We start from the raw sequence: 124,771 nt of genomic DNA, 5'->3' as shown, positions 1-124,771 counted from the left end.
ATAGCTTTGCTCCTCTAACTGTGCCAGGTAATTACATTCTATCTACCTAAGTGAACTTTCAATTATACAGAGTACTTTTCTCCTCTAAACTGTTTAGAAATAATTTTATGCACTGTTAAATCATTGCCCTCGTCCCACTTCAGAGGTAGCTGAATTTCAGTAGTAGGTAAAGAGATCCAGGTACATATAAGGATACCTGACTGTTGCTCCACAAGCTTTGGCCCTGCCTCTATTCAGCTTCGGAGCTGTGTGTTCTCAGACATGTGCTCCAGCCTCGTTAATTCTATGCAGAGCTGCTGCAAGGAAGAATAGCTACTCAAATCTACTAATCATTTCCCCCTTATAACAGCTGGAATAGTGGTGGAGGCTGTTTTCACCACCAGATAGTACTCTAGTATAGGCAGAAGGTGGCATGTGATAATGGAATTTGGCCTAGCTGAACTGAAGGGTACTAATTTTTACGGCCTCAGATTTGCATTTGATTATTCAGCAATTCATTGCAGGCACAAATGTGTCTATTTGCATTTGTGGAAGAAGGAGGTCATTTTTCAAGAACACAGGCACATCTGAATATAAAATTATGTCCCCCAAGAGCAAACAGTATAGCCATTCATAGCTGAAGAGAAGTATTCATCCTGAGAGCAGCATAATCTACATCTGTCTTATGGAGCTATGTTACCTAACACACTCATGTATTCAGACAGTAAAAAAATCCCATACATACATTTATTTAGGGGGGAACACAGACAAAGGAAGCAAGAAATATGATCTCTTTATTAAAATTCATTGAACGTATTAGGATACGTAAACTTCTACGTTTGCTTACAACTGAAGATTAAGTACATTTTGCAGAGAAATAAATAATTCTGTGTAAAAAAAATGACTACTTCCCCCGACTTAAAAATGCTTCAAGGCCGACATCAAATTGCTAGAGAATCTGAATGCTGTGTTATTCTGTAAGCACAAATCATCCTTACTTCTTCTGCACAACAGCAGTCATCCCTTTTCAGTAGCACTTACTTTCTGCCATGCAATTTTGCTTGCAGATTTAGAACTTCCGTAATTTTTACCTCAAATGACCTCAGCACAGCTTAGAGAGCATCCTCAAGATTTGACCCCAATGCAGATCTCACTGAAGGAAAAGGTCTGCTCAGTGTCACTAGGATAATAAGACAAATACCTTTAAAGCCTGTAGCTCTGATCTGCTGGCTATCTGCTTTCCATAATCAGATTCTGGAAAGCTGTTACTGTAAGTCAAGTCTGTGCTGTTAAGAGTAAGAAGCTTGTTGTTGTGAGGCTAACACACTGAACCGAACTGAAGAGCAGCAGTACTAAATACCCCTCAAGCTGTCATTTTCAATAGACAGATGCTTTACTACCTCAAAGCATATCAGAACTATATAGTCTACAGAACTACACAGAAGAGAGTCATAGGAGGAAAAATCCAAGGCACTTTGAAAACCTTTTTTATTTTGTATTTCTGACACAGTGAAAAGAAACTAAAGGAAGATGTTCAAAGCCATTTGGAGATGTGTGCATGAGGCCAGTTTATTGTATAATTATCTCAAAATTCTGTTGTGCTCTTTCATGCCTGTGAAATTTCACATAATAGAGAAATGATTAATTCCTACAACATACCATTGTTTCTCATTCCATTTTGGTGGATTTGTTTTTAGCAGCTGATATGAAACACTAAAATGGCTGTTCTTCGCTAATTACAACAGAAATTCTGAAGACAAGGACATTGCAGTAATATGAATGTGGTGAGGTCTAAAGGACAAATCTCTTTTCTGGTAGAGTTCATATAATGAGGAAAAATCTATGAGAGTGGGGCAGAAAGAAAAAGACTGATATTGTTACATCTAATTTAATAAAGTGAGAGGACAAAGTGAGGAGATTTTAAAACCAGCACTGCAGAGCACAGTGATGTGCTGTGGAGAAGATTTATGGTTTGATCTAAGGTTAAATAGGGACATAAATAAGCCACGTTTTAGCATCATCGGGAAAATAAATGGTTGGTTATCTTAAATATAAGTACTATCAATTTTACTTACATTATCAGACCAAGGCCCTGTATCCTCTGGGCATGATCCTTCCTATAATCCTAAATCACAAGTTCTGATATGAAAGTACCGACTGATTCTTTTCTTTTCTCTCTGCAACACAAATCAGAAGTATTTGGAAACTGTAAAAATCAATGTGAGAGGAGAATCACACCCACAGTCTTTGCAGAAACGTACCTGGCTATATGCCATATGCACACGCTCTTTGGATTTTCACACTGCCTCTCACTGCTTTATGCTGGGCATAAATTATTTCAAAAATTCATATCATCCTCACTGTGAAAAGGGGTCTTGCTCCCAGAGAGAAAAAACAGAGCTCTGATTTGAGTAGCAGCCGTCTGTGACCAAAAAGAGAAGAAAATACCTACATGCACATTACAGCTAGCTGCAAGATGCCTTCAGTGGTGAACTTGTTACTTATACACACTTACAGACCTGTAAGTACCAGTCCCTACATTTAACCCCTCTCTGATGCCCACTTCCTTCTCAATCTATTGTCCTTGCTTTGCACAGTCCCAACCTGCCTTCCATAGTATCTAGATCTCCCTCTACATATTCTTTCTCTCCTCCTCTCCCTGTTTTCAAAATATTGTTTTTTTACTTTTCTGGGAAGAGTAACAATTAGCAGCCTGACTTCACTACAGAGGAATAAAGGGCAGATTTAGATAGCAAAGAGAAGTCGAGGAAGACAGCAGTGTCAGTGCACGTGTGCCAGCTGGAGAAACAGGGACAAAAGCAAAAGGCAGGGATAGGAACTAGGGGTCAGAGACAATAGCCAAGTGACAACCATGCGGAACAGGGGCCTTGCAAGGACAAGGACAGGAACCGGTGAAAACAACAGCAACAAGGGCAAGAGGAATAGGCTGGGAGAACAAGCGGTTTATATCCTGAATAATACGTTTCACCAAGAACTTTAAACTGAAGCCTGGATCCCCTCAGTATTTCTGTGTTTCTAGCAACTAGTTCTGAATCCCACAGGCAAAGTCTGAGGTGTCTTGCTTGGGTGTCTATGTGGTAGCAGACCCATTTAAACAGGGGAGACCTGTGCTTTGGGTCTAAGGATACCAACCTTGCTGAGAACGTATGTGCAGACCACCGTGATGTTCAATGCGCTAGAATATACCTGCGTTTTGACCTTTTGGGCATAAAAATGGAAACACACATGGAAAAAAGTATCAAAACTAGGTGTCCGACAGTTTTGATTTAAAACTGCTTTTTGATGAAAAATAACACCTAAGAATTGAATGGTCTTTAGCTGAAGACCTAATTTCTGTTTGGATACGCCACTGTGTGGAGTTGTATTCTGGATGCCAGTTATGCCCAGCATCTTCTCAATTCTCCTCAGTCAAAAGGACTGCATTTCCCGGCATTGTCAGAGCATCACAGAACAGCATGATCTCTGCAACCCCAGACCAGGGAGGGAGACCATAGGCCTCATGAGAAGTAATGTGTTTGTGGATTCAGACTACATGAGAAAATGGAAAAGTGAAGCACGTGCCACTAATTATCAAATTGTTTTCCATACATCCAGTTTGTGATATCTGGAATCTGACCTGTCTTTGCTGAGCTATCATGATTGCAAGTTAGCCCAATAAGAGACATCTTGCAAAACAAACAGGACTTAAAAATGCTGATGGCATTGACAGCTGAGCTCTGGTGCACCTTGTTTGGCAAGTTTAAGACATCCCTGCAGCACAGTGGACAAAATGTGACCTTAGCCACATCGCTGTAAAGTCTGGAATTTTAGTTTAAATCACTAACGAAGGTGTCAGAGCAAAAGTGCTGCTCTGTGCGGGGTAGCTTAAACTGCAGGCACGCATCCTTCTGTCAGTTCGGTTGGGGAGAGTAACATTCAATTAAAGGGGCTAAACAGACATTTTGGAGTAGCTACATGTTAGACTACTGCAGTGAGCTTTATGTATGTTCTATGGAAAATCAGTCCTAAGAATCATAAAGCAGGCATTTATCATTAGTAGACTTTTTTTGCCCTGACCAACATTAAGCTCCTAGTGCCTTTGTTCCCTATGTACAGTGGAGATAATAATACTATCTTCCATCACAGGGATGTCATAAAGATGAATTCATTAACATTTCTAGGTAAGTCAGATATTATAGGGGAGAGCGTCACAGAAAAGGTAGCAGGAAATGTTCTTAATTTATCAATTCAAGATATGAATGAATACAGATCACCATGTTTGGAAAGAGGAATAATAGTAAGTGACGTATAAATGACATATAAGCATTGTGTATCCTCTTCATGAATGAGGAAAGGAAAAAATTGCCTATGAATACATAATTAAAAATATATTATAATGTATTTGCATAAGGAAATGGGATGGGACACTTCTATTCTGGCATTACCTAATTATTTATGGCATAAATTATATCTATTTTTAATGTATTTTTAGGTAATGTCCTTAAAGGATAGCTAAGATCAGTAACACGTTTCTGTAGTTCAATTCTAAGAACCAGCGAAGACTGAGGGATTTATACAGTTAAGAGAGCTTACTCCATAACCGAAAGATATAATTGCAAAAGACTTCAGCTTCCATTATCACCATGTCATAACTAGGTCAGACTAAATAAAGCAGTTGATTTAGATTTTAAAGGATAGCTATGAGTTTAATATGAATGAAGGCTAGATAAGGTTGCCAACTGAGAGAAGAGTCACTCAGAACCAAAGTAAACTGTTTGACTTTTCAGTTGGCAAAGTTCTGCAGTAAACCAGCACAAAGGTTTCTACAATAGTAATGATACGGCAGCAAGATATCCAAAGAACCTGAATGTGAAAAAAAAAAAAGGATTATAGTCTAGATTATATGCTAGTCTAGAAAGAAAGAAAATATTCACAAGCTTTTACAAATAGCTGTCATCTGATAATGAGGGGGGTTAGAATGAGAACAAATAAACGTATCCACTAATAAGCAGGATAATACAATGCCTGTATCCTTAGCAAACGGAATCAATATTTTTGCTGTCATGCACTCTTGGCGTAGAAGGAAGAGGGTTTTGTTCATGTTTTTAATTTACAATAGGAATGGTTTTATCTGCATTTAGTTTCATAAAAGCTAACAGCACTATTATCTTTCATAATCAACCTGGGCAGAAGTTGCATCATGATAAATGGCAAGAACAAATCTTCTTGACTCTAATCTACAAAGCATTAAAATACAGATCAGATTGTCTTAAAAATCAGTCCCCAAAGTAGCACGTAAATACAAATTGGCAAAAATTCCTCCACTGTAAGCTCGTTTAAAACAATTGCCACAAAGTTTGATAAGATTTAAATCATGAAAAAGTCATGCGAATCTGGGAGGAAAACTGAAAATAATGAAGAGGCTTAACCCAAATATTAAGAATGGCTATATTTGGCTATTTCCTGAACAGAAAACTTGAAAAACAAACTAGCTTTGTGGCAATAGGAATGCACCTCCACACATCTACTTCTAACAAACTGGATTTGCAATGGCAATGTGCTCCTAGAACTTCAATTGTGTGTGTATGCTTCTTTGAGTTTGACTTTTCAGTCTCCAGCTCTGAGCTGTTATAAAAATACTGAAAGATCTTCAGGATCTTTCTGGCACACTTGGAGAGTGCCAGAAACTGTAACAGTCAATGCTAGGTATATCAATGCTGCAAGGAAGTGCCAGCGCTGCTACATTTGAAATCAAGAAACTTCTTATAGTGAAAAAATTAACTTTTCTCAGTTTTCAAAAGTCCGCTTGCCTTGACATTTTGCGTGCCTTATAAAGACGCAAAGTCAGAGTAATGATCCAAATTTGGCATCACTTGTTCAACAGACTCCAGACATGCAGCCCTGTCAGGAAAAAATAAAATAAAATAAAATAAAAAAGGGCATTTCTTTAGATTGGCAGATTCTAATACTGTTTTGGTGCAGAGACCCTACAAATCAAGCAGTGGCTTTAATTAGCCCCAAACATCATTTGGCATTTACCACAGATGGCACCTGCTGCATACTGCAAGAAGCAACACCGAAAGGGCCCCCAGGCACATGTGGTATTCTGTGCTGGCCAGAAAGATTTCCTACCTGCGACTGAGGTCTCCAGGGGAACAGGTACTTACCGCTCCTTCTGGCCAGCAACCAACCTGTTTACCTTACCATTGACCCTTGGCAAAAATAAGGTAAATAAAAGTGACACGTCACTTTATATCTCTCAGAGGAGACTTTGGGGTGAAATTCGGAAGCGTGGGAGCCGTGCAGCAGACATCTCAGACGGCACACAGTTTTCAAAGAGAGAGGAAAAAAACATCTGCTAGGGAGGTGAGAAATGACAGGTGGCGAGGCAGCACTCACGAAGAGAAGCGACACGCCGAGGCTGTACTTCTCTGACAGGGGCAGTCGGGCCGTGCTGGCACTTCCAGGATTTCCCACGGCGCCCGGCCCCCCGCAAGGCCGCTGGCCCTGCCGCGAAGGTCGGCAGGCGTGTCTGTAAACCGGCCACTTAACCGCTCTGTGACTGAACCGGGAACAAAAAGAGAGCGAGATTTCTAGTGGAGACTGAGCGACAGCGTGGACGCACCGCGGCTTGTGCAGTCGTAAGGCTTTTTAAAGACTTCCGACACGGAACTGACCGGCCCGGCGGCCAGGAGAAACACCGCCGGGAAGAATTTGGGGACGTGACAAGGTTTGACGCCTCCTGCAGGGAAGCCTCTGCGTGTGAGAGGAGGGAAACGACACCGCCGCGGCGGCAGAAGGCGCTCCGGGGGGCGCCCGCCGCCCCCAGGCCGGCCCGGCCCGGCCCGGCCCGGCCCTGCCCCGCCCGCAGCCCGGAGGCGGGGCGGGCTCCGGGCGGCGCCTCCCGCAGCGGGGCGCAGGCGGCTCCTTCCCTCGGTCGCCGCCGCCGCTGCCGCAGCAGCATGAGCGGCTCGGGGCTGCTGGGGCCCGGCGGCGGCTCGGGGTTACCGCCGCTGCCCAAGAGCCTGAGCGGGCTGCTCAACTCCTCGTCCTCCGGCGGCGGCGGCGGCCAGGGCGGGCGCTGGCGGGACCTGGAGCGGCTCTACGCGCAGAAATCCCGCATCCAGGACGAGCTGAGCGGCGGCGGCCGGGGCTCGCCGCGGCCGCCCAAGCCTCCCAACCTGGACGCGGCGCTGGCCCTGCTCCGCAAGGAGATGGTGAGCGGGGCGGGGCGCAGGCCGGCGCCGCGGCCTGGCGGGCGGAGCGGCGGGGCCGCGGCCGGGCGCCGCCTGCCAGGCGGCTTTCGGCGGCCGCGCTGGGCTTTTCCCTTCGCGGCCGGGCGCCCGGCGGGCTGCCCGCTCTCCGCCGGGGCGAGGCGAGGCGCGGGCGGGCGGGCGGCGGCGGGGCCGGGCCCTGCGGCCGGCTGGGGAGGGGCGCGGGCGGCCGCGGCCGCTCAGGGAGCGGGGGCGCTAACGGCCGCGCGGGGGGCGGGGAGGCGGCGCCGTGTAACGGCCGCGCGGTTGGCGGCCGCCATGGCGGAGGGGAGCCCGCCGGCCGTGCCAGCCGCTCGGGCAGTGCAAGGGTTGGGGGACGCACCGGTAAAAACACCGGGCCCAGCTAAGGAAGACTAACTTGTAGTCACGACTAGTGTGTGTGGCTGTTTTTTTCTTTCTTTCTTTCTTTCTTTCTTTTTTTTAATTTCGTGGGTTTTTTTCCCCCCCCCCATCCTCTGAAAATTCAGGTTTGTGTGATGAACGCTTAGTTCGGTGACAGCCATTTGAATGTGACACCCATCTTAAAGCTGCTGGAGTCCAAAAAAATGTTAGCGCCGGTTCATTTGGTTCAAATGAAGTGCACTTAAACATAGTCTTCTGCCGGACTTTGTTTTGATTCTGTAACATGGCATCGTTAGTAAAATTCCTCCCAGGGATTTGGCACAACTTTTGACTAAACGCTGCTGTGGGTGTTGGTGCTCGGCTGATGCCGGGTGCAGCTGTAATGACTAACAGGTAACCTCAGCACTATGCAGGTGATGTTCTGAAGCATACACAATGCGATATTGCGAAAACCTGCCTATTTTAAGGCCTTTCTCTCATGGTAAAAAACAAGCAAATCCAAAACATTTGAAGGCATCTACTGAAAGACCTTTCTGTGGATGTAAAAGGAGTGCGTGCTGCGTGCTGAAATCTTACTGTGCCGCAAGTGTTTCAACAAGTAGTTCAAATATAGTTTGAGGTGATTTTAAGATTGTGTTTATAGGAATAATTGCCAGCTCGCACTGGAATACAGGAAACACGAGTGGCTATCGAATGTAGGCTTTTTTTTCTATAGTGCTCTAAAGGGAAACAAGGATAAGATCATTGTCCATCCTTTCCAAAAAAGCAAAGATAACTCTTGTTATAAAAATCTAATTTATTTTTCCTAATGAAAAATCAGATGAGATGCTTCTTAAAGTCATTTGGCCCTAGGATTCCTCTTTCTGTTATCATTAAGGATAATCTGATAAAAAACACTTCTGAGGAAAATGTTTTACCTCCTAACACATTAAAGACCTGCTCATAAAGAGAGCAAGAGTCTCTTCCGTACCAGATGTAATTTTTTGTGGGCCGTACAAATTGAAGAGACTGTCCAATTAAAGAGACTCTCACATACGAATAGGCTATCTTCCATCAGCTAGATAATAGCACATGATTATTAATATTGAACATTCTTCCTTGCCCTAGTCAGAGATGGAATATCTGTTGAGTAATGAGCTTGCTTTAAAATTTTAATAGTGAATTGGTATGGGGAAGAAGTATGTTGCAGCATCTTTCCATGCGCGATCAAGATCCCCTGCGTTGGTTTCTGAGGATAAGAAAGCAGTGGATTTTAGACCCTTTGTAGGGGAAGGGAGGAAATAAAGGGTCACCTCAGAACTGTGATCTTGAGGAAAAGAGTTGGTAACATGGGAACGAGCATTAGGTTGTCTTGTAGGTGCCATGATAAAACTTCAGAGTCAAATGCAGATTAGCTAGGATTAAGACATTTTTGCTTGTGCTAGCAAGCCTGGACGTTTCTTCCGGCTTTTGCTGTCTCGGGGAGCATGCTCGAGAGTTGCCAAGAGCAAGAGGCCTCATTTTTCTTGATAGATTTACTGTTCTTGTTTGATTGGCGTTAGTGGTGACCACTGGGCACCTTCTGGTTTTGAGACTGCAGAACTGATCTTCACAGAAAGAGCTAAAGTGTTTTTACCTAGCTGAGATAGGAAATTTGTTGTTGAAAATTCTAATGCTTTCCTCAGGAGACAAAGATCTTGCGTCTAGAATCTCGTCTGTCTCCAGCTTGAATGTTTTCTTACTCTCATTCCTGTTACTCTTAATGGCTCTTTGAACAGTTCTTCACCACAGTCTTGTCGTCCTTCAAACATTTAGCTCTGATATAAGTCTGCCTAATCTTCCTCATGTTTTCATGTAATAGTATTAAGTCCAGCCTCACAGAATTCTTTCTTACTTGAGGTAAGCAATCTGTTTAGAGGGGGCAAGCCAAAGTTCATTAACTGCCACCTTTAAAGGTCGATATTCAGACTTTAAATATCCATTAGCTTAACAAGTCCGAAGAAGTTGCTTCAGCAGGACTTGAGTAGATAGAGGGGTTTGGATATAGTACAAATAGCTCCCTACCATATCAAATATGTGTCTATATATATATATATATATACACTTATATATAGAAATTTGTGCCAAAGGGGATTTGCACAAGTGCTAGTTTTTACGGAGAAAGGAAGAGTAGCAGACAGTGTGTGACGTTTACTTGCTTTGCTTACTGCGGAACATGTGCTTGAACAACAAAGGGAGAGAAAGTGGTGGTGTTCATTAAAGAAAAAGATGGAGATGGGGAAGAAAAGCAGCATAGATCTGAGAGTGCTGAATGGCTTGACTGTAATCTGATAGCAGCTAGCATGCGTTTCATACCTTATTCCATATTTTGGCATAAAAAGCAAAAGTATTGATGTTCTGGTCTATGGGAGGCATCATATCTTAGTATCTTCATCTGGCCAGGTAATCTGCATTGCTTCTGAAAATGCTGCATCCTGTTTTTTGAAGTTGGAATGATACTGTGGAGTGTAATAGTCACCTTTTTCCTCCTTCCATGTTTAGAAAAAGGAACTTGTAGGTCTTAGGATAATTCAGGTTGGAGGGGACCTTAGGAATGCCAAAGAACAAACTTCATATTAGCATCTTGTCGTTTTCTTATGTGTTGAATTTATCTGTTCTTAGAATTTAGACATATAAGGAGAGATTTTTGAGGTAAGAGTTCTCATTCTGTGTAAAATGTAGCCTGGCTCAGAGGCTACAACACAGATGAACAGCCCCCCGCCCCCACTGCTGCCCAATCCTCAAGTATGAAATACAGCAACAGCTTTTGTTTTATGCAGCTGAGGCTCACTGGGTACTGCCTGTCAGCTTAACACTTATTGTGAAACCTAGGCAGGAAGAGCTGCTTCTAGAAATTGTTAAATTATGTGGTGGTTTTAATTCGTTGCAAGAGAAAACCTAGATTTGGTTTTATTTCACCTGGACAGGTGAAAACGTCCATGGAATACTCCATTTTGTTGCCAGAGGGGAAACTGCTTTGAATTAAATAACTAGCTTTGTTTTACTTGCCGGCGTAGAGATTTTGTACCTGGCATAAAGATGCAGGCTACAAGGTAACTTTTCAAAAGTTGCTCGAAGGCTTTAATTAGATGCAGAACTCATATTTTAGAAGCTTGGGACCAACCTATTAAGTGCTTATTTACAAAGCAATTAAGTGCTTATTCACATATATCTCTGAGAGTACCAGAGAGACTCTTGACTAGCTCATGAAAATATTCTGGAGATTTTACAGACAATTAGGTATGCCCTTATCGCACTTCTACTTCAGCTGCTTTCAAGTAGTACACTGTGTTGTGTTAGACATACTTAGCCTTGTCAAAGGCAAACAAGTCAGCTGCCTGTATATGTTGATATAGAAAGTTGTAGTAGGAGTATTATAGCTGTGAAGTGGGAAAACAGTCATAGCTGCATCTACAACTTTTTATCCAGGCAATTTTAAACAAAAATGATACAGTGTGATACTGTGTGAAAAAGATATCTAAAAGACACACAGTGATATTGGTAAAGTACGTCTTTTGTGTAATGAGGAATACAGAGTTTGAGTTTATATGTAATGTTCCAGATAGGATTGCACTGCTCGTTAGTAGTTAAGTAGGGCACGGTAATATGACTAAATTTTGAAGAACACTTTGCCAATGTTGTACTGTATAGCATCACTCTGTTCCTTGTTCTTTCCTCTGGTTTATCCAGTGGGGTGTCTGTCATCTTAGAAAATGAATTAAGATTCCACATTTCAGAACTACTCAAGGTAAAAAGGAGGCTGATCCTCTTATTTAGCCCTGAAAAATACATATAAGAGCATCACACTGCCGATTAAAATCATAATTGTAATACAGACATCTGTTTTCTCCCCCTCTACTCCCCCTCCCCTGTCAGGTTGGCCTTCGGCAGCTAGATATGTCATTACTGTGTCAACTGTACTCCCTGTATGAGTCAATTCAAGAATATAAAGGTGCATGCCAAGCTGACTCTAATGCAGACTGCACATATGCTCTGGAAAATGGTTTTTTTGATGAAGAGGAGGAATACTTCTAAGAACAAGAAGATTCTTCTCCAGGCTGATCTGGGTTCTTTTGTCCTTCTCTCCCTGAAATACCCATCGCTAAGAATGACTGGAATCTATATGGATCTCTCTTCTTGTGGAGAACACCCAGCTACTGCAAGTTGTGTTAAATTCTCTTACTTTTTACAGGCTGTCAGTGCAAGTTACGTGTGCAAATAGCACTTGAGGAAAGTGCTGTACTATAACTTTTGAAGAGTCCTCAAACATGTTTGACAAGAGTTTTCAATTTAATTTGCAAGGTGGGTGTTTTCAAATTACAAATGTTGGTAGCTTATAACTGGAATTTTAATCGTAGAATACAGCAGTGACTTCCTAAGTTGTAAGAACTTCTTAAGGGGGGAGGGAAGCCTCCACTGTGGTGTAAATAGCTATAGGTGATTTTTGTTTGTTTGTTTGTCAACAGTACTGGTAAATGCTTTTTGAACAGGTATGTGAATGCACTCACATCCTCAGCTCTACTAAGCTAGTTCTGCTCTTATCAGCTGCATCCAGTTTTGTACTGGGTGGATTGTTTACACAATTTTAAATAATTTTTTTTCCTTAAGCTGATTTTGACTTACTTTTCCTTCTTCCGAGCCTAACAGCTCTACATGTGATAGTGAATGTTATCAGCAGCTTTTTTCTGTTGATCTAATTCACTGTCTTGGTACTGCCACTTGGCATTAACTTTTATACTATTGTCTAGATTGCTCGCATAAACATAGTTCCGTGACCTGCTAAAATCTGTTCTAAAATGGTTTGCTTAGCTTTTACTATGCTGAATAGTAGAAGCACAGATTCAAACATAGTCTGTCTGCCACTGTGTGGCTTGGAATAACACAAACTCTTGTGCAAGTGTTCTCAATCATATGAAGAATAAGGAAAACCTCTCATATGACAAAGTGGGACAAATTGCAATATTTTATACTGGGTGAACTTTGTTTCTGTAAGGTAGACTACAGCTCTTTTTAAAAATGCAAAATAAGTATTTTGAGCACATACTTTGCATATGTTAAAACTTTTTATACTAACTTGTTCTTTGAAGTATAACTTATTTTTGTTTTCCGAACTTATTAAAGCACTCAGTTAAGTTTTTATTATTTTATAATGTGTCTATGTAATGCTTAATTAGCTTGGAATATATGAGTTGCCAACTGTCTTAGTCTTCACCCTTCTATATTTTAAGTAAAATCAGCTCCCAACACATGACTTTAGTTTCTTAAATTTAATACTAAAGGTTGCTGTAAAGCACAGTGCCTGAATCTCAACACAAGCTAATAATTAAGGGCTTAAATCTCAAAGGGTTTTTGCATGGTTCACATCTGGTACCTATTCAGTTTACAGAAGGAAATGGAGATCAAATTCTGGGGTAGCTCCTCTCTTAATTTTCAGCAAAGGCTTAGATGTTGCAGTGATAAAAAGCAAAGAGTTCCAGGATGGTGTTTTTGTGCATTCCCTTTAAAAAACAGCTTATTTTACTGGAATTTAAGGGCAAAAAGAGTAAAGATTCTGTGCTGTAACTATGTAAGTTCTTAAACTAGTCTGTGACAATGTTTGGACTTTCTCATGTTAAATTCTGATCTAATTTCTTCACTCATCTAAAACTAAAATGAATGATAAAGCAAACACAGATAATCCAAATGGCTATACCTATATTTAAATAAGTTGCCTGTGCTTATGTGTATACATACGTACACAACTGTATGCTTTGACTTACGAATGTATCGGCCTTGAATATAATTTGCTGTGCTTTTGGTATTTATAGGAGGCTTTTTCTAGTCTGTTGAAATACTGCTATTTTCTTGCTCTTTCCCAAAAATAAAAAGCATGATGTTTAGCATACCTTGTTGAAGTCGTGTGCATTTTAATTTCCTGTTTTAATTCATTGAAACAATTAAAAACTAGGACTAGTCATGACCTCTGTATTTGAAGCAAGCAATTGTTAAACTACAGTGGAAAAGATTCTACCTGCCTGTATTTGGAAGAGGAATTTCCTACTTCTGTCTTAAGTGGATTTTACTTATTTTTGAATTAAACAGGAAAAAATCCTGTCTCTGCCAGAATTAAAGATTCTGTTCTACAAATCCTTACACAGTGCCATTCATAATAGTCTCAGTGGTGTCCTCATCAGAATGTACATGTGCAAAATTGAAATAGTTTCTTATAGAAATTAAACTTAAAAAGCAAAATGGTTTACAGCGCTAATTCTGGCATGGCATGCTTGTGCATTGGGGAATTTGGAACGTTTGGCTGGTGTTCTCTGTACTGAGAGATGCATAAAAGTCTCAAGGCATTGCTCCGTGACATCACCTGCACTGAAAATAGGATGAAGTTTTCAGCATCTTGTCCCTTTTTAGACCACCTTCTTGCATAGGAGACAAGTTATGGTCCATATTCCTAACCCTAATTCAAACACAGTGCAGACTGGCAAAGTGGACGGACGTTTTAAAATCAATAAATGTGTTAAGTCAATAAACAGGTATTCCAGAGGCATAAATATTTCTGTATCTGGGGTTTCAGTTGCTTAGCTGTATCTCTTCACCATGTAACACCACAAAGTAGGGAAATACCTTTGAGAGAGATGTGCGTGGTGGGAAAGTACAGCTTCAATACTGAGTAATTGTGACATGCAGCTTCAAGTCAGAGTTTGGTTATGTGCATGATAGAACAAGCTGAGTTGCTACACAAGCTTGCTGCTCTTAGTCCAAACCACATACCAACAACAAGGCTTTTCCATTTTCCTCTGTAATCCCAATTTCAGTTACGTGCAACCTTTTAAGGATGTAACAAGAGAAACTTTGAAATTTCTTTAGCGTGTATTGCCCTCTGATACCTTCAGGCCTCTCCGTACCAGGAAGCATGAATAAAGCAGGAATCAACACAGCTGACATCTGTTTGTTTTCCAAAACATCTCTACAACTTTTTTATGAGTCGGTTAGCACTAGGTCAGGCTGAGTCCAGGGCTAGTATACTACCCCAGTTCTGAAAAGGGAACCGTTACTTGTTAAATAATGATGAATCGTATCTTGAGAAATACTTACTAAAGGAGTCTAGGACTGACTCATTTTTGTGGCATGAACGAGTCAACTATGAAGTAGTAAGGCTGTGAGGTACCACAGTGATACTGTAGTACCTCGTAGTAAGGCTGCGAGGTAACTCTGAAAAAGGGGAATAAAAAGGTACCTCTTGCTCCTTTAACCTTTCTACTTCTGCACAGCTGTGCATCTCACCTTGCCCACCAACACTGTAAAACTCCTACTGCCCCCCAGACCGAGGGGTGTTGCAAGCAGGCATCCCTGGTCAGGGGAAGCAAGCTGGAGCAGCGTGGCAGATGGGAGACGTCAGCCCAAGGAAAGCTTCACAGAAGCCTCAGAACACCACAGAAAAGCAGCTAGCGGGCTGTTTTTCAGTCTCGGCTACAATATTTCGTATTGAAGGAATACCAAGCAACTCTCTCAGTCCTGCTGAGCACAGCCAGCTTAGCCAGTACTGAGCTGGAGCTGAAAAAATTTTCAAGAAAACAAGTCTGGACTGTCAACTTTGTGCTGCTCAGAGATTTAAAACTGGTAGTAGAGTGGTTAAGGAGGTAATCTGCCATTGTTAGCTCTTCATTAGTCTTTCTCCAGGGGGCCTATGAATGCGATAAGGAGGTTAGGCATAGGGAATTGCTAGATCTGTGCTAGCTATATATGAAGGTTTCTTTAACAAAATACCACCCTCATTTTATTGCTGTGACACTGCAGCATCCTACAGTCATAATTAAATTACACGCTAGTCTCTTTGAAGTGTTCTTAGTCTACAAATAGAGAAGAATCTTTCTGGAAGGAGTGCTCTGCTCTCCAGAAAGCAGGTGTCACACAGAACGCATGGCTGATGCTCTGACGGCTCCTGCGGGTGGGCGGTTAGGCCCAGCGCCAGCTCCTGCTGAAGTCGCTGTCGGTTCTATTGATTTTAATGGGGCTGGACTTGGAAGCAGGAACCCTTTCCTGAAGTCAGAGTTGCAGCTCGCTCTAGTTTATTTCCAAGACTGTGAAAGAGCGGCGTGTTATCTCTCACAACCTATATTAACCTACAAGAAGTACTCACATAAACACTGCAAATACTTTTCAAAGGTACTGCTTACTTTGTAACAGTGAAGCTGGCAGTAAGCAACTGTTCAAATAACTTGCAAAAAAGATCGGAGTTGCTTCACAGAAAGAGTTTTCCAATAAAGTGGGAGCAAAATTGCACTCTTTCTGTTCAAGGGTAGCTTGGACCCATCTTTCAGATGCTTATTAAAGGTGAGTTTTTAATACAAAATTCAATGTAGTCATGTGAAATGGAAAGCCTGGGAGAAGGATCATGTAAAAATTATTTTAATTATTAAAAAATGTTTTAGAATAATAGTTCAGTTCCTAATCCTAGGTAACTAAATTATTTTGCATAACCTTCTAAAATAAGCTATTTTTTTTCTCTTTTTACATTATGTTTGTATTTTCCAGAAAAGAATTAGGTTTGCCATATTTTAAATACAACAAAGAGAGTAACAAAACCCCAGAATCTATGTACCAAAAGTTGATCCACTTAGTAGCTATTTACTAAACTAAGGTTTTGCCTCATTTTTAGTCTAGTTCCTAAGGAAACAAAGCTTTGTAATGACGCTGTCGAAGCACTTGCTGTCAGTCTGTTGGTTCCCTCTGTAATTACTTCTGCACACAGTTTGCTATAAACCAAATCTGGCAGCATGGAAATTGCAAAGTTACTGTGTTTTTACAAACCTTGCAAAAACTAGCAGCTAGGTAGAGAGACTTACTGCTGCTTCTACCAGTGGAGTCACAGGCAAAACTTCCACCTTTTCTGTTTAGCCCCCCAGCAGCCAGAAAGTAAATAGCCAGCTGGTCAGCTGCCTGCAGGCAGCTGCACAGCAGCTACAGTGCCTGCTGCATCTTTCCCCAATCTGTGTGGGAAGTAAAGGCAGGCAGGTGGTGTGGGAAGGAAGGGTGTGTCTTCAGCCCCTCATTTAGAGAATGAGGATGGAAACCAGAGTATAGAAAAAGCCTAGAGAAGACCTCAGGTATTGCCTTTGGGACTAATGGGAGGGTTGGAAGATGCATGAGAGCTTTTGGAGGGTGTGGGTTAGCATGGGTGGAAAGGAGAGGCTGTGGTTGCAGGACACAAGCTTGTACGATCCCATGTTTTGTTAGTTCTGCTGCTTGTAACTTGGGGGATTTTTCTTACTGTTTTTCAATGTGTTTTAAAGTCTAGGTATGCACTACTTGTCACACATTTTTAATGTTACAGTCAAGTGTTGCAGATAAACAGTTTTGCTTAACTGGAAAGAATGCATTGTAGTAGCCTTGCTGTCTAGCTAAAACCATTAATTTTGCTTAAGAAATCAGATTGTTTTGAGGGCAGGGGGAACTAATTCTTCCTGCTTGTCATTCAGCTGACTGCTAGTGAGGAATGTGAAATGGGTGGATTAAATAGGTGTACATGCCAAAGAGAGCCCTATTAATAGGTCTGTTTTCTTCTCCAATGTGTCCTTGAGCTATTTCTAAATAATTTACTTCTGTTTCCTTGATGTCTGCCTATAGAGGCTATGTTATGGCACTAGCTTGAGGTTCATACTCCCTTCTGTGTGCTATGTTACTTTTCTCAGAAAATAACTCTTCAAATGTATGTTTTCCATCTACAAAACTATAGATAGTTATCTCATTGATTTATGTGAATCTACTGAATTTAATTCTGCATGGCCTAAGGAAATAATTTGTTAGTTTTATTAGTAATCAGATGAAAAGTATTAAGAAGTAAAGCCCTGTATCATATACAAGGTCATCTTATATTAATTTTAACATTTTCTGGGATTTTTAAAGCTTCCTAACTACGTACTCTAACTTTGTAGTTATCTTTGCAAATGTTTACGATCTGCTACAATGCACTAGCTTATTTGGTGTTTTGAGGTTAAAAGAACCTGAGGAATCTATATACAGGGTTTACGCACAGTGGCAAACTATCTCAGGATCAGATTGTCTGGAAGAAGAGACACAGCCCAAAGAATGTGGATGTGCTCAAGGGCAGATGCAATAGATTAAACTGTAGGTGAGTCTTGATTTGTCTTGGCCTGGCGTCTGCAGCTCGCAGGGCAATTAGTGGTAGTATTAGAAAGGAATTTAACTTCAGATCAGCATTATATTTGGCCATTTGCTTTAAAGTGAGAGAATAATTTTGGAGAGGATGATAAAGCAATATTTACTGCTGAAGTCTGTTTCCCTTACTTTTTTGGCTTCCTTTCCTCCTTTCTATTCAGGAAAATTCATTAGATGAATGTGGAAACAACTAGCATTGAGTAATCAAGCCCGCATCTGATTTCAGAGGAATGTGCTTTCAGCTGTAGAATTTACATTTTTCAGATAAGGTTGGTATGTAATTTAAAGAGGCAAAGCCATTTGCTTTTGAAATACACAGGCTTGTGACTATTTATTTCCACTCTTCATTGAACTTTTGCCATGACTTTAAATTCATTCACGCTAAGACATTATTAAAATAAATACTTTTGAGAATTCCTCAATTTAAAATAAGATGTGAAATCGCATGCAAATCCTGGATTGTGAGAGTTTTAAAAATGTCACCAAAGCAGGTTGCATAGGTTGCTGTTTAGAATTGTTAGTTTACAAAGAGTTCACTGTGTGTCAAACCACTGCCTTAAATTCGTGTTACTAGAAGTAGTTCAATCATTCTCACAGTGCTAAACATCCTCTTTCAGAAATCACAAGTATTTCTTACATGGGTCAGAAACTTCTCTGTGATTATCTGGCTAGACACATGAGTAATAGTTTTAGAGTGCATTTTGGCTCAGGGTACCAAGCTCTGTCACAAACAATAAAGTTGCCTGTCTGAGTCCTCCCAGCTATTGCTTTAACCGTTCTGACTTGTCAAACAGCAGAACCTTTTAAATCATTTACAAAAACTTAGTAAGGTCATTACTTCAGTTATAAAAGTACCTAGAAGATACCTACAAATAGTACATTTTGTTATTTTTCCTCTAAACTCAACCTTTTACAGTATTTTCAGTTTAACCGAGTCTGTAATTTAACCACAATCTCTAGCACTAATTATTTGTATTAAAAGCCCCCACAGCCTACAATTTCACAGAACCACAGAATAGTGGAGATGAAAAGGGACCTCTGGAGATCATCTGGTGCAGCATCCACTGCTCTCCCCTCATCCACCAAGCCTGTCATCTCATTGTAGAAGGCTGTCAGGTTGGTTAGCCATGATTTTTGCTTCATAAATCCATGCTGGCTACCAATCACTTTCTTGTCCTTGAAGTGTTTGAAAATGGTTTCCTCCTCCTTGCCATACCAGCGTGTCCTTCTTGAAGAGCCTGTATCCATCCATTGCAGCACTGCGGTCATGTGAGCTACTGCACCACATCTCCGTGGTCCCAATGAGACCGTAGCCCTGACTTCTAATTCCTCCTCTTTGCTCCCCAAGCTGTGTGCTTTAGTGTGCAGGCACTTCAGAGAGGCACCTCTGCATGCTGACTCCCCAGAAAGGGTAGGAGTGCTTTCCCCATAATTCTGTCCTGTAGACGCTTCCTTATTTACGTGCATACACTTCGGGGGACCCCACTTCATCATGCAACACACTTCATCACAACATCATATCATGGCTGCTCACATCATGGAATGAAATATATTTTTATATGTTCCATTACATAAAAGGTAAACCACTTAACTGCTAAAATACTTGTTTGTTATAGAGGAAGGACATCTTATCAGAATCAGCTGAAAGGAAAATAATACATCATATTAGGGTGCAAACTCATTACTCTCAGCACTAGAATATGAACATCCTGTTACTATTTGTTTTTTATCCTTTTTGTCTTCTGAACACAGAATGTCTATATCCTCTCTAATTATTTTAGGAATCTTGATATACCTTTGTTCTTCTGTTTAATGTTGTACAAATCATATGAAATCTTTGCTAATACCTTTGAATTATCCTTGCTCTTTCTGACTGATAATTAGTTATGTTTCTCAAGCAGGAGAAGCACTTCCTCAAATACCTTATATCATATAACTCGCAGAGAGAAATGGAATATATAGCACCCGTTCAGTGTAACATTTATTACTTTGTGTGCATTTTTAAAAGAGGAAAGACATTTATGAACAAAGGTCTAGTATATTTTGAGGACATTCATTGTACAGTCATTACACTTGCATAAAGCATTAACATTTAATGATAAATAAGTGAGCTAGCAATTAGTAGCAATCTCTGTGGGGAAAAAATGAATTTCCTCCTCTGTTTCATGTATTTCTTTTACCCTGTTTCATGTTCCTTTCTGCAGAATCTGATGAAGGTGTAGGTTTTCACATGTAAATAGACCGGTCTTGTCCTCAATGCTTTCTGTGCTTACACAATAGGACTTTTTTCCCCCCCTGCCATTTATCACTAGCCAGTCATTCAGAAAGTCCTTTGTATTTATGTTGCAAATGTGGAATTGTTCTGTACTTTCAATATCACTTCTTCTCACAGAGGATAAAAGTGTTTTATAAGCCTTTAAATGCGGGTATGTACATACAAAATACATCAATCAGTGTTAGAGAACCCAAACATATCTCACTATGGCTGCAGACATTAATTTATAAAAGCATGTATTTGAAAGTGTGCAGAGTGCAGAAATTTACACTACAGTTTCTTTCACAAATTACAAAGGAGTTTGAACAGATGGATTTATTATCCAAGAACAGAGGTCTCAGTTCACCATGCTCATCTTTTCATTCCATTCTGAATGAAATCCCTTAGTTTGTAAGCAGTGGTCATATTTTTATTTAAACTTAACTCTGTGTAACACAACGTGCAAGTCCTTACAAGAAGCCTGCAGCAGACTGAGGAGATACAGCCTGCCTTGTTTATTTTAAAGTCCTATCCACTTTGCAGTTCCAGAGCCATGGACTCTGACTCCCGGATTTCCTTGTTGCTGGCTCAGCAAGGTTGCCGCACTGGCTAGCGGAGAACGGGAAGCACGCAAACTGGACAATAAAAACAGAGGGCTCTAAACTACTAAGAGATCAAGCCACCATCTTCACAATGAATTCCTTAAGTAAAACCTTCTATCTGTCTTCACACAATCAGATTCCTCGATTCAATGGTCGTAGTTTAAAAGCCGGAAAACAACCAGGTATCAAGCTGTCACAGCACACAGCAAAAGCTGAGAGGTTCCCCCTCTTTAGGAAGTACAGCTTGGCTTTGGTCTCTCACAGCCAGGATCTCTGGCTGCCGATCAAAACATCTGTCAGGAATGCCAGTCCAGCCTCATGGCTGGAGGAAGGATCAGATGACCTCCTGAGTTCACTTTTAGACCCCTGTAAATCTGCAAAAACAAAACTGCTCCCATTGACAGTGGCAGAGCCAGCTGCCAAATCAGGACAAAGAGCTAAGCGTTCAGGAGCAGCTGTTGAGAAGAGTTTAGAGGAGCCAGCACTTTGCAGTATAATGGTGTGAAATTACAGATGGCTATCTGCCACTCAGCCCTTCGGACGAAGAGGAAGGATCTGTGCATGAGAACTTCCTGTTTCGCTGTCCTTTATCAGAACTTACTGTAGAGGATTAAAAAACCTCTCTGAACTTTCTATTGAAGAGCTGCTGCAGCTGAATTAGATTAGCATCACCATGTTGGCATTTCTGTAATGAAAGAAGATGAGTAACAATGAGGGAAGGGAGATATGATCTGTATACATTTTTGATGCTGTTTTATTGGATACATGATTTTTTTTTTTAAACTGATATAATCTGTACTGTTGCATAGGCAATCTGTTTCTGAGGAGAAGGTGCCTTTCTCCCAGGTGGCCTGTGCTGTCAGTGTAGATCCTTTACACGGTGCAGCCGAGTTCACATAAGGAAGGTGCCATGGTTAAAAATTAAACAATTTCATATATAGATAAGGCAGAAAACACACAGGCTGGAAGAATAGGGCTGACTCTTCCCTTTCTGTCTCCCTCTCTCCCTCATACCTCATTTACACATGTAGCACAATTCCATTGACCAGGAAAGTTTTGGAGAAAAATGTACTTAAAATGGAAGGAGCACCAAATGAAGTTTTACAAGATATGAGTTTTAATATAAACCAAGTCTCTTCGCGTTGTTATATCTTACATTTGTGTATATCTTACATAGCAAAGTTCATTGTTTTTTTCCATAGCAAAGGTTTTCAATAATCTGTTTAGAGCAAAGCAGCTGCAGCAATTTTCTTTGTTGTGTCTACTATTGCTGAAAAAAATACTTCACAAATCAGTAATGTCTTATTTTCAGTATGCGCTCCCCCATGACAGATACAGCGTGAGATAGATAGGTTGTGTTTTCCTAGCTGTACAACTCATTTGCTATTTCCCCATTGCTAAATAGGAGAAATATGTCCTCATAGGGAAGCAGAAATCCTTGTTATTGAAGAAATGATACGGAGTATGTGCAGAGTATATATATATATATATATATATAACCATTTCTGCTCTGTACCTTGCAAAGTCCAAACCTTTTTTCCTAATGCTGGTCTGTGGCACTTCTTTATGCAGTTGATGCAGAATGTTTTCTTCCTGGTTGTTATTAGGCTATTGTTGGCTTTTGATTTCTGTTGATCAAAAGAATGCTTTAGAGTCCTACTAACCGAGAGAAAGAGATGCTATTGCTGCTCTAGCCAAGCCATGATACATCAGTGACTTTGAAGGTTAGAACCAAAGGCTTACGCTGGAAGTGAACGGAGAGACCAAAAAAGGGATCAAAGTTTAGGAGTGATGTGTTTATGACAGCATCGGGCACGTGTACCCTGACATTGCTATAAAGGTAGTAACCATGGATGCTGAGAAGAGAATGCAAGGTGAGTAGAAGCGCTTCTACGTTCAGATTTTCTTTTCTTATTGTTAAAATTCGTGAAAGGTTTTTGAATTCATTTATTGAATGAAAACTACTGGTTCACGATATTTTTTCAAAAGAGCTTTTATGTAACATCTACCTGTGCTTTATACCTCAAAGCCTCGTAGTGGCAAACGAAATAGGACACCTTAATTTTCTTTTTAGATAGCTGAAAAGAAGATCAGAAAACGTGCCAGCTCCCTCCCCTCCAATTTTTTGAACTAATTTTGGATGTATTTTGGCACATAACATCAATTTTGAACGTTATTACAGCTGCTAAGGGATTCACAGTTTGCTGTATGTGCACCCAAAAGTCTGTATAAACGTATATATATGTTATAAAATTGTATGCTAGTGAGGATCAGAATTACAGCTTCCCATAACGACGAATTCTTTAAACATGTCGAGTTCAATATTGTGTGCTCTCTGGTTCCTAGCATGTCAGGTTTAATATCTGAGGTTCAGAGTGTTAACTGACTCCCAACAACAGGCAGCTAAGAATACTTAAAGCTTTTCATCTTTTTAAGCAGGCATCAACAAATTAATTCTCTCCCTACTCCTGTGAAGGTGGGGTCCAATCGTATTATGGAGATACATAAGTGACTTGTTCAAGGTAACAGCAGAAGTCAGTCTTGTATTCAGGATTCAGATTCTGTCCCCGCTCCTTTGTTCAAATAGCTATGGCATGCATCTCTGCATCTTATGGACAACTCTTATGCCTAAAAATGTATTCAGTATTACAGTTAGAGATTACAAGAAATTATGGGGTCATCTGGACTTATTTCTGCAGCGGCCAGTAAACTGTATGTGTTCACACTCTTAAATGTTATTATGTAAAGGAATTTAAACCAAATTCTTACCCAGAAAAGATACAAACCAACCAACCAAATCTATTTTCCTAAAGAACAACACTTAAAACCTCATTGGTAGTATTTCCCAGCCCCTTTGCAGACTTGCCATTTATTTATATAGTGCTTGAAAGAGCTTTATACCTTTAGGACAGTAGATCATGTTTTGGGAAAGGATTTTACAAAGCTCCTCATTCTCAGGCCTTCTTTCTAGCCACCACAGCAATACAGTATCATTGGAAAGACTAAGAAGGTCAGAACAGTATTATAAAAGCAGCAGAACAGAAAGAGAGATCTTGTTATGTACCCCTTACTGCAAATTCTTACTGTGGCAACCTGGGTGTGATGCTATTTCAAATTAATTCAGTGACAAAATTCCTACTGATTTTTAGCAGTGAAGAAATGTTCACTCTGCCTTTTGCCATATGGATTTTCTCTGAACTCAGCGAGACTACTCAGAATAATCCCAGCTTGCAAGATCTTGCAAGTCTTAAACAAAGAGATGTCCATGATAAAATAATCTGCGTTTCGTAGCTTTCATGGTGAATATATTGAATTGACTTTGATAGTCACCAAAACAATTATTTTCTGGGCTGTTTTTGATCAACCACTTCCCTTTCACGCTTTTCTAAACTGGAAATGAATGTTAATTTTAAAAGCTTGAATTTGTGATTTTAAAAGCATAAATTAATTAAAGAATATATACTTATAGTGGTTATACTTTCCCTCCAGGACTGGAAACAAAAGTACTTTACTTTTGGACTGCAGGTGGCACTGTGGTGCTTAGCGTTACCCCGTTGGAAGGCGACGGCTGGATCGCAAGAGCCTGCAAGCTCCTGAGAAACAATGGCTTTCTTGTTTTAAAAGAAATCAGTTGCTAATAGCTTTCCAGCGCAGATGTGCTATTTTACTTCCAGTTCTGTTAAGACTGGGCTAACAAATGGCAGTTTATATGACTGAGATATGACTCGCTCTGTCTGTGAGAAAGGACTCACTTGTCTATACTTGCAAGAGGTCACGCGAGTTGTAGCAAGACCTAATGCAACACAACTGTCGCTGAATGGAGAAGCTCTGCTGCTGCACAGCCCTTCCTGTCCACAAAGTGATTAACTCTATCTCTGTATGATTGCCAGTTCAGCAGTTTAAGAGTGTGTTTTCACTGACATAGTCCAAACCACTTATATAATGAGGTTATCAGTAACTTTTCTAGGAAAACCCAGGATACAGTAGACTATTTGGAAGACATCCTTTGCCGTTTCACGATACCGCTTAGCCTGTTACAAAAACGTCTGTAATATTCTTTCTTGATGTTCATCCTTTGAAAATTTAAGAGTAGGACGTTCATGTATTTGCTTAACCATACACTCACATACATCTGTAAGAGGAGGTTAATCTTTTCTTATATACTAACTTTTATTCAGACTCCTCTATCCCCTTAGTTTTTATAGTCTTCTCAACTCTCAGTTTTGTAGATCTCTGCCAACACCCCCACTCTTAACTTTTCCTCCCCAGCTTATACTCTAATTTTCCCGTGTTGTACAGAGCAGTTTCCAAACTCGTTACCTTACCTGTGAAGCCAGTTAAAGTTCCCAGTAGTTCTTTTCAACTCGCACTACATAATCGTCTAAACCTTTGCTCAGCTGAAGTTTGAATATCGCTGGTTCTATGCATTTTGTCCAAAAGAATTCTGGAATTCTGCAATTATTTCCTTCCCATAGGCCATAATATCTCATTAGAGTCTGCGCAAAACTCAAGACAGTTTACAGGTGTTCCTTTGCAGGCTTTTATTTTTTTTAACCCAAGTCCTTTACAGTAAGTTAATGAAGCAACTGAAGATACATAAAATCTAGAAGGGCCAGCCATTTGTAATATAACTTCCAGTACAGGGAAGGAAAGAGTTATATTATTAGACTATTTCATTACAAAGAGTTTATGAAAGATGAGGAGATCAAAGGAAAAACGGAACAAACGTGCAGGAGACGGCTATTTAAAACAGGAAGGCTCTCAAAATTATAGCAATCTAGGCTCTTTCTGAAGCACCATAAGGAATACTTTCCGAAAGGCATCAAAAAAGCACACACTAACCTCCCCCCCGCCAGAATCCTCAAGTTCCCCCTCGATTTACAGAATATTAGTGTATTTGTCACGTCAGTTCTTGTTAATTAGTAGCATAAAACCATACAAGGCACAATGTCCTAAGTTACTAGACTCTGAACACTTGTACAAAACCTGCTGTTGCTCCACAGCTGTGTAGTGCTGCTACTTTTTTTTTTTTCTCTCCTCCATAAAGTTGCACAAGAATGGTGCACTACAGAGTGCCCAGCTGTAACGTTACTGGAACCTATGACACAATATATACGCATTTCTTCTTTTTTGGAACGTGTTCATGTCTGTTCTTTCCTCTTTTAAGTGACACTGAGGGAAAGTGTCCTGAGATCAACTTCTTATTCAAAATAAACTTTATGTAAGAAAACTATTCCCAAACATTTCTATATGCTTTATTTTCAACTTTCCTGCTGACTGATGTTTGTGATGCTGTGTGCTGTGCACTAGGAGGAAGATGAGCACTTCTAAAAGCAAGGTGGATTGATTCCTCATATACCTTCCCAACTACGTGCCTGTTCGGGGTAGTGCAGTGTGAAGCTGTCACATAGACTTAAAAGGGGCTGCAATTGCCCCCTCACTCTTTTTTTTTTTTTTTTGCCTTCCTTGGCCGCACTATCACATGCTCATAAAGATACCCATTGCAGCACATGGCACAGCAGCGTGGTCAGCCTCTGCCCTGCTATAACAGAATAGGCAACCATTTGCTTTTCTCTCGAAACAGCTTACTATGGCACGTGCAGTTGCAAGGGTTTTAACATGTCTGATGTCCCCCGTCCTCTGGGCTCATAATCTAGACTTCATCTACTCAGAATTAATTTGAAGATATTGCAAAATGTTTTTTAGTGCATTCTGCAAAAGATGGACAGGAAACTGCAGCTGAGAAAAAACAAAGAATGGAAGTTGTACCTGAGGAGCGTAGTGACAGAGCTACAGCCTTCCAGAATGAGGCAGGAGAATTAAACGTTGGATGGAACATGATGGAAACTGGTCTGCAGAAAAAAAAGTAGGTTCGTGTGCTAACCACTGCCTGTCTTGGGAAAATGATTCTGCCAATTCCTTCTGCTAGTTCCTTTGTGGACCGCCCAGCCCTCCTTCTTTGCCTGCTGGGGTGTAAGATTTGGAACTTCCATAAATGTTTATTCACCGATTTAGTCCAAACCTTGTTTCTTTTTCAATATGTACTACTCTATAAAAGAACACTGCTAGGCAGCCTCATATTTCACTTTGTGCTTCCACTAAACCAGCTGTCCGGGAGGGCTCGTCTAGGGGGAGATGGCTGAATATTAACTACAACAGCAGCACTATCCCAAACAACCTTGTATGTTGGGTATCACAGTCCTTTCCTCTCTTTTCATCTTTCAGAACAGTGCAACAGAATTTATAAGATCATATAAAATTTCAAATGAAGCTGATTAAAACTATAACTCCTAGGGATTACTCTGGAACTAAGTATTTTATTATTTTGGATTGTTCTATAAGCATTCCAGAGAACACAACATAGTTTTTCCACTGTAGTTTTACTCTGCAATACTTGCCTTTTCTCTAATAATCTGTGCATGTTCATCTCTCTCTCTCTCTCTCTTTCTCTTTGAAAAATCAGCTTTTGCAGAGATACCAAATTTTGTTTTGTACGCTTTTTCCACTGACTGCTTTCCTTTCTCTTAAAGGAACAATTCTTCCCCCTCTTTCTGCCAAAATGCAGTGGTTGGTAGCGGTGCTGAAATTTTTTAGGGTACCTTTCTTGTTACAACCGCAGCTATACAGCCAGATTTATAAAGCTCTTAGGATGGTGACACATTCATATTTTTGGTAGGAAAATAAACAAGCTATGGCTGAAGTTTTATGTCTCATCACATTGAACAGCCAAAGTTCTGAAGTTTCTCATTTCAACTTATCCTGAAACTGTTTCCAGCAAACCACTAATGAAAATTTGTTACCTATCATTTTCTTTATCACTATGAAAACAGTGACTTTGGGACTGCTAGAAGAGATCATCCTTAGAAAATAATCAGCATGTTGGTGGTTTTTCTTTAGATCTGGACTGATTTTTCAAACGTTCCATCCCATTTTCCGGAACAAGCAGATCGCACCGTTTTCCAAAACTAATCCAATGAAGATGGCCAACCAAGGACGCATTCGGTTTAAGTTTAACGTAACTGCAAAAGAAAACAGAACAAGCTTATCCATTTCCATTTAAGAAGATCATAAAAGCCATGTGAGAAATATATGCATAAGAAATCACACAAACCTATTAAAGCCTGCATTCCCAAACCACACATAAAATTAACACTCTATTTTCATCTTCCAGACGCACAGAGGATTCTACTTTATGTTTCAATGTTGCTTGCTGAATTGCCTCCAACTACAACTGATGGATACAATACAGCATTTACAGAGAGAGGATTGTGAGATAAACGTTTAATTTTATTTTTTAAAAATGCTTTGTTTCATTCACTTTCCATGAAAATCCAAAGATCACCGTTTTAAACTAGAACTATTCTAATCACATATCTGGTAATAAACAGTGTTTTCTCAAAAGACACTTAAAAATATAGGAACAATAATAATGACATATATAACACCTGCATTCTCTCTCACACATTCTGTACACGTTGTATACTAATAAAGAAGCAAAAACATACCTCTGATAGCCTGAGAGTTTGATGTCAAGACAAATACTTTTATAAGCATGAGGCACAAAGGTGTGTAGTCATGTTCCCAAATAACAGCTGGAATTAGCAAAAGCTTTCCATAGCTAGACAATAGCAGTGCTTTGAGAAGTAAACTGAAGTCCGACTTCGTTTTCAGCATCTCAGGTCTCATCTGCCACAACGCAATAAAAATGCCAACTAAAAATGAAGTTTGTTCTAAGAGGAAAATAAAGAGGAGTTGGAAAGAGCGAATGAAGCACAAACATCAAGTCCTTTCTTGATCAATCTTAGTGAAATGACAGGTCCCAAATGCGACTGAGTCACTGCTATTTAAAAGACATTTTATAAGCAAACACGAACAACACGTCCTCCAACTCCCATTTTCATTTTAATAGGCAAAAATTACTATTACTTATTTAAACTAATTCAGTATAACTCAATTCAAAATAATTCAACCAATTCTATCTGTAGGAGGGTCATGCTTGTAATACCTGACACCATACAGCACAGGAAATTTAGCATATGAAGCTCTTCACTTTTCCTTTTTAACAAAGGAAGAATTTTTTTCAGCTGGTTGTTAGCCTGTAAAACAAGATCATCAATACTTGCCTTTTTTGAAAGGCCAACAACAATAGACCCTGTCCAAACAGCACAAGGAAGAACACCAAGGTGAAAACATTGTTGAGCTACTAGACTTTCTCCAGCACCTCATCCCTGTGTAACGCTGGAACTAAGGCAGATTGTCAGAGCAACTTCTCTCAACAACCGTAAGAGACGAATTACTACTGAAAAATGAGCTCCAACGTTTGTACTGACTGACCTGTTATGAAAACCTACTCAGAGAAACATTAGGCAGTAGATGACTGAAGTTAAACTCTGAATGTCTAAGGGAAACACTTACAATCTTAGTCTGTATGCCTGATTTAAACAGTATCACCAGAAAAAAAAAACTGAGAATAAAAGTCTCAACCAAAATAAAACAAATACTCTCCCCTGCCTTCATAGTTACTCTTACAGCTTAGAAATATGTACTCTTCACCAGAGGTAACACTGTTCTGTTTGACAAATACTGATTATTGCAAATTCATTTTTAAGCAGATAGATACAGTTTTTCCTGACCACTGTTTCCTTCTGCAAGGATCATCCTTAATGTTGTCTCATCTTTATAAGTAATAAACTTTGGAGTACATACAAATAAATTTAGCTCTAGCTGAAACCAAAACCATAAAAAAAAGCAATTGGTCACAATCAGGTAGTAGTCTTTCATTTTTCAATACATTTCAAGCAAGCTTCCTAAGAATATATATAATCTCCCCACATTTTCTAATGATCTTAAGATAAGACAGGTAAGATAACACTGACAGGATCCTTTTAAACAGGTTACTTCTAGAAAGAGGCGCTTACAAATAGCGCATTCTATTTTGCAGAAGACAACTTGCATTAAAGTATCATGCAGGATAATGAGATGCAAAGCAAATTGCAGAGAACGCTTGTTAACTTGTGCTTGAGTCAATTACCTTACATCAAAATGCAGTATAATGACAATATGTAGAGGGGTACTCTGGAATAAGGCAGAGCTCCACTTTGGTCTTTAAACTATGTAAATGCATTCAAACTAAGATTTCTGAATATTGCCATCTTCTGGTGATTTGATATCTAATGCTGACCATACCAGTCTCAATTGCAGTCAGGTGATTTAAATATAAATTTGCATTAAGTGAAGGCAAGTGACAGAGCATGCGCAAAATCAGTTAAGCATGCTGCGCTGAACATAACAACCATTCTGTATTGGTAATTTTTGCGATATGAGGTTGTTGGAAGAATCATGCAGTCATAAAATGCTTAAAGAGTACACTTGATAGTTATATAAAATAATCATAGTTCTTACCTAAAGAAGCTATGCCAAACATTCTATAAAAATCCCATTCCCTGGCATATCTGATTAAGTCATCAGGATCTATATTTTGGCTTGAATCCTGTAGTTGCAGCCACCTGAGATAAGCTTCACAGAGCAAACAAAATATGCAGAGCTTTCCATGAATCTGGTAAATGAAAGAAAAATAAAAGCATTAGTATCAAATGTTTAATTTAAAATACATTTTGACATCTCTACACAAACAAGCTCTGCAGGTTTATCATTTTAGGTATGTTTAGAAATGTTAGCAAATTACTTTGTCGAGCTACTCATTTAGCACATCTTCCTTTTAGCATCAATTAGTTCACTAACATGACAGGCAAATTAGAGGGTGTTGAAAACTGCATGAACAGATCTGTACAGAAGAAAGTATATAATTGTAGTTTGCAAGGTCTGCTCTATACTTTTTAAAATTGGGATAGCTGTTCCAGTTAGGAATATAAAAACAAAATCATGCCCTATCTAGCAGAACCATACTATCAAAAGATTCAGTATGAAGATATCTACTCCTTTCAGAGAACTGTTTTAACTTGCCTTGCTTTTGTTTTTCCCTGAGGAAAATTTGTTTCTCCGTTAGAAGAAGCTGGTACTTTAGTTAGACAAAAAAGGTTCCTGAGTTCAGAGAAGGGTGAGGAAACAGAAGTAAAGACAGCAATACAACCAAACACAAGTTCAAGTATCCGCTGAAGTAACTGCGACAAGAGGTGCCATGAAGATCCATACTTAGCACGTTTCCACATTAAACATAACTTACAAGCCAATGAAGGTGGGTTATTTCAAAGTCTGATTTTATACACATTTAAATAAACCACTGCAATTTCTGCGTGTGGATTCTGATTTTTCTGTTGGAGACTAGTTACGCAGATTTCACTTGCAGGGACAAGGAGACATGCACAAGATTAGCAAAGTTTAACGTTCCTATTCATTTATTTGAATAGTTTCCACAGATGGAAACGTTCTTCCAGAGGCCTCATGGAAAGCACCATTACATGTCTCCAGCAGCACTTAATTTATTAAAAGCCTTTAGCCAGATCTGTGCTTCAAAGACGAGGCCTGTATCCCTATCTACGTGGCTTACACTGGACCGGTCAAGAGATGTCAACATGTACATAGCATACACTCATGCTCGGATAGTTTACTGCAGATTAGCTTCCCTCTTCTGGGAAATCAACTGTTAAAGCAAAAATATGTAACTCTGTCAGAATAGCTACCTCTGCACTTCGGTCAGTCAGACCCTTCGGTCAGCAAGTTGCCCATGTGACTCTGCATCAATAAGGCTTCATGTGAAAGCCAGTATCCTTTGCTGTAGTTTTGAGGACATGGTTAATTTCTCACGAGGAAATTCATGAGACAGTAGTAGAGTAGGTTTAATTAGTATAGTATGGTTAGTATGGTACATTATACTACTATAGTTCATTTCAAAAATAATTATTTCCAGCGAAATTTAAGGTGGAAATGAATTTGAAATTAGACCTTTCTCTTCCAGTAAGTCCAATCAGGACTGTCTGCAATATGTAGTGAAGACAGCTGTATTTGCCAGTGTTACAGAGACAGTAACTTTCTTAATAGCTAGAACTTGGGATTTCATGGGCTCTATTTACCATATTAGACCCTTAATCTCTTTGAGAAAATAACTGCGGTACGGCTTACTGGGACCTGTGGAAGGACAGGAAAAGAACAGCACCTAAATTTTGTAACTATTCTGATCAACTTACAAAGCTAAATATATCTTGAACTAAAAAGCCACAGGGTAGGGGCACAGCAACTTACGTTTATCTTTGTATTGAAAAGAATATGTCTGTATGCTTGCGCTTTACATAAAATAGCATTAATCAAGATGATAACAGGATCATACTCGATGTATTTGTCCACAGGTTTCTGGCAGGATTTCTGAAAAAAAACCCCACAAAATAACGAGAATTAGAAAAAAGGAAGCACAAGCTGATGAAACGTTCCTTAGTTTAGCACAATCACATAATTCCAAGTCGATAATCAATTCATATTAGTCTTTCCCTAATGTAGCCTTTATTTTCAATACTTTTTTCATCCAGCCAGGAAATTTGTTTTTTTTCCCCCCCCCTCGACACTGCAATTTACACAAGGGTTTCCTTTATGAACCAGAAAGATACATTACTGATTTCTACAGACTTCAAATTTACACAGAGCAATAAACTATGCAAGGATGTACATAGTTACCATTTTGTGTCCTACAGATGCAAAAAACCAAATTGCTTTCCAAATACTCAAGAAACGCACCAATACTTTGTTGAAGGTTAATGGAGTATGCTCGTCTGTACAGTGGGGTTTTTCTTTTTGAAAGAAAATGGGTTTCTATTATCTGTATCCTCCTTTTACAAGAGACGCTTTATCTATCTTATGTTTTCCTCCTTTTAGGAAAAAGTTAAGTTTTTTTCCTGTTGGCATTGTCCTTCCCTACCAGTTAGTATTCCAGCCGTTTCTATTCACTGGCAATTGTTAAACAAATACCCTCCCCACCCCCAGCTCACAACATATATTTGGAATACTGAAAATACAGCTTTCACACTAGAGATGTAGCTAAAGCGTCAGAAGTTGCTACTGAATGGTGTGGTAAGACACTAGGGAATTACTTCTCTACTACATCTTCTGGTTCTGGCTGCGCCAGCCAGAGAGGTTATTTCCCCCAGTTCCCTGGGTATTGCTTGTCACCATCTCCTTCAGATCTACTGACCTATCTGCATGGCTCAGCTCTCCTCGAGTCAAAAGAGAAGGGCTTAAAACAGCTACTTAACTGTTTAAGTGAAGAGAGCGGTTAAATAACAGTCTTACAAAAAGCTCAACCAGCAGACCTGAGGGGAAAATAACTTCTGCTGGAGAACTTCTCTCATAGAGAAGCAGGAGCAGTTGACCCCAACAACCACCGCAGCTCACACAGCTGCACTCGCAGAAGGATGCATGCCTGCAGGTCAGATTTCTCCTGCTACCAAACTTCTACTATTTCTTCCCTCTGACTTGTCCTGAGCTATTCCCACCTCCCCAGCTTTCATATTAGCTTCCCGACTTACAGTACAAAAGCCACAGAAACTACCTGCATTTCCATTTTAATGAGGGCCCATACGCTGCCAGAACAGAAACCTCTGCCCAGTTGCTTTCTGAAATGCTCCGTCGGGCACAGTCAAAAACACGGAGCAGTAGGCAAGGCGTATCTACAGACAAACTCTCAGGAAAGAGCAAAAAGTTTCTTCAGTCTGATCGGGATTCCTCATGGCCAAAGTTAACGTTGCTTTGATATTTACCAGAATTACTATCGGAGAATTTGAGAATGCAAAAATTCACAATAAGAACAACTGCATCGTTAATATTAGTTGGACAGAGTCTGTAAGAAACATGGCTTCCAGTAGTCAGCACTTCTTGGTCCAGTTCAGGAAAAATAAAAACAAAACTCATTTGGATCAGAAGAGAAAGCACTATATATGATGACAGAACGCAACAGAGCCAGAGGTAACGAATACAAAGATTGACTCAATTAATCAAAAGTTTGATAGGTCTAAAATTAACGTCAGAGAGATGGAAAGAAGGATGTAATTAATTGAAGACCGCAGCCACAGTGTTTAATAGACTGAAAAACCTATCACAGAAGAGATTGCAGCTATAATTAAAGGCAATGTCTTGCTTCATTTCTTTCTAGAGGAAAATCTTGAAAAAACATTCTTAAAGGTGGTAATTTACATACGTCAAAGCTCTGGGTTGATGTAGCACACGAAAATTCCAATCAATTTTTGTATAAGCTTCTTCCCACAAGCACTGAACAAGCACAAACAAAAGATTATTCTTCAACATAAAGGGTGGTGTAAAGGTTAGATGAAAGATATCCTATATGCCCTACGATTTATACTCTCAAATTTTCTATAACAGAATATTTGTAGACCAGTTATTTTGAAATATTAGCCTGAAAGCAAAAATAATTAAAATTAAAAGATGACAAAATTATCTTTCTGGGAGAATATTCTTTTAAAATGAAGAGGGTCCCAGCCAAACACTGATCAAAACACCTGCAGTTACGAGCTACTGAATAATTCTCACTGCTGACATGATTTTTAGATAATTGAGATATATCAGACCAACCCACCAAGCAAAACCAATGATACAGAAATTCTAGCTCAGATGCGTAAGGAGACTGCTACAAAGCAACAGGCAGACAGCACTGTTGCCTATAAGAACGGCTTTTCTGCTCCACAGCTTCTGGCAGCCATGACCAAATCTTCTGAAGCTGTGAGAATGACATTTAATTCAGTACTTCATCATATCATCAACAAACTTTGTTAAGAATCCTATTTCTCTTGTGTTACTTCAACAGGAAAAGAAAATCTGCCGTACCAGAAAAGAATGGCCATCTTCAAGGACTGTTTACACACAGATACACACATACATTGATATCTGTCTGTCTTCTAGAGTTAGACTGCTGTCTTACTCTTAATATATTTTATTTCCATTTGAGTTGTAACTGTATAAACAAAAAGTCCTTGGTGCTCATCCAGCCAGTGACCCAGCTAGCCTGAGCATTTTCAGCAACTTGGGACATCTATAAAACATGCTACCAAAGAATTGTGTATGCACTGACGTAGACTTGTTGGACAAAACAAACACAGCATTTGTTATATCATAAAGACATTATAGAATTAATAAACCTTCTCGCCATACCTTTTTTTTTTTTGCTTTGTTTTCAGCTATAATACTAAAACATCTGCTACCAACCTTAACCATGTGGGAAGCAAACTTGTGAACAGAGCCCAACTTGAGCAAAATCAATGTAAGCAAGGGTAAATGCAGTCTAAGTACACTTACAGTATTTTAACTCGATAATTTTACTAGTTAGGATGATGTAACTTTATGAACATTAATAACCGCTACCATTATTAGTGAAGATCAGTAGGAGCAATTCAGCCATCTCTTACTGCTTGCGCGCCCATTTTCAAGATTTTAGTCAGGCAGTTTGGAATGAAGTAAAATACTGGAGCTCAAGTCCAAGTGCCCAACTGCAGCTCTACCCAGCTGCAGTCATTGCCTCTTCAGCACACTTGGAAAAGCGACATCCTTTACAAAACTGAGCTTTGTCAATGTGCTTGGGGCTTTCTCCAAGAAACGCACCATTTATCACAACCAGCTCTAAAACGTTAGAAAGGAGTAAGTTTATTTCTGCTTATTTTTAAACATCTTAATTTCTTCCTTAAATATGTAACTGACATCAAAAGCAGGAAATAAGTAGCATCTTTCTTTGAAGAACAGACGTTACTTTGATATCTGCAAGTTTGTTTCAGACCCTGCTGCAGAAGAAAAAACAAAATATTTGACTCTGTAAATTCTATTTATGCCTTTTCTCCCCTAATTTGGTAAAATTAAGTTTATGGAAATCTTTGCTACTGATACACATTAGTCTGATATACTTTAATCCCTGAAAAGTGTGTGTTCAAAGCATTTCAACATTCTAACGAATCTAAATGAATACTAGTTTATGAATTACTATTGGTATTCCTGCTAACGCTGGTCTGCTGCTTCCAAACAAAATGCTTGCGTTGTCATAACTTAGAATTTGCTCAGCTATCCTAAAATATTTTGTTTCAAAAAATGAGTAAAGGCAGCTTTAAGGGGAAAAAGAAAATCTTAAAAAGTCAGTACAAGGATGTTCTTCATAGTTTAGCAGGGTAGGTTCTTCCTGATCCAAACAGTCCAAAACAAAACTTTAGTTAAGGAAAGTAACATTTTAACAGCAGTTTTATTTAACAACACAAAAGAAGTACTGAAACGTTGACTCTAACTGCTTGTTTACCAGCTTCTTACAAAATACCACTCAAAGGCATGCTGCTTCTTTGTTTATGAAAGACACTCAGCTATGAACACAGCCCACAAACATACCTCAAATAAACTACAGCATATAAATATTTGCAGAAACTACCTACGTTCACTGGAAGGGCTCAGTACTTGTAAAAAATAGTCATGCTCCTATAGTTTATTAAGTGGTCTCACCAACATTAAAGCTTAACTGAATTTTTAAGTATACGTATTCGAGGTGTGGGGGGGGAACTCCTTCTTCAAAAGGAAACTATAGCATATTACAGAAAATAAAAATCCAGACTGAACATCCAGTTTCCATCCTGACCTAAAGATAGCATGAAACTACAACACTCCAGAAATAAATCTGCACATCTCCGGCTATCAAAAACACCAGAGAAGCAGTCTTCTCCAGGGACTGGAGCTTGGCAAAATAAAGCTGCAATTTTTTGCTGGTCTACACATACAGCAAATTATAACAACATTTACATAGGTTCAGCTGTGCTGGGAAGGGTAATGAATGATGCTCAGGTGAAGGCAAACTACCATGGACCCACCATCTTGGGAGAATAGCCTTAATCCCAGCTGCACCCTTACGCAATAAAACGTAATTAGCTGTGCTGCTCTCAGAAATGGGTTCTTTATTAGGGATGCAGCTAAATGTCAAAATAAGCTGGAAAACAAAACAGCTCAGTTTGATATGCATTCCATTTCAAAAAGCTAAAATTACAAAACGTGGTTTTATATTTTTTCTAAATCAAATGTTTTACGCTAGTTAGTTGCTCGGCAGATTGAGTTATGTAAGTAAGAATGAAAAATATCATATTATATTTTCCAGGATGATCTTTGTACTCTTGACAGATTCTTTACCTTAACACATAAATGCATTGCATTCAAAGCATTTATATTCTCTCTGCCTTGCTGCAATAAGAGAGCTTTTCAATTATTTTTTTAACAGCAGAAAAGCTAAATGAAGTGTGCACTGCGCAGGCAATTTAGCTTTCTTGTTGCAAAGCACAAGGGGGACCCTGGCTGAGCCCTATGTATTGCAGAGGATAATTTGTTTGCCTTGGTTAGGGTCCAGAACCATTTAACCATGTTCCAGTGTTCTTTTTAAGCGCAAAGTGTATGTGTCATTTAGAACAAAATACAAAAATGTAAATGTTTTTCCTTCAATTTTCAGATAAGTCAAACTTGCTCATTTCTTTTTATGTTCTTTACACTTTGACTATAGAGTTCATTCCTTGTTATGTGAATGGTAGTTTTTGTTACGGTTGTTAATGGCTGGTTCACACCTTATTTAGTAAAGATTCATACACATCATTTCAGTTTTGAGGCTATCAAAATAATTTAAAAATCACTGCTATAAAGAACCACCTACGCCTCCTCTGACCACCACATCTAGTTCAGAACAGGGAAAATGTGAGCATCTTCACAGCGCGGGAGTGGAACCAGATCTACGAGTCACGGGCTACCAGAAGTTACCTTCATCTGAGGCAACTCTAACAGGCCTGCTCCCAAATCATCACGCTGAAGAAAAGACACAGTGAACAAGTCTCACTAAGGAGGTAAATTTCCTCAATAGAAATAAATCAAAACATTTTTTTAATCAGTCTTTTCTTCTACTCTAGATGATTCAGCTATCTGCAGCGTTGGCCAACTCTATAAATGTGAAGAAAAATTTAGGGTAAGTAACTGTAACTTGTTTCTAAGGAGCAACAGACCACCTGTCTTTTGTGATTACACTTCCACAGCAAAATGCATGCAGCATGAGTAAAAGCTTTGTTCTTTAAATGGGAATCTCAAGTAAATACACATGTCTGAGATCCAGGGTAGGCCTGTTCTGAAAGTCGTCCTGGTTCTGTACATGAGACAAACAGAAGTTCCAGAACTTAAAAATTATGACCATTATTAGGCACCTTGCCTAACAGAACTTTTAACAAAAGACATGACCTTGCCACATGGAGTTTTTTGGCACTGAGTGGACTTTCGTATTTGACAGAGGAACAGTGTTTCTTTAGCTTCTTGAGTATCCTTTGCAAATTTATTTCCAGATGGTACATTAACACTTGTGAGGTCTACTTACCTCACAATTAAAATTGCAAGACTAGTACAATGACAAATGCTACAGGAACTAAACCGAAACAGCACCACGCATACTAGACTGAATTTCCAGAATGGCACTCTAATATTGTGGACTGGAAGCAGATGTTGCCTAATGGAAGCTTTTAGTATCTTGCTGTGGAAAAATCTTTCTTTTCTGGAACAGATTAACAGCAGAACACAAAATTTTGGTATTTTGCTAAGGCATTCAAATTGAAATCTTCCACCTGAAAATCAGGGCCCAGATCAGGTTTAACGTACCCTAAAAATGGATGTAGAGCTAGACAGAAGATGCTGCTGGGAGAACTTGGGTTCTTCAACCTCAAGATGGATCACAGGACCATTCTAAGGATGGCAAAGACCTTTCAGATGCTTTTATTAACTTAATAAGGAGGACTTCAAACTATGACTGGGGCAAGTCTGTAGGTCAGTATAAAACAACTGATCACCTTGGCAATGTTCTGCTTGTTCTTAATTTTCTGGGGCCAAAATAAGGAGAACAACCCTTGGTGTTTCATATCATTCTCATAGGAAACAAGTGACATTTTCCTTCATGTGTCAGCATTTTCATGGACGGCTTGAAAATGGGAACGAGACACATTTATCTCAATGATTCTTAACAAAACATCCACATGGACAATCTCCATTGGCCTCACTTTGAGTATTATTATATAACCTTTCCGGATTCTCTTCACTTTTTCTGCCTTATGCTAAAATGGAATAGTGGTATTCAAGGCTCTAGTTCCACAAAGAGTGGGTTAAAACACATGCAAAGCGTTCTCAGGTTAAGTGACTGCACCATCCACTCTCACCTTGGCCCTCCAATTTTTCTTAAATACCATCAGCTTTTCGCAACAGTTTCCACTGTACTTCAGAGGTGTACGTTCTGAGTTACATAAATACCTCATATCAGTGATGAGGATCCTACATATCACTGTGAAACTTTTTAAAGTGGAGAAAACTTCTAAGCTATTATTTGTTTCATGGTTAAGATGACTCATACTTGTAGTACTGACAATCCCATTATAACACTGCTTTTGAAAGTCGGTGGAGAGTGCCAAACAACATGCTGGGCTGACTATTCCTGTTGTTGATGGTGTGACGCTGACCGACTTTTGAGGTCTCAGGCAGGGAGAACAGTACTGCCTTATTGGAGCAGAATGTCTGCAAAGGGTTAGTGCAGTGACAAGACTTCCTTCAGTTTAAAAGGAAAAAGTAAAATAAGAAATACCCTATTAAAAACAATGAGTTCCTGAAAAACGGAGAAGACAGCAGTGCTTTGCTGTAGTACACATATAGAGCTGAATTTGAATCGATGCACACCAAGGAATCTGTTGATTTTCTGTCATTCTGATCTCCACTTTATAAAGAGCGAGCTAACATGTTTCTTATTGCCTGTTCTTCGTATGGACCGCTCCTCCTCTCAGCCCTTCCTTCAGGTGGCCAGAAATGGACAGAAAGAATTAGAGATGGTAGGACAGCACACCATGTAAGAGCACCTATGACGAAGACTGAAACTGAACCACAGTTGAACCGCATGGTGCCCCACAAGGCAGACCTAGGCAACAGACTGATAGGAGTAAGTGAAGAACAGTATATATTTAAACCTATATGAAGAAAGGTAGATAGAACTCCAATTTGCCAGGGCAATGGGGTTCTTTATTCTTCTCTTTTACTCTGTTCTTTACTGTTAAAAAAAAGAAAGAAAAAAAAAGAATAGTTCAGGATTTATGGTGAACACAGTGACTGGGACTTACTTTTTTTACTTTAAATGGGATGCCACAGCACCAATAGACTAGGTCATCAGATAGTTAAATGTTAAGAGGAATGAGTGCCATCTACCGGATCCCAGTTTTCCTCAGAGATTGTCAAAGCCAAATAACCATCATAATTGATATCCTGGGTTTATGAGATGGGCTAAGTCTTCTGTGAAATAGCTGCAGGCATAAACATTACACTCAATCCTTTGTACTCAACTTGTCCCTGATTTCAAGATGAGTTTGAAGCTCCACAGTGCGCTGAAGAGCTCCAAAGTAAACCATCTACATTTCTATCATAAACCAATGACAACAGCTTTTACTACATCTCTAACCAACTGTTTGAAGCAAGTCATACCCATGAAGATGATTATACAAAAAAAAAAAATCTAAAAATCAATTTTTCCTTGCAGTGTGCATGTCTAAAGCCAGCAGAAATCAATGTCTATTACACTGTTTGTCTTTCCTCTGAAAAACTGCTGATCTATCCAGGTCTTAAGATCTCTGCAGAGATTTTTGTGCATGTTTTTTCAACTGTTTTATGTTCTACAGCAACAAGCCATTTAAATTGACTGCTGGGCAGGCAAAAGAGGAGGATGTGAATCAGCTCTTTCCACTTTCATCAATACTCTGTGTATATGCTGTTTTCATGGCTTCTTATTGGCAACAGAAGTTGAGATCTAACTTGTAGATATTTCAGCCTGAGCTAACTGCTATTTTCCCAAATATAAACTAGCTACAGTTTTATATGAACTAATTGTTTGCGGTGTCTATTTAAGAAAAGCTTGAACGCCTCAGTTTTTATACAGCTCTAAAGGAATGCCCCACCCGTGTTGTACAAAGTCAGTTCTGGTCACCTGTTATGTTTAGAGCTTCACAGTTAGTAAATTAACCCATCTTCTTTCAGCATTGTTAAAATGCCAAGGGCTATGTAGTTGGGAGAAGATAAGAACAACAACAAAGAAAGTCTGAATGATACACAACTAATTCTTGTAATATATTACTTTAACATACTCTACAATTTGTTCACATACAAGGTTTCCTGATTTTATAAGGAGCAGACAGGTTGAGGATGTTCTGAAACACAATCACAGACGAAATAAAAGGTTTAGTTGAGATACATTTAAAAATCCCTCAATTTCAAAATTCATCTCATTCCCACACTAAAATATAGGGTGCTAAGTGATCTCATTTTTCCCACATACTACAAGAAATACGTCAAAACTAACCACTGGAGACAACTATATAAATGCCACCAGAATTTAAAGTAAAAATCTAGAACTAACTAAGTTAGAAGTACCTTGAAAACTTGAATAACTTAAAAAATTAAATGCTCTTCTATTGTGATGCTGAAACCTGTAAGAATACACGGGAGAAGATACAACAGGAGGAAGTATTTTAATACTACGAAAAACTGCAGAAAAAACGAACTCTGCCAGAGGCAGAGAGAGAAGGGAGATCATCAGAGAGGTCAGCACACAGAGGTACCGCCTGAGGAAGCACAGCCACTACAGCTGGATACGGAAAAGTAATACAGAAGTCCTTGTAGGCACCCTGAACAATCATCCGTTACAACCTGAAATTTACGTCTGATTGTTTCCCAGCGTCACTGAAGCTGCTTAAATACAGAGCCACTCAGAGCTGGCTTACAAAGAATGAAAGAAACCCCGGACCCACTCCGCAGCACAGCCGTGGATTCTGCCCAGGACTGCACAGCCAAGCAACCGGCAACTTGCTCCTGGAAAGGGCTGATGGCTCCGACAGCCACAGAGCGACTCGGGCAGCCGCCGGGACGCGCTGCGGCCGACGTGCCCCCAAGCGCCTGGAGGAAACGACGGCGGGCAGCGTTAAAAGATGCGGCAGGCCCGCAGGAAACCGGCGAAGCGGCCCGTTCCGGGCACTCGCAGAAGCCTGACAGTACAAGAGCCGCAGGCGCCCTAACGGCGGCAGACAGCGGCGCACAGCCAGCCCCTCACGCAGGTCTGCGCAGGCGCGCGGCCGGCACGAAGGGCGGGGCGGGCGGTGGCCCCGCCCCCAGGCAGCGGCCCCGCCCCGCGAGCCACGGGCGCCGAAGCCTCCCGCTGTCACCCCTCCCCCGCCCCCCCATCCCCAGCCGCTCCAGACCGCACCGCCCAGGACGCGCTCGTGAGTCGTCCCTCCCCCCCCCCACCCGGGACTCACGCAGATAGAGATGCGGAGCACGCCGCGCTGATAGTCCCTGTACAGCTCCGAGGCCTCCCTGCTGCACTCGATGCATCGGTACGCCCCCCGCTCCCCCATAGCCCGCGAGCGCGCGCCCCAGCCGCTCAACGCTTCAAACGGCCTCGCTTCCGCGTTCGGAGGCGGAGCCGGGCCCCGCCCCGAGGTGCATCCTGGGGGCTGTGGTTTTTCGCCGCCCTCCGCTCGCCAGACTGCGCCAGCGCTGAACTCCATGTCCCAGGGGGCAGCGCGGCGGCGCCCACCCGCCTCCCTCCCAATGCCCCGGCGGCCCCGTGGGCGGGGCCGTGGAGACGCCCGCTGTGCCGGGGCCGAGGGGGACGCGTTGCGCATGCGCCCTGGGAAGATGGCAGCGGCGGCGGGCTCCTGGGCTGCGAGGGTGCTGTGGGCGCTGCTGGCGGCGGCGCTGGGGCGGGTTGCGTTGGCTTTGACCGAGCAGTACCCAGCCTTGTCCCTGCTTAAGCAGGAGCTGCACCGGCAGCGCCAGGGCCCGGCGGGAGGCTGCGCCTCGGCGGGGGAGTGGGCAGAGCAGTACTCGGCCGAGTGCGGTGAGTCGGGGGCGGCGCGTTGCCATGGTGCTCGCGGCCCCCTCCCCGCGCCCAGCCCCGGGGCGGGGGGTTGGTGTGACCGTTAGCCCAACGGCTGGGGGGAACCTGCCGGCCGGCCCGCGAGAGCCCCGGGGCCGGCGGCGCTCGGCCTGCGGCGGCGGGAAGGGCGGTGGCGCGGCCGGAGTGCCGCTTCGGGCGCCCGTCTGCCCTCGCTCTTGGGGGTGGCGGCGGGAAGGGGAAGGGGGAAGTGCGGCCCAGCCTCGGCCGCTGGGACGCTGAGGGGCCGTGGTGGCCGCGACGAGTGCGGGCCGAAGGGCGGGATAACGGCGGGCGGCTCGGCAGTAGGCGTCGTAGCCGCTCGTTGGCTCATTGCAGCATCTTCAGTGTAAGCTGCATCCCTAAGTAGCGTTTTGCAGTTGTGTAGTGTGGAGCGGCGGCTGCTGCTGCCGCCGTTACATTTAGCAAAGGAAACGGTCTCACCTCGTAGAGAGGTAAACAGGGGGGATCTCCTGTGCTGTCAGTCAGGAGGATTCCTGTTGTGGCGCAGCGCGTGGGCTGAGCTGGCCGACCTGCCAAGTGTAGCTGCTGGACGCCGCCTGCCTTTGAACCCTGCGTTCTGTAGCACAGACTTGGGAACCCCCCGTGCTCGTTAACGAGCCGCGTGTGGCTTGTTTCGCTTTCCGTTGCACTTAAATATATGTTGCTGGTGAACTGGATGCTTTGCTACCTGAACTTGGCTCTCCCAAAGATCTGCTAGTCCTCTTCAGCTTAACTGATAGCTTGAAATATAAACACAATTAAAACTATATTTTTTTATGCTTAAATATCTATAGCATCAGGATCATGTGGCTTAAGTAATAAATCTACTGGAATCTTTGGTGATGAGAATAGTGTGAGTACGCTACACGAAAATGCTAGTCTGAATCAAACGTGCATGCGCTGCAGATGAAGAAAAAAAATTAAGACAATTCAGTGTACAGACACTCAGTTACTTGTACAAGAACAATGCGATGTGTCATGACCGCTCAGCAGTCTGGGAGGATTATTTTTTCTTTTTTCATAAAGTCTGTACTCATATCAACAATTGTCCAGAGAACAGTATGCAGCTAGTGGATCAACTTAAAATTACAAAATTTCTAAAAATGTCTTGTTATGAGTTTCTGCATCTGTTTCTTTTCCTCTGTATATATGCTTTTGCCATCACAATTTAAAGATCTTTGGTTGGTTTCTGTTTCAGTCAGCTGTGTTAAGTAGATATTTTACGTCAACTGTTTTTCTGGTGGCTGTGGGGGCCAGGAGTCATAGTACACAAACATAGAAACAAATCTTGAAAGCTGTCTCAGCTGACCTCTGCTCTGAATCATTTAAGCTTAAGTATAAAACCAAAAAGACTTTCACCTAGTCTTGAGATAAAATCTCTGTAATGTACAAGTTAATAAATAGCAAAGCATTTTATTATGTTTCTTCTGTTACAAAGGCTTGAATGCTTGGCTCAAGATACCCCTTTGGAGGAGTGTGTTTGGAAGATTAGATTTTGATTTATTGATGGAACAAGACCTTGCAGGGTGAAGGCTGTTTTAGGCAGTGTGATTGGGATTGATATCAGGTATACTGCTTAAATAACTGGGTACCTCTTCTTTTTGGATACACTGATAATAAGATAGCCCTTAATTACGGGACAGCGTGCTTACTCTAAAATGCCTGTATACTGGTTTACTGCTTGCTATTTAAATCTTGTGGTTAAATAAATTGCCAGTTGAAAAATTCCCTTAAGCTGTCAGTCTTTGTTTTAGTTCAGCTTTCCCAGAAGCTGAGAATCTGGTTATCTCCATTAGTTTCTCTTTGTAGAGTAGGTCCAGGATAATTTCTCTGGTTGGTGTTTTACTTTTTCACAGAGCTGCTAATGAGACAGTGTAGGTACAAGTTTGGTTTACCTAACCTGTAGACATAGGTTAATCCATTCTTCCCTGTGAGTGAAGCAGCTTTGTTGTCCTGAGAATCTCAAGGTCTGAGCAAGGTTTTTTTTTTTTTTTTTCTCCACATGCTCTTCACCCAGAAGCTTGTAACAGACATGCTGTGGTTATTCCTTGCCACCTAACTCAAAAACTCCCTCAGTAAATTTTGGCTGTTGTGCTGAAAATGCTTCTGGAGGTAGTCCGTACCTGCACCTTCTTGTTTTTGCTCATTAAGCCAAAGATTTTACTCAGTGTGACTACAGCAATGGCTCCCAACTGTCACTGGCTTATGAGCCCTGATATAGAACAACTAATATTGTGTTAGTGATGCTGCCATGGCACAAGAGGGTAAAGTTTTGGCCAACATGAAGATTTAAAAAGCAGTGTTTAAACCTATTGCTGGCAACACTTTTTCTGGCAACTATGGGTTGTGAATCACTGTTCTTACAGGACTTTAAACTTTGACCTTCTGCTTTTCACTAGTGTTGCTTCTGTTATAAAACTGCTCTCACCAGTTATCATTTATGGCTTAACTTAGTTCCAAGTTTCTATTTACAGGGAATGCTTCTGGATGTTATTCTGACTTCTCTTTGTAAGAAGGCTGTTTCTTTTTCACTTCTAGCCTTGTACTTGTGAGCAATGAGCAGTTAACTGACTGCAGTGCTTTATATAATTAAAATAGAGAAATAGCACAGCCTGTAAAAGCAAATTAGAACTCCCTCACCACAAATCTGTCAAACTTAGCTTCAAATTTAAATTTTGTAATTTCAGCTAATGTTCTGTAAATATGCCATTTGTGATATGGAATCAAGGAGATAATACTGTTTCTTTGCTTTTTCTTGTCGCCTTTTCCAATATTTCAAGTTAGTGAGATAGTAAATTAGTGAGACTGAGTTCTGCAGTCTCACTGTGTGTGTGAAACTGTGTGTGTGTCTCCCTTCTGTGTGTGTGCGTGTGTGTTGGTTTTTGTTGTTGTTTGTTTGTTTGCTTGTTTCCTTAACAATGTTCTTCTCTACTGTGGCAACCAGCTGTCTTTGGCTGTGTCTGATTCCTGGATTTTAATTAGACTTTCTATAATGGCCTTCTTATAAAGTTCCTCACAGGTATATTACTATCTGCTCAGCCAATTATGATTTACAGATCTCTCTACTTCTTATTGTCTTTATACCTCTGTGTCCTCGACTTCCATCAGCAGCTTTTTCTCTACTCTGTGTGATCCCTTCCATTTATTCTCTTCCCTGGGGTCTGAATGGTAATTTGGTCTTTAATTTACTGAGCCAGAATATAGAATCATAGCGTCAAATCAGGACGTGTCTACTTAAAACTTTTCTTACTTCCTTTCAAATTTCCTTCCATTTTCCTTCTTAGGCCTTTTTTTCCTCCCCCATATATTTTAGTCAATAGCATAGGCAGAAGTAGTGATAAAATACGAAAACAGTCATGCCAACAATTGCTTCCCTAGCTGTGTGGATGTAGTGCTGTGTACAGAAAGCATTTCATGAAAATTCTAGCCAGCAGAGTGCCTAATGGGGAAGTTCCTAATTGTTAAAGTGAACATGAGGAAATGTGCAATGTGATAACAGAACATACATATAACTGCTTGAGTTCCTAAAGGCATTAATTTTCTTTTTTTTTTTTCCTCAGACTCATCCTTTTTGCGCTTCCATGAATCCGACTGTGACGTAAGAGGGTCTTCATCTTGTGAATCTGTGCTTTCTCTCAACACTGAAAAAATTCTGGTATGCTATAAAGAATAGAATATATTAAAAAATTAATAGATTGTTGATGGTGACAGATAACTTTACCTGCATAACCAGTTTGAATTAATTTCAAGCAAATAACTTCAAATAGAATCTATTAATTAATAGCCATAGATCCTCAAAAGACTTTGCCAATGAACTGAAGTTGCTCATGAAGGAATGATTTCATGGTACTGCAGCATGAGTCTCTAGGGCTGTCAGCAGTTTAAACTAAATGGAGATTGTGTTTCTACTAAAGGCTAACCTTCACCTGAATTAGCCTTTCAGTTAATATGGGGGTGGGGGATAGGGGATATGGCTGAGGAGGGCAAAAGTAGGTTAGTTTTTACTGAGGTTAATCACTCGGCCACCACAAAATATTTGCGAGGGTGGCAATGGTAACTTGTAATCACTACAAGAGTAACACTGTGTGCAGGTAATAAAGGCTTTACACCATATCTATATTATATTTAATAAAATACAGTAAGTAGAGAATATCCTAATGAAATAAAATTGTCTTTTGGTAGAGAGACTTCAAGAGGATTGTTACAATATTTAGATTTTTTTGCAGCAATACTGTTAGCCAACTGATCTTGAACAAATATAATCTTCGGCCTATATCAGAACGTGCGTTTGATGATCCCTCATAGGATATTAGTATAATTCTTTTGATTGTAGCTTATTTTCCAAATCAAATATTTAATAGAATGCTAATTACACACCCAGCGTGGAATCTTGTTGTATCTTGTTTTTTGTCCGTAGATGAGGAGATGCGTAGGGCTTTTTTGGAACTCCAGCAAGGATGAAGTTGTACTTCAGTAAAAGTGATTTTTTTTTTCCTCCGAGGTTAACTATAAAACAGTTACAGAAGACTAACACTTTGCAGAGTTAAATATTGAAGAACACTTTATGAAGCAAGTTTTCTGGAAATGACTTTACCTTAAAACCATTGATGATATAGAAAGGTAGTTATTGGAGGTGTGTGATTTGTGTATATATATGGTATGCAATGTAGACCTAGTTTCTTATTTGGTGTAACTGTTGAACGCTGTTCATTTTCATGCCTTTTTTTAATTGCTTTTTCCTATTATAAAAAAAATAGTTCTGGCCTGTTACTGTAGCTAAAGAACTAGGGGAACTAATAATGCACAATATTAGATTGTAACGTAGAAACCTCTAACTTCAGGAAAAACAAGGCTTGGAAAATCGGATGTATTTATTGTAGGGTGATAGCAAGTGCAATTTCTGTGCTAATCTTTCTTTCACACGCTCCAAAATATTTGTAAGACTGTAGTTGTTAAGGCAGACCAAACTTTCTTCTCATTCCTGAGACAATAGAATGAATAGGGCAGAAACTGTACAGTGGGATTTGGCCAGTTACTTTTGCAGCTGTGCATCATCGATATGTCTGTGTTGTAGACACAAACACTGGGTCTTCTTTAACTGTAACAAACCAAAAAAAGCAGAAGGGACGAGACGAAGTGGACGAGAGGAGTGAGGAGTCCTCTCGGTAGAGGAAAAGGTGAAGTTAAGATATTCTCTGAAGTTAAAGATGTTCAGATATGCCACGTATCTGAAGCAAAAGAAGAGAACTCAGCAGTGAGAGAGGTTTTGTTCCTTTCTTCTTGCTTCTTAAAACAGTTTGGAAGGCCTGTTAATCAAATGAGCATTTTGTACTTTTTTACATAAGCTGCTCTGGTAGGTTCACAGTTATCTATGGCAAACGCTTCTCAGAGAGAACAGGGTATAGTATTTCTGTATTTCTGAGGGTTTTTTTGTCAGTATTGGTTTTTGTAGATGTATTATAAGGGAACAGAAATCTTATGCTTTTTTCAACAAGTTGCAGTCTGTTTTTTGTATCTCATCTGTAACTGACATGGTTGTCCTTTTCCTAGCAAGGACTTTTTTTCCTTTAGTATGGCAGTGTTAGTTAAGCTTGTATTTATTACTGGAGCTGTTTTCTTTTCAATGGTTTATTCTTCTTTAGTCCCCTTTCCTTCCTAGGGAATGAGGGATAAATAGTGGGGTAAAGAAAATACTTTCCTACGAAGTAGCACTTGTCCTAGGAAGATGTCCAAAACTTGATGTTAAACAGATGTAATCTAGAAAGAGCAACCACTAATAAAACATTCACAATGTCCTTTCACCTGAAATGCTTGGTTAGCCTTATTTTAGAGAGGATAGCAGCAGCATCTGACTGACAATCAACTTTTCTCCCCATGGAAGATTAGGAATGAACTTGTTTTCAGTTAGCTTAGAGCAATCACGTTAGTCTAATTTTTTGATGTAAGGAATTCTCTTAAGTATGTAAGGCAGGGGTTTTCAATTAAATTCTTTACTATTGCATGCTAAACGTTACAAACTGATGTTTTACAGAGCCAAGCGAAGTCGCTTGCAGAACAAAAACGATTTCCATTTGCTACTGATAATGACAACACAAATGAAGAGTTGGGTAAGATGTCTCCTATAAGGTTTGTGCAGGTGACTTACATGCTGACTAGTAGCAGCGAATGCTTTGAAACTAAACTAACAATTCCGTAGTGACACACTAATTTTAAAAGTGGTCCAAAAAAAGGCCAGTGAGCTTTCTTTGCTTAAACAAAGAGAATCTCTTCCTAATAATCCTTTCTGCTTTGCTCACTAGGACTCGTCACCCTATCTGCTTAAGCAAGTATTCAGAAAGCATTTTGGTTAAATCCTGTTAAACGATCTCCACTACTTCCTGCTTCTCTTTTTCTCTCATTGTTGATGACTAAAACCATTCAGACATCCAGAAAAACATACCAAGGAAATAAACTTTCTATCAAGCATAGATCTTGAATTTATTTCCACTCCTGTTGCACTCTTCCTGTCAGATTGCTGTCCTTATTGCTTATAAGCTTATTGCTTATCCTCTGTAGGGAGCAGAGGTATTATGCAGCAGCAAAGAGATGGTGAGGGTGTATTTCAGGGAAGAGTGTGAAGCCTTTTATATAAGGGCAAAAGGGGGCTTTCCTCATAAGTTGTCTGACAAAGTTAAAACCACTGAGTAGTTTTTTTTGGCATGACTTTCTGCTCCAAGGATTTTCTCAGCAAAATTTGACGGCTTAATCTTTTTTTCTGCCGTATTCCTAGCATGCATAGTTATATTGATGGAATCCTGAACTTCCATCCAGTAGAAAATATTTAGAGCTCTTACTATCTTCTGTATGGAGCTCACAAGACTATACCAGAAGGTCCTTATCCTCATATTTGGCTCTGCAGGCTGGCACCTGCCTATGTACTTCAAGTATGTCATCATGTGAAGAGCCTGGGTCCTTCTTGTGTGTGTGTGTGTGTTCCTTCTGGTACCTTTTTTGAGGAAAAGAAATGTTTCACACAAGAATGTGTGAAATGTTGGGGCATTTCTAGGGCGGTAGTGGTTTCCAATATTTGGACTAATAGACCACTGTTAACCCTGGATTTTCATAACAAAATACAAATGTTTGTCACTTTTGTAGTACTTCAAGATGAAAAGGTGAATTTAAGAGATAAAATTTAAGAAGCTACTGTATCAACTACTAGCTGCCAATGACTTCCTGTAGCCTTATAGACATAGTCTGCGGCCTCCTGCGTTTTGCCAAGAGTCCTTTAACTAATCACTCTTCATTAACTCAACCATGCTCGCGTTAAGAAAAAAAAAGGGAGGAAGCAAGGTGATTTATTTTGTTTTGTATGTCAACTGTTTCATGTTCTGAGACCATAAGTCATCAGTGATCTTAAGAACTGTGTAAGTTTGGAAGAGAATGAAATGAAGAAAAGTCCAAGAGCTCTTTAACCTGTCCTTGACTCTCTCAGTTTTCTTTTTGTTTGTAGCAGTGCTACGTGTTTGCAGCAAGCGAAGCTTTCTATGTTGAGAATTTCATTTTCCAGAAATGGTAACTTCAGTCACACAAGTGCAATCACAGCTTTTCAAAGTCTTGTGACTTGACTGTATTTTTCTAGAAACTGGAGGTTACAAGCGCATGTTTCTAAAACAGTGGTCTCTTTCTTTTCCAAATATGTAATCCGTGGTCTGAAGAGGGGATGCCAGAGCTGTTCCAAATAAAGCTTTTCGTATTTTAACAGGAGTAAAGCTTTTGTAGTTCTACAATCTCATTCTTATAAACAGCTGACTCAGTTTAGTTGTAATTTTTTCCAGATAATTGAAGAAAAGGAAAAAATTAGTGTGAGCTAGTGGGGTGTAGCAAAACGTATACAGACAAGTAAAATCAGACACTTTCTAATGGGAGTATCTGAAAAGTGTTAGTCTCATTTACCATTGAGAAAGCATTTAGGGCCAACAAAAGGGATCAAAGTACTTTTTATGGTCTTAAGTACTTCAGAAGCTAACAGGAACCTTTCCTGAAGAACTTGCAAAAACAGGGTGGGGGAGGGGAAGAATAAGGAGGAAAAAAGCAAAACCTGAAAAAGAGCTCTGATGAGTGCAGTATGAATTAATAATTCATGAATGCAAGTTAGTGGTTGAGGAAAGTAATTGCAGTGAAAGTTCAGAAGCCATGAGACTTTAACACTTCAATGCAATGTAGGGACTTTCATTATATACCACAGAATTTTAAAATGTATACAGGTCAGATGTTTTGCACTGTTGTACTTAACGTTTGTAATCTTTTGTTAGCAATTGCCTATGTGTTGATTGGCAACGGCCTGTATGATGAAGCCATACAGCATTTTTCAACAATGCTGCAGGTAAGTTTTCTGTTTGGAGCCCGTATGTTAAATATAGTATTTGAGGGAGCAAATAACTTTATAAAATACATGTTTTGAAATTATCCCTTACAATATGGCTTTTACTAAAATGGATCCAATTTAGGATTTTAAAATGAGAGTATTTATTCTGTTTTCTGTTCATTTTGCATGTAAGTATAAGCACACTCTTAAAATCATGTGATTCAGATAGCCTGATTAGTTGGTTTACGTTTTCCTCATCTATTGGAACAAACTTTTTATGACGTTTTGGCAAAAAAGAGGACTTTTCAGAAACCTGACCTGCACAAAGTTGAAGTTCCATTAATTGTTGTCTTAATGTGTAGACTGAGATCTCTTAATGTGTGTTTTTTTTGGCTACAGTTAGCATGTTGCCAGTAACATAAGGAGAAAACTGACAGAGATCACATATTGCTAGTGGCAAGTACTACATTGCTATCTCAATAATAAATGCTGTTGCATGCCAGGTTAATCCTTCTTCCTCAGTGGTAAGAATTTGAGTTTAATATTTAAGCAAAATTCAACTAACTCTCCAAGATATTTTTTTTGATCAAGAGGTACAGAATTTAGAATTTTCTTCTGCGAAGTAGAAGCTAGCCGCTTAAAAACTTGCAAGCCTCAACTAAAGCTGATTTCTAAATACTGCATTTTTATGGCTAAGAACCTGTGACTGCCAGAAGCGTGAGAATGCATTTCAGTCTGCTCTGGTTGTAAGCACACAAATGCATGCTATAAAGTAATAATGCAAATACTGGCATGTGATTTTTAATTCAAATGTCACATAGCTCATACTTCAATTTATTGAAGGTATACTAATTTAATGAAGTTATTCTAGGGTATTTATCAGGAGGACAGAAAAATGTGAACCAGAATTTTTTCAGATATATGAGAAACCTCTATTGTGAGTTTGTTTCTAATGGGAGGGAATGATTTTTCTGGTGAGAAATGCTGCTTTAAAGATCACTTACAAATTATTCCCTGCCTCCTCTTGAATAAGAAGGAAACTTAATAAAAAAAATGAAGATAAGCAAGATATAGCAACTGTCGAAAGAAATTGTGAAAAGCATGTATATAATACAGTAGAAAATTTACAAAATTTGTAATGCGCACATTTCGGTAGAAAAGAATATTGTGCTTATTGGATGTCTGAAAAGATGTAAAGTGGTGGTAAATGCCCATTTCCTTTTCCATAGAGCAATTACAAGTATACATCTAGTAAGTGTTTTAATACTCACTTTAACAAAAGAGCGCTTATTTAGCTGCTGTATTAAAATAGGAAAGTTACCCAAAGTTGACATTGGTAAGTGTACACTTGGAAATAACTCAAGCCTGGCAAGCTGTCAGCATTGGGTATACCACTTACCTGTTCTTTACTCGATGAAATACTTGTTTCTTGGCAAATATCCTGGTTAAATGAGACCAGGCCTATGCTACAAACTTTTGTAGGACAGCTGTTGCAGATGTGAAGACGTGATCCCTGACTGGCTTTCAGGGGAACCTGTTTGTGTAGACGTAATTGTGCCAAGAAAACTAGTTTTGCAGTTGTGACTCTCTAAATTTGGAGGAAGAATCATGTCTGGAGTAAATTATATTGGAAAATAAGTGGCTTTACTAGTGTAAGATGCATCCATGTAAGTGCTCAAGTTCAGCAAACTGTTTAAGACCTATGTCTTTGGAAGGCTAAGGGCTTAAATCTCAACCAAGGAACATCTACTTGCATTTAGCAGAACTGTTTGGCAGAATGCCTCCAGTTTAGTTTGTTTATTATCACTTCACTGACATTAGACAGTCTTACCAATGTCTTACCTTTACTGATGAGGTTACAAGTAATAAAGTTGTGACAGGAGAGTATACTAATGTGTATGCACCTTCTGGTAGGTGGTAACTGATACTGTAACTGCACTCCGATTACCCTGAGTAGATATACACAGGGCAGCGCTTCAGAAATAGCGCTGTCAATGGGATGGAAAAGCTTTTTGTCAAAAAGCAGCGATAGATGAAGCCGATATGATTACTTTCGTTGTTGATTAAATAAAGTCATTTTGGTGTCTCCGACACTTGGTATCAAAACTTCCTAATTTAATTCTATCCTGTTAATTATTCATGTTTATGTTTAAATAACATATGCCACTTCTATAAAAGGAAGCTTGCACCAGCACCAAAAGTCAAAAAAGCAGAGCTTTGTACTTGAACAGTACTCCTTATTTCTGTTTCCTTTTGAATTATAAAACTAAATCATAGATACAGGCAGAAGGAAAGAATTCAAAAGTATGCATACAGTTTTTGTGTCACCTTTTTAAGTTGGACATTTTTGCTATAAGTCATGGTTAGAAAAAGTGTGAATATGGTTATTTCTTATGTGAAGTCTGTTATCTCCCTTCAAATTTGATGGGAGATGTTTAGCTCGTTTTCCAAACAAATCCTCCAGAACAATTCCAGCAAATTACAGTGAAAGTTGTGAGCATATGAAAGTATGAGCTGTAATAGAGTCTGTTTAATACCTTTGCTTGGCAACTATGTTTGTTTACTATTTAATATCAGCAAGAATTAAATACATGTTGAAGAAAGATACCTTAGACTTTCTTTTTTTTAGTAATGATTATTGTATTTATTTTTAATCTGAACAGGAAGAGCCAGAGTTGGTTAGTGCAATTTATGGACGAGGGATAGCATACGGGAAAAAAGGACTACATGTGAGTAGCTAATTATTTAAATTAATGTCTATCTGAATTATTTGAATATAAACTATAAGGAGGCATTTGACAGTTTGAACTAGATTGATTAGACCTTAATGGGTACGTCTGGGAGTCCTTGTGCTGTCCTACTACAGTGGTGCTGAAGTGTGGCATTTCCTTTCCTCGGTAGATGCCCTCTATAACACAAAGAGAGTCCAGTGGTCCATACTGCTCGGAGCACGGTGCGTGAAAGTAAAGCAACGTAAAGCAAAGATGCCAAAGGAGAGTACAAGCACGTTTTTGAGTGGTAGATTGCCAGGTGGAAACTGGCCTCTTGAAAGAGTTATGTAATAAGATAATGGGCAGCATCTTGCCTCTCTTAAGAGGCAGGTTTCTGAAGTCCCACTGAAGTGACTGCACACTTAGTCTGTACTTGGAAGTGAAGAAGTCTTTTATGGCACTTCAGAAAGATTGCTGGCTCTTGTCAGTCAGTAGGCTTTACATCATCTCTTGATTTGTCTTACCTCTTGACAGTGTATACCTCCTTGGTTTTATACAAAAATATTTGAGGTTAAATTACTTATTTTGAACTCTGTATTGATATTAGCTATGCAGTATGATTCTGCTTTTTTTTCTAAACACGCGGGTAGACTAAACAGCTCTTTCACATTAATACAATTTCACGTAGTTGAACTTTGTTTTTCAAAAAAGAAAAATATCTTAAGTGCCTACAAGGTAAAGAAAAAACTCAAATGTTTTTATCAGTTACAGCTGACTGCTCAATTTCCTGAGCAAACATAGGTTTAAAAGTAGACTGTGGTCCATGTAGTTTTTGTTTCTCTAGCCTGCTGAATCATGATTTGAGTGGTTGCTGGAATTCTAGAAGGCAGATCAGTTGAATAACTCCTTGAAAATGTTCATGGTGCAGAATCTTTAATTCTGTAACAGTTCTGACAGGAGCTTGTCTGTCATATTTGCATGTTTCTTAGCACCAGTAAGAGTTTTTTCTTCTCAGTTTTGGTATACTTTGATACAGCTTCAATTCATGGCTTCTGCAAGCAGCACTTCCGGGACTAAAACGTGTTTATCTCATGCAGAATTTCTTTAACTTCAAAAAGAAGAAAAAGACCAATGAAACCTGATACAGAACTTGCTATATAACCATTTTCTATAGAAAAAGTAACTGCTCCCAACCTACAATGTTTTGAGGGTAGTATAATAGTTTAAAAAGATAGGCAAGATACTGACACCATCAACCCATTCCCCAGCATGCTTGGATTAGGTTATAGACAGTACTGATGAAAATGCTGATGTTGGAGTTCTAGTTCAGTTAACTGCATACATAGTTGCGTTGATACAGTTCAAGAAGGAACTGCGTGAGAACTGGAGCCAGCTTTGCTGCTAAGAGTACCTGTGGAGTTGTAACCTTTATGTTCATTCACAGTTATATTAGTAGAGTAAGTTAGTAGAGGGGTACAGCACGAAGATCAGTACAGAATATTTTTGTTGTTGTTTATAGCAGATAGATTTTTTAAAAAAATTATTGTATGCTGCATCTTAATCTTGTTAGCAAAGATTGAAGAGTGTTTAATGTAAACTGATGTACTTCCAAAATCTTAGCTAAAGTAGCTGTGCTTCAATCTTGAGAGTATACTGCTGTAAATATACTTATTTGTTTAGCTTGTTTGTTTTCTTCTGTTCAGGACATGAAAAATGCTGAACTTGCTCTGTTTGAGCTCAGTAGAGTGATTAGCCTGGAACCAGATCATCCTGAAGTATTTGAACAGCGAGCAGAAGTGAGCAATTTTGTCTCTCTTTTCAGAACTTTGGAAGAGGTTGAAATTCTGAAATGTTTTCAAGTATTTCTTTGCTTATTTAATGACTAAAGCTCTTACCTGGTGTGTTTTTTGTGAACATTCCTCCTTGTTTAAAAAAAAATGCAAATTTGCTCTAAAATAATATGATTTGTGGAATTAGTTTTAGAATAAAACATATACTATATGGAGTTACTGTAGCCAACAGAATAGCATATGTTATGTGTAAGTACTTAGTTTTTGACTGAATGGATGCAACATTATGCTTTTTAAAAAGCATAATGAAATAAAATATCACTTAAGCCTAATGTTTGCACTTAGTGTCACCTCAGTAAATTTATAGTTAGGATGAGTGAGTAAAATGCCAAACAAGGAATGTGTTTTTAATTGAACACTTTGGTATTTCTGTTCACAAATATAACTGGAATATAATTCAGATACAGTTGCTTTTAATTTTAAAAATCAATTTTGCTTGGCCAATTAAATTACAGAAAATCAATTTCAAGAAAATCTTTGTGCTTCCTTTTTTTTTCAATCAAGAGAATAAATATTCATTAACCCCAGAACACTATAATGATGGTAATTGCCCTAACATGAAATTGTAACTCAAAATTTTCTTGTTTTTAATGATTTGGAAATACCATAACTAATCTTGATCTAGAAATGTAGAAGTTGAGCATTCAAATAACTGGAAAATAAACAGTTTTCCATTGGAAAAGTCTATTGTGGCAAAATTAAGATGGCTTATGAGAATATTTTAATTAAGTTTTCAGTTGAATGTCTTGAAACCACTTGAAATGGTTGTTGTATTGCTTGAATTGCTTTGACTGACTTGTTTTTATTTGGACTACTATATTTCTTCAAGTGGTGGTGATGATGTTGAAGTATATTGATATTTAGGGGGGAGGGAAAAATTTTCACGTTTTCTCTTTGATAAGTGATAAAGAAAAATAAATTCTGTTATCAATTTCAGTATTTAAGTTCAGTTGTCCAGTCTGTTCCAGCAAATACCCTCATTCTGTTATAGCTGAACTTAAAAAAGAGTCATCTTCATATTTCTAAAACTAGTGTTTGTTCTATTCAGCCTGTTCTGTCTAAACTAAGTACTTATTTTGGACTCTTAGATATTATCCCCACTAGGCCGAATTAGTGAAGCATTATCTGATCTCACTAGAGCTATTCAGCTGCAACCATCGGCACGACTCTACAGGCACAGAGGTACCCTTTACTTCATATCTGAGGTTAGTGGATTTGGTGCATTCTGGTTTTTTTTTTTTTTTTTTGGTGTGTGAATGGGGAGGAGTGGGGTTGTATGTTTGTTTGTTTTTTTTTTCTTCCCCTCTAAGGATCAGTTGCTACTTTTGTTCAAGAGCACCTTTCCTATTTAAAAACAAAAAATTCATTTTTTGATAGTTGACTTCTCAACAGTTCAGAGGTGTCCTTCAGGCATTTCATCCGCATATCTATTTAATGCGCAGAAGCAAACGGCAAGTACATGTTTTACTTGCAGGCGTGTCTAGGGTTGTTTTGTGTGTTTGAGGAATAGGACATGGATAAATAAATTTGATGTGATTTTTTTTTTAACTTACAGCTGTGTTTAAGGAGTATTGTTAAATGGCTACCTAAAAAGTAAGTGTGTTACAGCCAAGGCATTAACTGCCATATATACTGAAGAAGAAGAAAAAGAAGAAGAAGGGGGAAAAAAAAAAAAACCCTGCAGAAAATGATAATGTCCTATTTTGCTATGGACTCTGTTTACCTTGGTGTTCTTAAAGTTACTTGTTTTACACTAAATTGTATCTTCAAAAACTGTCTGTACACTAAATATCTGATATCCCACTTTATTTTTGTGATTTCACTCTGCTTATTTCCAGCTGTTTTTTCCATTTACTTTACTGTGTTTTATACAGCAGTTGCTGAAAAGAAAGTTGGAAGTGTATTGTGCATTCCTTATTCTTTGCTCTTCTGAGTAGCAGTTGGCAATCACTGCTGCTTACCGCTGACATTAACTTCATATACTAAACAAAACTCTGCGGTTCATTTTTATCAAGATACAAGTATATATTCCTCTTTATTCGTATGGCGTTTCCTCTGTCATCTAAAATCTACTTTTTTTAATCTCAGGATTATGCAACAGCCCATGAAGACTTTCAGCACTCATTGGAACTAAACAAAAATCAGCCCATAGCTATGCTTTATAAAGGCTTAACCTTTTTTCACAGAGGACTTTTGAAGGTAAAATTATGTTTACTAACGGTACATAAAGAAAAATGGCCTCTATTCAAAGTTACTTTGATAAAATACTTGTAGAAATTTGATAGGTATTGATATACGTATTTTCTCTTACATAGGAAAGATTTTTAAAACGAAGGACTGCAAGCAAAATCAAGTGATTTTTTTGGCATGTTAAATCTGTTTGGTTTGCTGAGAATCTAATACTTCATGATATGACATGGAAGTACTGTGGGTCTAGCTGGATCTTTGTGAATCAGTGACAACCGATGATGTATTTTAGGGGGTGGCTTCAAAGGTGTTTGTATTGTGCACGTCCATTAAAATTTGTATAATTATATACAATAGCTATATTCAAAATTTCTTTCCATGAAATGGAAACTGTCTAGTTATTGTGAAAGGAAGAGGGATGAACAGAAAATAATGTTAAATTCCTCCTTGCGTGAGGTAATCAAAGAAACCGTTGATAGGAAACCCTGCTGTATCTCGGTTAAATGTTGGTTCTTAAATATGTAAATTGAGGGAAGGTAGTCGCTCAATGAGAGTAAACTCTCCCCATCTTTTTTTAATGTTTCATGATTTTCTTACTCAAAACTTTCCTATGTTTTAGTTTGAATAATGTACTTGTTTCTTGCTTGTTAAGTATAGGAAGATACTGCTGCTCTTTCTCTGAGGGGAGAGTAATTAGACAAGTTTTCTGAAATCCTCAGTTTGAAAAGTGAGGGAGCAACCATGTGGTTCCTAACTTCCAACAGTGGAGAAGCTTTTGTGAGCTCTGCTGACTCCTGATGCTTAGAGGAACAAAATATTTGCTCTTGGACTCTTCTGGATTCCATCGCAGTATAGAAGCTACAGTTGCCATATAGATATCTTGCTGCATGTCTTCCATGTATCCCTCTTTCCATCTGCAAACTCACCTAGCTTCTTGTTGCACTTGGAGGAAAAAAGAGGAAAACTACCTTGATGGGTCAGACTCTCTTTTGAAAACTGAAGTAGCACAGGAACTCTCAGTCTTGCACGAAAGTCTGATCAGCCTTTGGGGAAGTGTGCCGCTCACCGACTTGCCAGTTTATTTCTTGCAGTGTCCTAGGACAACTGTGGCATGCTCTTATTCTAATTTTTGATATAGCACAACTGAGCTTAAACTGAGTCTTGATGAGATTGCTCTTCGAAGTGGATGCATGCTTCTAATCAGAGCAGTAATTTTTAACGAACAACTGTAACCAAGATAGGGGAGCTTAGCCAGTTCTGGCATTTAGAACTGGAGCTAACTTAATATTCTGAACACTTATTCTCTTGCCTTTATTCCAAATCCTTCACTGCCTCTGGGCAGTGAAGTCTGAATTTCTGATCTTTGGTCTGGACAGTAGAAAGCCCAGAAAGTGATGATGGAAATATAACTCACCAGGATAAACAATGCTTAAATTTGCAAAGTAGAAGCAATGCTTTCTCCTTTCAGATATGCAGATCCATGCATTTCCCCCTCTTTGTCCCCCCATTTTTTTTCTTGAAGGAGGAGTCCTGCCAATTACTGCTCTTTCTTCCCTCTCTAATATATTACTTCTGAGAGATTGTAAGCAAGTGGCTTTGCGTGTCCAGGTATGCCTTGATCTCTAGCTATCCTCTCATAACTCCCCATTAGGTTCAGGCTGCCTCTTAAAGGAAGGTCCTCTGTTGGATTATACTAGACTTACAGAAAATTGTTAAGATTTGGAGTTTTTTTATTTCTGAGTGAAAAGAGGCGGTCAATAATCTGCTAGCGTTTAACACTTATCTAGATGATTTGAGCCAGTCAGTAGGCAATTAGCTTATATTTTTGTTCAAGAAACATTCGTAGTGCTTGTACTGCACAGAATATATTTGATACTTTTTATAATTAGATCTTTCTAGACTCCCTGAAGATACTTATGATGCTTTTCTTACGGCATTTAATCTCTTGTATTATAGTAGACTTCAAGATATCTTTTGGGTGTTCCTTTGTAATATAAAATAGTTGCTTATTTCATCCTCAGTTGTAAGTCTCAATACTGTCTTTGATAACATGGTTAGCCAGTCTAGTTTAAATACCTAAGCTCTTCACTGAATCTTTTGGTGGAAAACGTTTGTTTGAACTTATATGCATATATTATGTTTGGCTGTTTTATTTTTATGCCATTCTGTTTCTAACAACAGCAGTACATAATCTTGTATGGAGATGATCTCTTTAGTCCCTCAACAGAGTTTTTACCAACCCTGTGTAGTTAACACAGAACTCAAAAAACCAATAATGGTAGAATGCAAATGTGAAGGATTTTTTTTGAACTGCAAAATTTAAAAGGTGTGCTACATCAATCAAGCAGGAAGGCTGTAAAGAGAGGCTGTGTTAAAGAACTAGACTGAACTTTAAAAGCAAACACTGAAGGAATTCCATCAGTGAATTCTCCTAAAATGCTGAGAAGAGTTTATTCCCATAGTATGTTATAAAAGAGACAGAAGAATTCCGGCTAATGCTTTAATTAAATTGTAAAGATTGTTACAATATTTTATTTGTGTCACTTGGTGATTTTTACTGTATAGATTTTGTAATAAATTTATGCCTTTTTTGTACCTTCCGAAGACTTTAATGAAAAACTGTAAATCCATGGATAGCATTTACTGAAGATACTGCATCCATTTAATTTTAGCAAGTGACAAATTATTTTGTCTGTTGATGTTTTCCTATAGGAAGCCATTGAATCATTCAAAGAAGCTCTGAAGCAGAAAGCAGACTTCATAGATGCATATAAAAGTTTGGGACAAGCCTACAGGTAATCAGACTTAGAAACTTTTTTTCTGAATGTGTTTTCCATCTGGTCATGTTCTTTAAAGCACAATCTGTTTTACACATTTGTTACAAAACCGTGCAGAATCGTGTATATTTGGTAGCTCTTACAGCCGGTATAGCTATGTCAGGATGTGCTCAATATGAGTAATCTTCAGGTTTGCTTTGTAGTTTTAATTCAGTGTCTAGTAGTTCTAAATGAAAACATGAGGTGAATGATCGGTTTCAATAAGGTGCGTTTTAGGTATGCTAAATGATTTCAGTGATGGAGGTATTTAATACAAACAGCATGTAGGTGTTTAGTTTGATTAATATGCTCATTAGCTGCCTTTTGAGATTGTTGTACTATTTAAACTTATGAAGAACTCATTACATGCTGTGTGTGTCATTTTTATAGTATCAGAGGTCTGCTAGATCCTATACCAATTAATCTCTCTCGCAGCAAAGATATTTATAGTTTTGAGAATTGAGCTAATTTCCTTTTAATGGCGACTTGTAATTTCTTACATATCAACTAGATTTAAAAAATTGTTATCTTGATTAAGTGGTAAGGTTATGAGTCATTTCTTTGTTCTGTTAAATTGATTTCTCTTTTTAATGTAAATTAATTTGCAGTTTAATAAAATATTTCTTTAAAGGTGGTCTGCCGATAATCACTAAGGAGAAAAGTACATATAGCTTGTTTATAACAAGGACATAAACACGTCATCAACAAAATATCTCTGCCTGTACATTGTAGGTCGTCTTTTCCCAGCCCACTGTCTCTTGTCAGTTTATTTCATATTTTAAGCTTTTATTTTTGGAAAGCACTGTTCTGCAGCATAAATGCTGCTGCTGCTTAAATAGTTTTTGTTTATTAAGAGCTAATTGGGAGTGGTGGTACAAAAACATTATAAATTTAGATGTTAATTACATAATAATGTGCTATTTTTCTTCAGGCTTCATGCTTTACCGAAAGCAGCATCAATTAAATTGATTTGATTTTTTTTTTTGTATTATTTGCTGTATGGACTTGTGCCTTGTTTGTCACAGCATCTAAATTCTGAACTCGATATAGAGCCCCCAACTTCTTCATGAATTTTTCTATGGGATTTGTTATTGTGGTGTCTGAGTACTTTCTAGACATTAATGAATACTCAATAATTCAACTTGGAAGATAGACCTTCTTACATTTCCAATAAAATCTTTTACTTTTTTCATTTGTATTTTGATGTGTGACTGTGTCTCTGATCAGATATTCCATCCTGTGCCCAAGAAACCTTGATGTGAAGACGCTGCGCTTTGAAAGGGGAAGGGGAAAGCAAACTTTAAAATGATTCAATTTCCAATAGACTGTTGCTTTACAATGCAGAAGCCACTTAACCAGAATATTGCGAATAAGCACGTTTGTTCTCCCCTCCCCCCCTTTTTTTTTAAACCTCTGAAAGTCCTATGGTCTTTAGGAAATGTTGGAGGAAGGAACGTCCAGAAGTCTGCCTCTTCCCAAAGGGTAGAGACCAGAAGAATAGAATTTCCCCTGGTGGGATGGAAATTCATAAGGTGACTGAAGGTCCCTGAGAGTCTCCATCAGCCCTGACTAAAATCATATAATTTACAAGGAAGGCTTTAGAGCTGGTCTTACCAGATTTATTTATTTTTTTTTTTAAACACTTAATGTTCAAAGCACAACTGTTGTTGGCTCATGTAAACGCTCAGCAGTTAGATAAGAGAATATTGTTTAGCAACTGAGGAGACCATAACTGGAGGCCAACTATGAAAAAATGGAATTACTTTCCCTGGAGCACTCGGGTGTTGCAACAGATGTAGAAATAAAATCTCCTTTTTCCAGGGCAGCGCTCAGTTAACATTAGCTATCACAGTCTCCTTTCTTTCTAAAATGCTATATTTTATTAAATTCAACTCTTCTTTCTCCTGCAACAAATAAGTTTCAAGTGTCATGCTTAAAAAGGTACTTTAAAGACATTTTTAGAGTAGAAGTGGGCAACTCTGAGCCTCTAATTTGACCTGCACACTATGAGTTATAGCATTTTACCTATTAAATCCTGTTTCAAGTCTAGCAACTTTTTTGTTTGAACATGTATTTAGACCTAAAGAGCTGTGGATAGTCACTATTCTATCTAAAATTTCTTTATTGTGAAAGTACTTAAAACTAGTTATTTGCTTCTTTTTTTTTTTTTTTTAGCATTGGTCTTGTTCGGGTCAATTTCATTTAATTTCATGTGGAATTAAACTTCATGACCTTGGATTTTAAAAATCGATATAGTAGATTAAGAAAAGAACACAACCTATTTTTTTCTTCAGTTATTTATTCTTGATATTATATATTGATATAGTAGCTATTTTTACTAAAAGTTGTCCTGCACATGGAGCAATTCCAGTCAACACTTGCTTAGTTTCAGCTTTCAAACACCATGTACTTTCTTGTTCTTCAGCATCTGAATAGTCTGAATATAAAAAGTGTTTTTGTTCGGAAGTAAGAAAGACTTGTCATAGATAGTCTTTTCCAAGAATGCTTTTTGTCAGTGTTTTGATTCTTTAAATATCGTAGATATGGTTTATGTCCACTCAGAATTAGAAAACTTGTGGTCCAAAGTGGTTGCATATCAGAGTACACGTTTCTGTAAGTGAAAAACTCTGGACATCTGTTTTGTTATTACCACTGAAAAACAGTTGCAGAATTACTGTTTTTGTTAAAGAAATTTTCCCTGAGTACCATGTTCCTTTTTAGTGAAATCCCCTGTGGCCTCATTAAAACAACTTTTAACAAATAATTTTATTGTCCCTATTGCTTTCTGTATTCTTCACTTTACACTTTCTGGAATTGCCCAGAGAGCTTGGCAACTTTGATGCTGCTGTGGAGAGCTTCCAGAAGGCTTTGCTGCTAAATCAAAATCATGTTCAGACATTACAGCTCAAAGGAATGATGCTTTATCATCATGGTAGCTTAGATGAAGCATTGAAGAATTTTAAGGTAAGCAGTATAAGGCCCTAAATAAATTCAAAATGTAAAGTATGTATTTAAGTATGTAAGTAATGTATTTAAGTACGACTAAAATACAACAAATGCAATAAAATCAGCACATTTCAAGACTTTTCATTCTGAATGTGAATTCAAATGTGTATTTGAATTAAAAAATCAGCTTTTGTGAAGTCCTTTGTACATGATGTAAATGATCTTACAGTTTTTAACTGAAAATCAAATTTGCGTAGAACAAAGATACTTCCTCTGCTTCATGAATTTCTAAAACCAAGTTCTGATTGAAAGGTTTTATCTGTGTGTTTTTCTCTTCTTTTTTTTTTTTTGAAATCGGTAATTGCATTCTTGCTGATATTTTAGTTTGGGGTGGACCCTAACGATTTTTAATATCTGGAAGAAGAAAGGATTTAGGGTGTTTTCGTTTTTTAAACTTTAAAATAAACATATGAAGATCCAGTATTTATCTGATTTTTCTGATTTCCCCCCTATTATAAAACAACTCACAATTTCTAGTGATTCTTTGAGCTTGTGAAAATGTGTGTATTTCCATAGGTAAACAAGTCTCATCTCTCTCTGTTTCTCCATTGATATTAAATAATACTGTCATTTTGCAAACAAAGCATTAAAGGCACATGTTGTAGTCATGTGTCCATATCCTTAAAACAAGGAATGAAATGAGACATGGGAACAATTACATCTCTTTCTGAATGAGATGTGATTTCATCTCATTCAGTTTTTGTAAATTATTACATGCTGCGTGTATATAACACAATTTGTAAATACTGATGTATCTGAAACGACATTTCAACTTTTAAGGTGAAGATACTCTTGTAAAGAGAGATAATTGTTACAAGAAGAATCAGGGCGTTAATTGTAAAGGATGAATATGAATTTGATAAGTGATTAACCTAAATAGTTGACTGCAATGTAATAAGTTGTACTCATGCGTGAGTTAGCCAAGATGCTGATGGAAGAAATGGCACAATATATATGTTGAACTATTAAAAAAGGACTTTTTACTAATATCAGTAGCGTGTTTCGTCTAGTTTCCTTCAACTAATGAAACCTTTGTGGTACTAATACCATTGAAGTAAAAATGATTTATTTTCATAATTACTAAAGTGTGATCAATCGCATATGGCAGTTCCTTTCTTTAATGAAACTGAAAATATTTTTCTTACCTTTGCTAGCAATTTTAGTACTTAGTGTCATTTGAAAGAAAATAGTGATGGAAAGTGGAGCTTAGGAATCAGTAAGTCTTTTCTCTGGTACAGGTCCTCTGGGTAACTCTAGATTGTTTGAAGAAACTTATTATCTGTCTTGATTTATTAGTGCTTTGTTTCTTTAACCTCCTAGAGGTGTCTCCAGCTAGAACCATACAATGAAGTATGCCAGTATATGAAAGGTCTCAGCCATGTTGCAATGGGACAGTTTTATGAAGGCATAAAAGCTCAAACTAAAGTTATGTTAAATGATCCACTACCAGGCCAGAAGGCCAGCTCAGAATATCTGAAAGTAAAATACCTCCGAGGTAAGTTGGAATCCTCAGAGAACCCTGTCAGTGCAAGCACCATGCTTATAGTTATAGCCCATTTTCAAGAAACCTTCATCCTGCATTCCCGAGCCCTGTTGAGTATGCCTGTTTAAAAATGCACACTGATTTTTATTTCCTAAAAATATTGTTTAAAAACTGGGACATGCAGTACAAGTTTTCGAGTAGCAGTAAAGAGTGCTGTGATACTTCTAAGCTAAACTAGACTTATTTCTGCCTTGGAAATTAGCTAATAGCAAAATTAGATGATTTGACATTACTTTAATAAGGTATTACTGTTAGATAACTGACAAGTGTATAATCTGTTTTGAGTTTTTGTTTAATTACGTAAGTAGGCTGCTTATGCGAATAGTATTTAATTTATTGCATTTCTTTCCTCCAGAGTATTCTAGATACTTGCATGCACATCTGGATACCCCTCTTACAGAGTATAATATTGATATAGATCTTCCTGGAAATTTCAAGGATCACTGGGCCAAAAATCTTCCTTTTCTTATAGAAAATTATGAAGAACAGCCAGGATTGCAGCCACATATAAAGTGAGTCTTTTTCTTCTTTTCTTAAAGTATCCGCCAAGTGATTTTTTGTTTGACTTTTTAAAGTACTGTTCTGAGGTATTTATATCAGTGCAAATGTGTACTACTGTATGAAAGTGGAATTACATAGAGCATGTAAGTCCTTGTCAAAATCACACAGACTGCAGTTGATTTAGCTCTTAAAAGAGAAAAAATGAAACCTTAGAATGATTTTCTTCATTTCTGTCTTCATGTAATCAAAGAGTATTGTTTCACATTATGCAACCTCTGCTGATTAACTATTCTGTTTCTCTTTGCCGTTAATGTTAAGGCATTGATAAATTTGAGATATTCAGTGCATTGTTCTGTAGTACCCCTTTTACATTTTCTTGCTGTAAGTGTAATTTGCCTGACGCTAAGTAGTTTTTAGTGACAACTGGGACTCACTGGGAAAAAACTTCTCCAGAATAATTTAGAAAATCAGTATCTCAGGAGAGGGTGACTTCAGCCCCCAAAACCCAGGGGATTTAATAAAGTAGGTTGCAAAAATGTGTAGCTAAAGAAGATAGAGATAGCAGTTTCTCCTGGTGTAAATTAATTTCCGGATTTATTCTCATGCATTCACTTTATTTATCTGAAATGAGTTAAAAACATGTGGCATTGGTGTGTGTGAAATAGAATCTGCCTTTTTAGTGCATGAAGCCTTTACAGAGTTAAGAAGTTGCAGAGTGAGGCTTCTAGTTAATATACACATGCTTTCCTTACTTAGTGTTAAGGTTCTGCAGGGTGAGTGTTACACTGAAGGACGAAGTGTTATCTGTGAACTTTATTTAATGTTGCTCACTATGTTAAAGCTTAAAGGTGAAATGCTGTTTCTTTTGACAGTAGTAAGATCTGCTGTTGAATTCGGTAGGACCAGTATTTGATTTGAGGTATCATGTATAACTGCCATATATCGTGCATGCATAGTGGGGTGGGAGGGAGAATGAGTGTTCTTTATATTGCTTTTGAGTATTTCCCACACAAACAGTATTGATTACTGTCCATGCACATCTGTGTTTTACTTGTCAGTGTAGGTCCTGAAAGTTGTAATGTCTGATATGTTTTTTTTCTTCTCTGAAAGAGATGTGTTATTTCAGAATTTTGAAAGCTATAAGCCTGACGTGCAAGAACTCATATGTGTAGCTGATCATCTGGGTTCAATGATGCAATATGAGACACCAGGATTTCTTCCAAATAAAAGAATACATAGAGGTATATTGAAAATGTTCTGTGAATCTGAGAGCAAAAGAGTTCTGTGCAGTCATAATTTAAAGCCACGCCTTTGCTATGCGCAAATCAGTCTTATGTGCAAATCAGTCTTATGCTCTATTCATTTCAAATAAAATTTTCATATTAATTTTTTTTAACCGTTTATCATCAAATTCTGACCAAATCAGGGATTGGAAGTCATGATCTCCCAGTTTTTATTGATACCAGGGGTTCTTTTCCTGTAAATACCTCGCTTCTCTGCTTCAGTTTTTCTGTCTGTACAAAAGTGAGTGTTTGGCTCTAATTGGTTTTCTGTTTTGTTTTTTTGGCTTTTTGTGCCGTGTTCCCCCTTCTCCCTCAGCAATGGGATTGGCCACATTAGAAGTAATGCAAGCTGTGCAGCGAACTTGGGCAAACTCAAAAGTTCGGATGAATGGGAAAACCAGACTGATGCAGTGGAGAGATATGTTTGATATTGCTGTAAAATGGCGAAGGTAATGGTAAAAGAAGGAGCAAATAAGCCTGAAGTTGCAATAATGATGCATGTTTCAGGTAACCAGAGGGCTGAAGTCAAAGCAGATTGAATAATTGTTCTTTCTTTGCTAGAAACGAGTGAATAATCTCAGCCTGTGTCCTTTAATGTATTTTCTTGCTTGGTTTTTGGTCCAGTCTGTGAAAAATCCTGTGCATTCCGTAAAGGGCTATATAACAATAATTTATCCAAATCAAGTGCTCAGGTTGAACTATTCTTGTCCTCCCTCCTCTTCTCCGTCTCCCCGTCTCCCCCCAGCTCTTATCCAAAAGAGCAAACTAAAACAAAGGTGCTTGACAGACTTTGGAGGGACAGGTGAATGTTTTATCAGGTGAACATAATAAATCATTTTATAAATGTTAATGCTGATAAATCATAATACTAATAGGGTTGATAGTTTGTTAATTAGATCAGTAGCTAAATGTTTGGAAGTTAAATATGTGATGCTTAATGATTCACTGATTTCTGTTTTAGGTCATCCATTTAAACTAAACTCTGTCCCTGTGTTTGTACTGAGGTGTTGGAGGTAGATAATGGCAGAGGCTGTTTTCTGTGTTTGAGATCTATGCCTTCCCTGATATAGATGCCTCCTATCAGTGGGCCTTTCTGGTAACCTTTCCTCCTTTAGGAGAAGGATTAAGCAGTGTTCTGTAGGCTGTTTTTTTTTCTTCTGAAGCTATACTCAGAGTAGTTTCTTTTCATCAGATTCCTCAGTAAGAAAAATTAGCAGCTTGGGCTCCCAGGCCATGTCTGTGCTGGGTCAGGCCAACGGTCAATATAGCCTTGCATCCTGTCTCTAGCAAGGGCCAACTACAGGCATTTAGGAAAAAATATGAGAATAGAGCAAGCACATAATAATTTCCCAGAATGTTTTCCCAGTCTCTGACAGTTGCTTATGTCTCAGGGCGTTCACAAGCCAGAATTGATTAATAATCTACCTAAAGTTCCCATCTACCTGCCATTATCTTGTCAGCAATGTTCATTATTGAACGTTATGGGAACGAGAAGGAATGTTGGCATATGTTTCAATTTTTAAGTCTAAGGAGTCAAAATACATGAGTTAGTCATCTCATTCATTTTGGTTTGATTCTTTAGGAACCAAGAACTTGTAAAAACCTTTTGCAGTAGCTAATGGCAGCGCGCTACAAGCTCAAATACTGGAAAGTCACGAATGCCCTACTGCAAACACAACACTTGGTCTGACATGAAGATTTCCACTGCCTTCCAAGTACCTAATATGTAGGTGGTTCTGAGTGGGCCAGGTGCTAGACTTATCCTCATTTTTAATCCCCATTCTGTCTAGGTGTAGGATTTGATGTTAATGTATCACTGATATGGAAATCTTTAATACTTGAGGAGAGCAGCACTAATTTGTTACTAAAAGTTCTTTATAGGAAAAAGTGAAGTCTGCCGTAGGAATAATCCTGTAGAAACCTTAATCAGTAGGAAGACATTCGTGATTGTGGCTCTAACGGATGCTGTTGGCCATGAGAATCCGATTTTTCCACTTGTCTTATTTACACTAGAAGTGGAATCAATGTGGGCACCTCAGTATGAAGAATCCTGATTACTGTAAGGTCATAATTTTCTTTTTTTATATGACAGTAACATCTAGAGGCCTCAGCACAGTTGAGTCCTCATTGTGCTAGGTTCTTTTGCAAAGTAAAAGACTGTTCATGCCCCAAAGAGCCTATGATCTAATAGCAAACTATAGCAGACAGGTGAAACAAAAAGAGCATGAGGAGGAAATGTAGTAACGTTATAGCATTAAAAATAATTTTTGCTTAAATTAGCTAGATATAATGGGCCAGTCAGTGGCAGTAATCACAGTGGTAGCTCCTCCTTAAAAGTAAGCCTATCCAGATGGTATTCAAAGCATATTGACAGGACAGCACAGAGTATACCTGTGCAATACACAACTTGTCTTGTACTTGTTAATTTGCTGAATGAAATACATCAGATGTGAGCAGCCTCATTTTTGTGACATTAAATTCAAAAAGAGGAGAAAGTGAACACGTACTTCCTACTTACAAAGTGGTAATATTCTGATAAAACAGAAGGATGCTTTAGGTTCAAGGAGTTTGCTTCTGAAAATATTGTTTTCTTTCTTTTAAACAAGAGAATGAGTGGGAATGGCGTTCTCTGTTTGAAGCAAAACTGTGAAAGGCTGTAGGATGCACTTCAATTCTGTTTGGCTAACAAAAAGCTAGCAGTTGCAAACTGTCCAGCTACACAAACGTTATTATGAAGTGTTTTCTTCCTCTTATAAAAGTCTTGTATGGATTTCAATTAAAAGCTCTTTTTTGTAATCTCTGAATTCTAGCTTTTGCCTAAAGTTATTCTGTGCATGAACAAAGTTCTTGTGAATTCACAAGCTAAGATGTACTTTTTTGTTTTGTTTTTTTATATCACAAACATGTGGAGACGTTAATATCCTTTCTTTGTAGGATAGCTGACCCTGACCAGCCTGTGCTTTGGTTAGATCAAATGCCTGCCCGAAGCCTTAGCAGAGGTTTCAATAATCACATTAATTTAATCAGGTATGAGACTTTTACCAAACCATTTCCCATCTCCCTCTCCCCAGGAATTGTACCAAAATGTACCAGTTGTTGCCTTTTGGGTGTTCTCAAAGCAGGAAAAAGTAAAGCAAAGGTGAGAAAATAAGTAACCTGTGAAAGGTAAGAGCTGTACTTTCAAACAAAGGTAACAGATACAAGGTTCAAACACTGTTGTATATTCCATCTTCTCCCATGCTGCAAGGCTCGATATTGCAGTCATGACAGTGCTACCTCCCATGGAGTAGTAGAAGTATGAGAGGCTCAATGTGGCAACATCACTGTTAATCACAGGAGCAGAGTGTGTTTGTATGAGTAAGTATGTAGCCAGGTTTCATCTTATTTCCCTTCCCTACACCACCCCCTTCCTATTGGAAGTATGGAATCTTTGATCTGTCATTCTGCTTTTGTGTCTATTTCTTTCTTTTTGAGAATGGTCTGGAAAAGAGAGAACAAGGGAAGCAAAGCCTTTTCTAGAATTTTTATCTATGGAAAAAAGGTCATATTTTAAGGTTCACATACAGAGGCTAATGAGTATTTCTCCAAGCACTTCCTACCGTTCTACAGAACGGTCTCTAGCAAGATCTCCTTTACTTTCAGGAGTGCTTACAATGTAGTTTTAAATTCTGATACAAATCAGCAGCTGCCTTGTAGGACATGCTGCTTTAAGGACAGTAATATGCTTAGGTTTCTGTCCTTCCTCAAGTCAAGTACTACGTTTGCGCTCCAAACACTGTCCATCCTTACTGTTGCTGCCTTTCTCTCTTTACCTGCCTAAGAAAGAGCTGAGATCACAGTTGTCTGTTCTTTGAGACAAGAGCGTCTTCCATGCTTCATCTGTTACTTTCTCCTTTTTTTTTTTTTCTTCTTTTAAATGGGAGGGAAAGACCTTAATATCTAAGTTTGGTTTGTGTTAGCAGAAGGCAGTTGATACCACACTGAAAATAACTTTTGAACACTTAATCTGCCAAAGTGTGTCCCTATACAGGATCTCTGTGTCAGTGACACTGGTTTTTATTGACCAAAGTACGTTATTTGTTTTCCCCTCATCAGAGAGTGCTAGCAAAACTCATAATTTACTGTTCCAGCTATTCTGGTGATTCCTTAGAACTCTGAATTAAACTTTAGGAACATTCAGTATGGTAGGCCCACAGGGAATTAAATTCTAATCTTCATTTTTGGTTCAGCCTTGACTTTTGTGGATCTCATCAGCGTTTTGATCATGCTTTCTCAACAGCTCATTAGTGGTTCTTTGTGAATTACTTATTCAGGGCCTTTGTAGAAGGAGAATTAGATTTGCAGCAGCCTAAATACCCGCACCTGAGGAACTGATCATACTTCAGCTGTGGATGCTGATTTCATCCTTTCTCATTCTGGGAGCCTATACCTGTTTGTTCATTTTGCCTCCCACGTAATAGCTGTTTTCATAGTTCAGCTTTATATAGTAGATTTGTGTGCTATTGGATTCCCTCCTGATCATTTCACATGAGGCGAGGGAATAAAAGAAATGAATGAAAGTGCCAATAGTTTCTTAAATTTTAATTTTGAAGCATGTTGTAGTCCATTATCATTTCTAAATGAGAATTTATACTTCCTGGATTATGCAGATTGTATAATCTCCTTGCTATATTACTTTAGTCAACTGTAAAATAGCTGCTAATGTAAGTTAATGATAGGCTACAAAGCTAACACCTTTTTGTTGGTAGATGTGATCATTTTCTGGTCTTCAGACTTTTATTTCAGGAAGGCACGTTGCTCTATATTCAGCTTATAATTTGAAAGTTACTCTCATAACTGTCAGGCTAAGGCTGAGTTCTTTCTATAGCTTGGCTACCTAAAAACCAGATTATTCAGGCTGACAAATGGCAACTCTCCATGATCATTAAATACACAAAAAATATAAGCTGTTCGGTCAAAGCAAGAGGTGTAAAAAGAGCAGTAGGGTAATAAGCATGAAATGCTAGTCTTTGGTCTTTGTGATGAGACTGAATGTGAAAAGAGGGAGCAGATAGTTTACAGTTTCTTACTAATCTATTATAGGCTCTACTGGCAGCAGCTTAAATAATAGTAGAATAATTTGACATATAAACTAAGGAAAGTGTACATGCTCTTGGAAGCACATAATAAACACAACTTCAGTGATTCTATGTACTTCCTACTGGTAGCTACAACTTCCTTAGTTGCGCTGATTTAGTGTCTTTTATTGCATATAACTTTTTACAGTCCTGTTGTTGTAGCATGCATGTGCACAGCTCATTTAGCAAAATGAAGGATGGGAACCGCTAGGAGGAGAGCAGGGAGGAATAATCTTTTAAACTGGCTTAGCCACTGAAAGATTTGAAATGTGGAACTTCCCTTCATTCTGTGAGTATTCATGAAAGATCTGCTCGTTCCTAGCTCAAGCTGCCTCTAGGGTTTCTTTGATCTAAATTTTGCACAAAGTATTTTTGTATACAAAAATGTGTGGGTTATATGCCTGTTAGCAGAACTCTCTCTCTCTTATTTTTTTTAATTAAGAATTCTTTGTATTTAAAGTAAAATATCGTTCAATGATTCCCATCAAATGAGTGTTGGTATGGAGACACTAGCATTCTGTGACTTCTGAATTCAAGATTCTTTTCCAGAGTGGCATAATGTTTGGAGAGTGACAGAAAGAAAGTTTTTTGTTTTTTGTTTTTAATTTGGAGAACTCTTGTTGAAGGTGTCTATGAGAAGTGTTAGGTTTCACAATGTTTAATAGACTTCCTGTTAGAAACTAATATTCTTAACATGCAAGAGTATCAGCTGTCACTACTTCCTGATGGGTCTGTACAGAAGTATGATGTTGCCTTATCTCCTTTTTGGCTTAAATTCTAAGAGTTACCAGGTTTCGTTTTAAGTAGAGAAAATGTTTTTGATAGCTTAACTTATTTCCATAGGTAAAACAAGGATTTTGGCTCTGCTAAATGTTAATAATAGATCGACTATTCTTAGAAAAAAAAAAAAAGGCACTATGTGTTATGCTGCTATTTTTAAATTTTTGGTGGTAGTGTTTATTAGAGAAAGAGTCAGAATAAATACAAATCACTTTTGACTACCCACCAAAAGTCTTTTTCAATACTACTGCTTCTAGATGGCCTGACTTTGGATCTGTTTTCCAAGATGCCTCTAAAGGAAAATCCACTACCTTATTACGTTATTCAGACACGCTTCTGCGTGTTCGTTCTTTCTTTTCTTTTCTTTTTTTTTTTTTTTTTGAATAAAGATAGAAAATGATGGGATGTGCAACAAGGGCAAATTATATATGGAAATTTGTTTTCATCCTTCCTCTTTTCCTTCTTCCTTTCCTATATGTAGATAGGGTCTAATTGGTCTAATCTGTACAGTTTTAAAAGACTGTGCCATTATTAGACTAGGCCTACTAAAGTGCAAGACTGTGGAGTGAGATATTAGATAGGGAGTTAAGTTGCCAAAATCAGTTGTTTAGAGTGAATAAAAGCCAGATATATACACCTTCCTGTGATTGACAGTGGTTTTGCTTCCTCAAACAGAAAACGGTAACGTTTGCTTTATAAAATCTTGTTTTGTAGACTGGGAGAAGAGGAAAGACTCCTACAAGTACAATAATGGTGCGTAATTTTCCCTCTGAGTGGTTATAATTCTAGCAGGGTTTTATCAAGTTTTTATATATATATATGTATATATATATATATTTTTTTTTTACTATTCCAAGGGAGAATATACTTTTTTGTCATTCTTTATCAGTTACTACTTATAGCTGTTAGGAATCAAAGCAAAATTACTTTGCTATATAGAGACTTAGGTGGCGAAAGAAAACTGTACTTGGACTGTCAGAGCATATCAGCATACATATTGGCAAATATATAAATTGGAGAGTGTTTGTTCTCAAAGTAAATCAGTATGGGGACTGATAATGCTCTCTTTATTCTGCAATTTTTTCTAGTGTAAATAACTAAGAACAATTATTTCCTTGTACAAATCTATGATTATCATATAGATATGTTTTATTGTACATGGGAACAGTGAAAAAATAGGAAAATATCCATGTAACAAAGTTTACCGGGGAACAACAGTACCAATGATACCTCAGGGATTTTGTAAGTCCCCTTTTGAAACTATATTCAAAATGGGGATTGGAGAGTTCATCAGTTCAGACAAACAGCAAGTTGTTTCATCTAACTTACGAAGCCTCTGTAGATAAAATTCTGTCAAATTTTAATTATTAATATATGTATCTTAGTCCTAAAGTGGGCTGTTAGGGTTGAAAAACAAGACTTTAAAAACTTTTTTTTTCTTTGTAGGGGACAGGTCATTAACATGAGGTACCTGGAATATTTTGAGAAAATTCTTCATTTTATCAAAGACAGGATCCTTGTTTATCATGGGTAAATTACTGATTTTTTTTTTCCCACCTCCTTTCCCCTAGTAACATTGATTTGAATTTTATGTAATATTCAAAACCAGTTCCAGAAAGTCTATAGGATATTTTCTTAATTCGAGTAAGTTCTAGTTTTCTTAGTAAGTGTCTGTAACTGTCTTATTTCTTAATGGAAATGTAAAATCATATTCATTGCCTTAAAAAAAAAAAACTAATAAGAAAAAATACTATGTGAATTATGCTATACCTATAAATAAACAACGAAGTTGAATTTGTACCCATATTTTTTATATGAGTGGGTGTCAATTCCATCAAAAGATATGACTTTTTAAAGAGGCTGGGTTCCCTTCTGGTAAACAGAGTATAGTTTCTCTGAATATTGAAATGAATTTTTTAAATAGTAGGATGATAAATCCAACCTTTGAGAGTGACAGGAGGGAAAATGGGAGAAGATGTGGAAGGTAACTTTAAAAACTACCTGTCAAACACCAGAGTCTCCTATAAGGAGCAGAAAATCTTTGCTACCTATTGCCTAAATGGACTGATAGACCTTGCCCTGGAACAGAAGACAGTTGTAAAATCTTAAATGAAGGAATGTGACTAAAGGTAGTCTTAAAGTTGATGTTGACATGTGTTTCAAACTTTGATCAGTCTTTTATAAGTTAAACATCTTCCAAATCTCCTTTGTGACAACAGTCTTCTGACAAAGTTAAAATTTAAGATACTATTTTAACTTTAATTTCTCTAATTTTTCTTTGGCCTGGTAACTTCTGTGAAGGATTGAGTTCTGTTATTCAACTTCATTGTACTACTTAAATGTCAAAAATTAAAATGCAAAAACTCATTACAACAGTTGAAAATATTCAAATTTTAAAAAATTTATGATAACTGCTGAAAAGTTCATAATCTTTGTAGTAACTTGAAAGTCTATCCTCTATTGAGAGAAAGCTTGTCCAGACTGAGCCAGCAGCGTTTGACCTTAAACCAGAGCAATTTGTGCTAGAGTGTTCAAATATTTCTGTTTTTAAAATCTGGATGCAGTCATTAGTAAATATTAGAGAGTTATTTCCGTAGGCTTCCCCACAGTGCGACTGTGCCTATATCTGTGATATTTGTGTACCTTCAAGGCTCAATAGATGCACACGTTTTGAGAAGGGTGTTTCTAAAGCTGATCCTATTCTTTTTCTGCCTTTCCTTAGCAGTCCCCTGCCCATACACATGCATACAAGTACTGCTTAGTGGTTTAGTCTTGCTGACAGCAAATGAGAAAGAAACTTGTAGTTCAAAGTTCAAGTTTGAAGCTGAAAAAAATTATCTGAGGTGCTGAAAATGCTTTTTAAAGAATGTAAATGCTTCTCTTGTGCTAGAATAGGAAAGCATGTGGCCAAATATGCAGGAAGTAACTTTCCACAAAGGAAATAATTAAGTAACTTTCAATAACGTATTCCGCTGACCATTGGTATGACTAATTACGTTGAAGTTAGATGGTTTTCCAGAAGTGCTAGATGTGTTCAGCTGTTACAGTTGCATATTTTTTTTCAGTGCTAATAATCCAAAAGGACTATTAGAGGTTCGAGAAGCATTGGAAAAGGTACATAAAGTAGAAGATCTTCTTCCCATAATGAAGGTAAATTAAAGAAAAAAAAAAACTTCAAAATATGCTGGAAATAATAAAATTTATTCTGGTAAATATTCCGTTCTTCAGAATAAGCTTCTTCAGAGCTTAAAATGAATAACTGGAGACAGTAATTCCGGTTATTTCAAATCTGTATATGCAGATGTGTGACCTTCAACTTAAATATATGTAGGTGTGAGATGTATATTTGAAAGGCTTGATCTAATTGCGAGTTGATTAAGGAAAAGAAGGGAAAACAAAATGTTGAGTGTAGTTCTCTGAAGCCAGTCTTATCGGCCAGGAGGATCACAAACCTTCCATTTCAGGCTTACAGTATATAGGTACAGTATAAAGGAACAAATTGAAGGTAGGTGTCTGAAAGATTAGGAACATGGAAACTCTTTTTAGTTTAGCTTCATGAGTCCAGGTCAGTAAATGGTTGAGCTGGGGGGAGCATGGGGGTGTAGTTGCTCTTAGATTGATGGCTGATCTGAAATGAAATGATGCTTTACAGTCTTCTGCTCTGGAAGACTACCAGAAAAGGAGTGAGGAGCTGAGAGGGGAACCTTCAGTTTTTCTACTTGCTGGCGATGGTCTCTATAGAAAGGCTTTGGATCATATGACTTGTTAAATATGGTATCTTCTTATCCTCTCAGCTTAAGCTGTGTTTAAAGAAGAGGTCTGCTCTCCCCACCTCTCCCCAGTTAATCTAGGGTGAGAAGCATGCAAGTGTTTGGGTTTGGGAAAAAGTTGTTACAAGGTATTTTGTAAAAATTGGACCAGATTTAGTTCGGAATGGAGTACAACTTGGGAAGGAATAGTCATGCGAAACAGAGATGAACTCAAATATTTTCTCATGGGCTATTGTCTGCCTTGCAGTTTCATATATAGATACCAAGATAACCTCTAAACAAAGCTGACTAATTGTCATAGAAAAGTCGTCTCTGCAAGTATATTTACCTTGCTGCTACTTCTGAGACGGGTTTTAAACTTCCTCACTGTAGTGCTCAGTCACTTGTGCACTACAGCTGCCTTACACGGCTCAAGCACTACAATGTAAATGTTTCCATGGAGCGTTTCAATAGGTATTACAAATATAAGTGTCTTTTCAAAGAGCAGGTAAAGGATTTGGAAGTCCTTCTTATATTCCTGTCTTGATCTTTGCCTTGCAAGAAGCAGCTAAGTGGATGACAACAGAATCTAAATAGAAACTTGTGAAGAAAAAATACTAGATGTTGGCACTGAATAGACAGTTAAGCATTCCCTACTGACACATCAGTGTATAAATAGGGCCCTGCAGAGTACCTAATACGGCTACTATTGGATTGTAGGCCAGAAAAAATGCTATTAGTGGATTTGAAAATACAGATTACTCCAAGTGGATGATGAAAGTATATAAACATAGTGGACTATGCATAACTTATTTTGAAATAATGTTTCTAAGAACTGGCAGCAAATATTTTTCCTGGTTTTCATAACTAATACATTTTGTTCTGGTTTGAATCTCCTGTATCTCATTCTAAACTGTATAAAGCTGGAATGCTGTTTCTCAATAAAGGCTTTTAAATTTGTTTCTTTAAAATAAATGCAGATTCTTTTGGTTTAAATGTAATATCCTGGATCATTGGTTCTATCTTAAAATAAATAATGGCACAAGTAATTCATTCAACAGTAACTATTGCACAGTAGTCAGTAATAGTGCCTGTAAATATGAATGCCTGCTAATATTGATGCAGTTTGGTTATTCGAATAGTTGGGGAATGTTATATGTCAAAAGCTGGGCTTTTGGCTTTATTTTAAATACAGTTTTTCATGGCTTATACATAGCTACAACTCTTTGGCTACAGTACTACACTTAGCTAGTTCAGCTTTGTAAAATTCATAAACTTTCCTTTTGATGAGGATAAACGTTAATTGACCCTGGATTACAATTAAGAAATTATTGCTATGAGCTATATTCTAGAGTCCAGCTGAGACTAATGCATTTACTTGTTCACGTAAACAGAAAATGCAGACTCAAAACTCAGGCTTTTGCATTTACATTGTGACACCAAGTGGTTACTATTAGCATGAACTTTGTGAAAAATCATTGCCATACGTATAATTTGAGCTGCTTTATACAGTTGCTTTGCACAAGAAGTGCAGATTTATTTTCACTAGGTAGTTATAAAGTGGAATGGCACTATCCCTCATTCAATACTCGGGATTTCCATTCAGTAGGAAATAAAGAATGAATGAAATAATGTCGTTTACAGTACTCTTTGCTCTGTGCTTATCCGCTTTCATTTCTGCTCCAAGTATTTTATGGTGTTTCAGAACAATAGCTAGGAAGTCTGTTTCTGTGCATCTTCTCTAATATTACTTTCTTTTTCTTCTGAAAGCAGTTTAACAGTAAAACAAGAGATGGGTTTACTGTGAACACTAAAGTCCCCAGCCTCAAGGATCAAGGGAAAGAATATGATGGATTCACAATTACAATAACAGGAGATAAGTATGTTTACTGTTTTCAAATGCATTAAGAAATGATGAAGTATTAGCAGTTAATTTGTTCTCAAAATACCATTTTCTGCTTGCATAAAGTGAATTTTGTTTTTTACTGCTGGCATTTGTGCTAAAACTTGCATTTGTAACTAGAACTTTTGTTTATCTGAGGACTTCTCATTCCTGCTGTATTTCCTAACAAAGAGAGAATATGGATAGTGTTTAAGGAGCAGGCCCAGTTGGAGCGATTCTCTAACACACAGCATATAAATGAAGAGAGACCTTGTTATTCGTTGTAGACTACAAAACGCTAGAGGAGAAAAATCTTAGTCTTTACCTGTACTGAAATACATTTCATGTTGTGAGATCTTTCCTGCTATGGAGATTGAGAAGTCCTGAGTGGAATGGAAATTTCTGTGATCCAAGAATGGGAAAAGCTGTCTTTTCTATTTGGTTTCTGGCCTTTTAATTTTACATTTTTTCACGATGTTTGAGGATCTTCTGTCTGTAGTTGCCAACTTAGACTGTGCCATTCTTCTTCTGTGAAGATGTGCTCAGGGGGCTATGGGCCAGTCTCTGGGTAATTGCCTCCCTTTAGGGATACTGGCTCATTGTCTTCTCAAAGCATGACCATTAATTTAGAGCTCAGAAGCCACTTCCAACTACTAACCGAAAGTTTAAATCGGCACTTCTTGGCTCTTGTTCGTTATGGGATTTTTGAGTTCTATGCGTTGGAAACTTGTATGTTTCCAATGTGTGGTGTGGAAGCTGGGCTTGCATACTAACATTGTAACTTATCTCTTGGGTGTTAATTTTATGTTGTATATCATATGTATACATAAAGTGAGACGTTGTAAAATATATGGCATCACTATCTCGGAAGGATACTTTGGTGCAATTAGAACTGTATGATTTTGTTCTGCATGGATCTGTTTCAATCCATAGTTTATAATTATACTTTTACGCAGAAAGAGTTCCAGTTTGGCAGTTTACATGTTAACAAAACTATAGTATACGTTCTATACAAAAGTGCCAAAACCAAGAAGATATTTTTAAATATCCTTTTTTATTACTATTTCTATTTTTTTTTTTTTTTACCCACACTCGAAATGAAACACTAATGCTTGTCAGATATCCTCCAATGGAAATACTTCATATGTGATTAGACATCAATTTTTACATACTCTTCCAGAAAAACTTAGAGCGTGACAAAATATTTTTAGTTTCTGTGATTCTTATGGAAGGGGGGGGGTACAATGCATTTATTCTCATGCTTAAGAAGAATGATAGGAAAAAGGTTATGATGTGACGCTTTACTGCAGTAAATTTGTAACTTGCCTTGGATATTGGATTGTGCATCAAGCTCTGTGCAAAAAAACTCTGTTCTCCTTTTTTTGTTTAATCTGCTTGACAGGGTGGGGAACATACTATTTTCGGTAGAAACTCAGACAACAGAAGAAAGAACACAGCTGTATCATGCAGAAATAGATGCACTATATAAGGATCTAACAGCTAAAGGAAAAGTACTAGTTCTATCTGCAGAGCTGGGGGTGAGGTTGTTTTAATGGAAATGATGAATTCCTTGATGTAATTCTATTATATTTTTATACGTTCTGTTTAATAGGTACCTCCTTAATAATTTTTGAGATCCTAAGTAATGAAGTAATGAAACTGACTGCTTAAACTGGCTGCTTGTTTTTAAGCCTAATTATGACAATTAAAATGCCATGTTTTTACCTGTTACTTAAGTTTGCTGTGCTTTGCTGCAGCAAAGGAGAAAGTCCAGACAAGGAGGTCCCAACATCACAAAGTGCTCCAATGCAGCAATGAGCTTTTTTTTTTGTTTATTTGCTTAGTCCAGTAAATCTGTGATCACTGCTTCATCGTCCTGTCAAGTGCTGCTTAAGATCACGTGTAGATTTGGTTCATGGTGGCCAGATATGAGAAGTAACATGAATCCATTGATTTATGGCAAAGAGCTATAATTGTCTTCATGTTGGTTTATATTGTAATGAAAACCTGACTACGTTTGAGCTTATCCTTTCCATATTGGTCCTTTAACACGGTACAGGTGAACTGTCTTTCACCTAAATGTTAAATGTATAACAAAATAATTTCCTTATACATCTGTTAATCAGACTTCAATTTATCAGCTTGAAACTTTTCATATTTGAAATGATTCTATTAAAAAAAAATAGTGCTATAAGACTTGTCTGTATGGATTACTGTAGATGGTTTTGTGATTTTTGTCTGGACCGTTAGAGTTTAATCATCTTAAATTCTTTATTTATTTATTTTAACTTAGGAAACAGATGCTGTATGCAACTTGATCCTGTCATTAGTTTATTACTTCTATAATTTAATGCCGCTTTCAAGAGGGTCCAGGTTAGTGATTTCCTTTCATCATACATCTGTTATCTTCAACACACTCTGTAAAATGCCCTTACATTTCAGTTTCTTAATATATTTATTTTTAAGTGACTAAAAAAGGCTCTGTGAGTTGAACCGTCTATCCTGCAATGTCTCATTCTATGCTGCCATGACAATGGGGACTGACTTTGTGCTGTTTTAAAAGCTGGCTTGTCATTACTGATGGTAATTATTCATAGCTGCATGCATATTTAAAATGATGAGTAGTCTATATTTATAGACTTCGGCTCACAGACTGAAAAGTGTCATTTCTAAATTGTAGCGTTTGGATTTCTAATCTATATCATGCTACAGCACTGTAATTTCACTCAAAAAGCTTTACTGAAATATGTATTCTAGCTAAAATATATTTTAGGATGGTTTAGTTTAGTAAGGAACGCTACACAGTAAATATTAATTTATTACAATTGTTAGGGTCACTAAATGAAACCTTAGAGTAAATTCCCTGTATTTCACGAATCTCTCTAACTGAAATTCCAGTGTAATTCAAACCTGATTGCTTCTAAGACTATGCTGAATCTCTGCTCCACAGAGCACTTAGAGTTTTAACCTTATTATTAAGCGCAGTTCAATTGAGGAAAAAAAAATAGGGATTTTCAGTTTTATGATCAAGCTTTGTTTTTATCTTACAGAATGTAAAAATGAACAGAACTTGTTTCTGAGTTTCACAATTGAAAAAAAAAAAAAAGTTAAATATTGAACAGCTGTTGGGTGGAAAAAGTCCCTTCCTGCTCTACAGTGCCTCTAGCTCTGTTGCAGCGGAGTTCATAAGCTCTGCTGGACTGTAGTTGCAATTAAGCTTCTTGGGAACAGGAGCGTGCTTTGTCTTTAGCTTTAGTGGAGTTCGAAACGCTCATAAGTCTGAAATTACGTTTCTGACCCCTACAGAAACAGTGTTTTTCAGTAGTTCAGCTCCGTAGGACCATAAGTTCATTCCATGGTATTGGAGAGTGAAAGCATTTTCATCTTTTGTGTTTCATGTTTGTTTTTCCTTCTAAAATAAAGCAACTATCAAAGTAATTTTTATTAATTTTCTATGAAATAGTAGTCGATTCTATTTGTCTATGTTGTCTAAAATAGTATTATGGGAAGACATCTCCTGTATTTTATTTTATTTTATTTTTTTTAGTGTAATAGCTTATTCAGTGATCATGGGAGCACTAATGGCAAGTGGAAAAGAAATTTCAGGAAAAATACCTAAAGGAAAGGCAAGTATCAAAATACACTGACTCCATCTTGGTAGAGGAAGTTATATTTATAAATGTGGGTAGGCAGCTGTAAGAATGAGCATAAGTTGCACGCTGGTTTACCGGAGATGGGTCAGGCATTTACTGTGTTGTCCTGCAGCCTGAGGAAGTTTTAAAGGTTTCATATCTGTTCTGAGAGCAGGTGAGATTTAGAGGTAGTATCTGCAATATCTCTGGTTAACTCAGAAATTGTAGTAGTTCATCTGCTACAGTAATTATGCCTTTTTAACCCTGAAGCTGTTCTAGTGTTCTGAGCTGCTCTTTCTAGCTTCCTTTGAAAGTACTCTGAGAATACTTGGGCAGAATTAGTGGCTCTTCTGGGTGCGTAGCAGAAATTTTCTTTGTTTGGTCTTAATGTATTTCTACTTGCCAACCTCTGAATGATCTGGAGTACATTTGCAACTTCTTTTGATTTTTCCTTCCTTTCTGTATCCTGCTTAATTCAAAATGAAGTCTTAGTTTTTAAGTCACTGCATTCAGAATTACATCACCTTGCTCAATGATGGGGGTTCCCTTTGTGCATTCAGTCACATACTGATATAACGATTGCAAATTAATTTCAACTATTGATCTGTTAGCTGTATTGCCCCTTCAGCATGAAAGGAGCCAGAGCTCCTTTGTCTTTTAGTGCATTATTGCAAGAACCAAAGAAATTCTGGTGAGAATCAATGTTTTTGAAGAAAATGTCTTGCATGCATAGTTGAAGAGAGTGTGACTTTCCCTTCTACTCCAGCAGTACCTGTGAAAACAATGAAGTTTGTCCTGTCCTTTCAATACAATGAGTTTAGAAGGCTGATAACATTAAAAACAAAACAAAACCTAAAAACAGATGAGGCAAATGTTATACTGTATTCCTAATAGTTTTTAAGAGTGGACCGCACTTCCTTAATAGCAAGAAAGCTTCCTTTTCAGTGGGTCACTAAGCTGGTTTCTTCAGCATTCTGTAGGAGTTCTAGCCGAAGTGGAAGACTCATTTATCTGCGGAGGTTTCATGCGTCTTTTTAGATCTAAATGGGATAGTGCAATTTGACTGATTTATGCAGGCAAGCCGAGTTTCAGGATTAGGATTACCAAAAGCCAGGATTTCTGACGTACAGGAAACTTTGGGGCCACTTCTGTGCCTGAACTGGAACAAAACCTTTTTTAAGAAAATTTTCACCAGCTGGAAGAAATTTTTTTTTTTCCAGTTGAATGAAACTGGTTGGGATTTTTTTGCCAGATGCATCAGAAGGGGATTTCCAGTGCCAAAGCTTATGAGAGGATGCCTTATCAGACTGCTCTGAAGCCAAAGATGTTCAGCTCTAAAGAGTCTTGTTCTTACCACTTGGCGGGTCTGCCAGTAGCCATGGCCAGTATAGCGTCCAGCACTGTTTGTGATGGGATGTGCCAGCCTGCAGGCAGCTTCAGTGCCTGGCACGCCCGCTGGCTTCCAAACACCTTTCTTTGGTGATAAGGGACAAACTAGTCCGTTGTGAGCTTATTCCTGACCCACCAGAAGTAGAGGTAACATCTCTCAGAACAGCTGAATTCAGCCAAAATTCATTGAACCCCAAATGTTTCAATTTAGTTGTTTCAGTATTAATGGACTGCTGTTTTGGACTAAACATTGTTTCATTAAAAACACCTCATCAGCTGTAGGTATGAAGTTGCCCAGATGTCTCAGCTATCTGTAGTCAAAACTTGTCTAAAAATCCATTGTGGAAAGAAGCAATAGAGAATGCTCGGAAAGCTCAGTATAAATCTACCATTCCAGTGATACTATATTGTGGCATTTTGCAGAATACAGTATATAGAATCAGTGAGAAATACACCAGTTTTAATTGGACTATCTTCAGCCTTGTATTACAGTATTTTCTGGCTCTGAATCATAACTGTAAATATCTTGTTAAGAGATTATTTAAAAAAACCTGATTTTACCACAAAAAGGAGGATACAATTTTAAATTTGGATTTAACTGTTAAGAATATTCAAGAATTAACTCTGGAATTAGAAAATTTAAAACTTCTTTCATTTCTTAAGATCTTTTTTGTTTTGTGGCATTTCAGCTGGTTGATTTTGAAGCAATGACAGCACCAGGGTCTGAAGCTTTTAGCAAAATGGCAAGGAGCTGGATGAATCTAAAGAGGTAAATTGTTTTGTCAAAATGGTCAAGGAAAGAGATGTAGGGGAGCCCCAGGTTTTTAAATAGAATCTTATATAATCTTAGAAGTGTGCTTATATATATTACTAGATATAGCAGATGGGATTATAGTATAACTTGCTTTTGAGCCCATCATGAACTGGCTTATTGTACTATCACTAATCAGGCAGTTCTCGAAAGTTTAAGATTTGGGTGGTGGTGTTTTGTTTTGGTTTTGGCAAAAAAAATTTGGGGGGGGGAGGGGGGGCCCTCTGGCCTGCCCCACATGGCTGTATCCAGGGATAATCTTCCTCTGTTCCACAAACCTGTCCCCAAAATGTTTGCATTCACGTTTCAGCACACTTGGCCCAGGCCCTGTTCAGTATAATTCTCCAACATCCTTCCTCAATTAACAATATAGCAGAGGTCCATTTGGATTTTGCACCATTTAATTTATAACTTTATTCCTACAAAAACTCCACAGAACAGTGTGGCCTACAATTCGGGTTGGGATGGTGTTGGAAAGGGGCTGCCAAAGGAAAGACTGTCTGCTTGTTCATCTGGGCCATTTCTGGAGGTCCTCAGCTGAATGCAAACCAATGCATTTAAATTGTCATTTTCTGAATTTATCAAAAATTCTCAGCCAGCTCAGCAGAGGCTTATGAGAAATATAAGGTACTGTGTTCAAACGAATTGTTAAGCTGTTGGAGCCCGTAGGGGAAAAAAAAAAAAGGCAGTAGCATCAAGATAAGCCACATTACATCACTTGTCAGCAGCAACTGGCTCTTTTGGACATTTGTAGTATGAAAATTAAATGGGAGTAAAGTACGAAAGACTTTTTATATGTCAAATTGAAATCTAAACTAAAAAAGAAAGTGACTTGACGATAATGAGTTTGATAAATAATCCACTGTGGTTTTCAACGCTTTAGGAACTGATGAGACAAGATTTGAATTCACACACACAGTAGTTTATTTCTGATCTAACAGAATAGTAATTTAAACACTCAGTTATCATGTGGCTGTTATCCTCTGGAAAAAATGCTTAGGGCAACATTTTCTTCATTTTGTCCGGTGGTCAAATTTGCATCTTTTTTTAATTAGTAAATCTGGGCATTGAGAGAACAAAGTAGGGAAAAATTTTAATTTAGTCACTCCTTTTTCATTCTAAGGATCTCTTCAGACTCTACATTTAAACTTATTTACCTATCCTTTAATCCTCTTTTAATCTGGAGTATTTTCAAAGTTGATGGCAGTTTTGAAACCTCACTTTGGCCCCTAGAAAAGTCCTGGAGCAAGTCCTCTAGGAATATGTTTCTGGGCACAAAAAAAAGATGGTTGGGCACAGTCAGGATGGATTTACCAAGGGAAAATCATGTCTGACCAACCTGATCGTCTTCTGTGATAAAACTGTTGGATTTGTAGATGAGGGGAGAGCAATGGTTGTTGTTTACATTAGCTTTAGCAAGGCCTTCGACACTATCTCTCACCAATATTCATGTAGCAAGATAGGACATTTTTGGTCTGAATGAATGGACAGCTAGGTAGGTAAAATACTGGTTGGACTCGGGGGTAGTGGTTAATGGATAACACGCTATCTGGAGGCCATTAATAACTGGAGCACTGCAGGGTCTATCCTAGGACCTGTTCTGTTTAACATCTTTATCAATAACCTGGAGGAAGCAGAGGAGTGCTTGCTCTTGAGGTCTGCAGATGACACGAAATTGTGGAGACCAGTTGATACGCTCAAAGATATTGCTATTTGAGGGATGAAGACAGGCTGGAGGAGCCTTATAAAATTCAATAAGCGCAAATGCAAAGTCCTGTACCTGGGAAGGAAGAATTATGTGCAACAATACAGGCTGGGGACTGACTGGTTGAGGAGCAGCTTTGCAGAAAAAGGCTTGGGGGCCTTGGTGGACAGCAAACAGAACGTAAGCTGGCAGTGCACCCTGGCAGCAGGGGCAGCCAGCAGTGTCCTGGGCTGTGTTACCAGGAGCATTCCCATAGACTGGGGGAGGTGTTGATTCTCCTCTATTCAGCACTTGTTTAGACCACATCTAGAATACTGCCTCCAGTTTTGGGGCTGCCACTACAGAAAAGACAATGATAAACTGGGGCAAATGCAGCAAAGGGCCACCAAGATGGTTGGGAGGTGGAGCATATGTCTTATCAGGAGGGAACTGGGCTTCTTCAGCCTGGAGGAGAGAAGGCTTTGTGGGGACCTAACATCAGCCCTCTAGTACTTATGAGGAGTATCAAGAAAATTGAGACAGGCTCTTCACAGTGGTGCCCAGTGGGAGGACAAGAGACAGTGTGCATAAGTTGAAACAGGAGAGAGAGGTTCAGGCTGGGCGTAACTTTTTCATCCTGAGGGCGGTTGAGCAGTGGAGGAGGTTGCCCAAATTGGTGATGCAGTCTCTGTTCTGGTGGTTTCCAAGACCCAGCAGAATAAAGGCCTGAGCAATCTGGTGTGACCTCATAGCTGACCGTGCTTTGAATAGGTTGTCAGATTATGGACCTCTTGAGGTCCCTTACCACCTGAGTTATCCTATGATATCGACAGTTTGTACTGCTGCTGTTAGTGCTAAATAAACATCTCACTGATTAGTGCAGTTTAACTTATCTGTGGCTGTCAATCTCGCTAGACTGTAACACCTCATTTTAAATGAAGAACATCATTAAGAAGACTCAAGTACATCTGGTTCAGACTCAGATTAAAATTCTACATGTAAATACAATCATTCAGTCCTTATTAAGTAGTGGCATTTTTAAACTACAGTGTAGCAGCTTGCAGTCGATGCTGCTTTTACAGTAGTGGGCTTTTAATAGAAGTAGTATACAGAAATATTATGACTTGGTTGTCTTGGAAATATAAGATGTTTGTGATTCCCACAGTTGTTTTTACCATAAATTTTATAATTTATATGCTTAGCCTCTCTCTTAATCCTGTGTTCATATATCAAAAATAAATTTTGACACATCTTTACTAGGACAGAGCAGACTTTATCTTAGGATCAAAAGCAGCTTAAGCCCTTTCAAGTCTTGCTACGTGTTCCTGACCCTCTCAGTTGCACTGTTGAAATTATCTGCAGGATCCCATAGTGAACCAGACCTGGATTAAAAATAACCCAATCAAAATTTATTTTTAACCTGGACCATTTCATAGTGCAGTGCCATCAATAATTTTACTGGCTCAACAGAGATGTGTAGTGGGCCAGGGATCAGGCAGAGGGGAGAAAATGCTAAAGTGAGTTTTACTTGAGATTGAAGAAAATATCTGTGGAACCACAGCCCGAAGGACTTGAAGTAATACTATAAAGGTAATTAACCTGAATGACTAATTTGTCAGTGGTGTAGGAATAATAATGGGTAAAGTAACTAAGACTTGAAGACTTAAAGCAATAAAATTCTACTTTAATTTCTGCCATTTCAGAAGGCTCTTTTATATGGTGATTTATTTTCACTCTGTATATTGAGAGCACTTCCTGAAGTGAGGAGTCATGAGAAGCGAGAGCTGATGGGCAACAGATTCTTGAATTCAGTTCCTAAATTTGTTGGAGAAGAGGATGAGCAGAAATACAAGTGAACAATTTAACTTCTAGGTAATTCATTAAACTCGGCAAAAGATGATTCATTTTCTTTTTTTTCTTTTTTCATTTTTTCAGTATTTCTCCTTCTTACAAGAGCCTACCATCAATATCAGAGACATTTCCCACCCTAAGAACGATGATTGAAGTACTAAATACAGACTCGTCTCATTGTTTAAAAAAAACGATAGTGGTTGTGTAATTTATACAAATAAAAAGCCAAGTCTCGTTTCTCCATAAATGATTTTGAAGGGGTAAATTGCAGACAAACTGAGTTTGTTTTTACTTTTATGAGGGTTTTTTTTTTTTTTTTGTAAATAGGGTACTTGGACTTAAGTAGTTCTCACCGGAAAACAGGAATCTTTTTGTGTGACCAACAGTATTACAAAGGGAAGAAGAAATATAACAGTTGGCTTTTTTGTATCCAGACTTACTGTAGTAGGAAGTAAAGTTACTCAGGGGCCAAACCAAAGAGCAATAAGTTTCTATTTCACTTGTGTTCTGCACTAACTTTTAAAAATCTTCATAGGCATTATATATGCTTTGAAAATACCACTTCCTATTTGTTTTTTTTTTTCAAAGCCTCTGTCTTCTGCATGGAAAAGTTCATGAGCCATACATGTGAGAGTAACTGGTAAATAGACAGGCATTTCATGTAATGTAATCCAGTGAAGGAACAGCTGTGAGCTTAAAAGAACTGGTTTCAGGAAAACATACTTTGGAAATAAAAACAAACAAATGACATATCCAGAATTAGCCTCTTGGTGAATAAATGTTAGAAATAGAGCAATCTTACATTAGTCTCCCTTTCCAAATACCCGTTCCCGTTCCTCTTTGGCAAAAGATAGCAAAAGAGTGAGAACGTATTTGGAGAGCTATCTAGGGGTCTTTGGGTTGCTTTTGTTGGAAGGGACTGGCAGCATTCTGGAAAGACAGACATCCTGTAGGGCAGGGCTAATTCAGTTCAGAGAACATGGATGGTTCCACAAACTGTATTTCACCTTGTAATACTGATGATGTTACTTCTGGGAAGTTCTCACTGAATTATATTCATTTTAATTTGAGCTTTGTAGCCCTTTGTCAGGTTAAATGATTTCAGAAACACAAGCTACAGCAGGCAATGGTGAGGCAAATGTTTCCTCCGTGCCTTTATCAAGTGTTTGTTGTCCACTTCATATTCAGCATTTCAGAAAGACTGTTCTGTTTCTAGATATGACTCTCAACTTTTCCCAATGTTGATGGTGTAAACTGTTGCTATCTGTTGCTATCACCTTTTACACACATACTCTTTTCTTTATTTCTTCCTAATTTTCCAGTGCTTATGGCTTTTTGAGGCAATTGCAAGTCTCTACCCTAATCATGTCGTATGAGATATGCTAAATAACAAGTTACTTACCAAGGGGTAGAGGAGAAAATCCTGCATGCCCCAAGCCATTCTAAGCCCAATAGCAATGGCATGGTTCCTTTTTCTCTCTATAGCACAGTGCAGTCTCAAATCTCTCTTTAATCACAAAATAAATGCAGCAGAGCACCAAGAATATTGATATAGGTGACCTGCTTCAATAGTGGGACTGAAAGTAGGGTGGACTTATTGAAGGGAAGGCTTTTACGTTGATTATCCTATGTAAGTATTTATCAGATTCAAAGTGGGCTCTGTGTGTGGATATGATTGGTGTGTCTGTGTGTTTTAAGTTCTGGAAAAAACACACACAGACAGAGAGCACAAGATAAGTTAGAATTTTTTTGAGTAATAGCATCCATTATGAAAAGAGTCCTATTCATTTAAAGTTGGATTTCAATATTTGTTAACTGGGTCACTGACAAAATGGGTAGCCAAACATCAGAGTGTTCACATGTATTAAGTTTCTCTTAGAGATAGGAAAGGAAACCTGGAAAGTGGATGTTTACTATGTCTATATTACCAAACAGTGCCTCCTGCTATGAGCACCTCAGTTCCCCCACTATATGTATTTCAAAGGTTTAACTTTCTTCTGCTTCATGTCTGGTTTGTGAACTGGCTGCTCATTAGCATTTGGAGTTCACGTTAAGTTTGGACTCTTTTGGGGTGAAACAAAGCATTCTGAGCGTTCTCTCTGCAATGTAAATCAAAATGCAGTAAGTGGAGAAAATGAGGAGACTTGCTTCAAAAGTGTGCTCCTGATTCACACTAAAGTAATGATGCATATATATACTTGCAGGAACCTTTTTTTGTTCATGAGCTCTTACATTCAAAGATTATATACTGAAAATATGAGAGTAGGAGTAGTTTTCAGCATTTGTTGCTGAAACAAATTGTACTGTCAGTGTGGTCGCTTTTTCTCCCTAAGAACAAGTGCTGTAAGTTAGTATGGTAAAAAGTTGATACTGTTATGTTTACCATTAATAGACTTGTAAGGACAGCAGAAGCAATGTTATATGAAGGAAGGAGGAAGATTTTCTATTAAAGAGGGAGTTTGCATGTATGTGAGCAGGGGATATGTGACAAGTGCCCAAAACATGAACATGCAAGGAAATCTGGAAAAAAGGGGAAATACCTGTTTGGAATCCAAGTTAGTAGTCATTAGTGAGCACTAATCTACTTTGTAATATTGTTAAGCATTTTGAAGGATTGGTATAGCTTTGAGAAGCTAAGTAAAACTCACCAGAAAAAATAGAAGGCAGATTTCACATGTAGTCCTAAGACTGATTAACCAAACCATAATAAAGGCAGATTTGACCACCTGGCTGGCTGGCCGATACTAATGAACACCCTTTTCAAACTTTCTTGATCAGAATTTATATAAAGGGTTAAAGTATTTCTTTCCTAGTACGAGGATAAAGTAGATTTGTGAGTTTCCATTAAAAGAACTGTATTACTGCTCAATTGGGATGAAGGTATTTTTCCTCTATCCTTTTGCTCAAGTACCTTTTCCACTCTGCTATAAGTGAGTACTACTTGTTTCTATTGTGTCTTCCATTTAAGGGTCTAAAAGCTTCAGAAATACTTATTAGGTTTCATAATGGAGGAAAGTAATTATTATTTATTCTCTCCTACCTAATGGAGAAACAGGTACAGTAGCCAGGAAGAGATTCCTAATTTCATGACTTGATTGTACTAAAACATTACAGTCTCTTTCCTCTTAGCCTGTAACTTTTCCTGTGGCTTGTATTATTTGTTGAGAAAGGGGAACTCTACGTTGGTACTGACGAGGAAGTTCTTGGGGCTATAAAATAGGAGAAAAAATTTCTTGTTTTAGGCCTCTAACAGAGGGAGTGGAGAAGTGATGGGGAGGAACAGGAAAATTCCCTGGACGAACAAGCCATGTACATCTGTCCAGGTTTTCTTGTTTACCTTACTCCTGTGACTGACTTTGTACCCATCCCCCTTCTGTCAGATAAAAAAAATGATATTAATGGGATATTAAAGGTGTGTCAGTGTAACGTATATTATACCTCTAGGAGTGCGTGTGTTTCAAAGACTTGTTTCTCTGGGTGTGATGCATATGACTAAGAAAGAAAGTGAGCTTAAGTTAAATGCTCTCAAACAAGTTTAACAAACAAAACAGGATTATATAAATGGGCTGGTATGTGATGACTTGGAGAATTGTAATTACACTTCTCCTAAGAGCCAGATATGTGGAGAAATCTAATTATCATTTTCCATGCTCTTCTATGTCAGCTTAGACAACTGGTCTAGTGATACCATTTGAGCTCTTAAATAGGAACACTAACGTACAGCAGCCGCCACCATTTATCTATTAGGAATACTGTTAGAGAAAGCAGAGTGGCAAAAATAGGCCAAGTAATGAAGACCTATTAGGCTGAACCTCAATATTTGTGAGACTGTTTTGAAGAAAATAAACCCCCCTATGCAGCTGTCCAGGACAAAAGGCAAAATAGATTTAGCCTTGCACAAATCTCCTCTGAGATACTTGTCTGTCTTTGGTAAGGGGAGTGTGTACATGCACACGTGTGCTCATGTATGTGTAGAAGCAAAAATACTGAGACTAGGAGATCTTTCTGGAGGTTAGCAAAACATTTGATGTGGTACCATACACAAAATTAGGACTTGATACAGGAAGAGAGCTCTTGTAGAGCGGATGAGGAGCTAAATGAAAGGGAGAAACCAGGTGGTGTGCTGCAAGGCAAACTAAGGTTAGTAATGTAGTTTGCCAAATTTACAAGTAAGGCAGAATTTGGAGGTGGTACTAATAAAATGAGGCGCAGAATAGCAGGTAGGAAGAACTCAACGTCTGAACGTTTGAAAGTACTTCAAATGGGATGGTATTGCAATCAATAAAATCAAGTCCTTTGTAATATTCAAATAATGAGTTCCAAGCTTGGGTAATGCAAGTTGCAACTAATACAATTTGTTACAATCATGTAGCTGTGGAAAAGACACATGAAACCCTAGCACGCACCAGGAAAAAGATTCCTAGTCAAGTACGTTTTAAGATGTTACCTGGCAACTCTAGCCATCTGTGTTCAAGAACAATGAATTTAGATGGGAACAAGCGTAGAAGAGGGCTAATAGGATGAGCAGGGTGCTGGAGAGAAGGCTGATGTGACATAGGCTCTCCCTATAAATGCATTAGTACAAGAAATAGCAGATTTAGGAGAGAAAAGAATTACAGCTAAAAAGAACCGTACTGTTCACATGAGCAGGTCATTGGACGGGTAACTAGAAGATTTCAAAGATGGGGAAGGGTTAAGTAATGTACTCTGCTCATGCCAAGAGCATGTTTCAAAACCAACTTCTTAAAGTGTCACCTAAACACTTGTGAGCAGAATCATATGATGGGGTGGCGAGAAATCTCTTCCAATCCTATGGGAGTGGTCAGTGACATGTAGAAATGCAGATGGATCCTAATTCACAATCCCCGTGTTTCCCTTAAGCTCAAGGCCAGAAGTAAAGGTACCAGCAGTGAACTTCTATCCTAGTACTACTGGCTCTTTGTTCTTCACCAGCTACTTTCCTCCCACGCTTCTCCTAATTCATTGAACATCTGAAAGCAAGCGGTCCTCTCCCTCTTGTATCACACCTACTAAGAATAAAGAAGGTTGTTTTCATAGAAAATGTGCTCGTGCATGGCTTTGGAAACTTCCTCAACAATAAAACCCACCAGAATATATGCATTCTATTTTGACAATATAACTAATACATAACAGACGGGCTTGTTACATTTGGGACACAACTCTCATTTATCTTACCAAAAAAATCCAGCTGCTTTTGAATGACTCACTGCTGAGTTTGTTTAATTGGACAAAACAGCCTGTCCCAGGCACCGTGGCTCTCCTAATGCGATCTGCCAGACCTTTGACTGTACGAAGAAATAAGACTTTTAAGAGTCAGGAAAACCCAAATTCTTGGCTCCCTTGCTGGTCTGCCAGCTGAGGCAAGTCACTTCGTGGTGCCTTCGCTTTGTCCCTGGTAACGTGGGAATGTTACCTCTCGCCCTCTTCGGGAAGGCCCCGAAGGGCTGCGGGAGGAAAGCGCTGTGAGGCAGGGGCGCAAACCAGCGCGGGGCCGGCAGCTGAGCTGGGCCGACCCGGCCAGAGCTGCCGCCCTGAGGCTCGGGCGGCGAGAAGCGACGCCAGGAGCCAGAGCCACCCCGCGGGCGCCGGGCCGGCAGCGCGCGGCTGAGCTGCAAGCGAGCTCCTTGCGGCGGGCTCGCAAGCGGTGCCGGCACCGCTGCGGCCTCGGCCTCGGCCTGCCCCGTCCCCGGGAGGAGGAGGAGGAGGAGGAGGCGGCGGCGGCGGCGGCAGGGCTCGCGGGCAGCCTGCGGGGGAGGGAGGGAGGGAGCGAGGCGCCGCCGCGGGCGCCGGGCGAGGACAGGGGCGTGCGGGGGGCGGCGCGGCGGCGTTTATAGGGAGCGAGGGGAGGCGGCGTTTGCAGGAGCGGAGCAGGGAAAGGAAGGGAAGGGAAGGGAAGGGAAGGGCAGGGCGGTGGAAGAGGAGGAGGAGGAGGAGGAGGCGGTTCCCGCTCCCGCCGTGCGAGTGCGGCCGGCTCGGTGCGTGCGGGGCCGGCGGCGGCGGCGGGGTGGCCATGGCCTCCATGGCGGCGGCGATCGCCGCCTCCCGCACGGCGGTGATGAACGGCAACCGGCCGCTGGACGAGCGGGAGCGCAAGCGGTTCAGCTACTTCTCCTCGCTGAGCCCCATGGCGCGCAAGATCATGGCGGAGAAGGAGCGGATCCGCGAGCGCTACGGGCCCGAGTGGGAGCGGCTGCCGCCGCGGCAGCAGGACGAGATCATCGACAAGTGCCTGGTGGAGCCGCACGTCCAGGCCCGCTACGCCGCGCACCGCGGCGCCGCCCGGCCCGCCGCGCCGCCCGCCTCCTACCCCAGCCTGCGCCTCAACACCGGCCAGAAGGTGGTGCACTTCGGCGACGAGGTACCGCCGCCCGGCGGGCAGGGGGGCTGCCGCGGCTGATGGCGACACCAACCTCCCACCTCCCGCCGGGGCTTCTGGCCGCTGTCAAAGCCCCGGGCGCGGAGCCGGCGGGGCGCTCGCAGGGCGCTGCCCAGCGGCCGTTGGCGGGAGCCGTTGGCCGGCGGCCGTTGGCGCTGCCTGGGCAGGGGCGCGGCGCCTGTCGCGCGTGAAGGGGGGGGGGGTCGGCCATCACGGGCCCTGTGGGGGAGGCGCCCTCGGCGGGACGGGACGGGACGGGACGGGGCCGGCGGCGGCGGAGCCTCGCGGGCTGGCGGCTGGGCTGCTGCGCCTGGGCGGCTCTGTGGTGCTGCGGCGGGCGGGCGGGCGGGCGGGCGGGCGAGCCTCCCCCCGTCAGGAAAGGCGCCGCCGAAGCGCGGAGCGGGCGTTGCTAGTCGCTGAGGACTGGGGGAGTCGCCCTGGTGATGAATGGGGGAGCTGTTTCACTCACTCGTTCGTTTGCTGGTTGGTTTAGCTGTTCATGCCCCTGATGCGTACGCAGAAGGGCAGGACGTTATGCCCTGAATGAGGGGGTTTGGTTAGGTAGTAAAGACAGGGAAGGCCGCAAATCAAAGCTTGGCCGGGTGTAAGTAGAAATAATTTTGAAAGGGATTTTATAAAAAAGGGGACTTGCAGAAGGGGCCGGTATGGGTGCCTTCTGAAAGTTCTCGGAGAGGTGATCTGGTTTATTTATTAGTGTGGCTAGCCCTTAAAAAACCCCCCCGCTGAAAACGGAGTCTGGGTGATGTTTACACTGAATTAAATCTCTTCCTTTTACTCTCAGTTTTAAAGACAATTAAAATTATAACATTGAAACCATTCCAGCTCTCTATATTTTTGACATCTTAAAAAAAAAAAAAATCAGTCTTTTCCATGTTACATGCCAGGAAGAACAAGAGTTTGGAAAGATACATGGGGAAAAGTATGGATTTTGTAGCTTCTGAGACTCTTCTCCTTACTGGTAAAGTGTGACACTTTTAGGAAAACACAGATATAAGAGTACCTTGACTGCAACAGTCAGGGTCGGGTTACTCAGTTGGATCCCTAACAATTAATGTTGACAAAGAAGTGTCAGTGCTCTTAAGATACTGTCTCTCTCTTATTCCTTGCTTTTTGTTGTTTTGTTGTTATTTTTAAAGTGTTAGTATAATTACACAGCTAATATCTGTCATTATGTTCGGTAACTTCTTAAGGTGACCTATTGTTAATTCCTTTGTGTGACTACTACCAGAAAAAAAAAATCTGCTTCTGCGCTTGGAAACGTCAATCTGATTTGAATTGAACAGCGCTTCTTCTAGCCTCCTCGCCAAAAAGATTTGTAAGCAGTGCTTGAAGCACATAGATATTCAGCATCATATTTCCTAGCTGACTTTATGATAGAAGACTGTTGCCTGTGTTTCATGTGTTGGGAAAGTATGACAGTATGCAGCACACATACTGTAGCTACAGTTAGAGAACATACGCTCATGCTTGGTGATAACGGAAATTCCAGATAAGCATTTGCTCGTAGTAGACCATAATTATTGAGGGAAAAGGTATGGAAAGAAGCAGACAGCACGCTTGGTTGTACAAGCAATCTTCCAAAGGACACCTAAACTTGAAGTTGCTTGTAGAAGGATTTAGGCTAGTGGCTGTGGAAAGTGAATACGTTCAGCTTCCTCAGTCTCAGGCAGCCTTGCTGTGCTTTCTGCTCTGAATTATATGGATCCAGAATGAAAGAAAGCATGTTGTAGGTTGTTGTGCTTCACCATATGGAAAAAGTCATTTCATGCTTGACAAAACTACAGCAAGAGAGCCCATCTGAAAGTTGGCAGGTCTTTCTTCTTTCCCTCTTCCCCCAAAAGGCAGCTATGATACCAGGCATGTTGTACTTAGCATTTGTGTAGCCATTAACCAAAGAAAGCATGATTCATCAAAATACTTGATGTAGAGCATTTAATTTTAGAAGCATCTGCCTCAACTAACTTCCCCCTCATCTTCCAGGCTGAAGTTAGTATAAACTATTATTTCTGAAGAAAAGGGGTTCAACTCGTTTGGGCACCCTCCAGTTCCATTTTAGTTCTTCCAACTGCACTGTTGAGCCTCAGAGGTTTTCCTGGCTCCTCATCTGATAGCTTCCTTCCCCCCACCCACCTCCCTTTCTGGCATTTAACCTGATTCTTGGACGTTTGCCCTGGCTCACTAATTGCTCCTTCTTGTACTACTGTTACAGAGCCACTGGGGCTGTTTCGGTTCAACTTTCTAGGCTTGAAAATGCCTTGCCTACAGAGCTTTATTATCATGCTGTCTCCTGATCTGACAGCTTCCTGAACTGTACAACTGCACATCTGTTTTGACAGAACAAGAGAAGAGGAAGATGTTTCCCCCTGACAGCTCTCTTCTCTTTTGTTTCTCTTGCTTCACTGGCGGGCACAAAGGGAAGGAATTTTTGCTATACCTTGCTAATTCCTCTATATCCAAGAATGTCACAAAGACTCTGTACTGTAAATTCACACCTTTCCTATCCCCTATTCCCATTGTAATTTCAGCCAGTCATGAGATAACTGTGCTAACTGTAAAGGAAGAAACCTATGTTTTCTTGTAACATTCTGATTCTTGAACAGTAGTTAAGAATTTGGGTACCTAAAAGCTTAAAATCCTTTTTATCAAAATGAAGCTATTCCATTCTAAACAAGGCCCATCACTCAACCTCTAAATTCACTATCTTCCCTCTCCAGCTCTTATAAAGTATCCAAACTATGCCCTATGTCTGCAGGGAAATAACCTCCTGCAGGATCTTAGCACTTGGTTGATTTTTTTTTTTTTTAAATTTAAAATAACACATCTTTACTTCAATGCAGGACTGCCATGAAAACAAACGACAGCTTGCAAGAAAATCCCACGTGTACTCATAAGGATAAGGACTTTGCAGTGACTTATGGTGGCTTCAACTGTTTTAATTTGTTTAGCTATTGTAAAACTTTCCCCAAGTGAATTCATTACCATATTTTGGCTGAGTTCCAGAATTAGAGAAACAGTTTTACAAGCTCTCTTATCTAAACAGCCAAGATACTGCGGCAAGTGTTGGGATTTTTTGAGGGGTGGAGGCAGAGGTCCCTAGCAGGAGGCATTTTATATAAAGAATCTAGTTCTCATCTTCTGGGGTTTCATTAGCTTACTATTACTTTCTGCTTTAGGTAGAAACAAGTTAAATGCTTTTCTTGTACATGTGAGTCGGTACAGCTTCATGGAAGTTATTTGCCTACAAGAAGAAACTTCCACGTATCAGTTTGTTACATACCCAGCTGACAATTCTATTGTGTTTTATGAAGCAGCTGATACTACAGCTTTTTTTTCAAAAGATTACAACAGTACTTTTAGGGAGAGCTGAGTAAAGCCAAAAGTGAGGGAGGTGCATGAGGAGCATTAGATCAGTCCCTCTTCAGTGCTCTTGCATGATCTTACTGTAGTGCTCAGACCCAGAACTTAAATTCTCTAATTTGGCACCAGCATCAGTGATCTTAGACTAATAAAAACTGGCATACTCTGTGTTGATTAATTCATCACCTAGGATATCTCAAAAGAGGTGGCATGTGAAGAAGGTTCTCTCCTTCCTTTTTTTTTTTTTTTTTTTTTTTAAATGCCAAGTCACTTTGAGGCTTAGGTAACTGTTTGCTAATAGTCATGCTTCTGCAGTCTTTGTAAGACATAAGTGCTGCATGTACCACAGTCACCTAGCACTTGCTCAAAGGACAGTTAGACTGGTCCTGGCTGCTGTCTGTTTATCTTGGTGTAGGGTGTCATGAGCCAAGAAAGTAAAGTAGCCTGTATAACAAAAATTGATAATTGATACTGCAGCCTTTACAGGGTGAGCATGCTGGACTGCAAGCGTTCTTGCTGGCTGGCGCTTGCTCCAGAAGCTCCACGCTTCCAACGACAGAAGCGTTGCTCACCTTCCGTGTCAACTAATGTTGAAACCCATAGTGATCTAGATGTGCTTGCATAAGCATGGAAAATTAATCTCTTTTTCCTCATGTACTCTGGAGTACTTGGGAGAAGGCAAAATGAGAATGAATACTGAAAATGTTTTACCAGGCTGGAACTCTTATGTCAGTTGCACTTTCATTCCTGTGACCACTTTTACAAGCTGGTATAGAGGATATATTTACTGGTCTTGTATCTCTGGGCAATTGTTTCCCTCTTCCTCCACCTTTTCCCATACAACTTTTCTAACGCCAAGCTGATTTCTTGAACTTCTAGCCCAGGACTGTAAGTTTCTGAAGCATAAACATCTGTTACATTCTCAAAGCGTCTTTCAGTATGTTATCTGTGCTGGAAGGTTGTGACAAAAATAGACGAGCCGTGACAGGACCGTGGCCTTCTGTGGCCCCTGATGTCCTCCAGATTTGTTTCATGATCTGGTTGTTTTGCAGACCTAGAATGGCTGCAGCTCCACGCAGGACTCTCTGCAAATACCTCGAGTGAGCTGAGCGCCACTGTTTCTCTCCTTTGGTTATCTCATCCTCATTGCACCATTGCTAGTCACTAAGTTAATAGCTAAAGCTATGTAAACATAGAACTGTGAAGACAGTTCCTAAAGAAGATAGGTGCCAGGACTCCACAGCTGCACAAGATCTGCATTTGACAGTGAGACGGTAGAGTAAAAAGTAGCACGAAGAACTGAGGGTATTCTGAGAAGTCACAAAGTTTTATGAAAGATGTAGAAGCACAGGAATCAAGCTCCCTGATTCCCTGAGCAGTGTTTCTATACTGCAAAGCACAGAGATGGTGGATCACAAGGCTTGTTGTCTGCCTTTGTCCACCATGCTCCCATGGTGAGAATGTATGTAACTACTAAAACCAGCTAATTACATGTCCACCATTAGCCTTGCAACGTTGGGTAAGACTTCTGAGTTAAGACAGGCTTGAGACTAAACCACCTTAATGGGTACTATGTCATCCACTTGATGAGCGGTATAGACCTTGCTATTCCCTGACTCCTACTCCTAGGGAAACCCAGCATCTCTTCTCTCTCTCTCTCTCTATCTGTTTTCATGTCATGGTCTAGGTCACATACATATTTTAATCTCTTCTAGGCTAATAGGGTCATTTAAACCCCACATGAAAGCATCTTTGTCCTCTTAGTTTGCTGAAGATTAAATGACTTCTTATCTGCATGTGGGCTTAGCAGCAGGAGACTGTTGCTTCACTGTCATTGCATGTGTCTAGACAGTCTCGGCCTTCTGGCTGAGGGCTCTTGGCAGGCTGCAGCCTTCAAGAGGAGCTTTCTCTTTCCCAACAAGCCTTCAAATGCTGATATTTCTTCATTTAAGCCTAACACCCATAGAAAATGGGGTTAACTGAGCAGAGAGAGAGAAATCTGGAAATAGAATTTGAGGCTGAATATAAATGTAACATGAATGGATTATTTTTGGAATATGCTATAAAGTATGAGCCATCTTTTAGGAAAGTAGATGGAAAAACAGCTCAGTAAGAGTTCACTTGTGTTAAGCATCTAATCTGATGCTAGTTGATGCCCCTGGATTCTCTTCATTTAGTTCAGCAGAAGATAGTTTAGCTACTTATCTCACAACAAATTCACTGCCTTTTCTCACTTTTGTCCTTCTTAATCCAGATGTTTCTGAAAAACACACAGAATTAAGGCCTTTTTTAAGAGATATTAAGTATTTGAGAGGTACTGAACAGCTCAGAGTTGGATGTCAAATAGCTAAACTTTTTTGTTAATGATAATGCCATGTAACTTAGTGTTAAACAGTTCTTGTGGAAGAAAGGCAACTGAGAGAGTTCAGTTAGCATTGTCCATCACCATTTCATAGGGAAGCCTGGCTTGTTTACCTGAAGGTAGTACATACAGTATTTCTTTTTCTTAGCCTTAAGAACTTTGTCACCAAGCTAAAGCTTTGTCGCCACCCTTTTATCTCCTGCTTCAAAGCAGCAAATTTTCAGTATAGCAATAACCTTTATGCTTGGCCTGTTAAAGATTTGTGCTTTTAAAAGAAATGAAAATGCAGTGCATCTTTTGAGTAGAGTTAAATCACAGTCACTGGCAAAGTCCTGTTCTGATAATGCTTTTAAGATGTATTTGCAAGCATGGGAACCTGTTTGTTGGTGATTTTGTGACTGTAAGGCTAGCGTTGGCTGCTCTGAGTGATGCCTACGTCAAATACGCTGGCACTTTTCCACCAGTATCTTCCGTTTAGAAATTCTGATGCTGTTTTGCAACAAGCTTCCCTCCATGTAGCAAACATAGTTTATGATTTTTATTTGTGTGTGTATATATGTGTGTATATATATACTGGTTGCTGGAGTCAAGTGTGTAACCAGATTTTTGTTTGTGTCTTTTTTTTTTTTTCTTTCCCCTATGAAGTGTATTGCATGAGGCAGAATTTCTTTTAAATTGCTTCTTTAATATTGGTGAACAAAAGTTTGTTTATTTGGCTTCTTTCTGGAAGAAAGCTTTGTTGTGTGCTGAAAACAAAAGCTGATCAGATATGGAACTCTCCTAATCCATGCGGATGATAAATAGCCTTGAGGCTTTTTTCCTCTAAAGTTTCCACTTACAATTTCTCTTTGTGGATATTAAAGCAGTTTATGCCTTTCCTGCTGAGTTAAGAAGGTGCACAGAATTTTAGGTGAAGAGGTGTTTACTTCCGACATTGTCTAGAGTTAATCTCAAGTACAGGAAAATAATGAACTGGCAGTGTCAGGTCCAGAACGATGATACTCTTTGCTCACCTCCAGATTTAGAAATGGTTCATGGCTCTTTTGCATGTCCTGCAGATGGACCTACATCACAGTCCTTGAATCTACAAGGAATATTTGGACTTTGCGTGGCCTGCTTCTTACCAGTAGAAGGTTTTCTGTTGTTTTTCACTGCAGCACCGTGTCTGATGGTTAATAGGAGCTCATTTAAGCTAACCATACCTGTACAGTTAGCGGACCTGTAGTCCGTCCCAGTTTATTACTGGCATCTGTCTTGTACTAAGCTTTTTTTCCCTGCTCTCCAGCAAGTAATCCTTGTGAACAGTGTGAAGCTGTCCCAGTTGCTGTAGCAGATGAGTCAGCCAGAGCCTTCTGACAAGAAGTCAGAACTGTCTTTAAACTCCTTAGGTAAAATCAACTGACAACTATGCTAACGTGTCTGGAGCTTTAAAGCTATGTGACAGCACGTAGGAGGGTTGCGCTCTTTGCTGGACTTCACTTCTGTTCTCTATTGCTGTGGTTAGTTGTGTACTATTTCATCCAGACCTCACGTAGACAGAAAGATTACAGTCCCACGTCAAGTTTGTGAGAGTTAGTCTAGTGGCCAGGCTTACTGAACGAAGAGTTCCAATCTCCGTTTCCTCCTTGACTATGATTCCTTTCGTGGGTACTTCAGAAATGGGGTGCAAATTCCATGAATTTTGAATGCGAAGGATACAGTCCTAAAATGATTTTGAAATAATTTGACAGCACACCTGCTGTAAGATATCCCACCTAAGTTATAAGACGTTCCCATGTGATCAGCAGTGCAAATACAGATAGGTGTTAGAACAGCAAGTAAAAGGCAGACTTTACTCGCTTTGTTTCCCTTAAATAGTAATAAATCTGAGTGTCTGTTTCTTAGCAGTGAGAGAACCTAGTGTCACCTTTGTTTGTGCTCTTGGCAATATTGCCTGTGTCACACTTTCTTTTTGGTCAGAATGCGTGGTCCAACAGGGCCCAGGCTTTTCATTTTACATAGAAGAACTGGGCAGATCAGAGTCTGGTTTCAAAAGTATTTTTGTCTATCCTCACCTGAGATACTAAGCTCTTGACCATTCTTCTGCAGTAGTATGACTGAAGCCGTTGATCAGTTGTGGAACTTGGCTGTGCATTCCCAGAATGCTACTGCTTGGATTTGGATTGTGATTTTACTCTTAACATTGTGTTGTTCTTTAAAGAGCACCGCATACTTATTTCAGACTGATCATTAAAGTGCATAATGATGCATCTCGTCAGGTCCAGCTGTGACTTGGACCGATAGATGCGTAGCTGTTTTGTTGTCATGTGACTACCTAGGTCCACAGAGACTCCCAGTCTGCAGAGGGCAAGAAGTAGGACTTCCCCTAAGGACCCTGCTCTAGTTAATTCTATTCCTGTGTGTGTGGCTGTGGCAGAAATTTGGGAATAAAGTATGTTTCAAAGTTATTTGTAGAGAAACTGTTTCAGGAGGTTTACATCAGGTTAAGCCTTCATATATTTCATAGGTTAAACTGCAATACTAATTGGTAATACTTCTCTCGGAGAATTTGCTTTCCATCAGTCTTGTATATGTCATTGATTACACTTTAAGTAGTGCTATCACTTATTAACTGTTTCTGTGATGGCGGTTGTTAGTTTTCAGCAGTGGAGCGTAATTCCATCTGTATAACACTCCTGAGCAAATTGGGCTGCTTTTCTGATTTTTACACTCATTCTTCAATTTTATTTCAGGACATAACTTGGCAAGATGAACACTCAGCTCCTTTCTCCTGGGAAACAAAGGTAAATATGCAGTAGTTCTATTTTTAATGTTGGCTTGCCGTTTGGTCCTGTTTCTTGTACTTTTATATTACCTTCATTTTGAGATTTGATACACTAATGTCACCTTTATTCTATGAGAGCCTTGTAAAGTAACCGTACTGCAAATGAAACTTGCCTGGTATGCTTTGATTTTTACATCAGCAGAAACACAAAAAACACAGAAGGTACTTTATGAACCAGTGCTCCAACAGCAAGTGCAGATGTAAAACTGGTTTGCTCCAAACTAAATATTTTTCACTGTAAGCTTTCTAAACAGTTTTCTGTGTTTAGTGAGGAAAGGAAGTTTAATCTTAAATGCGTATCAGGTATTGTATAAGCATAATTGAATTTCACTTCTGAAGTCAGGATGAAATAGTTATGGGATGGGGTGAGAAAGGTAGAGGTGTCTAGATACTTCTTTGGATTTTTTTTTAAGCCTATCTTACACTTCATCTTCTTGTTATGTATTAGAATGTAAGGAAACCTGCTAAATGTGGGCTATGCTAGAAGCATTGTACTCTTTCCTTTCCAAAGAGCAGCTTCCTCAAAAATAATGTGCTTTTTCTGTGGAGTGTTTTTTTTGTCTTGTTTTGTTTTCTGCTTTACTTCATCTCTGATGTTTTGTTAAAGCATTACTTACAACGAGATTCTCATAAATGTAAAATAAAGCCAGAATTCCTCATCTTTGTGAAGCTGCAGTGTGAGGAAACAGTCATACCATGTTTTGATGGTGAATCGAGTATAATCCTTCTTGTCAAAGAAAGCATGGAGACAAAAACACAGCTCAGTGCCTCTCTCAAGTAGGAATGTTAATTTAATCACAGTTTCAGGCTTCTGGTTTTCTGATTTCATCTGCCAGAGAAAGCCTCTTCCCCCTCCCCCACCCCCAGCCCCTGCCTTGAACTGTGTAGATATCATGTGTGAGCTTATGAATATAATCTAGCCTTAATGCAAAGTAGTTGTCTGGAAATGCCAGTCAATACTGACTTAATCCAGTTGACCCAACCCTAAAAGTGTTGTCAGCTTCTTGTGGTCAAGGTCACTGCGTGTGCACCCCAGTCGCGGTGGGCAGATGCTGATTAACCAACCCATAACTTGATCTTGGCTCCTGGATCCTTACAGCGTACAGTGCAGTGGTTTGAAAGGAACCATTGCCAAACCTAATTTGCCTTAAAACTCTTATAAGCTGTGGTAGTTCAGGTACCAATGGAGTAGTGGAGGGGTCCTTGCCATGGGGACTGGATACATAACTGGGCTTGACAGCCTCTTCAGGCTAAGTCAGGCCCTTCCATCTTGTCAATCAGGACCCTTAGAAGAAGCCTTGGGTTTTAGTATAATACTAGAGAGGCTTTTAGTGTGGGTGTACTGAAGTGCAGCTGTCAAGAAAAGAATAGGAGTGAGAAGAGCGTGGAACTCATTGGCAATAAGGTGAACTAAATCACATGTTGGAGTCAGCTAAGTTACATAGCTGTCTCCCATACTTCTTGGTGCAAAACTCAGTCTCAGGAACAGTGCAGCTGTAATCATATATCTAAGCTCTACCTTGTATGATTTAATACCTTCCGAATACTTGAACTTCCTGGAGATAGTTCTTTCTTTAATACACTGTCTAGTGATCTGTGATGTGATACATCTACAGCCAGATGGACTTTAACTGGTAGCAGTCTTTTCTAAATGCTTGCATGTCTACTGAAGTTCTCTCCAGCCCAAACTGTGGCTTACTGCTTGCTGATTAAGAATATTTTTACCATCCTCCTAGCATCTCAAAATGAAGGACTGCAATGAGCAAGATGCTCCTGTTTCATGTTTTCCTTTAATGGATGGAAAACTGCAGAATGATATGGAACCACTCCTATGAGTGCTGCAGAAAAGTGAGGAGAAGAGTTACTTTGGTAATAATTGCTTGCCTCATCTAATCAAGTTGTGCTTTTCTCTTCCCCTCTTCCTCTTTGCTGATCAGAGATAAAAGCTGTGCCTCAGCTCTGGAGTGAAAACTTGAATCACCTTTTCCTCGCATAGACCTTTAGAGAATCCATTCCGTCTGGCCTTGTGAGGTGTGGGTTGGTTGGTTTGTGTGGGTTCTTTCTCTTGTTTTTTTTTCTCAGTGCCTCCCATTGTTCCAGTCATCTTGCAGCTGAATCCTCCAACTGCTGACTCTTCCCATTCTTAAGGTTTATATCTTGTTCCATGCTTGCTCTTTCATCTCTTCCCGGAGCAGTACTTTAATAAGACGATACTGGAATGCAATTTCTCCATGAGTTATTGGCTGAATAAAAAGTATCCTTGCCCAGGCAATCCAGTGTAGGGAAACAGTGAAGAGCACTTGAGTAGGCTTGTTTCTTATAAAGCTGATATCTTATAATACATGTCCAGCATGTTGAGAGCCAGATCTGTTCCCTCTGTTTTTTGAAGCTGTCAGCCTCTCGTTAGCTGTACCTCATGATGTGTTATTCTTTTCATGATATTCTCTTCCCCAATAACTTTTTCATGCAGAGTTGTGGGTGTTTTTCTTTTCTCTTCTCTCTCTTTTTTTTTTTTTTTTTTTTTGATGTGTTATTGCTGTTATGAGGGAATTCTATTATTTTGCTGCTTCATGTGAATGTGCATAGGCTTACCTAAGGCAGAGAATGTGAATGTGACACTTGAAGCTTCTACTTTTGCAGAGAAGGAGAAAGAGTAAAACTAGTAGGCCTGACTTTTTTTTTTTTTTTTTCAAATCATTCAGACTGTGAGAAAACTATAAAGTAGGAAAACAATATTTGTCTGTAACTTATATTAGGAAAACTGAGAGGCTAGTCAGAAGGCTGAAGAAGAGAGGACCGTATGCTCACTACGTATTGGAGCCTCTCAGCTATTAACAATGACAACAATGTTCATTCCAGTTGATTAGGTATGGTAGTGATTTTAAAAATCTGACTCCTTGAAACTTTTATAGATAATGATTTGGAAAGTTCAGAACCTTATGAATGCACTGCTAGATTTCTTTGCGTTCTACCTGTTATAAAAAGAGCTGAGGAGTTCTTGTAGATAGTAGCATGGAGTTTACCAAAATAGACGCCTTAAACCATATTTAAGTATGCTCAAAAAAACAGAGTACTGTCCCTTTTTTAGAGACCTGTGGTACAGACACTTCCTGTGGATGTCAAGCCACTTTCTGAAATGCATACATACAGGTTTTGGGATGGCTTTTCTTTGTTTGTTTTTTGAAATTCCTTGATCCCTGGGAACTTAAAGATCTACTTTTCAGATGACTGTAACATCTATATAAGGATGTTCCCTGGGTACCCACTATAGATATCTTCCAGGGAACGCTTCTCCCTCTCAAAAATCCCCATTATGCTTGTGGGTTATTGTTAGGACAGTTTATTCTGATGGCCATAGCTGGAAATGAGCCTTATTATTGATGAAAAATTGGGGGTACTGGACAAACTGAATTAGAAAAATCTTCAATGCTAAGAGGCATTACTTCACAGCAACCAGTGCAATGAATTCCCCAATTCCATGGCTGTCAAACTTACTCAGAAAAGTGTGTAAAAAAAACCTTTCTGTATTCTCAATTTAAACACAAATGTGAGATAAGGATTAAGTAGTTCAGAATGTGGCAAACGCACAGATATTTCCACAGTTTTTAGCTGTTTGATGTGTGTTTACTTTAAAATTCTTGTCCTAGCTCTGCTTTTAAACACTAAAACAAAGCAAACAAAGCAAAAGTACAATGTAAATTGTTGAGCTAGCTGTTAGTATTTGAAAGACCTAATGTTTTAAATAGAAAACTGTAGAACTTCTTAAAAGGAATGTTACTAGGAAACCAACAAGTTCTCATGCCACTGCAAGGAAACTGACACTTAAACCTAGTGATTGACTTGGATGGAGTGGTTTGGTTCATGGGTGGCGCTCTGGTAAATATAATGCATCTTGAAATGTGTGTTATGTTGTTTAACTGGAGCTGAAGCCAAGTTTGTGAATTTAGGGCACTCTATTTATGGCTTCAGGTTTAAGTGAGATGAAAGCTGATGTTTTGGCTGAGTTTAGCCTTTGAAGTTTTTTGGTTTGTTTGAACTAAAAATTCAGTGACACTTAGCACAAACCCTAAGATATAAATGGAAGCAAAGATCATGGCTGTTTTTACAAACTAAATTTCTTTGTAACTCTTCCTGAACTCGGAACTTTCTGGTTGTTTTTAATTAACTTAGGGGACAGAAATTATCGTAACTTCAATCTGCAACCTCAGTGAACACTCTGAATGTGCACAGCAGGGTGGGAATAAGCTGGAATTCTATTTCCAATTCCTGCTATTAATTAAAACAAGTTATATTGCGAAAACTTTAAAATTGACACAGACATGTCTAAAGATGTGTTGGTCTGGTTACAGGTAGAGCAGTTGTGAAGGTATGTTTAGAGAGTCTTCTGTGTTCCTTATTTTTCCACCTTTGCTTCTCTCCTACTTATAATAGGCTCTCAGAAGTTTTTTGAGAAGTGAAGCCTTCCAGGTGTGTTTTAAAAAGGGGAGGAGGGAAAAAAACCGCTTCATGCTTAAAACTCATTCAGTACTCTGGTTCTTGCCTTCCTATTTGTGTTTCTACAGAAGCGACCTAATCCCAGCCAAAATTTATAAAGAAAAACAGCCAAATTATGTTGGACTTGAAAACTTTATGTGCAAACTGTATTTCATATATCCAAGGGCTAAAAGTCTTCGGTTTTGTTCTCTGCACAAGTCATGAAAATATGAAAATGGCGGAAACAAGAATTTTTTTTTCCCCTGCTTCCTTAACATTCTTCTGGTATTAGAATTGTTTGTTACAAACTATAATCCGATATCATTATTTTTATGAAGCTGGCATAAATAGCAGTGCTTCCTTGGAAGGAAGGAAAAGTGATGCCTCAGGTTGTGGGTTTTTCCTTTCCCCTTTTGATCTAGACTACAATATCTTAAATAGTGCTGTCAGGCTACTGTTGGCTCCCAGTTTTTGAACAAATAATAAGTTGTGGTGATAGTACTCGTGTTCAAGGTTCATTTTAATCTGCATGGCCAGGTATTCTTGGCCACAGCTTCATTTGCTGGCATCAGTCTTTGGAGAGCTGACTTTGAGCAGAAAATCATGCACATACCAGATACAGACAGTATGAATTTGCTCAGGCTAACCCGTAAGAGTGACAAACTCATGTCCAGAACTAGAATGTTGTTCATATCACAAAACAGTAAATCATGAAACTTCCTCTGAAGCTACACGGTTTTTTGCATCTTTTGCACCATCGTTGTGTATAGACCAAAATTACTTTGTTTTGAGGAGTTTGCTCTAATTTTGTCCTTGCAATTAATTGGTCTCTGCTGACCTAAGGATTTCTTCCTGATTCTTGTTGAGATCACTGTGTACATAGGAAACACAGCAAAAACTGCAACTACTTTGGGTCCCATATTTATTTTGCTTTTGTCCATTCAGCAAACCAAAGACATCTTCTAAATCATTCTTTTAACTTGGCTTTCTTACCTCTGTGTGTATCAGGCTATGCTTAAAACAAGCTATTTTTGCCAGTGTTTCTGCAGTCTTTGTCTCAACAATTTAGATTTTTTTGAGGCTGCCAAGCAAAACAATTTGTTTTGGCTGTGCTTGCTTGTCTGTTTAGTAAAATACTACACATTCCTGATGAGTGAATAAGATTCTTAAAAAAATGTTCCTAGGTTCTTTGTGGTCATCTTGGTTTTAGTATAGAGCTTATGAACTGAGACCTGATTTTATACATTATTAGAACCATTAGGTTCTTAAAGTCGGTGGTGCCTCTCTCTTAGAAAACATTGTTTGCTGTGAATAGATAGTAGTGTAGATAATATATAATACAGATAGTGTTATAATTTGGTGTATTATCCCTCCCTGAAGACTTAAACTAGGTCTAAACTTCAAGTCCAATAAATAAGATTCATAAGTAAAATTCATAAACACCCTACTTAGTATGTTTTTTTTTTTTAAGAAAAGATGGAATATTTCAAACAAGTTCTTAAACACTACAGTTTGAATATTACATCTATTTTATTGATGAGAGAAGTGAGCCAAGGCCTAGGCTCACCTTTGTTTTAACCCCTGCAGTGGTTTGGAACCAGAAGGGTAGCACTGAAAAAAACCTCGAGATGCTGGGTTTGCTCTGCCTGAAAACACTGTTTTGCTCTATTTTTACATCTTTCTTGTATTCATTTAATTTTTTTTAAACTAGTTAAGAATGACTTGAGTTGTTAGAGGTAATACTGAAAGTACTGCTGCTGTTAATAGCTTTTAGTGTAATTTTGGTAACTTCTAGAAATTGCAGTTGGGATTGCACTAACCTGTGTATAAACTTACAAGATATTTTCTGGGATGAAATGCAGTTTAGACAAATACTGTTAGAAAATAAGTATTTGTCTTTCATTCCTTAGATGGGGAATTAAAGTACAAATTTGCAGCTTATTCAGAGTCATACAAAATCTGTGAAAGAAGCTGAGGACTGAAATCCCATCTCTGAAATCCAGTCTGATGTAAGAAAGGGAGAGCAGCACAGTACTTAAACCTGCATTTCTGGTCTTTGCATAGAACATTATATTCATTAGAGCATACAGTAGTAGTCTTACGTTTTAGATTTCAGCACAGGATGTTTCATGTATGGGTCTTCTGTCTGCACATGAAATTATCTTCCTACATATCCTGCTACTCTTCTGTCTGCCCATGAAATTATCTTCCTACCTATCCTGCTGCTTTTTTTTTAATGTGTTTTATTGCCAATTCTGTGACTGGAAAGATATTGCATATTAACTATTTTCTTTCATCAGCTAGATCTCTTAGGGGTTCAGACATCTTTAGTAACCTTGAAGGTCAAATGGAAGTATTATATATTTCAAGGGAATGCGCTGAAATGGCTTGACTTTTGTTACCTTTTAATTCCAGGACATTTTAAAAATTAGAATAACTCGCAACTGTTCTGCAGAACTTCTCGGCTTGATCTAAATTCTGGAAGTGGAATTATACCTCTGACCTCTGGGGGCTGTATTTACATAATGCTGAGACTTTGTGCTTTCAGAATGTACATGTAGTCATGTCTTGCCTGCCGCCTTTGGGGGAGAAAGCAAACTCCTCAAGAAGTATTTTCATTGAAATTATTCAGTGTGAAGTGTCTCGTTAAGAACTGCTTGATCCCCAAAGCATAGGGTGACACTAGTACCTGATCCTGAATGTCAAGTGACCCTGTCTTCTGAAACTGACAGGTGAAGTCATACATAGCTGTGCGCTGAAGAGGATATTGGAGATTGCCTGAGACAGATTAGGATAACGCTTTTCATTTCAAAACTAGATGAAGTAGATTTAGTTTAGATGGAACAGGTATACTGCAAACTGATTTAATGAATATTGAAAGACTTTTTCCACAACTAAAAGAAGAAAATTTCCAAGAACTGAGAGCAAAAATACAGAAGCTGTATCCACACTGAAGAGCAAGTATTTCTCCTCCTCAAACCAAAATTCTCGTTATGGTTTGATTTTTAATCTGAATGCTTAAACTACTCAAACTGTAGTCCCATTTTGGTACGTTATTCCCAAAGATCAGTTGGGGGTTAGGATGACTGCTTCTTCCGCAGTCCTGTGGGAATACAAAAACGCGTGCCACTTCCCTCTGTACCCCAAGGTATCCATTCTGTAAGGACAACGAGTGCATCTTCTTGAGAACATGCACTGACAGGTGGGTTGGAAAGGGTAAAACTGCCTTAAGTTGTGCTGTAGTGCCACTCATCTTGGCACCAGAAGCAGTTTGCTGCTTTCAGACCAGACCTCTAAGTTGACATTTGGACCCATGTGAAAGAACTGAAAACATGACCACAGGAAGTGGCTTTTGCTCCACAGCACAAGAATTTTCCATGAGGCATGCCTTTATTTGTGTATCTTGCTGCTGTTGAAAGACAGTCATCTTGTTGGGTTTGGTGGATTTTTCTCCTTCCCCCCCCCCCCCCCCCATTTTTTGTTTTAACAGACCCGTGCTTTCCCTTCCATCCTTCCATCAATGTGTAGCCTCAGATTTTCTTTCTGACACTATTCCTGTAGTATTGGGCCCTTAACGGTACCTTCATCGCCTGGGCAGTTACCTCCCCTCGTTCTTGAGCTGAGGTGGGAAGGAATCATTTCAATGAAACTAACTGCTGCTGTGATGGTGTTAGCTATTGCCATCTGTAGTGTCAGCAGCAGGACAGGATGTTCAATAGAAGGAAGACTTAAGGATAGAAAGTAGCACTGTTTTAATTCCTACATACGAGGTACTTAACGAGGTACTTACGTCTTCCAAGATGCATAAAGTCCTTTATATAAATGGCCTTACTATATGTCCTGGTCTGTTGTTGTTGTTTTCTTTTTTTAAGCTGGGATTTTATCAATTCTGAAGTCTTAAAGCATCTTAACTTCAGGGTGGTAAATCTCTATTTGATAGCATTGCCAAGTGAGCTTAGGGAAATAAATCTGTATATTTTAATACAGGAAATGACTATCACTGTGAATAATCCTCAGCACCATTTCATAGCTCATTTATGTAGACTTGAGCTAAGGAAAAAATCTCCTGCTCTTAACTTGATCATGATTTTTTGGGATGAAGGGGGAATTTTCTGAAACACTCAATTTCTGTTCTTATTTTGGGATAAAATCTACTTGTTTATCCATTATATCCTTTTTTTTTTTTATCTTCAAGTTAGATGGAGTTGTAACACATAGTTACAGACTTAGAAGAGGCGGTTTTCAGCCCACTAATTCAACTACACTATAAAGCTGGGAAGTGTCTGGTCGTTGGCAAAGGTGTTATCTCTGTGCATGGAGATCAGAAGTTCAAATTGTTTCTTTGTATTTGAAATACTATTTTTCTTTAAATCTGAACAGAGTCAGATGGAGTTCAGTGTTGCATCTCTGTCCATACAAGAACAAAGTGGTACCCAGTTGCAAAATGAGCAGAGGCAGCCAGTTAAAGCAGCACCTGGCGTCCAAGTCCCTAAATCTTCTCAGGCTAATAAGACCCCGGGCTCTGATGGGCTAATAGCATCCAGAAAGGAAGAGGAGTCCTCTTTCTGGAAGATAAATGCAGAGCGCTCAAAGTTTGAAGGAGACAAATCTGAGTTCCAGTCCCTGACCCCTAGCCAGATCAAGTCCATGGAGAAAGGAGAGAAACCCCTTCCCTCTTTCTACAGACAAGAGTCTACTCCAAAGGAGATGGCAAAAGCAGAGAAGCCCAGCATAACTAAACCAGAGAAGTCTGTCACCCCCAGTCTTCCTTCTGCATCTCTAGAATGGGAGAAACCTCGACCCAGTCAACTCCCTTCCAGTTCTCTAGATGACTTCTTTCTTCCTGACCCACCACAAGACCTGGCACCTGCTAGGACAACTAGTGAAGATCCTGATGGTATTACACTTACAGAGCCACAAATTCCTGGACAGGTAAGGACTACTAAATTCACTATTCTTAAATTTAAAGAGCATTTAGCACATCAAAATCTGAAAAGGTCGCTCTGGAAGATTGGGGATTCCACAAAGCGTTAAGCTATAGCTAAGCTTGCTGGCTTTTTACCCTGCAGATTTAGATGAGTCTTTCATCAACATGTTAACTCCTATTGTCTCTTTCTATTGAGTATTTTTTCAGGATAGTAATGTTTGTAGGATAAAGGCATCATTTAAATATAATACCAGAAACACTGATGGGGCATGCAGTGTCTTGTTGACAGAAAGCTACCTAACAGTTTAGAGTAGAGAATTTACCATATCAAATAAAAACAATTAAATACTTTTTCTTTTGAAATGGCAAAACACTTATTGAAAAAGCTTAACTTAAAAAGTTAGATAAACTAGAATCTAGGATACTTCCTTGGAGCAGATAGTCAGCCTAGCAGTGAATTGTGAACTTGTTTCTCAGCTGTTTAAAGCGGTAGCCCAACAGCCACTTCCAGTGCTTTCTCCCAAGCATCTGGCCTATTTTCAAATATGTTTTCTTTTAAAGTCCAAAATGGAAATGGAATGAGCTTCCAGAGTTAGCGCCCCCCCCCCTTTTTTTTTTTTTTGAAACTGCAACAACAACAACAAAAGAACCTTAAGCAGCTCAGTAGCCAATTGGAGCTATTCAAAATGCAGATGCTGATCTGTGAGAAAAAGAAGGGAACAGCAGGATATGGGTTGGTGAGGGAAAGGAAAGGAGGAGACACAAAGTCTAAAAACTGAAGTAGAGCAGTAGTTCTCTAAACAAGAACTTTGCAGTTCTTATTGGAATCTGTGGCATTACAGTCTGGCATAAGCTTGATGTATTACTGTATACCTTAAGCATGTTGCATAGTGGTGTGGTGATTTTGTTGTTGTTGTTTTAAACTCCCTTATTTTCATATCAGTGATTGTTTAAATTCCAAACCAGATGGTCAGAAAGATGCAGTGTGAAATTAAACACTTGACAGTGATGTAAATGCCAACAATAATGGGTGATTGTTACTTAAGCCATTTCAATATTTGGAGCCCTAGGTTTACTTATTTTTTTGAAGCTAAGAAATTAAGTTTCTTTAACGATCTTGTGGCAAATTATGCCTGTAGTAGTTATTTAATTTGTAGTTAAAGGTATTGTCATGATTATTTACAAATGAATGGTTTGTTGCAGTTTTAATTCCAGTGTGAATGTTTTCCAGCTCATTGAAATAGTTTGAAAAGCCTGTTTGTGTTTTTTGTTTTTTGCTTTTTTTTTCCCTCCATGCAGAAACATTCCTCCAATATCAAAATGTAAAAAGAGTAGCAGAGAAGGTAGTATGAGAGAATTTTCCTCCTTTTCTGGGAAGAGAATCCAGAGACTCAGGCATCTACTCTGAATAGTCTTCCTGAACATTAAAATCACTTTAAGTCTCATGGCAAAAAGTGAAGTGCTGCGGGAATAAGCGTGTTCTTGATAGCCAAGTCAATAATTTGTCAATGAAGTTTAAGAGACGTAATTTTCTGAAAACAGCTGACTGTCATTGTACCAGGCAGTCTGTCTGAATTAGTAATGCTAATTCTCTATTTTTGTTCCCCCCTCCGCAATTCCTACTCCAGTCTAAAAGGAAATCTTTATGGGTTATTCCAAGGGAATAAAGTACCTTTTGCCTGCAGACCACTACAATAACTTTTAAATGGAATTGCCTTTTTTGGTCGCTATGAGAATTTCCCCATGGCTAGTGTTTTTTGGCGTAGGTCCTTAGGTGTCTTAGAGCAAGGTGAAGAACTTGAAATATTGGTGGACAACATTTTAAGCTTTCTTTTGTAGATAGGCGATCATGTACTGAGTTTGTAATCGATAATTAACAGTCACGCCTTCAATATTTTTTGTCTCTTGCAGAGTAATACAAGCAATGTTATCTTGAAGACTGGCTTTGATTTTCTAGACAACTGGTAAAAGATGCTTCAAAATAGTTGAAACCAATTTTGGGGAAGGAATGGAGCATCCTCCTCCTTGTATGTTAATGTATTAGCATCTGTGTCTTTTTCTAGAAGTAACTTTCAAAATCTTAAATGTTGCCTTTGTATAAACTTTTGTAATACCAGATGCGGTTTTGGTTTTTAAACAGTGATAGAAGTGTGGTCTCACTAGGATTTTTAAAAAAAAAAAAATCTGTTAAATTTTTTTGTAGTTATTGCAATGAGAAGATGGGGAAGTTACCATATATATGTTAAAGATAAACAGATGAGACTCTCGACATCCTTGAAACGGAACCTACAGGAACAAGTTGCTATTTTCAGTTGATAGTTTGCTAGCGTGGCACAGAACGCGCAATGGTTCCAAATAAACAATTCCGTACTTCAGATAACTATAAAAAAAGGTGTGAAAAATCAGCATACAGAGCAGTTTCATTAATTTCTATACTTCATTTAGTTTGAGTGTAACTTTTGTACCACTTATTTGCAAACGCTCCTCTTTTGAAGAGGACCAAGGCATTGCCAAAATGACAGATCCAAAGAAGCACTGTATTTGTACCCTACATATCTGCTAAAATAACCAGAAAGGTATTAGGGAAGTGACCCTGCGGGGGGAGGGGGGAAGCTTCTGGTCTTTGGATTAAACATTGAACAGGAAAAGAAGTGGGGGGGAAGACCTTAATGGTTGGGAGAAACTGTCTTCAGGGAACACAAGCCTAAAGATTTCACTGCCTCCTTGCTAGAGCATAACTTTTCATAATCGTAGTGCTGGAAGGGCAGCACTGGTAATTGCTGGAGTGTAGCAATGTGTTTCAGGAAACCACTGTGTTCATGGCAGGTCCTAGTAGTATAAGGCTTCTTTGTTTTTTAAGCAGCTTATGGTGTGAAGGACTCATGAACTTTGGTGCTTTTTCTCCTTGTGGGTACATTCTATTCAGGATTCAGGAGGTGGGTTACGATTGTTCCCAAGATGCAGAGTAGCATCTCTGGGTGGCCCTCAGCCAGCTTGCCTCCAGTTCTACTCTCGAATGATCCATGCTTGGTGTTCTAAATGTAGAGAGCAAGACTAGATGTCCTTGGAATCTGCCATCTCTGAAATGCAGCATGATTTACAAACTGTCTCTCACTGTGTTTACCTCACCTTGAAGCCTTAATTCCCCCTACGCACAACCAGTGAATGGTCTACTCCAATGCCAAAGGTTTGACCTTTCCCTTTACCTCAGCAATAGTCCCATAGCATTTGTTTGGGGTAGACGGCAAAACACAGGGCTCTAAATGGGTCTAATGGGCTCAAGCCAAAGCTATAAGGTCACCATCTACTTAGACCATAATTGTGCCGGGCTTCTCGTGTATTAGCATTTGACGTTTGGTTAACTGCCAACGGCAGTTAAATGTGCAGAATTGGATGCTGCAGGATTTTCTTCTGCATAATGCAGGCCTGTTACAGGAAGAGTTTTAAAAGTCCTGGAAAAGTCCTTGCCTCAAATTGGTGTACCGCTTGCTTTGAACAAGCGTTGTATGCTGATAGAGCACTAACTTATTTCTCGATCAAGGAAAAAGCTATAAGCTGGCCAATAAAAAAAAAAAACCAACCCAAACCTCCAGTTTTTCTAGTAAGTGTTTTCTTAAGAGGTTTCTTAGCTAAAGGGGAAAAGCCACAACGTATAGGTCATTGCATAGCCTTATTTATAGAATTCTAAAAGCTTCTTTACGTCCTTGCTGAGATGTACAAACTACTGTAATTCATGGATATTGTCTCTGCATTCAGCAATTCAGAAAGTACTTCTGTTGCTTTTATTGGCCTAGACTTTTCTGCTGTTTTTTTTTTTTTTTTCCTAGCTGACCTTTTTAGGATTTGTTACAGGCATCCAGCATTAATATAGCTTAAAACAGCTTTAGCACAAATTCTTTAGGTGTATAATGAGTACTGACCTGCACCTTCTTTTCAAAGCTGACAAATGCTAACCTTGGGTTTTACAGTAGCCAATGAGGCTAGTTTTCTATACATTCAGCTTTTGAAAAGTTTTAAATCCATCCTAATGATGCACGTTCTAATCTTACTTTGATATTTGTAGCTCTTAAAGCAAAATCTCTTACTGTTGAGGAGTGTTCTTTTAAATCTCTGCTAAATGCATTAAAAACTCTTAAAGAAGAACCTGGGCTGTCTGTTTCTTCCGTTGGCTAACTCTACCCTAATACACATTGGGACCAGCTGGTAGAACATGCTGCAGAACTTTTTACTTATCCTCGTAGGTTTTTCCTGTGCTTTGACAAGAGTTGATGCTCCTCCTTTCTTTCTTATGTTTTTATTAAACATTCTTACAGAACAATTGTACTTGGTCACATTTTATATTAACAATGTTTTAATAAAGTCACTTTCAATAGAACATGCAAGGCTTTTGTACTGCTCTTATTTATTGTCCCTCACACTCTGCTTTCCTCTATGTCACGAGTAGGATCTACACCTCAACACATAGTAGAATCAAATAGTTCACAAGGAGCATCTATATCTGACCTCCAGCCATCCTGGGGAGGCTTGGCAGCACCCTCTGGAGTCAGTGACTGAAGTGGGAACTGCTCACAACGCGTATTTGCAGCCTTGAACCAGTAATTCCCCAGTGCTATGGAACATTGTCCAAAGGATGCAGAGCTGAGGCCGAAATTATTCCATCCTAATGGAGCAAAGAAGGGAATCCCATAGTCAGCTCATCCCTCCCCTTCAGCAGACCCTATATTCCCCAAGGCTCTAGTAATCTATCTGACTATTGGAGAAACCAATGCCTGTACAGCCAGTCCAAGTAGAACAGAGCTTTAATGCCTTCAGGATGAGGACAAAATAACACGTTATTCCTAGGGCAGAGCAGCTTCCCCCATTCAGTCTTCCCCAGGGCTTGAGGGGATGTTTTTTTTTTGTCTCCTGGCTAATTATACAAGCTGGCGGACCATGCTGTGAGAGCAGGACATAGCCCTGGGCCCTTCACCCACAACTCTGACTGCAATAAAGGGCAGCTCTAGCCTGGGCTTAACGACAGCATGGCCAGGGCCTAGGAGTTATAGGGAGCCACAAGGACACCCAGATCCCCGTTCTACTTCAGGGTATGGAGCACCTTTTTCTGGGGGCTTTGCTCCTTCCCTTTCTCCTCCTCGCTTTTTGAAGCTAAGATGCCAAAGGACAGGCCACAGTTCATCCTGCTCCTCACTGGCAGCTTCATTTTCTTGCTAGGACGAAGTGCATGCACTCAGCAGGGTAAGGGTACCTGTTCGTAGGACAGCAGGCTGCCGTGGTGGACAACCTCTTTGCCCATTTTCCCCCGGCCGGTCTTGGCGGAAGCCTCGCAGCCACGTGTCTCCACTCACAGCACATCATTACTTCTAAAGCTTTTCATTTTTCTTTAAGCAGCACTCTGGGTTTTACTCTGAATGTCCTGCGGGGTAAGAGATTTCATTAAGCAACCTCTAAATCATAGCAGTTATCAGCTCTGCTGCTTAATGGCTGTGAAACTTGGACTGTATTTTGGAGCAAAGATACAGGGTAAAATATGCTGGGCAGATCAGTATTTTACTGGGATGCCAACAAGTCAAAAACACATGTAGCTGCTCTGAAAATAGCACACTGCAATTTTCCTGTAATGCTCGTCTGTAAAAAGAATGAACAAATGAAAAAAAGGGGAGGGAAGGAGAAAAGTTTTCTCTGCTTTTTGCGTGGTTCCAAACGATTTCAGTAACTGATCGGAGGGTTACACGAGGGCCTGACCTCAGCCCTAACTTCCCTTCTTACCAAAAAGTGCTAAGAGTGCCAGTGACCCTGGCTATGCCTCTCCTGGCTTTGTGTTCTGAAGTCAGATAATCAGAGTGAAGGAAGCTTTTGAAAATTTCCCCTTTACAGCTAGCTAGATACAAAGTATTTTGTAGTGATTGTTTTCGTTGCTGTAACATGCTGGCTGCTATGCAAAGATGCAATGGAATACAGCTTCCTAATCAAGACGAGAGGACAGAAAGGTGAGAGAAACAAGAAAAAAGTTAGTGGGGGGGAGGTGGAGAAAATTCACCAGGTTGGGTTCTCTATAACATGACATTTCCCAGCTACGTGAGCTGAAGTATTGGCTCCATTTATCTTGGTGGCAAAATTTATTTTGACTTGTAGGAAGCCTGGACTTCATTACAGCTGTTTGTTAAAGGGTTGACTGAGCATCTTGCTATCCTTGCCTCATTTTTCAGAGTTTACATCTGCCAAGAAGCGAATGTCCAGTGCCTGCTTTTGAACTTGTGTTCAAGAAACACTGCTCTGGCCCATGCATTGCACTGAACCTTTTTGCTTTCGCTTGCTTGTTTGGCAGCAGCTCTGTTCCTCCAGAGCAGAGAATGGCTGCAAATACATGTGGCCAGTAATTACAGCTTATTTTCCCTTCCCCATCCTGGAGAAACTGAGCCACTGCTGGTGAGTTAGGGCAGCTGCCACCAGTGTAACATAAGTGCAGCCAGCAGCCAGAGCCTTTTGAAAAATCTGAGCTGCTGCGAGCTCGAAGGATACTCTGGGGAACTGCTCCACAAATGCTTTTTAACCCTTCAGCAAATCCTCATGATCTGTAGTCTGAGGCACACTGAGCTGGGTTCCAGAAATTGACTCTGACCCAAGTTATAGCAGAAGATCGGAGAGGTGAGACTTTCTTGATTTGCTGCCCTGCCAAGGCAGGAATATTGCTTATTGCGTGTCCTCAGTTTTGTCCTCACTGGCTCTCATCTCACCGAGAGAGTGGAAGTTCTGTCCCTTGAAAGTCATTCAGTGTCTTTCAGAAAGTCATTCAGAAGCACGTAAAGTTGCAAGACATTTTAATACCGTAGCTACCTGTCACATACTTGCTTTCCTTGAGGCTCACCTGGCATATTACATTTCCTGCAGATCCTGCCTGCATTTCCTTCATAAACCACCAAAAGGAGTTGAGGGAGGGGAAAAAATCCTGGATCAAACCATTCTGAGTGCCTCACCTTTGGTCGAGTTGTACCGTATTTCTACCACCAGCCTTGACTCAAGCTTGAGATCAGCAGGCTAATTTTGAAATGAACTCAGCTGATTATGTGGAAACCCTGCAACAGCCTTGAGGAAGCTCCTCATCCCTAAAATTTTACCAGTGAAAAGTGTACAAAGGACTACAACAAAGGTTTGCAAAGAGCAAAGTTTGCTCCGTGATGGTCCTTCCCCCAGCCATTCCAATCCAGTCCTGGCTGGGAACGTGCAAAACTTGCTTATGACTTACACGAATAAATGTCGACCCTGTAGCTTTACACAGTCCCTGGTCGCTGAGGCGTCAGGCACCGCTCAGCCAGGACTGGCGTTTGCCCCCGCCCGCCTGCGAGGCAGGAACGGGCCCAAGCTCAAACCAAGGAGCCTGTGCCCGAGAAAGGCACCCAGCCAGGTCCCTCAAACCTACGGCCGCTGCTCCAGCGACCAGCGCCTCTCTCCCAGCCCAGACCACCTGGTTTCCCCACAGACAGCTAGCCGTTTTGTATTATCCGGGCTCTTCTGGGGCTTTGTGGTGTTGACAGAGCAGGAGCTGGGAGCTGGGCACCGTGCGTGCTAACTCGCCTGCTCTGGTACGTGCGGCAGGACACAGCAGCAGGGTTTGTTGTTACCAAAGTAGCTTAACGGAGGGCCCTCTGCCAGGACAGGACTATTTCCTCTCGAGGCTTTTAGCTGTCATTACCGTGTAACCCGGGCACCGGGGCCGAGCAGCAACAAACCTTCTCTGTTTTAGCATAGGACCTCGTGACCCTCAGCATAGAAAAGGACTTCCGTCTTCAGCTACTCTCTGCCCACTCCGCTTTTTTTTCTTCCTGACAAACCCGTTCGCCCCTCGAGCAAACACCCCAGTAGCCAGATCACATAAAGGATTTCTCAGTTATGGAAAAGTCTGTCCTAAAACATTTGGTTTAAAACTTCCTGTGCAAGCTTCTCAGGCACGCTTTTAGAATCAGGCACAAAACGTGTTTGCAAAGAATAGCCATTATGAGACTGTCAGCTTTTTGTGGCCTTTAAAACAAATATATTACTTCCACCTCTCTCCGTCTCTTTTTCCCTGCTGAAGAAGGCAGAGATGGTACTCAGTGCAGAGCCACCCCTTGGTCTCTCTGCTGGCACCAGCCTGGGGATGGGCAGGAGGACGGCAAGGTCAGCAGCCTCGTAGTGCCCTTCAGTTGTGCCTGAGCACAACTGTTTTCTCACTAGCTACAACATCCAAATTGGGAGTAGTTCTCTGAAGCTACAAGGCTCGCACCAGTTTAGAGCCAGAAAAGAAGATGGAGAAAATAGGTTGGGATGGTGACGTCCTTGTAAGAGAAGCTGCACGATGATAAGTGATAGAATAAGGGATGGCTTTTGGGTCTAGTTTCACAGATTTTATCCAGTAGACAGTGACTACAGTCACAGAGGGCTTCAACCGACATGTAAAAATCAAAATCTTGACTCCTTTTAACTGTACAGATTCAGTTAATACCCATAAAAGCAGCAGGACTGAATTCTTCATCATTTATTTTCAATTAGTCCCACAGGGCACGACTTTTTCCTAGAAATTCCATCAGCATTTACTGTTAAGTTCACTGCAAAGCACTTCTGTTTGTAATTATATAGCCCTTATAATGCTTCCTCAGGCACTATCCTAGTATGGAAAAAATGAGCATAGGACGTGGATGGATAAAAAAGAAAGCTATTAATTCCAGCACCAACAATAATAAAGATCATTATACTTACAAACAGATCTGTCTCCCTAACCCAGCCTAAACAGCTGACTTTGAGTGTTTTCACAGGAATGTTCTAAGTATGATAAAAATGGCTTTATCTATGGTAGCTAATTTTAGATAGCATTTTTGGCCAGGCAGTAGAAAGACTTAAGAAATTATTAAACTTCCATTTAAAAAAATATTTTTGTAGGACGCATTGCATCTAGTATTTCATAACTGTTCCCTTCAGGATGTCCATCATGCATGAAGTTCTGAACTGGCTATTTCAGCATGTGCTACCACGCACATCCACCAGCGTGTAGCCAGCAGGTTATAACTGGAAGTTACGAGCATTTCTGTAAGGCTACCAACCTACAGACCATGACCAAGTCAGACTTCTCACTCACCGGCTACTCAAAGGACACATGGTCCAGTCCAGCCCAGCCTGACAAGCAGCCGACTTAAAACACACTGCATGGAGGGGGAAAACACATTTGCCGGCATCTCCTGAAAGGCTTACAGAGATGATTACTGCGATGTCGCAGCCTCCAGGGCAGAACCGTACCCACCTGACAACACTTCTTCTACTTCTGTGTATGTTAAATTTCAATAGCCTTTTTCACCCTGCTTCTCAGCTCCACTGCGAGCATGTTTCTACTCTGAGCAAGACCAGCGGGCACAGCAGTCTCCTATAAAATGGGATCCAATTTCCATAAAGCTTTTTACAGCAGTGAAGAAAGGCCTGCTCAGCACTCTCCAGAAAGCAACTGATTTACGTAAAGCTTTGGTTTAAACAACTGAGACAAAGCCACCATTGTGCAAGGCAGTAGGGAGGGATTTGGCTGGCACGAGCTTTTACAGCCAGACCCCCATCCTGAGGAGCACAAGCTTAAGCCCATTAACCTCAGAACAAGCAAGGAGGTGGTTTAGAGGAGGTCTGCAAGCAGCAGCAGATTTCAGAGGGGTTATTTTTCCCTCCCAAGCCCAAACCGCACATGCCTCCTTTCCATCCTCGTGCCGTCCTGCCTGTGAGAAGCGGCTTCCCAAGCACCACTGTGAAAACGGCTTCGCTGTTCCCGGGAGGGTTGAGATCGCTGGGCCCCACGGCAGTGGGAAATGCCTCACTACCTACCCCCAGCCTCTCGGCAAGCCAGGGGCAGCATCCTCACTGAGCCTATTTAGACAACTTTTGGGTACTGCTGCTGTGCGGGATGCCACCAGTTTCCTACCCTGTGATAGGAAAAAAATCCAGCATTTCAGGGCTTCCCACTATCTCTAGATGAAACGGAGGTATTTCACAGTTTAAAAAAAAAAGGGGCAGCGGAAGCAGAGTAGAAAACAATGGCTCCAGCATCCCCCTAAAACACAGGACATGTGATTCGAACCTCTGCTCTGCTCACCCGCCTGAGCTGGAGCTGTCTGCGCAGAGCTGAGCAGCTACATGGGAGAGCCTGGCTGCAGCCCAGCCTGCTGTAGGCCAGTTGGTTATTTGAGATGTGGAAGAAACAGATCCGAGTTGCCAGTTTGAATCAAGAAGAGCGGGCAAAGCTGTGCAAGTGTATTAATCATAGCCAGCATTGTAAACAGAGTAATTACTGCCTAATTAAAGAGAGAGGGAAAGCTTGCAGCACATAAACAAGCTGTTAATGGAGAGGTGCAGAAAAAGGTTTTTAAGATCTAGATTCTGCTGCTTAAAATTCGTAGGCTTTGAGTTATTTCTGCCACAGTTACAATCGCTTTTGGCTTAAACGACCTCAGCACTTGCAACCGCCAACGTGCAAAATGTTGTCATTTCAAAATTTCTCTGAAGCTGACTGCATCTTTCTGTAACATGTGTTTTCTTTCCTTACTCAGTAGTTACGGGAGACGGCAGGACTCAAAATCAGAGGTGGTTGTGATCCTCAACGAAACCAAGTGTCAACTAGATGCAAACAAATACATGTATTTTTAAAGCCAAGAAATCAGGGTTTAGAAATGGCAACTCTTAATAACAGAAACTGAAACACTGAAAATCTGCCGGTGTTTCCCCTCTTTAGCAAAACTCGGAAGGTCAGGGCCAGCTCCATCTGTCGCACTGTTTTCCAATCGGACTGTGGCACAGCCCACTCTCTCTGGTCCCTTCTGGTGGCAGGTCCTGGGCCTCCCACCAGAAAGTGTCTCTCCCAGCCCTCCAGCCCTGGCGCTGCATTTCAGGGAGAGGGATGATTTCAGGTGAGATGTGGCAAGCCGAGTGCAGGGAGCATCTCAATTCAAGTCTTCGCCTGACAGCAAACTTTGCGTGACCTCAGATAACTCAGATACCCTTGTGAGCCCCCTACAAGTGTTCCTGCGTGGACGCAGGCCCTTGTAGACAACGGATCAGCCTGATGACTGTGGGGCTGATATTTGTCATTGTCTTTTGACGACCAGTTAGTGGAAGGCTGCAGAGGGCCTGTGAATCAGAGGTCGATAGCACAGCTCAGCGCGTTAGCTCTTTACGTGGCAAATGGAGGTGACAGCAAGTTCCCCACAAAAGTGGCTGTAGATAGCTATGCTGATGGTTATGTGCACAGATAGTACGGCTCTGTGCCATACTAACTGCACTCAGTTAGTTGTTTTTGCCCTCTTCATAACTATATGAAGTTATACTTCATACTGTGTTGCTTAATACTGCAGTGGCACGCTGAGGCCCCTGCCAAAATGGTGGTGCCTTTTGTGCTGGCCTTGCGCTGGCCTGACAAACATGATTATTTCAGGCACAGAAGAGTGCACTCAGACTCGTACACCCACCAAGTGCACCGACAGAAATAAAACTCCAGGCAGACACATGTGCATGTGTCCACCTGCAAGGTGGGAACATCAGCAAGCAAGTGATGGGTAAATGGGAATGAGGGAAAACAGCCATATTTATATAAGATTTACACACTAAAGATGGATATGCACCCCCTCCAAGAGGATATATAAGATGTATCACATCTCTGGCTCTCCAGAGCATTTTAAATACAGGGCTGAGAAGCTATCATGGCATCACAGGTCAGCAGATTACTCCAGGCACAAAGCACAGCAATATGTTGGCTGCATTTCACCAAGTGAGGTGAACATTGGTTTCAAGGTTCTTGTTTCTGCCCTGCAACTCAAGATAAAATATTCACAGCTCAAAAGAAAGCCTGTAAGTATCTTTGATTCCCAGTGCTTCTCATAGGCTACTCCTGGCCCTTCTTAGCCTCAGTTAGACGACAGACAACACTATTTCCCTTCACATGTTACAGCACACAGATCTTTGCTGTAAACAGCCACAGAGGATGTCCTTTTCTCAACAGACTTTTTGAACGTAGCCCAAAGAATGAATTAAATTACAAACGCTGTTACTACAGGACATCATTTTGCTCTTGTACCAGAGTTACTCTAAAGACATTTTCCATGCTGAAATCCCTTAAGATATTCTGCTGATATCACTAAGTACATTGAGACTCCTGTTCTGCGACTTCAAATGAAAGCAATAGGCTCTGGTCTTGATATCAAATGTCAACACTCACCTTAGCGCTGAATGTCTGCATGCAGCACAAAGCATCCTTTTGATCTCCTGGAAAGGCTCACAAAGCATAAGCTAAAAATCACTGGGAAGCAATCTTGTGGTGGGAAGTGCAAGAAATAGACATTTGTAACCCGTGGGAGAAGATGGAAAAGACATGTTTGTGAACACTAGCTGAAAATATGGGCTGGCTATGGCGTAAATGTCCCTCTGCTTCAATAAGCTTCATGCTAGGGCCTGCACAAGGGCGCCGCAGTAACAAATCACAGCATACCAGTTCATCAATGTAATGTGAAGGTAATTCCTACACAAAGGCATCCTGCATAGGAGGTACCCACCAGTACGCAAGAAAAGCAGGTGTTATTGGAGTAAGTCATTCTCAACACAATTTACAGGGAAACTTAGATTCAAAATACACTAATAAACAGATAGTTCAACAGAAAAGACCTTGTCAGTTGTCAAATACAAGCCTGAAAAGGAGGTTTCTATAGACAGCAAGTGTTTCAGGACACTCGCCCAGGGTA

The 124,771-nt window shown here is 39.6% G+C and overlaps 4 protein-coding genes across 14 annotated transcripts; 3 read left to right on the top strand and 1 right to left on the bottom strand.

Annotated features, from left to right (window-relative positions):
* Positions 1–6,848: 6,848 nt before the first annotated feature.
* Positions 6,849–13,497, top strand: FAM89A (family with sequence similarity 89 member A). The gene is made up of 2 exons (XM_068939068.1): positions 6,849–7,196; positions 11,490–13,497. Exons 1-2 carry the CDS (start codon positions 6,942–6,944, stop codon positions 11,646–11,648), a joined length of 414 nt encoding a protein of 137 aa, XP_068795169.1. The 5' UTR covers positions 6,849–6,941; the 3' UTR covers positions 11,649–13,497.
* An 11,655-nt stretch (positions 13,498–25,152) lies between these two features.
* Positions 25,153–42,187, bottom strand: ARV1 (ARV1 homolog, fatty acid homeostasis modulator). Its single transcript, XM_068939067.1, has 5 exons — positions 41,915–42,187; positions 31,836–31,955; positions 30,039–30,192; positions 28,142–28,366; positions 25,153–27,655 (listed from the first exon to the last, which is right to left on the bottom strand). Exons 1-5 carry the CDS (start codon positions 42,164–42,166, stop codon positions 27,549–27,551), a joined length of 858 nt encoding a protein of 285 aa, XP_068795168.1. The 5' UTR covers positions 42,167–42,187; the 3' UTR covers positions 25,153–27,548.
* A 46-nt stretch (positions 42,188–42,233) lies between these two features.
* Positions 42,234–92,731, top strand: TTC13 (tetratricopeptide repeat domain 13). Of its 10 annotated transcripts, XR_011140302.1 has the most exons (24): positions 42,234–42,498; positions 46,098–46,192; positions 48,569–48,644; positions 50,829–50,899; positions 53,545–53,610; positions 55,296–55,388; positions 56,531–56,647; positions 57,531–57,641; positions 60,342–60,424; positions 63,268–63,409; positions 64,772–64,946; positions 65,350–65,506; positions 66,606–66,736; positions 67,095–67,227; positions 69,713–69,805; positions 74,122–74,205; positions 75,741–75,825; positions 78,195–78,304; positions 79,709–79,844; positions 80,600–80,679; positions 81,854–81,932; positions 84,017–84,096; positions 90,916–90,996; positions 92,555–92,618. XR_011140302.1 is itself a non-coding variant. In XM_068939060.1 (23 exons), exons 1-23 carry the CDS (start codon positions 42,282–42,284, stop codon positions 92,658–92,660), a joined length of 2,517 nt encoding a protein of 838 aa, XP_068795161.1. In that variant the 5' UTR covers positions 42,234–42,281; the 3' UTR covers positions 92,661–92,731. The 10 variants fall into 10 exon arrangements, 7 of the variants coding, with proteins under 7 accessions (XP_068795161.1, XP_068795160.1, XP_068795164.1 ...); XM_068939060.1 differs by lacking the exon at positions 90,916–90,996 and having other exon boundaries at positions 78,198–78,304; positions 92,555–92,731; XM_068939059.1 differs by lacking the exon at positions 90,916–90,996 and having other exon boundaries at positions 92,555–92,731.
* A 784-nt stretch (positions 92,732–93,515) lies between these two features.
* C3H1orf198 (chromosome 3 C1orf198 homolog) lies at positions 93,516–116,409 on the top strand. 2 transcript variants are annotated; one of them, XM_068939065.1, is made up of 4 exons: positions 93,516–94,052; positions 102,543–102,593; positions 111,488–112,039; positions 113,946–116,409. In XM_068939065.1, the coding sequence occupies exons 1-4, from the start codon at positions 93,705–93,707 to the stop codon at positions 114,000–114,002; spliced, it is 1,008 nt and encodes a 335-aa protein (XP_068795166.1). In that variant the 5' UTR covers positions 93,516–93,704; the 3' UTR covers positions 114,003–116,409. The 2 variants fall into 2 exon arrangements, with proteins under 2 accessions (XP_068795166.1, XP_068795167.1); XM_068939066.1 differs by having other exon boundaries at positions 93,519–94,031.
* Positions 116,410–124,771: the final 8,362 nt, after the last annotated feature.

This window comes from Struthio camelus, chromosome 3 (assembly GCF_040807025.1).
Source record: "Struthio camelus isolate bStrCam1 chromosome 3, bStrCam1.hap1, whole genome shotgun sequence".
NCBI lineage: Eukaryota > Metazoa > Chordata > Aves > Struthioniformes > Struthionidae > Struthio > Struthio camelus.
The sequence above is the reverse complement of the archived record's forward strand: the minus strand, read 5'-3'. Positions and strand labels throughout refer to the sequence as shown.

Excerpts from the sequence above, each read along its gene's own strand:
- TTC13 (XM_068939057.1), top strand. The coding sequence starts at position 42,282 with ATGCGCCCTGGGAAGATGGCAGCGGCGGCGGGCTCCTGGGCTGCGAGG. Across the intron at positions 55,389-56,530 it reads TATTTGAACAGCGAGCAGAA|ATATTATCCCCACTAGGCCG; the intron begins GTGAGCAATTTT and ends TTGGACTCTTAG. Across the intron at positions 67,228-69,712 it reads ATTGCTGTAAAATGGCGAAG|GATAGCTGACCCTGACCAGC; the intron begins GTAATGGTAAAA and ends CTTTCTTTGTAG.
- C3H1orf198 (XM_068939065.1), top strand. The coding sequence starts at position 93,705 with ATGGCCTCCATGGCGGCGGCGATCGCCGCCTCCCGCACGGCGGTGATG. Across the intron at positions 94,053-102,542 it reads TGGTGCACTTCGGCGACGAG|GACATAACTTGGCAAGATGA; the intron begins GTACCGCCGCCC and ends ATTTTATTTCAG. Across the intron at positions 112,040-113,945 it reads AGCCACAAATTCCTGGACAG|AGTAATACAAGCAATGTTAT; the intron begins GTAAGGACTACT and ends TGTCTCTTGCAG.
- FAM89A (XM_068939068.1), top strand. The coding sequence starts at position 6,942 with ATGAGCGGCTCGGGGCTGCTGGGGCCCGGCGGCGGCTCGGGGTTACCG. Across the intron at positions 7,197-11,489 it reads CCCTGCTCCGCAAGGAGATG|GTTGGCCTTCGGCAGCTAGA; the intron begins GTGAGCGGGGCG and ends CTCCCCTGTCAG.
- ARV1 (XM_068939067.1), bottom strand. The coding sequence starts at position 42,166 with ATGGAGTTCAGCGCTGGCGCAGTCTGGCGAGCGGAGGGCGGCGAAAAA. Across the intron at positions 30,193-31,835 it reads TTTTCAATACAAAGATAAAC|ATTCATGGAAAGCTCTGCAT; the intron begins GTAAGTTGCTGT and ends TTCATTTACCAG. Across the intron at positions 28,367-30,038 it reads GTTTGGCATAGCTTCTTTAG|AACAAACTTCATTTTTAGTT; the intron begins GTAAGAACTATG and ends TTTTCCTCTTAG.